The sequence below is a fragment of the Phyllostomus hastatus genome, unplaced genomic scaffold (assembly GCF_019186645.2).
Source record: "Phyllostomus hastatus isolate PE091 unplaced genomic scaffold, TTU_PhHast_1.1 phas_contig_86, whole genome shotgun sequence".
NCBI classification, from domain to species: Eukaryota; Metazoa; Chordata; class Mammalia; order Chiroptera; family Phyllostomidae; genus Phyllostomus; species Phyllostomus hastatus.
In genome coordinates, this window is record NW_025333977.1 from 41,999,242 (window position 1) to 42,143,420 (window position 144,179).

Genomic DNA, 144,179 nt, shown 5'->3' on the forward strand with positions numbered 1-144,179 from the left:
ACCTCCTGACCTGAAGGAGAGCAATTTGCATCACAAGGAGATCCTGGGTGCTGGGAACTTGCTGCAGTTTTAAGTGAGGATTTTGGGTTGATTTTGGGGTTTGGGACAAGAACACTTAGATTACACAAGTCATGGTTGTATTATATTAAGGAAAACATGTATGGAAAGGAGGGTGTGGGTTAGCCAGTCAGGTGCTGGCTAGGCTGTGGTTACTATTGTTTTGGGCTGCTGGCACTTTTCTCCTCCCTCCTTCTGTAACCAGGTGCTCCAGAGCTTGGGCGGGAACCCTACATTGTATGACATTTGGTTTAGACAAGTAGTTTCCATAGCACCCATTGGTCCAAACCTTCAGTCTCCTAGGAGTTGCGATTACGGTTGTATGCCTGTGTACCAGACAGCCAAGGGGGTGAATAATGAAGTGGACAGCTGTTGTTTTTGTCTGCTCATCCTCGCTTTCTTTGGGGAATTAACCTCTTCCCCCCTCATGGTTCTGGAAAGGGCTGCAAATTACAGGTGTTCATACCCTGACGCCTCCACAGTCTATGTGACCTGAGCTAGGCCAAGCAGAGACTCTCTCCCTGGAATCTGAAATGGGGACAGGTAGAAGAGGGCCAGAACACAGCTGTGGCTGGCTCACTCTTGCAGCAGGGCAGTGGATACTGCTCACTTGGGGCAGGAGTTCCTTCCCATCTGGGATCTCTAGCATTGCCCTGTTGCTGTCCTCCCTGAGGCGTGTGGATCAACTCTGTGCATTCTGGGAACTCCCTGGTATTCTTCCCGCAAACCTTTTTATGCTTGATTTTCTGTTGCTAATAACCAAAAAACTCTACCCGAGGCAAGAGTCAACATGATTTAAAATTTTAGCAGTCACCACAGAGTTTAAGAAGTGAAGGCAGCTCTCCCTTGCTAGGGTCATTTGGGATAGAGATACTGTGAATTCACACCCATCACCAGGTTCTGGGAATGGCTGTGTTATACAGAAGTCCATGGACCTTGTGTGCCTTTGGAAAATAGGGAGGTTTAAGGAAAATCTTTATCACCTAGACTTGTAAGTACTTCTTGGAAGATACGGTTTCAAAGTAACTCATGAATTTTCTATTTCATTTAACTAAAAAATATAAAGCAATATACTAAGGGTGTTTCTTCAGAACAAACTTAACACTCCTCCTTTCTGCCTGCTGGTTTTTATAAAAAGGATAATTTTTCTTATCATATTTATTAATGTTATACATACATACATACTATCAATTTAGGAATAATTTCTTTGCTGAAGGATATCTTCTGAACATACACAGAAGCATACAAATACAGTCCTAAACACTGTGCTTATAAATAATTTATTCTTATTTCATACATACTTATCAGCAAAAAAATGTATAGTTATACAGAATTTTATATTCAAGACCTTAGGGAATAAATGTCTCACAAAAGCAAAATCATGGAAAACTACACAACAGAAATAAGTCACAATTTTGTTCAGCTACATTCACAGAACTGACCAAAGTGATATCTATTTCTATGGATTGTTTTTTTAATTTACCAGGTAATGTGGAATTATGAATAAACAATGCTTGGCAGAATATGCTAATGATTTGAAACCACATCGTAGTCCCTGTAGGGAAGTTCACACACCCTGAGAAAACCCCTCCAGCTTGCGAAATGTCACTGACTAGAATGTATATGACGGTTGGGGTCAGAGTCACCTAAGAATTAGTTTAGCAGGCGATGGAAAAAATGATTGTTTCTTTCTTTTTCCATGTCTGCATTATCCTTTACTCTCTTCTCCCTCCATTATCACCATTACATGAACTAAAAAAAAAACGAAAACAAAAACCCGTTACCTAGGGATCTCTATGTGGTCACTGTACATCCTCTGCCTGCCTCTGAGCTGAGGGAAAAAACAAGTATGACCCTTCAACTAATGCCCTTTACTGCCAAAGGGAACCTCTGGTTGTACATTCTGGTAAATCTGAGTACAGTAATCATATTCGAATCCTTAGTTTAGAAATGGATGAACCTCATAAGGCAAAGGCTTGAGAAGGCCAAAATGGAATCTTTGTAGAAAACTTTTGTCTCCGAGGCTGAGTTTGTGGAATGTGAAGGCTTCAAGGGTGGTGTCAGTGGTTTGAGAGAGGGCGAAGTGAAAGGCGTTCACAGCTACTGCACGCCACAGGATCTCCCCCAGCCCGACACTGAGCCTGTTCCTGCCCTGGTCTGTGTAGTGATGGCGCAGGCTTTATTCTTTCCACCCCCAACAACTAAGGAGTGGGGTGTCCAGGGCTGTGCATTTTCCTAGTTACTTTTATGTTATTCACAGCAGTTGTACCCTCATCAAAGTGATCTGTAACCTCAGCCCTTTATTGCCTTGATACTCAGCTGCTTAGAATGATTTTGCTCATAGCCTCCATAACGGAAAACCAGCCTGGTGAAAAGTAGATCTGTGCTAAGCCTTGCTGGGAGAGTGAACTTAATGAAGTTTCCAATAAGAATTTTAAAAAGACTTTTGAATTTAGCCTTGTTACACACCTGTGACATACTATAACATATCTGACGGTATTCTTCTTTTAAAAAATTGTTTTTTTAACTCATCTTTTAAACTATACATTATTTACACTTTTAAAGACCTACTAGGTCTTTATCCTTTGGGCAAGAGTTCAAGGTGATTAAACTCCCAGGACAAAGATGAGGCTTTCCAAAAGGCGCTGGTTCTCATCTATTGTGCTAAGGCCTATTTTTACAAACAAATTGCTGTTATAAACTTTTAAAATACAAAGTTAGAATATTTCTTTAAAAATTTTTCCTATTAATTTTCTTGTTTGCATCCAGCATATGAAAAACAGATTATGCTCCCTAACTAGAGATGAAACTAAAAGAAGTGAAATTAATGTGTCCCCACACTATTTTCATCTGAAAACAAGGGTTTATTTACATGGCATCTTTTTTCAATGTAGGGGTGAGCCATGAGGGGCAGGGGCATCGCTACAGCATGGATAAATAACCAGCTGGAGACCCCTTCATTCTCACTTGAGTGCTTATTGCATGTTTTAGGTGCAGCTGTAAGGCATGAGAAAGGCGGCCTGCGACTTTTACACGTTCAAGAAATTTTCCTTAAGAAATGCCACGTTTGGAATAGCTTCCAGAGATTGTTCAAAAACAAAAAAGTATTAAAGCTCATGCATTACATTTAGAAGCACAATATATTGGGGAAACATTTTCAAAAGCTCAAAAAAAGGCTGTTTTTCCATAATAAAGTCAGAATTTTGTTGTATATAGGTGTGTGTTCAGGGCTTTTAACAGGCACATCCTTCCACAATTAACAGCCAAATCAGCATTCCTGGCCCCTGACCTATAAATAAACATTCTGGTTCTGCAACTTGTTCTCACATTGAACAAGCTCTTCTAAAACAAAAAGGCCTACAAATTGGTTAAAAATCTGTAAACCAAAAATGCAATATGTTTGTCCTCTTTCAATAAGCAAAAAGTTTGTATCAGCTTTCTGGAAAGCGACTCAGAAGAACTTACACCCATTTTCACATTTAAGAAACAGTTATTCATAACATTGACAAAATAAAATCTTCAATAGGAAGGCACGTGGCCTCACAAAGGAGTAGGGTAGTTCTCAGCTTCAACCAATGAATACTTTCTTTTCAGCTTGTCTAGGTGTGTTTGCTTTTTGTCAGGCAATATATGTCAGAATATTGTCAATCTTTTGAGAAAGTGATTCAAAAGGTAATTTGCAATTGGATGGTGCTATCCCTAATGCCTTTTTGCCTTATGCCCTCATTTTATGGACACAAATTAAGGACATTAAGCCAAAGGTAAGTGCACCACTCAAAATATACCTGGGCACTAGTGCTCAGGTCAAAAGCTATAGGACGTGCCAAACACAATTCCTCACCTGACTATTTGAGCACTAACAGCAGGGGCACTCACATGCCTTTCTAAGGACCAAATGTAAAACTCAGGCGAAACTGTCCATAGTTGCATTTGCTGTTCCATTTAGGCTGATCAAATCTAATTCTTGCTTTCCCCTTCTCATGCCTTCTGCTGTCTTTTTTACATCTGGTACTTTTTCTTTATAATTTCCTCCATTTTTCTAACATACGTTTCATAGATTATAACACAAAGATCTTAAAGGAGTAAAAAGGCTAAAGAACATTAATCTTTGGAGATTTAGGCATTTAAGCTTGCATATTTTTAAACTTATGCTATGGAATTTGGACATTTAATGACATCACAATTTAGGCACTTTGTATGAACCTTACTTCATAATTATATGAACATTATAAACCTTCCAAAAGTGATTGTTATTATTGTCTTTGTCAACTAGTAGTGATGATACATCTTTCAACCTCTTCTATGTGCATATATGCCTGCTATCCCTTCACCTGAATTCACATGAAATTTTCTAGTTATTCTGAACCATAAAATTCACAAAGACCTAGGAGCAGACAGAAACAAAAAGAAAAAGAAGGAAATTGATTGTGGGTAAGTAGCATGCTAATTGAAACAAGATCGTTTGCTAATAGAAAGGGGAAAAGAACCAAACTCAGTGTCTTGGAACATTCTGCTTATGGCAAGGATCAGAGTTTGATCCCTGGCCTGAGGGCCTTTCTGGTGCTCCTACCCTTGTTCTATCCACAGACAAAGGGTAGCGGCTGTGACAATGTGATGGATCCTCTGCCAAGGTCTAACATGCAGTGGATGCTCAGTGGTCACTAAAGGGATCACATGAACCAGTGGATGAAAATCAACTCAAAGATGCTGACAGAGTGAAGTCAGCTGTGGCAGAATTCAACAGATGCACAGTCCAAGATGATAAAAATTAAGTACCTGGTAACATTTGGTGTAAGACTTTATAATCCAAATCCAAGGATAGCCATATCTTACTTCACTCTATTTTACAATTATATATATATATATATATATATATATATATATATATATACACCTTTTCTCTCTCCAATTAGTGTTTGTGCTTTGCTGGACACCATAGCCATGCAAACTAGTAAACACTCACAGTCAAGCACACAGAAATCTCCACATTCTAATGCCAGTTTGAAAACAATTCTGTTGCCTTGACCTTATGGAATAGCCTTGAAATGACCATAGCTCCTACCATAACTGTTTTCTGCTATAGCTTTGTACAGGTTAACTAAATAAAGTTATGAAGAAATTTGAAGACAAAAATCCCTGTTTTTAATTGCTATTAGCCCTCAGATTCAGCACCAAATCATAAAAAAAAATAAAAATCAGCTTCATCCCCAAATTTTGCATTCTTAGAAATCATTGCCCTGAAATAGCATAATGAATTAGGCTAAACAGTTTTTGACTGCAAGCACTTTCAGGCAGGATTTATGAATGGAGACATGTGAGCCACTCTGGCCAGCTTTGAAGCCCCATACTTTCTTCCTGGGCTATTTATAGAAAGTGGATAGCCAGTGGAAAAGAGCACATTTATTTTTACAAGCCAGTCATGACATGACCAAAGAACTCACTTCCTCTCTCTGGGAAGGTCATCTTCTTTAGCTGAGGGTGCAGCTACAAGGACGGGGAAGAAAGGGACCCCTTTAGTCAACTGACTCAGCCTGAGTCAATCCCAGAGACCAACCCCACAGGGTGACAGGCATTGCAGTCAACACTCTCATTTCCCAGGCATGACTCTAAGTCTCTAGCTCCTTGAGATGTCATCTTGATGATGACTAACAAGTAAAAATACCATGTATTACATAATATGCTCCAAAATTCTATGCTTTCAAAATAGGTTGTACAGAGATGATGAAGTGCATTCTTACTTATCATTTGTCCCACATTTCAAACAACTGAATACAATAAAGAAAAAGTGAATTTTCAAGGATGTGGCAAAATGGAGAGTGTGAAAAATATTGTTAAAGCTATTTTATTCTGATGACCATGTAACCCCTGAAATATGTAATGTGCCTGGACAGTTCCATGCAAATTTGGATACTTAGTAAATATTTCCTGATTCTAAAATATCATCATGTATCTTGACAGAATCAGATATACTTCAGCACATACATAATTTTACAAACATGCCTGGTCTGTGTAGTGTACATGGTATCTACTTGCAAACATGAAGTGAAGTGAAACCACTATTTTCAACTAGAATGCCCTTTTGCCCATGTTATGTGTGGTATATAGAAACTAAGATAGGATGGGGAAGGGAAAGTAGGGGAAGGAAAAGGCAAAAGGAAGGAAAGTGAGTCCTCATTCTCTCTGACCGGGCTCAGGCATCAGAATCATTTGAAAATGATATGGGTATAATTTTATCCTTAAGTGGCTTCTGCTTAAGGACAAAGACACAGGGCAAGAAGAGAATTCTGTTTGCAGACCAAGATCTCCAACAAAAATTTTAAGTGACAAATGCAAGGTTTATTTTTGTTCTCAAACTCATTAATCCTTTTGAGAATGTCTTTCAGAAAGTTCCTTCTGAAAGAGGGGAGGTCCCATTTTACAAGGAAGCTATGAAATACTCATCAACCTATGTCTCTAGCTTCCAAAGCAACATTCTTTGAGGCTCTAGAAGAAACAATAATGGCATGCAAATAAACTTGGAGGTGGAAATATCCCGATCTCCACAATTGCCTTTGAATGCATGTACTGAATAAGTTACAGGTGAAGCATGACATCCGTAGTAGGCACAAATTCTCAGCCTCTGTACCCTAATGGGAATCTCCTTGCATTTTGCAAAAGACATGACAGTGACACCCATCTGCAAACGTGCAAAGTATATTTACAATCCCATTAAGAGGCTTTAAATTAAATACAGACATATATAAGGTTAAGCTCTGTGTACAAATTAACACACAAGCATACTGGTTCCTCCAGGGAACTGTGTCAAGCCTCTCGGTTTATAAATATAGTAGCGATTAAAAGCACAAACAAAAACAGAAATATTTTTAGGAGCATCAACCTACCAGTACTGAGGTAAGTGTTCATATAGTTTATGTGCTTGATCTAAATTATACCATGAAGTCAAGACTTCCCATTCAATGACTTATTTGGCTCTTAACCAAAGGACTTGTCAAGAAGTATATAGGTATTTAAAATAAGCTACCTCAGTGATCTGTGTTAATCTACGGTTGCCACCTGCAGTACAGGTTAGCATTTAAAACAAATGTCTTAAATAACATTGGCCAATGTGATTGTTAAAAAAGGATCTCAGGAGCATGTTCACTCATTTCTTCATAATTTAGGATGACTGTTCATTACCACAGTCTACATGTAAATGAGAACTTCAGTGTTTAAATAGGCAAAGGTAATCTTATTGAACTTAAAAACTTCAGTTACAATTCAAGTAATATGCTCCTGACTTTCATACTGTATCTGCCTTATCTATTCCTGAGTATTGCGTTTTTAAGCGAGGATAGATGGCATCAGTCTAGAACAGTGTCCTCTCACCTTCCCTGATGGCTGCATTAGGAACCACAGTCATATTAGTGGTTCAGCTCCTTCTCCTAGTAGAGAAGCCAAATGCTCTGTGTCCTGGTAAGCTACTTCCGTGCTGCTCACAGCTTGAAACCAACACCATCTTCCTTCCCTCCTGGGTGGAATGTTAAACCCTGATTTGTAGTAAAGAAACAGTTTACTCCAACTGCACTCCCCTATATTTGAGGACCAGTCATTTGGGCATTGCTTCAAAAGGCACATTTATTCCAGTGGTAATTTAAATAAGTAGAGAAGGAAAGAATAAGATTAAAACAAAACAAAAAACAAAATAGGTTTTGTGGAATACATGAAAGTAAATGGGCATCTGGGATCTACGTGGACCACTGAGCTCCTCACCAGTAGTCTAACCAGAGTCCCTAAGGTGAAGTAATTCACATTTGTATCATGGAACACAGGCCTTCAGGAAACACTGTTTAGGAAAGTACAGTAGTTGAGAACTCTCAAGCAGCTTGCCCTGGTGTCCAGTTAAAGTGTATGCAATGCAGAAGGGCTGCAAAATTCAAAACTACAAGACAAATTAAAATTCAGTGCATATCACAGGCTTGATAAATTAAGAAAAACCATTGTATATATTACTATTTAAATAACATCTGAGAAACATTTTGAAATAATTAAACTCGTGTTCACATTCCATGCATTTTCTAGCAGGTTAAGCCCTGGGCTTATTTATGTCTTTGTGCCCGTTTCCTACAAAGATCCATTCTTTTGAGAAATCCAAGCATTCCTCAGACTGAAATGGAAGTACCCAGGGATTTGGTCTACTTACCCTCTTTAATGTGCACCTGACCTCACAGGGGCTACTTGTTATTACCGCTGGCACAGAAGATCATTGGAAAAGCAAGTTGGGGTTTTATTTGGGATTTTATTCGCTGCCTTTGAAAATTCCCTGGATGTCACAGACATCACCGGAATTTCGTCCACAGGCAAAAACCAGCGGCCCTGTCCTTCCTGCTTGACCCATTTCCCTCTTCCAAAGCCCTAAGTGCATTGAAACCCCCCTGCCATAGCGGACTTTTTTTTTCCCTGTGGCTCTGGAGCAACCTCCTTGAGCAAAGAAGGAAACAACAAAACTGGAAAACAAACCAACAATAGCAACAACAGAAAGTCCAAACAAGTGGGCAAACCAGCAGCCTCCTGCAAAGTAGAGGCTCACTTTTTACTGGAAAATTCAGCGCTGTTTAGGAACTTCTTGATGACCAGCCCCAGACAGACGACCAGCAGCAGCATGTAGCCCACAGTGCCCAAAAACGTGGGTGCAGCAGGTGGCGCCTTGAGGAACTGGCGCAGACCCTCCTCCACATAGTACACCTGGTCGTAGATGCTGAGGAAAGTGAAGATGTGAAAGAGCTGATGGCTGTGGCCAATGATGTCAAAAAGGCCAGGTTGGATGCGCTCAGGGATCTTGCTCACATTGAAGAAGGCGGCCACCACCAGCCAGAAGTAGCGGCGGTAGAAGTGCACAAAGAGCGTGGGGTTCTCGCCACGCAGGTCGAACAGCCAGCTCTCAAGCATGATGGGGCAGGCCATGCTGAGCGGCATGACGAAGACGAAGGTACGCAGCGCGAACGGGTAAGAGCACCAGTCAGTACGGCTCTTGCAGCAGGCCACGGTGCAGGCCACCGCCAGCACGAAGGCAACAGGCAGCACCAGAGCGCGATAGGCAGCGATGAGGCGTGTGCAGTCCACGTGCCAGCCCAGGCGCTGCTGCACGTAAGGGGTCATCACTCTGGCGTCCAACAAGCTCAGGCTGGGTAGCAGGTAATAGTAGTAGGCTACCGTGCTGCCGAAGCCGTAGTAGCTGATGGAGGCATAGTCCAGGTAAAAGAAGGCGGCGCGCAGGCGCAGGGACAGGCAGCTGAACACGTGCGCTGTGCAGCTCATGGCGAAGGTCAGCAGTACGCCGGAGGCATAGCACCACAGCGGCAGCAGCCACGGGTGGTGGAAGGGCACGTCACGGCCGCTCAGAAAGAAAAGGCGGCAGAACTTGCTCAGGAACAGCAGCAGAGGGATGAAGTGTGTCCAGAAGTTGAGCGTCTCGTTGGTGGGCTTCAGCACCGAGGCTAGGCACTCCTGCGCCGTGCAAGGTAGCCGCCGGTAGCCTGACAGTATGAAGCACTCCACGAAGTCGTCGGGCACCTCGTCCCAGCGCAGCAGCGGTTTGGTGGAGGCCGGAGAGTCCCCGGAAGCGGAGGGGTGGGAGCGCGAGGTGGCTGCCAAAGCCGCTGCGGTGGTGGCCTGCGGGCCCTTTGTGCCCGCGCTCCGGGGCTGCAGGCGCCGCGGCATGGTGCCTCGGGCTTGGCTAGGACACGAACAGGCGACCTCTGGCGCCCGCTCCCGCGCGCTCTGCAGCCCCCGCCGGCCGCCGTCGGAGCCTTTGTGCTCGCGCCGAGGGTGTCGTTGCAGGTTCTAGAGAAGACCTGAGCCTCTAAGCAACCGTTCCTAAAAATAAGTAAATAAAAATAATCAGTTTGTAAACAGCCAGCGACTAGCAAGAGCGCGCGGGGCTCGGCATCCCCTTAGCCAGGCTCCGTGCTATCAGCTCCTGGCCGCCTGCGCTGCGGCAGCCCCAGCGGTGGCGCGGCGGACTGCGGCGGCCGCGGCGCTGCCCCGGTGACTGGGCATCGCGCGGCGCGGGAGGCGGGGATGTGGGAGCTGAGGCGCTGGAGGGAGGGAGGGACGGGCGCACCGAGGGAGGGCGGGGGCCTCTCCGGCTAGGGTTTCTTGGCCGCCTCCGAGGATAGAGTTGTCCCCAGTCTCGAGTTCCGGACCATCCTCCCCACCCCCCTCAGGCCGCAGCAGCCAGAGCTGGCCCGTTAATGATTGATGCGGGGGCAAAGGCTGCGCCAGAGACTCAGCGGCGCGTGGCGGTCGCGAGGGCGAGGGTCGACGCCGGGGTTCGAAATCCGACAGCCACGCGTGTGTTCCTGAGGACACTAGAAAGCCACGTTCGCTAGGGGCGGGGAGCTGTGGCCGCGCGGGCGGGGGCGAGGGGGTGGGGTGGGGTGGGGGAGGAGATGGCGCCTGCGGCGCCTCGGGGACAGGCGAGGAGATGCGCTAACATTAAGTCTAGAGGTAGCGAGGGCAGAGACGCTCCGGAAATCGGGGCAGCTTTGAGACCAGGTCCGGATCAGGGTCGTCAGAAACAGGGGTCTGCCTCTCTTTCCCGTGTGTGCGCGCGCGGGAGCGCGCGCAGTTCTCGCTGTGGACACCGCATCGAGCCTTAGTTTATCTTTTCTCCTATAGCGGGCTTATTCAGGTGCGTCATTAACCCCCCTTCTCCCTCGTCCTTGTCTGGTCCAAACGAACCATCCCACAAGTGGCCTCTGGTAGTTCTCACCAACCTTCGGGGGCTCCAGCGCGGTCATCCTCGTGTTCTTGTGTCTTTAACTGGGAATCTTGTTTGGAGCCGGCAGTCTGAGAACTCGGGGCCGGACTGCTCACGACCATGCGATTCAGAGACTAACGATCTGCAGGTTTTCCTAACGAGGGCTTCGTAGCAGAGCTGTGTCTGAGTTGAGGACTTACCAGAGTGGAGGGCGTTCTGGAGAGAGGACTTCAAGGAGGGATGAATCCTAGCATGGATGGGAGACAGTTCGTAGAGACTGGGAGGCCGTGGCTTGGGAAAAGCTTATGCATAATTGACCAGCAGTACCTGGCAGGCTTGGGTGGCTGGAGGCCAGTGTGAAGGAAGACTGAAGAACTGGAAACCAGTTGTGATGCACTGCATGTGAAAATATACCCTTGAGCCTTGTAAAGGCGGGCCAAAAACCTGCCTGCTGTGAAGTGTTTACCATTTCATTTCACAGAAGTTTCTCTTAGTGATGCCCTGGGGGGTATGACTGAGTCTACCTGCAATATAGTGTCATGGCAACAGGAGATAATTCTAAGGGACCAGACACTTTTAAGTGCTTCACAATTGTTAAATCTTTTAGATATTATTATTTTCCCCATTTTTACAGATGAGATGGAGGCACCACGACCATAATACATAACATGCCCAATTGGTAGAAGGGGAGATTTGAACCTATGCAAACTGATTCTGGATCTTATGTATTCAGTACTTAAACCAGAACATCCAACAAACTGCTTTGCTCAAAGAAAATAGGACAGTTTGATTTAGGAAAAAGCTTTCATTTGATAAGCAAAAGGTGATCTTCATCACTACAGCAAATATTGTAAGTAGGTCAAAGAAGATTTACTTAGTAGTGGTTCAAGGAGGACTTAGGTTGTGGATAAAAATGACTTATAATTTAGAAATTATTTAGTATTACAAATGTCTAAAATTACTAAAAGGTAATAGAAACAGTCTCTTTAGAAGTTTCAGCCTTCTATCTGAAAAAACGTTTTCCACTAGTGACTGGCTTAGCAAACTCTTACACAATTAAGCCAAAGGTACACTCGCATCTTATGCCTTTCTGAGCTATCACAAATTCCCGATGAATGGATTTTAAATTAATGATATTTTGCTGTAGTTACTTAACTAGTATTTTGTTTTAGTATTTTCTGTTTCTCCACTTCTAGAGCTTTGTGGTTTTAAAGCCAAACCTAATTTCCTTTCACATGTGGACTGAACACCAGGCTAATTTGTAAAAAGGATTAAGAGTCAGGCATTTATTAATCAGGCCTAGGAATGATAAACCTGAACAGGGCAGACCAGAAAAAAAGTTTTCATATTCTCTTTGTTACTCCACAAATGACCTGAGCTATAATCTGTAAAAAATGTTGATTCTGCAATAATTCCCATATTTGCCAAACTCTTAGTTGCATAATCAGCTCATTTAAATAATTGGGGAAAATATAGTAGAAAGTTCACATCAAGTTAAATAATGTAATTGACTATAAATGAATGTAAAGCTCTAGTTAGAGAAAATAACTTTTATCTTTATGACTAATTGTGATAAGGCTGGCTATAATAAAATATGGTATTATTTAAAACACTCAGTGTTTTATCAAGTCAAAAAATCTGTCACAACCTTTTCACAAGTCTTTTAGGAAGTCATTGACATCTCTGCTTTTCTCCCTTTCCTCATCCATGTCCCAGCCACATGAGGCACCGAACCAGCTGATGCCATGGACTGTGTTCAGGAAAGCTTGCTCCTGGGTGCTGCCCTTACTGTACTGTGACAAATCCAAGTAAAAAGCAACTGAGGAAACAAACCTGACCTAACTTTATATTTTTTTAAAACCCAGCAATATGACTTCTTTAATTACTACCAATCTTTTCATTGGTAGTAATATTTTGTAAGTTTTTTTGAGATATAAAAATGTGTTCTCCAAAAAAAAATGTGTTCTCCAAACCGTATACAGTCTGGGTTTTGTAGTGTGTTTCATCTCCAGGAAACTAACTGCCTCTTGTCAGTGAGAACCATGCTCACGTCCCCTGGGCTTGGCTAAACAGATACAAGCAGCTGACTGGCTGCCATTCCCTGAAGGTGCACTGGGAGATAAAGCATCTCTAAGCCGGTGGCAGTGTTTAGAGGCAGAAACCAGCTAGTTTTCTCCCAATTGAAGGCTTGTTCAACTAAGACCCCAAATGCATTTTGTGTAGTTCTGTGGAGGCCCTGTGCATTCAGGAACTGAGGGGTCCTGGCTGCAAAATACAGTCATAGTCATGTATAGGAAATGGAGCAAACAGGACAAAGCATTTGCCCATATAGTTTGCTTTGGTCATGTTCTTATAGAACAACTATAGGTTTATTTGTGTTTCTCTTTATAGTAATAATAGGAAGCATATATAAAAAATTCCCCAGCAATTTGGATGTTCTCTAATAGGGACAATGTGCTATGTGTAAAACCTGCAGGAAAAAATGCTATAATATTTACAGATAATACACCAGTTTTAGGGGGAAATGAAATTTTTTCTAGTCTCATTTTTAGCCAAATACAACCAACCAACCAAGCAAAAGCCTGTGCTTTATTGCACCCAAGGCTCTGTACAAAGAGGGCTCTGTAAGGTTCAGTCTAAACAAAGTGCTTTCCTTCCCCCCGAATTGAAAACAGCCATCACCTGAATAATATTATCACTCAAACTCTTCCAGGTCAGATGTGGTTTCTACCAGACTATAGGGTCTGAGTTTCCTGATGGTGCAAAACCTCCTGGCAATGGCTTCGGGTGTAACTACGGCAGCCTTTGCGCAAAAGCGCAATCGGAAGGCCAGGTAGGGTCTAGAAGCTGGAGGTGGGAGGCTGAGTTTTTATCTGGCACTATTCCTGCCTGTTTCCTGAGTGGTGACAGGGTTCTCTTTTGTAGAATAGCTAAGGGAGACTTGATAGGATGTTTTTACCTTTTGAGGTTCTACTCAGGTAGTGACAACTCCATACTGCCCTCTCTCCCACCAGTTTACATTGGCTCACTTACATAATTGGGGAAAATATAGTAGAAAGTTCACATCAAGTTAAATAATGTAATTGACTATAAATGAATGTAAAGCTCTAGTTAGATAAAATAACTTTTATCTTTATGACTAATTGTAATAAGGCTGGCTATAATAAAATATGGTATTATTTAAAACACTCAGTGTTTTTTTTTTAAAGATTTTATTTATGTTTAGAGAGGGAAGGGAGGGAGATAGAGAGAGAGAGAAACATCAATGTGAGGTTGCTGGGGGTTATGGCCTGCAACCCAGGCATGTACCCTGGCTGGGAATCGAACCTGGAACACTTTGGTTCCCAGCCCGCGCTCAATCCACTGAGCTACACCAGCCAGGGCTAAATACTCAGTGTTTTTAAAGTCAAAAAAATCTGTCATAACCTTCTTACAAGTCTCTCAAAAGTGGGGTGCACACACAGCCTGTCTTAATAGATCTCTTTCTAAATGTCTGTACTCTGTGAAGGTGTTAAAATGGAAGGTACATTTTATATCACTTAATATGTAGTACATGGAGATAACTTATAATATGCTGGGGCATGGGGTGGGGATAAAAGGGCTGGGATCAAAACCCCACTGACTTCTGCCCCACAGCCCGCCGCTCTTGTTTGTCCAGCCTGCTTCCATCCCCTCTCTGAGATCCGGGATGGGACTTCCTTTTCCTGCCCCTCAGGGTTGTTGGCGAAGAATGTTTTGGGGTCATGACCCATCAGCCAGCAGTCCCTAAGCTCTGACCAGACCTGCCCAAGCCTTCAGCCTCTCCCACAGCTTTCCTGAGCTATCACAGCATTCTCCATTCTGGACCTATTTCTCTCAATTCTGCCCTTTCTGTTTCCTGGCCAGAGCCTGTGTTTTCTTACAACAAAGGCCTCATGTTCACATGTCATATGCATCCTAATTCAGAGAGACCCCTTGGGGAGGAGATTGTCATTGGCTGCTGCTTGCTCTTGGTAGGGAGTTTTAGGCAGTTTCCATTTACAAGTGTGTAAAGTTGATTATTGAAGTCTTGCTCCTCATTGTCTGTTGACAGTTGTGCTTGAGACACAGTGCATTGCCCTCAACACATATTTGCGATTGGGGAAAATCTTTTCAGTCTGTAAGCCTTTAAAAGCTTAGAACTTAGAGTCTTAGAGTCTTAGAATAGAGATGTCACTGACTCCCTTAAGTCATCTAGTGCAACTCTCTTCCCATTTATGATAGTCCTTTCGATTGGTTGATCATATACTGTATTCAGTTACTGGGATGGGCACTTTACATGTATTATCTCTAATTCTCAGACTGCTCTTTGCAAGGTAAATCCACTATCCCCATTTTCAGATAAGAAAACATGCTCAGCCTTGAACATCTCCATTAAAGAAAATTATTACCTCAGATGGCCTCCTCTTCATTTTTAACTTTTAAAAATTGTTGTTCAAGAACTTTGTAAATAGTGAGTACAACTGATGAGAAGAAAAAAAAACACCGCTGCATCTTGAAGCTCTGCTGTGTTACTGAATGACGTCATCGATTGGATCTGGTTAGAAAGTCCCTGGAAAGAACGATGCCAAAAAAGGCAGGTGTTCTTGCAGTATGTGACAGCTGGATATTGATTAGGCATGGCTGGAAGGTACATTTTATATAAAAAGCATTTTCCTGTAAACAAATAACATCTGTTATTACCAGGAGACTTGCCATAGCCTAGATCTCTGTGAAGAGGCAAACAACAGATTCCAAGATTTCATAGATGATTCTTGCACTTAGCATAGTATTATTGATTACTGTAATTGATTAATACAGAAAGGAAAATATGATATCATCACATATAATATCAACAGGAAAGCATCTCCATTATTGAACTCCAGCCTTCAATTAAGCTCACTTGCCATTCATCTCATTTAGGTTTTTTTCTCTTTTTAAAAAAATTAAAACATTTTTCTTGAGGTGTAATTGACACAACATTATATTAGTTTCAGGTACACAACACATTGGTTTATTTGTATGTAGTGAGAAATGATCATCACATAGATCTGGTTAATATCTGTCACCATATGTACTTTCTTTTTCTTGTTATGACAACTTTTAAGATTTACTCTCCTGGCAGCTTTTAAATATGCAATACAGTATTGTTAACTGTAGTCACCATGCTGTAATTACATTCCTAGCCTTACTTATTTTTGGAAGCCTTATACTTTTTGATCCCCTTTACCCATTTCTCCCACCCCCTACTCTCCATCTCTGGCAGCCAGCAATCCGTTCTACGTATCTATGCACTTGGTTTTGTTTTAAATTCTGCATATAAATGATATCACATAGTATACTTGTCTTTTGTTATCTGACATTTCATGTAGCATAATGGACCCTCCAGGTCCATCCATGTCATCACAAATGGCAAGATTTCATTCTTTTTTATGACTGGGTAATAGTCCATTGTGTGTGTGTGTGTGTGCGTGCGTGTGTATCTCTCCAGTCATCTATTGATAGACACTTAGGTTGTTTCCATGTCTTGGCTGTTGTAAAAAATGCTGTAGTGAGCATGGGGGTGCAAATATCTTTTTGAAATAGTGTTTTCATGATTTTTCAGATAAATACTACAAAGTGGAATTGCTGGATCATATGGTAATTATATTTTTAATTTTTTTAGAAACTCCGTCCTGTTTTCCATAGTGGCTGCACTGATTCACATTCCCACCAACAGTGCATGAGCACTTCCTTTTCTCCAGGTTCTCACCAACACTTGCTGTTTTTTGTTTCTCTGATGGTAGCCATGCTGACAGGCATGAGGTGATGTTTCACTGTGCTTTTGATTTGAATTTTGCTGATGATTAATGATGTTGAGCATCTTTTCATACACCTGCACATTTAAATTTCATAAGTGATTTTTCTTTTCTTTGAGATACACTACCTGTTTGTTGAAAATATTTATCAACATAATTATCTAGGTTCTAATTACTAAGCCAGCTGAAGGGTATTTCATATATATTGACTATTTTAGAAAAACATCTTATGACAATACTGAGGGGTAGAAATTATTTTTAAAGTAATTTTTATCTTTCAGTTATAGTTGGTGTACAATATTATATTAGTTTCAGGTGTACAACCACTGATTAGACATTTATATAACTTATGGAGTGATCACCCCCCAAAAATCTGGAACCCACCTGGCATTACCATGCATAGTTATTACAGTAGTATTGACTATATTCCCTAGGCTGTACTTTACATCCCCATGACTGTTCTGTAGCTACCAATTTGTACTTCTTAATCCCATCACGTTTTTCATCCAGTTTTCCAACCCTCTTCCTCTCTGGCAACCATCAAAATGTTCTCTGTATCTACGACTCTGTTTCTATTGTGTTCATTTATTTTGTTCTTTAGATTCTGTATATAAGTGATATCATATAGTATTTGTCTTTCTCTCTCCGATTTATTTTACTTAGCACAGTACCCTCCAGGTCCACCCATGTTGTTGCAGATGGCAAAATTTCATTCTTTTTTATGGCCGAGTAATACACTGTTTTTATGTACAAGGTCTGTCCAGAAGGTATCCAGCCATGTAATGTGAAAAATAGAGACACTTATTGAAGGAGATACAAGAAACATTGTACATAGGACAATGACACCTCAGTCCCCTTCAAAGTAGGCACCTTGGGACCTCACACAGTTCTCCCAATCGCCATCAGCTGCCCTGTTGTATTTTCTTGAATTTCATTAATTGTCTGAAATCTCCTTCTTTTCAAAGGTGATTTTAGTTTTGGGAAAAGCCAGAAGTCACAGGGTACCAAATCTGGGCTGTAGTGAGACAGTCACTTGGGTGATTTGATGTTTCTCAAAAGAACTCTGCATGAGACCTGATATGTGAGCAGGTGTGTTGTGATGAAGCTACCAATCACCACTTTCCTAGAGCTGCGGCCTTCTGAATCATCTGAATAGTTTCTGCAGAAGAATGTTCAAGCCTAACACAAAATTTGAGGCAGATTGGTTGCTCTACTTGCTCAGTCATTTTGAATGTGGCAGCCACACAGTATATATGTTGACTCAATGCTGTCTACCACCTTCACTGTCTAGTACAGTGAAGTCATCATTGTTCATGCATGTGCATTCCAGTCCAATCTCCTTGGCTGCCAAATTACATCGATGTCAAGCAAACTGTTCTTGTTATATTAACAATGGCTGGGCTTTTTCCAGACAGACCTTGCATGCACTACTTCTTTTTTATCCATTCATCTATTGATGGGCACTTAAGTTCTTCCATATCTTGGCTATTGTAATAATGCTGCAGTGAACATACGCATGCATATGTCTTTTTGGTTTAGTATTTTGGATTTCTTGGGATAAATACCCAGTAGTGGAATTGCTGTGTCTTTCTTTGTCTCTTGTTATATATCCTTTGTCTCAAAGTCTGTTTTGTCTTTATAAGTATTGCTAACTCACCTTTTTCTGTTTCCATTTTCATGAAATATCTTTTTCCATCCCTTTACTTTCAACTTTTGTGGTTTTTGCTCAGAAGTGAGTCTCCTGTAGACAGCATATATAAGGGTCTTGATTTGTTATCCATTCAGCCACCCCTATCTTTTGATTTGAGCATTTAATTCACTTGAATTTAAAGTGATTGTTGAGCTTCCCTGGGCCTCCATGTCTGGTGCTATGTCCTCTTCCAATTCAGCCACGTGGACCAGCCCTTCCTGGATCCCTCCACTGCCCACTTTCTCTTGCCTCTCTTTGGCTGCTGTGGCTGTTGCTGTTGCCACTTCTGGCACCCCTGATGCCTCTTCTGCCCCAGGATATGGGGGATCTGTCCGTGAAAGGGATTCAGAGGTTCAGGTTCCATTACCTCCCCAAGGGGCTCTTATGGTCAGCCCCACCCCTGGGGGCCATTTCCGCATTAACTACCCCCCAGCCCAAGGAAGGGTGAGGGGGAAGGGCTGTCAGTTAATATTAAGGTGGTTGTTGTTTCAAACAAAATGAAGCACAAATAAATAAAAGGGTTTATCTAAAAAAATAGATTGTTGATATATATATGTATTTATTGCCATTTTATTGCTCACATTTTTTAACCTTTTTCCCCTTTTTAAAGAAGTCCCTTTAACATTTCTTATAATACTTGTTTGGTGGTGATGAATTCCTTTAGCTTTTTCTTGTCTGGGAAGCTCTTTATCTATCATTCAATTCTAAATGATAGCTTTGCTGGGTAGACTAATCTTGGTTTTAGGTCCTTGGTTTTCATCACTTTGAATATTTTGTGTCGATTTCTGGCCTGCAAAGTTTCTGTTGAGAAATCATCTGACAATGTCTTATGGGAATTCCCTTGTAGGTAACTAAGTGCCTTTCCCTTGCTGCTTCTAAGATTCTTTCTTTGTCTTTAACCTTTGACATTTTAATTGTGATATGTCTTCATGTGGGCCTCATTGAGTTCATCCTGTTTGGGACTCTCTGTGCTTCCTAGACTTGTATGTCTATTTCCTTTGCCAAGTTAGGGGAGTTTTCTATCATTTCTACAAACAGGTTCAATTCCTTGCTCTGTCTCTTCTCCTTCTGGTACCCCTATGCTGTGAATGTTGGTGCACTTGATATTTTCCCAGAGGCTCCTTATACTATCCTCACTTTAAAAGAAAAAAAATTTACTATTGATTTTAGATAGAGAAAGGAAGGGACAGAGAGGGTGAGAGAAACATTGATTTGTTGTTCCACTTATCTATGCATTCATTGGTTGATTCTTGTATGTGCCTTGACTGGGAATTGAACCTGCAATCTTGGTGTATTGGGGTGACACTCTAATCAACTGAGCTACCTGGCCAGTGTTGGGAACCGCCCTGACTGGTATTAGAAGCTGAGACCCCCGCCTAGGCTAAAGCTAAGGGAACGCCCTTGGAACCGTGAGCCGGCAAGGAGAAAAAAAGCTTGTCTCCCTGGCAGTAATGCTGTTTCTGCTGCGGAACCCCAGAAAAGCTTGGTCGGTTAGCCAAAGACGGGTAAGATTCCCCACGGGGGAACAACCCAAGCCAGGCACGATCACTTTGGGAGGCCCCCCAAAAGAAGGACTTGGGGGGCTGCAGCAAAAGGGGGTGATGGACCCTCACTCCTCGGCTTTGACAAAGTCTGAGTTCTCAGCATCCGAAAGAAAATCTCCTTATCTCTCGGTGGCTTTAGTTCCCGTGCTCCACCTAAGCCTGAAACAATGACGGGGAAGTGCAGCTCGGTACTGGGAAGTGCGGATTTCCCGGGGTGATCAGGCCTAAGAAAGAACATGTAAATTACTGTGAAACCTTCTTTGTCCAAGAATGCTCTTAGTTGAATGAGGAGGGTCTTAGGAGGAAGCTAGTTTGTTCCTCAGCCTTACAGCTCTTTGACCCCCCAACTCAATAGACCGGCAGAGTTCTTTGTTTTATATGTTCCTTACTTCCCCTAATGAGTATTGTACGTTACCTGAGTTATTATGTAGCATGAGCCCAATAAAAGCAGGTATGGACGGTAAATCAGCGCGCTCCTCACTAGAAGGGGTGGCCATTTCGTCCCTACTTCTCCACAGAAACTAGTTTGTCTCTGTGCATGTTTTTTCTCGCGTATTGTCGAGCCATCCACAGTGTGCCGTGGTCACTGCTAGCCGGTGACCCACGCGCAACAGGCCAGGGCAATTCTCACTTTTAGGGATCCTTTTTTCATTTTTCTATTCTGAGTGTGTGTTTTCTGCTACCTTATCTTCCAAATCACTGATTTGATCCTCTGCTTCATCTAATCTACTATTGATTCCTTCTTTTGTAGCCTTCATTTCAGTCTTCATTTCTGACTCATCCTTTTTTTGTTTTCTCTCTCCATTTTTATGTTTCATATCTCTCTGTTGAAGGTCTCACTGAGTTGGTGCATTCTTCCCCTATGTTCCTTGAGCATCCTTATAACCAGTGTTTTGAACTCTACATCTGGTCAATTGCTTGTCTCCATTTTGTTTAGCTCTTTTTCTGGAGATTTCTCCCCTTCTTTCATTTGGGTCATATTCCTTTGTCTCCTCATTTTGGCAGCCTCCCTGTTTTGTTTCTATGTATTATGTACAGCTGCTACATCTCCCATCTTGGTAGAGTGACCTAATTCAGTAGGTGTCCTGTAGGGCCCAGTGGCACAGCATCACAGGGCATTCCAGGTGGACCCTCCATGTTGGCTGTGTGTACCCTCCTGTTGTTGAGCCTTCATTGTTGTTGGCATGTGAATTGGAGGGATTGATGCCAGGACAATTTGTTCCAAGGACCAACTATGACTAGAGTGAAAGAGCTTCTGTGCAGGGGCCCACACCACAGGGCAGGACTCACTTCAGGGCTCTGGTGCTTGCTGAGCCCACCTTTTGACTGTTGCTCATGGAGGTGGTTGCATGGTGCTTCATCGTGGTTAGAAATTGTCCACTGGGTGCAATGGCTCTGGGACCTCTTGAGAGATGTAGGCCAAGGTCTGCCACTGCCTGTGTCCTGCCCAGGGCCACCCGGCATGAGCTACAGAGTGATCTGCAGATGGCTGCTCCTTGTGCTTGGAGATTCTAGGAGAGGCCAAGCTGTGAATGGAATCCAGATGCCACTAATGCAGGGCTTGGGGCTGCTTAGAAAGAGTTATGTGGCATACTGAGGCCAAATGCTGCTTGTTTGGCATTTATGGATCTTTGAGAAATTTTAGGAAGATCTGCAGCATGAGCCAAGACAGATGGTTTTTATGGAAATGTCGCTGGAAGTGGCTTGGCTGTCCTGTAAATTGGATGGTGTGGGAACTCAGGGAACACTAGGGTGGGGCAAAGACTGTTAGCCTGGTTGATGGAGATTCTCATATGGCATCTGCCTGCAGTGCAGGGGGAAGGCTCAGCAAAGGAACAATGGCTTCTGCCAGCACTTCAGTCTGGAAGAAAGCAGTTTCTCCAGACCTTACCCTAAAGCCAGACAATTCAGTTTCTTCTTATAGGTGTATTCCTGGTGTCTTTCAAGCTGCTGCCTCAGCCCTTGAGCTCAGAGCAAGTTAGTCTGTCAACAAGTAAGTCCATGAGTAGGCTCTTTAAGAGGAAAGTCTGAGACTCCAAAAAACCCTTTATTTAACTTATCTATAATCCCCACTGTTTTTTTGCAGCCAGAAGTTGTGGGGACTTTCCTTCCTGGCACTGGAACCCTGGCCTGGGGGACCTGGTGTGGGGCTGGGACCCCTTACTCTTCATGGGGGATCCCCAAAGCTGAAATATGTCTCCCAGTTTTAGCTGTTACACGTGGGTGTGGGACATGCCTGTTCCACATGTCTGCCCTTCCTACCAGCCTTGGCGTGGCTTCTTCTTTATACCCTTAGCTGTAGGACTTCTGTTCAGGCAAATTTCAGGCAGTTCTCAGTGATGGTGTTTCTGTAGTTTAGTTTGTAATTTCGATGTGGTTGTGGGAGGAGGTGAGTACAGTGTTTACCCACCCTCCCTGAAGAGTAGGAAATCCTACTCTTGACTGGAACTCCTGTATTGACCTTTTAAGAATGTATTTTAGTGAACTTATGTTTATCTTTTGCCTCATTTATGTGAAAACCACAAGAATTTAGGGTTACCAATGAGTCTCCTCAGCACACAATTTATTTTTACACAATGAACAAGGAGCATTTTTTTAGGAACATCCTTATTGTCATGGTCACCCATTGGCATCTGAGCCTTGGGTTCCAAGAACTCTATGGTCCAAATGCATTAAATTTGTTTCAGTCCTGACCCTGCCCTGCTGCTCCAACCTTCCTTACTCCTCCCACCATTATCAACAGTAGAGGCCTCATCCTCATATGCACTTGATTCACTGTCTATAGGTGTTTCCTGGTAAAGGGTGGGGGGAGTCATTGAATAGCCCCAGCTATTTACTTTCTAAGCAGTAGTAAACACCATAGATATACAAAGTTGGTACTAGATCCTTGGAGCAGGAAAGAGCAGAGGAGCAAGTTGGAGCACAACAAAGAAAAGTCAGTCATCTTGTTTTCAGCTTTAGGGGAAATGGGCCTACAGTTTTTAATGTAAGCACTTTGAGATTTCTTGTTGCCAGTTTGAAAGAAGGAGCATTTCAATGCTGTTTCAAACACCATTAAGCTTTCAGTGTTTTCACTTTTAAGTAAATGCTAGACTGACACCTGCACCACATCCCTGACCCCCAGCCCAGGAGGGTCAGGGCTAGGATGAGGGTTAAGCACCATCTGGCAAGCAAACCACATAAAACTAGGCATTGCCAGTCAGCCATGCTTGTTCAACTCAATGAGAACTGTCAATCCTGGATCGTTTGTCCTTGGCTTATGTCTCACTTTGTTTGACTTCTCTTTTTTACGTAATAATGCTTATGCTCACTAACTTTTGATTAACAAATAGATTTGAATGCTGGAGAATGGAACTTCACTTTGTGTTTCACTTTAAATTGTGTGAATGGCCAGTCCAGTAGCTTGGAGGCTTCCTGATTATATTCACCTGATTTGATTGGGTTTATGTTGGGAGGGGAGAGAGGTGGGAATGGAACAGCTCTTTGGGCTACAGTTCTGTCCTCAAATCCCATTTCTAACAGGTTTTTCAGCAGTTTACATACCCTCAGTCTACTATTATCAGCTCTTTTATAATAACCTTGCAGGGGAGGCAGGCTCACCCAATTATGTTAACACATTACAGCACGACAACTTTGTTTTTTTTCAAGTTACTTTTAAAATTAAAACAATATCGAGTAATTGGATGTGGGCTTGTCAAAGCAGTAGATTTATAAAACATTTTAAACAATTCAGAAATAAAGCAGAAAATAAAAGCCTCTCATAAAGAAAGGGATTAGATATGGAAAAAGAGGTGAGGAACATCTGTTTTACTTGGGGTATATTTTGTAATTTAAAAAATATTAGTGATTTAACACTTGGGCCAAGATTCTTTTGACTTTGCTGCACAGACCGTCTTACCTTGGGAGAGATAAGCGTGGTAAAAATATTATTTAAAAAGGAATAAACCAGGGGAGGAAGGAGAGAATTTCTTTTTTTGTGAGATTGACATGGAAGTAGCCAGGCTTAAGTTTCCAAATTAAAGTGGTGTTGCCATTTGGGCTGATGTGCTTAAACTTCACTTCAGCCTCGTGGCTGATGGCAGAAAATCATTGCCCCAGTGGGGAATGGAGGGGAGCCCCCTTGGAGGGTCGGCTCCAAAATCCTGTCCCATGTGGTTGGTGGTTAGGTCACATAATGAAAGGATTCTTATTCTAAGTCACTCATCTTCAAGACTAAGTTGGCCAGGTACCAGTCACTCTCCCTCATTTCTAACCTCTCTCTTCCCCACTTGTTCCAGCCTTCCTGCTATTCTTCTGAGTCCCAAGCATGTGCCTCTAGGAGAGGCATCGTGCGGCTGTGCACAGGTTGTTCCCTGTACAGCGGTCTGGCTGAGTGGGCGGGGAGGTCTCCTTAGCAGCTCAAAACCAGCCCAGGCATGGGCTGCTTTTTCCTGATGCACTGGCGGGGTGACAGCTGCCCATGGGTCCTTGCACTTGCTGTTTCTCTCTGCCTTCCCTCTGCCTCCAATGCCCTCTGCCCTGACATTCTCCCTTCATTTAGTTCTCTGCTCAGCAGCACCACCTCTCAGAATAATAGCCCCCATCACTCTCTGCCTCCTCACCCTGCTTTATTTTCTTCATAGTTCACTAACTGACATTATATAATATATGGTATAAAATATATTTATACATTCTTTTCCCCTACTGAAATATAAGCTCTGTGAGGCCTTTGCTGGCTGCTCTATTCAAAGCACCCTTCAGAGTGCCCGGCATGTAGTGGGCACTTGATAAGCAGTTGTGGGATGTTTAAGAACACCCACCCCGAAGGCTTTCTAAGCCCAGAGTTAGGCTTAACTCGGTATTTGTTTTGTTCATGCTCAGGCAGAAGCTTCTCTAATTAACTGACCTCCACGACCCAGAAAAGCTAAACCAAAAATAGAAAACACAAAAGCTGTTGGCTGTGAACCTCAGTGACGGGGGAAGTGGTGTCTGCACTTCAAAATCAATCACCTGGGGAGCCTAACAACAAAACAAAGTCCCCAAATGATGCGTGCAACAGCGCCCCACGCCCTCTCTGAGGAGCCTCTGACAAGGGGTATGTTCACTGGTGAATTAGCAATTTATCTGGAAACATGTAATGTGGGATAGGAAAGACATACAATGCTTTGATTTGAATTTTAAAGGTCAATTCTAACAACGTGGTTTGTTGTTAGAAGTCCTCAAATATCTTCTATTAATAGCACCATGTAGCACCCCCGCAGCTCAGTAGAGAGGGTTGAGATTCTGTCTCCCCACAGTTTCACCTTAGCAGAGATCCTAAAAAGCATTAAGTCAGTACTGAGATGGTGACTTGGAAGTAGGAAAAACTTATGCAACCTCTTTGCCTACCGTCTGAGTTTTTAGAATTTACCAGATCTTCCTCCTGACAGTCTGGTTTAAAAATGCATGGAGTCTGGCAAGTGTCCCCAGATCGCTCAGAGCGCTGCTCACTACTGCTCACTAATCGTTGACCCCGGTGAGAGCACTGTTGGCGGGCGGGCTGGTGGACGGGTGGGCGGCTGCTCCCGCCCCACGCAGCACAGAGGCTTGGTGTCCCGCCCCTGCACGGAGCACCAAGGACAGCCTTTTGGGAAGAACAGAGGGAGCAGACCAGCCCCCACTGCTTGCTGTCAGCCTTTTGACACGTGCCCTCTCTTGGACGTGGCAGCTTCTGCAGATAGCCAGCGACCTGACCTCCCTCAGAGAGCCAGGCTAAAGGTCCCTGCCGGCCCAGTGCTTGCTGCAGGGGGAAAACTGCTCCTGGAAACCGGAACTCAGGAGAGGTGGGGGAAGATTTGCGCTCAGCGCCAGTAACTGGTGGGTTGAAGCTGAATTTTAAATGCTTTCCAGCTTGTTCTAGTGGATTTCGTGTTATTGTGCTTGATAAAGCTTAGGAAAGTGTAATCTTGTGCATTTAAGAGGGGTGATTATAGGTCTGTGTCTGATGGCACAGGAAGGTTGCCCACGTGGTACGTCCTGGGAAAAGAACAATCCGTGCCTTACTGCCCGAGCTGTTCAGGGGGTTTTGTTCCAACTGCAGTGCTTCCTGTTGCTTGCATTCTGCATGTTGTCTTTGATGACAGAGCTGATCGTGACATTACTTAGTCCTGGGTGTAAAAACTACAACCTGATGTATTTCCTCCTTCCAGTCCTTCCTGCAAGTTCTGAGTCTGTCCTGAGAGGACCTCCTCACTGCTAATCCTGCTCCCACAGTGGTGGCCAGTGACATTTCCACCAGGGCTTTCCCCACGTCATATGGGGAGGTATTTATATTTCAGAGCTTATAACTGCCAGCGCAGAGCTTTCTATCAGAAAGGATTCTCTTTCCAAAAGTATAAGGCATCCTGTGCTTACTTCTTCATTTGACAATTGGGGAAAATTTGTGATCAGCCTGGCCCTTTCTCCTTTTCTGTGAATGGATAAGATGCCACATGGGCACCTGTCATGGCTGGTCAGCGGTCCCTAGGTTAAATGGGAAAGGAGGGCCTTTGGGGACTCTTCTGGCCTTTCCCTAGCCCTTTCTATTTCTTCCTAGTGTGCAGCTTCTTAAGTTCAGTTCCCTCGATGTACAGATATGAAGACCAGAGCCCAGGGAAGAAAGACTGTGTGTGCAAGACCACACAGCTGGGTTTCTGACTCCCAGCCCTGTGATTTCTCTGAAACTACTTTGGGTACAGCGTGGGGTGGTTGAAAGAGCCCCGACTTTCCAGTCAGATAGGTCCTGGGCTTAAAGTTTGACTTTGTCACATACCGGCTATTTGATCATGGGCAAGTTGTTTAACCTCTCTGATCTGCCAAGGGAAGCCATAGTTGTGAATATTGTTGTATAAAAAGTGCTAGACACAGACTAGGTATTAATAACAGGTAGCTGCCTCCTCCCCTTTCCCTGCTTACTCAAGGAAGGACAAACACCTCTACAACATTGCAAAATACTGGCTTAAGATGGTACAGTTTTTAAGGATGTTTATCTTTTAGTAGAGATCCTGAAAAGTGAAAAAGCCATTGAGCTATGAAGGTATGAACTTTGGGAAGGTGAGGACATCTAGGCATAAAAGCAGGTAAATGCAGTGGAATGGGTGTTAGGGGAGCAGCTCCACTTGAAGGTGATGGGAGGAAGCCCATATCAGAACATGAAAGGCATGAAGACAGACATGGTCGAGTTCCAGGCAAACAGCCCCAGGGAAGGTTGCCATAGTCAGGTAATTAGCATTACTAGTTAGACTGAAAAGGGATAGAGCTCAGAACCAGAATCCCAGAGAAGGTGAGACACATGCTTATAGATGTGATTGGCTAACATTGGGGGTGATCAATTTGGAGGTGGTAGGGCCTCAGAACCTGGTCTCTGTGTTCAGGACCTAGAGAGGCTGGAGGTGGGGCCGACGAAAAGATCCCAGCATGCCAGCAACTGCTTCTGCTCTTTCCTTTCAAGCCTGGCCTGAAGAGGTTTTGTGTCATGTCAGTTGTCATTGGTTCTTTTTTTTTTTAAATTTATTTGCCTGTTTTCCAGGCCATTGAAACAGAACATATGCATTTTTTAAAGATTTTATTTATTTTTAGAGAGGGAAGGGAGGGAGAAAGAGAGAGAGAGAGAAACATCAATGTGCAGTTGCTGGGGGGCCATGGTCTGCAACCCAGGCATGTGCCCTGACTGGGAACCGAACCTGCGACGCTTTGGTTCGCAGCCTGCGCTCAATCCACTGAGCTACGCCAGCCAGGGCTAGTTGTCATTAGTTCTTATTTGCATACTGAGTGGTTTTCTTTAAACAAACAAAAAAACCCCCAGAATTCTAGGGAAAAAACCCTAAACTCTAAACCATTAGCAATTCTCTCCTAATCTTTCTTGATATCCTACTGATATTTCCTGTAATTATAATCCACGTGTGAATTCCATCTTATGTTCTGTTCTAAATGTAGTTCTTTCTGTGAATTAACATAGTACACATCCTTTCCATTTTTAATGCCTCCGAAATGTTTCATCCAGGTTACAGCACAGTTCTCCACTGGAAGTATGTGGGATGCTATGAATATCATGATTACCTACTGCACCATCATAAGAAGATCTTTGGACACTTTTTCTTTTGGGTTGTTTCCACAGCATAAATTCCCCAAAATGGAATTATGAGATCAAATATATGACCAGTTTGGTCTCTACTGTTTATGATTAACAAATTTCTTCAGGGAAATGAAAAAATGAGATATTTCTCCTTATTACCCTGTCGACCCAGAGCCCACCCGGGACCCATGCCCCATATTCCACAGGGACATAACCACACTTTGTCCTGGACCCTGGGTTCCCACACTGTATGTGTGCAGCAAGGTTTTAGCAAGGCTAGCCTCCAGGCTGAGGCCAGAGTCCCTGCTGGGGAAGCTGACTCATGCTGGCCTCCGCTCAAGGCTGACCTCAGCCCCAGAGAGAAGCCGGAGAGGAAATGCTGCTTCTCTTTCTATTTAGAAAGCACGTGCCTCGTGCAGCAGAGGGGAGGAGGACACAACTGAACTGGAAAAGGACTTGACTGTATGGATTATCACAGTTTACTGGAGTGTACTATTGCCAGGTCTTTCCATAATGAAGACCCTATTTGTTCAGTTAGAAGTGGAGATAACTAATTTTTATTTACTGTTGCTCTGCATTTTGTTGTTCCAAAGGAAAGTGGTAAGTCTGTCTCACTTTCTGCTGAGCACTAGCCTCAGACCACTAGTCTGTGAGCTCTCGGAAGGCAGGGCCCTGACCTGCTGTGCTGCCCACCGCCCTGTCCTGCACATGGTGCAGCACGGTGCACAATGAATATTTGTTACATCCCTGAATGAATGGATGTGGGAGACTTCTAAAAAATGAGACAACCCAGTTCTTTTTTTCCCAGGGAACTTTCTATCCAAGCTTCATGTGGAGGGTTTTTTGTTTTTTAAATAGGTAAGGGTGACAACACAGAGTTCAGCAGACTTAAAGTGCATACCAGCTATGTCCTTCATGTAAAGACCAGCCCAAACAAAAGGAAATTAATTTCAGAAATTCTCCTGTGAAACGCAGTTTCATCAGTAATTTTCAGGGAAACTTGATGATTGTTTTGAATTCGGCCGGTGGTGGAGGGAATGCAGATGTGATGAGTCAGCACCAAGGCCCCATCTCTAAATAGTCTGGCGCGAATTAATCATTAGACAGCACTCAGGGCCTCACCCATGTTCACTTTCACTTTTCAAGATTATGTTTCACAAATCCACCAGTGACACTGAAAACAGTTTTTCTCTCAAAAATTTGGTTTAAAAACATTTATGGGATGAATAGGATACTGTTTTTTCCATTTCCATGCAAATTGGTTGTTGTTAGTGTAGAAAGCCATTGTTTTTTGATATTATTGAAGTTTCATATCTAGCCACTTTTTGAAATACTTTTACTGTAGCTTTTTTTATTGTTGTTGAATGTCTTAAGTCTTTTAATTATACCCTCATATCATTTGCTATCATTCTTTTAACCCACTGCTTGACATAATTTACTAATATTTTATTTAGAATTGTTTATATTTTCATAAGTAAAATTGTTTTGTAATTGTTGTGTTACATATTTTGTAGCAGGTTTTGGTATTACGGAGATACATGTACAGTGAACTAGTGGGCTTTCTATCTTTTTTTGTGATCTGGAATGGTTGGAAAAGCACAGCAATAATCATGTAGTGCTTATTCCAGAGCTGTAATGTTTTAGAACATTAGGAAAACATATCAACCTAGAAAGTCATCAAATTAAAGGTAAAAATTATGTTATTGTAGCAATAAGTGAAAATCTGATAAAGTTAAGTAGGTTTTCTAATACAAATTCCAAGTATTACAGGAACAGAAGGAAACTACCTAAACCTGCCAAAGACTGAGAATTACAGTCAGCGAAATCATCTGGTTGAGAGAAACATTACAGCAACTGCTGTTAGAATTAGTGACAAAGCTGGAAAGTTTTAACTAATGTGATAAAACTCCCCCATAAAGCTTAAAGATAAGCTTTTTGCAGTGGTGTGACCATATGCCTACAAAATGCAAACAATTCCAATTAAGAAACAATTAGAACAATTAGAAATTTTAGCTCATTTGATAAATACCAGATGTATATACCCAAATCATTAGCTTTCTTTTGTAACAGGGTGCAGCCAAGAGGGGGGCCCCAAATAGGGATTTGGAATGGGGTCCAGGACTCAAGGTGTCCAGGAAATATTAGGATGTCCTCACCCCTTCCCCCACAGTTGTGAGTTGGGGGAAGGGACACATGGAGCAGGGTCATTGAGAGCTCTTTTGTATAACAACAGCTTTGCAGCTAACCTCTGGCATGGCCATTTAACGTATCTATCTATAACCTTTAACTGGTTTCATAGATAGGTTAAATAGCTGTGACCATGCTTTGAGCCAGGGGGAAGGAAATGACTTCCACCCAAGAGTAACTGGGAGGCAACTCCCCCTGGTTACAGCTCCCCCTGGTTATAGCACGCGTGTGAGACTGGCTCCATATAATGGGGCTACACCTGCCCAGACTCACTATGGCAGCCCAGTAAAGCTGGAAGGATATGAGAGTGCTGGCAAGTGTGGCCGATTGTGGGAGGAGTTGGAAATGGGGCTGCAGAGGAAGATTGGCGTGAGGATTTAAACCGAGAGGCAGCAGCCATTGGGGGGAGAACCACTCAGCTTTAGCCAGAGTGCAGACCCCCTCGCAGCTTTGCCAAGGAGAACCACATGTCTTTGGAAGAGTAGAGACCCCCTCGCAGCTTTGCCGGGGAGACCCATGCGGCTGTGGCAATAGAAAGGAGAGCCACACAGCTTGATCCTGGCCCTCAACACAGCTGATGGTGCCGGGAGCCTGAATCTACTTCTTTTCCTGAGATACAGTACCCCAGTTTAAGGCAGAGGGAGAAGGAAGCACTGTGTGTGTGTGTCTATGGGTATCCTAAAAGACTTTGATATTTTGATGAAGACATTAGGTCACTACTTTAAGTCTGTGTAGCTTTAAATAAACATTTCCTTTCCTTTTCACAAATCTCTGGCATTGAGAGATGTCTTTCCTCTGGTGGCAGACAATGCGAACCTAGTGGGGGGTCCTTTTGGTAATAGTATATCATACCCCCCCCTTGGCCCTGGTGTGTTCTGTAACACTTCTATATTAACAATTATCTGTTAGATATGGAAAAAATACCATTCATAATAGTGACAAAAATTAGAAAATAACAGAACAAAATCAAGGATAAAGGTACAAAAATTATGTTTTTTTAAACTAACATTTTATTAAAGTACTGAAACAAGTAGAGCATTATACCATATATATGGGTAGAAGGATTAAATGTCAATTCTTAACAAACTAAGAGGTACATTTAATGTAATAGAAATGAAGACATGAAGATACATTTTGTTAGAAATTAGATAATGATTTAAACATTTGTATGGAATAAAAATATTTAAGAGTTTATTGGATAAATTTGGAAGAGTAGTAAGGAAGCACTTTCCTTAGCAGAGAGAACAAAACTTAACTATAAAACTCCTAAAATCAAAATAATATAGTTGCAACACAAGACAATTACAACAGAATTCAGAGATATACCGACTATATATGAGGACTTGTATCATGAATTTGTATTTTAACTATGTGGGAAAGGATGTGTATTAAATGGGGTTGGCATAATTAACTGTTCATCTGGATATCTGGAAGGGTAAGTTCCTAAGTGAGTTTGTTTGGGTTCAGATCCTAGTTATATGCCCTAGTGGTGTAAACTTGGTGGTTCCTTAAATTCTCTAATTCTTAATTGTCTTATCTTTAATCTGAAGTCTATAAAGTACTTCGAATTAGAAGTACGAATCCACATAGAATTGCTTGGTAAATGCTTGTTCTTATTGTTACTCTTATTATTATTATTTCTTCATATTATATAAAACAAATCCCAGATGGATTAAAGAGCTAAACTTAAAGCATAAAACAATAAAAATAACAAGGAAATATAAGAGAGTATTTGTATAGTCTCAGTTTGGGGGAGATTTAACCTATAGCAAGATGGAAAACCCAGCAGCAATAAAAGAAAAATCTGATGAATTCAACAACATAAAAATTAGAAACTTCTGCCTAGAAAACAGTGGTCTTGAAGTCAATATAGGACGGACAAGAAAATATCTTTAAAATACAAAGAACTCCTACAATCTGATAAAAGAATAAAAAAAGAAAATGGGTTCAGGATATGAAAAATTAGTTCACAAAATGAATTTCATTTAGCTGATAAATGTATAAAAAGATGCTCAACTATACTAGACCAGGAAAACACAGATTGCAGTAGTGAGCTATTTTTTTAATCCATCAGACTGACATCAATTTGTAAGTTTATCAATTTATGAGACTGGTAACATCCAGCTCTGGCTGGAGAACAGGCATCATCAGCATTGTTGACCAAAGTGTGTCTGCTACAGTTCTTGAAAAGTTAAATCTTGGAAAGTTGGCAAATCAGTTAAAATAAAACTTGCACATATTTTGACCCAGCAATCCCACTTTTAAAAATCTAGCCTGTAGAAATACAAGTGCCAATAATTAAAAGATAGGCGTATAAGGGAATTTGTTGCATCATTTTTTTGTAGGCCACACCCTCAAAAACAAAACAAAACAAAAAACGAAACCTGAAAATAATCTGAAGATTTCTTAAACAAGGTAATGGGTGACCAAGTAATGGAATAGAGTGCATTTCTACAAAGGAATAAATGACACATGCCTGTACTGACCTGGAGTAACAAAAGCAAGTTCCTGAGCCATGACGTAATAGCCAACATTTATTGAACACTCCAATGTGTTTTCTTCCTGGGCAGTGATCTCCTGTGACCCAGATGGCCCTCTGAGGGAAACCAGGATCCCTTCAATGATTTCAAAACAAAATCACCTCTACCACCATAGGAGGGGAACTTGTTACGTTCTATGGCTTGGCTACATAAGAGCAGGAACATCAGTATAGGCCGGGCCTCACATGGAAAGTCTGCTACAATAAGCCTTGACATAATGAGGATCAAACCTTAACATGGTACCAGATACAGAACTTTTTCATCAGAATCCCGTCTTGCTAAAGAGTGATTTAGTGAAAGATGTGACTAGATCTGTGGAGGAAGCTCAGCTAGCCCAAGAAGTCAAAGTAAATACCCTTCAGGAAGATTATCAAAACTATTGCCCAATCAAGGGAAGAAGCCTGCACATACTTCTAGAGGAAAGACGGGACCTCACTGTTTTGGATGTTTCAAATAGTCACGAAGTATGACATGTTCTTCTCATTTCATTAAAAGAGATTTGTCTTATGTGAATGATGTTTACCTTCTGTTTAGCATTAATGTTAATCTAATTTTCTGTGTCAACCAATTGTTCTAAAGTTGATTGGAACTGGATAGATACTCCAAAAAAAGTAGTCCCCCTGTTCTTTGGTTCTGCTTTCCATGGTTCCAGTTACCCACAGTCCAAAAACATTAAATGAAAAATTCCAGAAATAAAGAATTCGTAAATTTTAAAATACAAACACACATATACATACATACATGCATGCATGCATACATAAATATAGGTGATATTTTCATTAAATGTCCATACCAGGTTTCTTGCTCATCATGTCTGTATCTTTGTCTCTGGCATATTCTGGGTTTTGGCTTTCTCTTATGTTTTTGTATTTGCCAGAAATGTGTGTTCCATTGTTGACTTCCTATTATCCACCCCCTCCTCTTAAAAAAATGTCTATATAATAATGGGGTGGCCATTGTGTATGTTTGGTTCAGCCTCTTAAACCAGAAGCCTTTAATTTCATGTTATTAAACCAGAGATAGGGAAAAAACTGTCCTGCATATGCATGCATTTATATATAGATATAAATTCATATAAGGGCAGAGGAAGATATGGAAGGATACACATGAGAGTTAACATTTGATTTGACACCTTGGCAATCTGTTGTCCTTGAGAGGAAAGCTCTGTTGATTTTGTAAATAATATTATTTTACTTTCCAATTGGGGCTATGACCTGAACCAACAAGCTACTATATCTATTATCATCATACTACTTTTTCAGTTTTGAATTAATTACTCACAAAGAATGCAAAATCCCACAACTGCCAAAACAAATCATCTTACTTAAGGCCTCTACGCCAAAGAAAGTTTTTTAAAATAACAAAAGCTAGGGATAACTCATATTGTTTCAGAATTTAAGAGCACTAGTCTTCAGATTTCCATTTTAAATTTAAAAAATCTATAGAGAGAACTTACTGGAAAAAGAAATCACATTTAAGAACACCTTTGTGATATGTGCTGAGAGCACGGGAGATTTTAAAACTACCTTAGTCTTCTCAACACACGTACTTTGTAAAATTATGTCCTTTGATTTTTCTGCTAGTCAGTGGAACAGCATGTCCCATTCTCAGTGTGCTAAACCACAGGATTAACTAATATGCAAGCAAAAGCAATCACATTTATTAAAGTTCCCATGAAGCTGTGGTCTAAAACAATAAACCATAATAATTTGGTATCCATTAATCAAGTAAATTTACTGTTTCTAGTATATTTTAAATTCCCTATGATTAAAAGGGTGAGAAAGGGGAAAATATTTATTTTTATAAAGGATAATGTTGGGAAAAGAATAAACCCAAGGGAGCGTAAGCAATTAATTTGCATTACTTGGCAACTGATGGTTCTGGCAAAACCCATATGCAAAGGGTTAGTGGGCTGGGTTGAATCAACGGTAATCAACCACATTCTGTCATTGAAGTAGGTGGCAGGAATTTAGAACCAAAACGATTGCCTGGAAAGCCTGGCAGAGGCGCAAGAAGACAGATGGCAAAGAAAGGGAAAATTTTCCCCCATTCATTCACCAAATATAATTCAGTATCTCCTTTTTACCAGTGTTAAGAGCTTTTCAAAATTGATCTCATTTAATCTTCTCATGAACACTTACAGAGAGAGAGAGAGAGAGAGAGAGAGAGAGAGAGAGAGAGAGGGACAGAGACAGACAGAGAGAGATAGGACCAATGTAACCCAGCTACTAAGTAGAAGAGCAGAGTTTTGAATGTAAACGGGCTGATGTCAAGGTCTGTGCTCTGTTCTCTTTTTTTAGGACTGTTGCCTACACCAGTAGAAATTATTTGCTGAATCTCTTTATTCCTTGCTAGAGTGTAAACTCCTTCACAGCAGAGGCTGTGTCCGCCTTGTGCATCCATGTGTCCCTCATTGTGCTCCACAGCTTCCTCTGCTAGGAGCAGGGCACTTCCTGTTCCATTTACACTCCATTTGGTGCAGCCTGCTGAGGATTTTTCCTTTCCTTTCCTTTCAGCCAGGCTTCGGGTGCCCCTTTCTGACAGTTTCCTGCTCCCACTTTTTCCTTCAAAGCCATTTCCCATGCAGCAGACAGTGATCTTTTAAAATGCAGATCAGATAACCTTCATCTTAGAATCAAATCCAAGTCCTTACCAATGACCATGGCCCTGTTAGGGAGCTGCCCACGGGTGTCCTGTGGTCTCTAGCCTCTCCGTGTTCCAGACACACCAGCTCTCTCCCCATTCCTCATTATTCTGAGCTCTGTTTCACCTTGGAGCCTCTGGGTTACAGCTGCTTCCTTTCCTCTCTTGGTTTTCTTTGATTATCCTAGAGAAATATATGCATAAGGGAGCACATACAAGGATGTTTATTGCAGCAATGTTTGCAATACAACTGAAAACAGCCTAATATCTTGTGTCAGAAGGGGCCTATGCACTACGGTGTATATCCTTTGTACTTCAGATTATGTAGCCGTTAAAAACACAGACATATGCACAGATGGGAGTATGAATTGGCATAGCACCTGAAGAAGAAAATTTGACAATATCTATCAAAATTAGCAATGTAAATATTGTTTCACTGTGCAGTTTCCCTTTTGGAAATTCATCCTACAGACAGACTTCCACACAAAGAAGTTTTGGTACACAGAAAAATCAAGTGGCCTCTACTAGAAATGCCCGCAGGTGGTGCAGTGACCTTGGGAGTGGGCCTAGACTTCCTCTTCCTGGTGGAAGAGGGAAAAAGTGCTCCAGGGAAAGACTGAACGTATAGGAGGGCAGAGGGTATATACGGGAACACAGATCTAACATTACAGAAAGTTCTACTGGGCAAGACAGGTCTAGCCTACACCACCATTAGGCCATTGAAATGCAGCTTGAGATGTGCTAAGAGTATAAATACACACTGGATTATAAAGGCTCAGTCCAAAAAGAATGAAAAATATTTTAATTTTATATGGATTACATGTTGAGATGATATTTTGGATATATTATATATTAAAATATGATTAAAATTGATTCTACTTTTCAAATGTAGGTCTTAGACAATTTTAAATTACATATGTAGCTTATATTATATTTCCGTTGGACAGAGTTGATCTAAAAAGCACAGGGGAAAAAGTCGACAGGGGATCCAGTTGGAGCAGGGCTGAGGATTAAGGAGGCATTTTGAAAATGACAGCCTCACCTTGTTCCGTTTTGGTCCCAGGTGATGTGTGGTGGTTTTCAGTTTGACCTGTGGAGGGTATGGGGCTCGACACAGAAAGCAGTGGCGTGGGTTGATGCAGATGGACATTGTTTGTGGAGACAGTTCAGGACTTTCCCAGGTTCTCCTCTCCCCATGACAATGGACTCCCCTCTGGTCTTGTCTTGGCTGGTAATACCTCAGCATTCTGCCCCCTTTTACACTGGAGTGCACCCTGAGTAAGACCAGCCCTTCTCTTAAAAATGTAAAAAATGCTCACCTCGCTTATAATAAGAGAAACACAAAACAAAGTACAAGGAGATACCATTTTTCACCTAGCTGACTGGCCAAGATAAAACAAGATAAAAAACCTGGGTGGGCAAGTTTTGGGAAAAGGGGGTAGTGTAATTTAGTTAGTACAACCTTTATGGAAGACAAACTGATAGTGTCTAGCAGAACATTCATTGTGTATATTCTTTGACTTAATCCTGGTATTTTGCCTACAGTTATACATTGTATAAAATGACATATGTAAAAGGTATTCATCACAATAATGTTCATAAAAGATGAAGACTGAAAATAACTTAAATGTCCATTAGTAGTAATGAAATAAATGATGTGTATAATTTCAATAGAATTATAAAATAATCACATAACTTCACAGCAGGCAGCCACTAAAATAAGGCAGATCTAGATGTACAGAGAAGGGTCTCCAAGATATATCATTAAGTTGTTTAAAAAAGAAACCAAGTGAGACAGTGTATGTAGCACACTGCCATTTCTGTGGGAGGAAAACTCAATGTATTTACTCACTTACATAGTTATACAAGTATAGGTTTTTTGAAGGGTATATAAGAAATTAGTAACAGTGGTAGCCTCCAAAGAAGAAGTGTGTATTGTAGGAGAAAGGAGACTTTACCTTTCACTGTATACTATTTTCTACCTTTAACAACTTATAAATTATATACATTGTTAATCCAATAAAACTAAATAAAGCATATAATGACTTTTATATAGGGCATTTCTTCTTATCACAATTCTATAGAGCTTCTTTTGCCAACACTTCACAGTATATGTCTTTCATGGTTCTGCAACTCTCTTTTTGCTTCCTGGAGTTGAGAGTTACAGTATTTCCACTCAGTTACTAAGGAGAAATATTTTTGTATTTATTTATTTGATTGTCAAGTACAGTATCTGGATTTACTAATTTTGGGGGCTTTTTTAAAAATCCTCATTCAAGGACTTTTTTTTTCATTGCTTTTTAGAGAGAGAGGAAGGGAGAGAGAGAAGCATCAATGTGAGAGAGAAGCACTTACTGTTTCGTTGCCTCTCATATCACATGCACCTGGCCTGGGGATAGAACCCAAGAGCTAGGTATGTGCCTTGACCAGGAATTGAACTCACAAACTTTCGCTTACAGGAGAATGCTTCAACCAACTGAACTATACTGGCCAGGGCTAATTTTTAGGTTTTAAGGATTTTGATTTTTCCCTCTATTTTGTCCTTTTTATCATACTTAAACCATTTATCAAGTTAATGAAAGTTTAAAAAAACACATTGAGAAGTCAAAGTTCTCCTATTCTTTGACATTTTTCTTGAAATATACATTTAAATGATACAGAACTGGAAAAAAAAAAAAAACCCAGACACCCAATGCAATGTACCTTCTATCTGTTAAAGAAAACTAAAAAATCAGGCACTTCTGTGTTTTTAAAATCTGAGTGAAAACTCTGCAATAAACATAGTAGACACTTTAATCCATTAGAGCTGTTATAACAAAAACACCATGGACTGGGTGGCTTAAACAACAAATGTGTATTTCTCACAGTTCTGGAGGTTGGAAGTCCAAGATCAAGTCTAAAGGATTTGGTGTCTGATTCGCAGATGGCTGCCTTTGTGCGGTCCTTGCAGGCAGGCAGGAAGGGGGGAGAGAGTTTTCTGGGTGTTGTTTGTAGAGGCACTAACCACATTCAGGAGGGCTTGGCCCTCACGACCTATCTACCTCCCAAAGGCCCCACCTCCTAATTCTAGGCATTGAAGGTTAGGATTTTAAAGTAGGAATTTTGGGGGGAAACAAACATTCAGCCCATAAGAATGGGTACATTTATTAAATCAGAAACAATACCTAAGGAAGAAAATGATAAAAAAATGTATTTAATTTGCTTTACTACCCACTTTTCTGAAGCCAAATACAAAGATCAAATGTGAGTCTCCAAAGTCTGGACTGAGTTTTGTGGGTAACTTAATTGAATTGGAAGTATAAAACAAAACTCTGATTTTATTATAATTTGCCCATGGAAGAAAAAAGGATGCATCAAAATGATACATCAAAGGATGCATGCGTTTAGTAAATGATCTGAATTCACAGAAAATTTTCAAAAACTGTTTCAAGGTATGATGGTGAAGGCCCTTCGTTTGTAAGGTGTCCTTGGGCCTGGTCATAGTAAACCAGGGGCTCTTGCATGAGGTCTGGGAGCCTCTGCAGAGTGGGTAGGTTATCCCCTGAGGGCACTTTTTTCCAACAGGACTCGAATTTTGGCTCAGAGTGGGTTGAGTCGGGAGATCAGAAGACTGGGCTACCTGGCATATTTCAAAAACACAAATTGTGAGCTAAATGATTGTTGTATTGAGCTACTAAGTTTTGGGGTTTGTTATACAGCAGTAGGTGTGGTGACTCCCCATCAGCCATTGGCAGGGAGTGATGTATCTCACATTCCCACCAGCAGTTGGCATTATTGAGCTTTCTAAATTTTACTCATCTTATAGGTGGGTATATAGGCATAAATAGTATTGTTTAAATTGGATTTCTTTAGGATTATAAATGAGATTGAGTATCTCTCCATATGCTTGGTGGACTTTGGGCTTTCTCTTCTTCAAGTTGCTATCTTTTTCTTGATGATTTTTAATCCTTGCATATTCTAGATATTAATACCTTTCCATTTTTAGATACTACAAATATCTTCTACTATTCTGTAATCTGATTTTTATCCATGATGACCTTGTTGAATAAAACTCAATTTGTTTTTATGTAATCAAATGCATCAACATTTTGCCTCACGGTTTGTGTTTGGGAAGTTTTAAGAAATGCTTCCCAACTCCGAGGGTCATGGAGACACCTTACTACAATGTCTTTTGTCTTGTTTAGAGTTCTTAGAAAATTACATTTTTCATTCCTCTTTCATTCATTCTGCTAGTTGGAAAAGTGCATTCTCAAAAGGGCCTTTTCAACCATGACATCCTGGTCTCATGACCCTGCTTTGGTGCGTGGTGTGGGATAGGGTCTGGGTGTTCTTTTCCTTCAGAGTGAGTCAGTGTCCCTAGCACCGTCTGTTGCACAGTTCATCCTTTCCCCCATTGGTTGTGGGGACACCTTTGTTGTATATTAAGTTCTCGTGTGCAAATGGCACGTTAGAAATCTTCTATTCCATTGGCTAATTTGTCAGTTCATGTGCTATTACAACACTGTTTTTTGTTTGTTTTTACTATAACATGAGGTTTGATATTTTCTTGATTCTAGGCATTTCACCATATGCTTTTATTCTATATTCTCACATAATCTGCTCAGAAACCTGAAAGTTCAGAATTATTATCTTTATTTTACACATAAGGAAACAGGCCTAGAAAATTTCATTTCATTGCCTGAGGTTCGTGTGCTGTTGTACATACAGTACAGCTGGGGTTTGAGTAAGTCCGCCTGGCCAGAGAGCCCTGTTTTCTTTCTAACACGCCTAGTTCGTCAGCTCCTGGTCTGGTCCTATAAGCTCACTGAAGAGTCCTGACCAATTGGGAAAGGAGAAAAAATTCATCATCTGTGTCTCTTAGCAAACACTGGCGTGGTTCTAGGTGTAACTGCCCTATTTTCTCACTCAGACCCTTCATATCTTTCTCAAGTAACAAGACTAGTGCTACCAATGTGCAAAGTTTTAAAAATCCATGTTCTGAGTTAGATTTAGGTCACATATGTGATAATTAAAAAAAACATAAATTTCCAGATGCTGGGAGTGATGTAGTGTTTTCTAATTAATATTCAATTTAGCTCAATGGTTAAAAAAAAAAAGCCAGTAAGCCTAGGTCCTCACAATGTAGATGACTGTTATTACCCACCCTCTTTCTTTTTAGGAGAACCCTGACTTTGCAGGGTTACTATGTAGGTAACAACCCCCTAGTCAACCAGGTCCTCCATATAAGCCAATCACTGTCATCTTCCTCTCCTACCATCAGTTGGTTTACACCTGGGCAGGAACCCATTGCTGGCCAATGAGACTGAAGGGAAACCTACCAGGGTGGCTTCTAGGAAGTTTTTTTCTTCCTCAGTCTTAAACAAAAAAGATATACAAGCTTTCAAGAAGAAAGGGACACCTCTTCCTCTTGTGTGATGTTGGGAGCTACGGCAGCCATTGGGTGACTGACAAGTGGGCTGACCTACCAAAGATGGCAGAGCAGAGAGGGAAAGAACCAGGTCCTGGTGAGACTGAACTGGTAAAGTGACAAATCCTGAAACAGTCTCACCTCTGAACTTTTAAAAATATATATTTTATTGAATATGCTATTAGTCATCCTAATTTTTCCCCCTTTACCCCTCCTACCCAGTACTCCCATTCCCTCCAGCAATCCCCCACCCCCTTAGTTCATGTCCATGGGTCATGCATATATGTTCTTTGGGTACTCCACCGACTATACTGTTCTTAACATCCCCTATGTTGTACCTACCAAATTGTACTTCTTAATCCCTGCACATTTCCCCCCATTTTCTCTCTTCCCCCTCCCAATTGATAACCCTCCAAATGATCTCTGTATCTATGATTCTGTTCCTGTTCTGCTTATTTGCTTAGTTTGGTTTTTGGATTCATTTATTGATAGTTGTGAATTTATTGCCATTTTAATGTTCATCATTTTGATCTTCTTTTTCTTATATAATTCCCTTTAACATTTCATATAATAATGGCTTGGTGATGAACTCCTTTGGTGATATTAAAAATGTCATTTGTTGAATAAACATTATATTCAAACAGACCAAAGGTTTATAGTAAAAAGTAAGTTCCCTCCCACATCTGATTCCCAGCATTTTAAGTTTCCTTCCCTAGTGGCAAGCATGGTGGCTAGTTCTTAAAGACATACAGGGTCTAGCACAAATAATTTCCCTTCTTTTTATTACAAAATCATAAGCATGTAATTCTGTAATGTAACAATATCACACTCAAGCATACCATATGACATTTTAGGTGAAATGTTCCAATTGCTGTCCATCTTGTGCGAGACATTCATGTACCCTACCAACCACACTCAAGCAGGCCTTACTTCTGCCGAACTCTGTATATTGCATAAACAAACATACATCTTGTATTAGTTATCTACTGCTGTGTAACAAATTGCCCCAAACTTAGTGGCTTGAAATAACAAACATTTATTATCTCACTCTTTCTGTGGAGAGCAGTCTGGTGGCTTACCTGAGCCCTGTGGCTCAGGGTCTTTCAAAGGCTGCTGTCAGCTGTCGCTGGAGCTGTGGTCACCTCACAACTCCACTTAGGAGGATCTGCTTTCAAGTTCACTGAAGGGGTGTTGGTAGGATTTAGTTTCTCACAGGCTGTTGGGCTAATGGCCTCATTTCTTTAACTGGCTTTTGGCCTGAGGCCTCCTTCAGTTTCTTGACACAGGGGCCTGTCCACTGGGCCCTGCAGAGCATGGCGACCAACTTAATTAGAACGAACAGGTGAGGATAGCTAGAAAAGTCAAGGAAGACAAGATGGCAAGGTTTTTTAATAACCAAATCTCAGACCGGACATTTTACTGTTGCTGCATTCTTTTCATTAGAAGCATGTCAGTAGATTGGACCCACACTCAAGGCCAGGGGGATTACATATAGGGCATGGTTACCAGGGCTGAGAGATCACCGGAGGTCATCTGGGAAGCTGCCTAACACATGTCTGTGATGTATTTCTATCTATAGGTACCTTTGTTGGGGACGCACAAAGGTTCCTACCTTGCTTTTGTCATGCAGCCGTGTACCTTGGAGCCATTCCTAAGTAAGTCAAGATCTCTCAGTCTCCCAGCACTGGCCAAGCACTGCAGCCCCACTCATACGCTGAGCATTCTTTGGATGTGCCATATACATTATTAAATAGTCCCTTGTCGATGGATGGATGGATGGTTAGGGCATTTTTAATCTTTTGCTGCAGTGACTTGCCGTATATATCCATCACTGGTGCGAGAAGGACATCTGGAAGGTGAACCTACAAGCAGAACCTCTGAGTCAAAGGGCAGGTGCACTTGACATTTTGATAACTGGCTGAGTTGCCATCCTGGGGAGGTTGTACCAGTTTATTTTCCAACTCCAAAGTATAAGATTTGTCTACTTCACCACAGCTTCTTGAGGTATTTCCCCCCACAAGTTTTAATGAAAAGGGAAAGGAGAAACTGGACAAAAACTAAAAACCAAAGTCTAATAAATGGCATAAATTAAGTCATTAATTTTTAGCAACTAAAAATGGAACAATTTTCTGTTTGCACAATGGAACTTTTCTGTTTGCTAACTTGATTTGGATTAACCAGGGTATTTTGCTAGCATCATATACAATTGAGGGACTTCTGTGTTTAGGCCCCATGGGGTATGCTGGTGACCTGCTCTGGCTCCAGTCACTATGATCTCAGAGAGTATCCGCCCCACGGAAGCTTGTGCAGCTCTCGAACAGCACACAACTTACAGGATTGCATCTGGAGGATGTGACACCAACAAATAGCAAACTAAGTTTACCCTGAGTAGTTATTTACTGTATAAACTACGGCTTGGGTCATTTTTGTCATTTCTGCCCATACATAAAGAATGGGACAGAGACAGTCTTTGCTGAGAGTCGCTCGGTTCCCTGCTTTGCAGGGCTTGCACGGAACCGGTGTTCAACCCAGCCCGCACCGCACCCCGGTGCTGCCCTCTGCGCCCTCTTCACAGTGCCCAGGGGCCCCAAGGCCCCACCACCGCTCCAGTCCCTCACAAGTGTGCCAGAACTGCCACCAGGACTCAGAGGGCACCATCAGCCGCCAGATCAACCGGGGCTCACACTGCCTGTGTCTACCTGTCCAGTCATACTACTTTGTGATGACATGGCTTTGAAGAACTTGGTCAAATACTTTCCTCACCAATCTAAGGAAAGGGGGAACACGCTGAGAAACTGAAGAAGCTGCAGAACCAATGAGGTAGCAGGGTCTTCGTTCAGGATATCAAGAAACCAGATGGTGATGACCAGGAGCATGGGCTGAATGCAATGAAGCATGTGTTACACTTGGGAAAAAGTGTGAATCAGTCACTACTGGACTTGTACAAAGTGGCCACTGACAAAAATGACCCCCATTTGTGTGACCTCACTAGGACTCACTACCTGAATGAGCAGGTGAAAGGCATCAGAGGACTGGCTTTGACTGCGTAGCCAGCGTGTGCAGGAAACTGGCATGGCAGGGCATCTCTGTGACAACCATGCCCTGGGACACGGTGAGGAGAGCTCAGCCTCGGGTTGGCTTCCCTGTAACCATGGGGGCGACTTCCCTGGTCACCAAAGCAGTACATGCTTTTCGGAATTACTTGTATGTACCTTTTCTGTAACTTGTACCAAGTCATCCACTTATGTCTTTCATTTATATCATTTCTTCAAACAAAGTAATTTGGTACCCCGCCTAAATAAAATATAACAAAATATAATAAAACATAACCTAAACTCAACTAAAATAAAAAGTGAGGTAAAAGAAGTCTTAGAGTCCAAGTATAGCTCTCCTTCAACTCCCCTCCAAACTCTGGGATCCTTTCTACAATCAGTCAGCTTCTGCGTATTTTCACAGAGAAATACTGATTTCTTTAAGATAGACTGAAGGTAGCAGGGAGGGAAGGAGGCATAAACGGCTTCCACTGTTGCCCTCAAGTCTGCTCTTCTCTAGGCTGCTGACTTAATTTTGCAGCATTCCTTCTTCCCAGGACTTGATTTCCAGATGCACCACCACACTGATTTCTCTCCCTCGAACATAACTCCTATTTGAAGATTTAAAGATGACAAACATGAAGACATCGCAGTGCCAGTTTTTCTGCTGATCCCCACAGGAGACAGGAGGTGCACTTTCAGGATCACTGGGTGAGAGTTTGCACAATGACAAAAAGCTGCTGTGAATTAGGAAGTGCTTTGATAATATTCATAGCAGCACAATTCACAATATCCAAGAACTGGACGCAACCCAACTGTTCCTTGCATGAGTGGATAAACAAACTGTGGCACAGACGTACAACGGAATATCATTTAACCTTAAAAAGAAAGGAAATCCTCACACGTCTGTCACGGATGAACGTTGAGGACATTATGCTAAGTGAAATACGCCAGTCATAAAAGGACCAACACTGTATGATTGCACTTATGTGAGATACATAGAGTAGCCATATTTATAGAGACAGAAAGTTAGAATCGTGGTTTCCTGGGACTGTGGCAAGGAAGGGGGCACAATGGCAAGTGAGTGTTTAATAGGTACAGAGTTTAGTTTGGGAAGGTGAAAAAGTTTTGGAGATGGATGGTGGTGATAGTTTGCCCAACAATGTGAATATTCTTAATGTCACTAAACTGTACACTTACAAATGGTTAAAGCGGCAAATTTTGTATTATCTGTATTTCATCATAATAAAACAAATTATATTGTCATAGCAGTAACCTTAAACATTTGAAAAATAAGTGTATATGTGGCCAAGACTCATTACTCATACACTATATAGTTAGTTTGGGCTCACACCTCCCCCTCCCCAAAGTCTTCCTTCATTCATGGTAACAACCTTCTGGAGCCATTTCCCTGGGCAGAGTTGATTAGACTGGGCATAGACAGCTAACCTGAGCTGGACTATTCAGAAATTCACAGCTGTGATTGTGGAATTCAGTTTCAGGAACTTTTTGTTAGTTTCTGTGTCCAGTGAAACAGAAAGTATTTCATATAGGTGGGAGCTAGCTACAAGGTTGCCACCTCCATGTTTGCTTATTGTTTATTTCACAAATGTTTATTGGTGCATGCTATGTGCCAGACACGCTAGTGTGTGCTGGGATTCAGCCCTGCCCCTGCCCTTCTGGAGAGGCAGAGCAAGCCTGAGTGCAGAAGTATTATCTTGAATATTTTGTGGACTGTTCTCTCCTATGAACAACACAGTATACTGCATTTTTTCACATTTGATTTCCCCTTCTAAATTATTTTTAGTACATTTTCCAGTACCAGCACTAGCACAATTGCTGAATGAAAGCTTGAGCAACAATGACAGGATATTAGATTTTTAATTGTAACAATAAATGTCACAAGAGCGCCAAGATCATTCACAGAAGTTGCATGTGTGTTCACTGGCCACCAGTAAAGGATGGGGGGTGTGTTTTGTTTACCAGTGGCAGCAGCACCGCCATGTGGCAAAATAATAAATGACCTTTGCAGTCCCTTGAGCCTGCCTACATAGAAATTACACAATTCTTTTTTTTTTAATTTGAAGATCTAATTGGCTTTATAAATGATTCATGAATTGGGCTGTATCTCATCTAGCAACTAGAAGAACACTCCCAAAATTACACAATTCTTGAAAAGAATTTTTAATTGGGGTTGAGAGATTCATATTATTTCAAAATTTGTACAGAAGGGATTTTCAAATCTGTTTAAAGTGAGCAGGATTTGCATTTTCTCAAAATGAGACAACACTGTCCTGAGGTTTCCATCCTGCTCTCTGAGCAGCTTCTAGTGACTCCTGGGGGGAGCCCCAGCAGCAAACTCTTGCGACCAGAACACACCTCCAGGAGGTCCTCCCGGACTCCTCCTATGCTGTACCAATCTTTTGTGCTCCCCTAAACATACCTCGGATGTAGAATTTATTCATGTACACATATATGAGGACCTGCATGGTGCTCACTCTGTTCTAGGGACTGCAGACACAGCGGTAAACAAATTGGACTAAAATTTGTCCTCACTCTGATACTCTGATTGTGACACATCTGTCTCCTTTACACCCTGTAAGTCACCTGACAACAGAGACCCATTTCATCCCGCCCTCACTGGAACCACATCATCTACCCACTGGACTCCCCAGGAACAATATCAGAACTCAGTTGATTTGAGATGACTGTATTTATTAGGACCATTCCCATGTAAGTTTTCTGGTGGGATCAAAGCTGTGCCTGTCAGCCAGGGAAAAAAACACAGAAGTAGAAAGTTCATTTTAGATCCTGTGGTCTGCAAATAATAGCCCTCCAAAGATGTCCACAGAACCTTTTGAATATGTTAATTTACATGGCAAAGAAACTTTGTGGATGTGACCAAGTTAGGGCTCTTGCCATGGGACGAGTATCCCGGATTGCCATGGTGAGCCCAAAGTAATCAAAGGGTCCTTTTGCAGAGGGAGGCAGTAGAGTTAGAGAGTGGACACAAGATTGGAAGCAGAGGTCAGACAGGAGAAAATTCTATGTTGCTGGCTCTGAAGATGAAGGAGGGGACCACCAGCCAGAGAACTCTGGAAGCTGGAAAAGGCAAGAAAATGGATTCTTCTCTAGAACCTCCAAAATGAACAGGCCTGCAGGCACATCTGGACTTCTGACCTCCAGAACTAAGATCATCAATTTGTAATGTAATATACATACATTACAGATGATATACATGTTATATATATATGATATATTATAAGTCACTAACTTGGTGGTGATTTGTCGTGGTAGCCTACAGGACACTAATATAGATTTCTACCTTTCCTCCCCCAAATCAGCCCTCCTCTCTGTCCATTCTCCCCAGTGCACAGAGCAGGACATTTCTAATTTGTTCCTTCTTCTCCCAAGTCATGGAGTTGTCCTGGTTTTTCTTAACACAAGCCTATAAATGTGTTTCTCAAACAGGGCTGTCTAACCTTCGGCATTCTTTGGTATATCTTGGATTCTTTGAGTTTTCTATGAGAACTTAAAATTCTATATATTCAGTTCCAAAGTAGGTAAAAAATTAATATATAATTCAACCTAAAGCCTAAAGGTCAGCCTCAACCTCATGAGAACACTAAAAGCATTCTCATTAAAGTCACGAACAAGACAAGGATAGCATCTGCACACCCTTGCTGCTGTGCTGGAGGTACTGGCTAATGTCATCGCACAAGGAAAAAAAGAACCAAAAGATAGAAAAAAATGGGACAAGAGGAAGTACACTTACTTGTAGTTATGTGCAAATGATATGACCTGAAAGCCCAAGAGAAAAAACTAAAAAACTACAAGTAACAAAAGAATTCAGCAAAACGGCTGTGTACAACACTGATGTAGAGAAATCAATGTATAAACAATTACTTAGGACATGTAAGTAATAGAAAAACTTATTCTAACAACAGAAATGATAAAAGGTAATAAGAAATATGCAAAATCAAAGTGAAGGAAATAAAATCTGCAAAAGAAGAAAAGTATGCCATATTGTTTGATAAAAAGATCTAGCGTGATAGGAATGTGAAAATCGAGCCTTACTGTTTTAAGACCACTACATTTGGGCTTCTGTTATTGGCAACCAAATAAAATTGATAAGCGAAATTGTCTTGTTCATTTTCTCTTCATAAGTTCATTCTCCACCCTGCCTTTTAATTACCTGGTCTTGCCTCAACAGTTTCAGTCTTCACAGGGACATTTAGGCTCTTAGTTGGTAGACAGCAGGGCACTGGCCAAGTGAGGTCTGATCTGTGGGTGGTCCGAGCCCATCCCACCTTGCGTCTGCCAGGCCACAGTAAGTAAGAACTCCCTAGTTGTTGCCTTCTGATAGTTGTCCCGACTTGGCATACTTGAGTCCTCCTTTGGTCTTTGTCACTCACACACATACTACATACTCACTTAGGAACACCCATTTCCACAGTGCTCCATCTGGACCATCCTTGGTTTCATTATCTTTCCCTCATCTCATCTATTGATTTTTTTTTTTTAAGAGACAGGAAGGAGGGACACGCGCACGCACACATACGCACACAAAACACTGATGTGAGAAACAGATCAGTTGCCTCCTGTAGGCGCGTGGACTGGGGATCAAACCCTCAACCTAGGCAAGTCCCTGTCCAGGAATGGAACCTGCCACTGTTTCGTGCACGAGGCAATACTCTAACCAAATAAAACACATGCCAGGGCTCATGATCTTATTTTTACAATTGCTGCATAGTAAGGGTAATCTTCCCACCAGAATCATAGCTAAAAGAGCAATTTTTATTACCTTCAACCTGTCCCTAGCCCATCCATGGACTGTGTGATTGGGAAAATGTAATATGAACTGCAGTAAATTGTATGATTTCCTTACTATTGATGTGTAGTCCCTTGGCAACAGTAATTGTGAGTCTAATTAAAATTTCTGATTCTGTAAAATTCCATGTGTACATTCATGCTCCTTCATCCTCCTTAGTTTGTAGTTTGAGTAATAAGGCCAAGATTTCATGACTTATATGTATTCAGGAAAACTCTGCTCATTGCTGTGACTGTGAGTTTTTAAAAGTACATTTAATTAGGCCTTAATAAAGGCCTGTCGATTACCTCTTGTCAGGTAACATTAGTCTGATTTCCTTTGGGGCTTTATTGTATAAAAAAGAGAGGGAAGAAGTCTGCATGGACTTTATTTTTAACTTTCAGGGTAAATATTCAGTAAAAATTATTTGTATGGGAAGTAGGACTTTAGGGAGTTGAATAAAAAGTGTGCATATATTCACTTTGTAAGAGACAAAATCAGCCTGCAGCATTGCCAGAACATGAATGGGCACAGCCAATCCCAACTCTCCCTTCCTCCCAGCTGATGATTTCACTTTCTAATCCTAGACCGTAAACAGATAATTAAGATCTGGTGTGATGAGCATCTTGCGTGAGAAGTATAGAGTCCTATGGATCAGAAGCAGCCTCTAACTGAGGCTTGATGGCAGAGGGAGGTCTACAAGGTCCTGGAGGAAGTACCATCTTTAGTAAGAGCAAAAAAAATGATTAGCTTTCAATTAGAGGCCAGGAGGAGGGTGGAGGAAGCAGCACAGAATAGAAAAAGTGTAATAACATCTGAGATTGAAAATAAATTCAGGCTCTGGCCAGGTAGCTCAGGTGGTTGGAGCATCATCCCCATACACCAACATTGCAGGTTCAATGCCTGTCAGGGCACATATAAGTATCAACCAATGAATGCCTAAATAAGTGAAATAACAAAAATTGATGTCTTTCCCTCTTCCTCTCTTCCAAAATAGATAAATAATTTAAAAAAGGACAATATTCTCAATTGGATTAGAGGTTGCAAAACATTGTTCCATTTTAATTTCAATGTGACAAGTGACAGCACTTGTCACTTTTTAATTATTTCTTGCTTAGAAATAATTTTTTTTGCTATTTGTTCATTGTCTGTTGTTCTACCCCCATCCCCTCACACAGGAACCTTAGCCTGCTGATTCCTTAGTGCTTGGTACATATGACAGTTAACATTTCTTGAGGGTCTGCCTCTCTTCCTCCACCCCCCTGGCCCCAACACCATCCAAAAAGACAAAATTCTATTTCTTCAGAGTTAGTTCAAATGCTGTCTTCTCTGTGAAATCTCCCCCGTCTCTTTACCCCATCCCTACTCTCAGAATTATTTACTTCATTCAGAGATCCCATAGCTAATTATCCTCACTTGCAGCATCAGTTTAATTCTGCAGAGTTAGTTTGCTGTTCCTTTCTTTTGCCCAATCCTCACTAAGTTTTAATCATAGAAAGACAACGTATTTTTACTTGTCTCTGTAAATTCAACACTTTGGCCAGGCTTTTATACACAAAAAGTTCTCAAAAATGTTTTGCATAAATTAGGGAGAGAAGGTCGTGAACTTGTCTTCTTCCTCCCTTACCTCAGTGTTCAGTGCCACTTTTTAAACCTTAAAATCTAACCAAGTAACAGTCCTACTGAAAACCCTGTTGCAGGCCTCTCTATATCCTCAGAATTCTAACTACTAAGCACACTGATTGCCTCAAGGCCCTCTGTGAACTTGCTCCCCATCTATCTCTCCAGGCACATCCCTCTCTACACCTGGGCTAACAAAACCGTGACCACACAGAGGCCTACCGATTAATGCCACCAGGCTTTTATTTCAATTACTCTCTCTGTATGGTGTTCCCTTCCACTTCTGTGATTAAACATGAAAACACTCAATAGAAAAAGCGTAATTCTTAAATAATTTCCATGTATGCTGGATTTAGAATAGTGTTTTTGATTTATGATTTCCTCTCATTCATTCTCTCTCTGCAGGTACCCACTCATCCTATAGACGCCCTAAACGGAGTCTATCGGATACCTTCATTGCCCGAGTCTCAGGTTGGGTCAGATGCTCCTCTCTCTCCGCTTTCTGGGCACAATTCTATATTCAAGTACCTTGAGCAGACTGCAAGTTTCCCACAAGGGTGTGAACTCCCGAGGTGATGCGAACAAGGTCTTTATCCACGGAACGCTGAGTAGGTACCCCGAGTTCGCTCCACACTTATTTTCTCAGTTGAGGTAAGATCCTGCCCAGGTGATCAGTGCATTTCTTCTTCAAGTAGACGTTCCCCCCTCGCTAGGAAGCAGAGCTGGCTCGCACCTACCGGGAGTTGGAGCTTGCAAAAGAGTTAAGTATCAGCTGGCCCAGAAAGCCAAAGCAAGCAGATGCTCTAAATTTCCGGGTCCAATAAACAGCCCTGCAACCGAGACCAACCAGATAAACCAGTGTAGTGGGCGGGGCCGGGGAAAATCGCGACACCGGAAGTAACGTGTGCTCGAGCTTGCTTTCCCTATCTCGGCAGTTGACTATTCAGCCTTGCAGGCGCTCTGGCGGGCTCCGCTGTGATCCACTCTCTCGGTTCTCGACTCGCTCGAGCTGCTGCTGCCGCCACCGCCGAAGGAGGGGCAAAGCTCAAGATGGCGGACAAAACGCCAGGCGGGTCTCAGAAGGCCAGTTCAAAGGTAATTTCTTGGAGGGCTTCGTAAGTCAGTGACTCTCTCACTGTCGTCTGGGGCGTGCAGACGCTTCTGGCCAGCTGGAATAGGCTGGGTGGGGGTTCGCGTTCTGGTCGCGATGGTAGGCCGGGGTGCGGACGCACGGTTTTGCGCAGATTGAGAGGCCTGGTATCTCGCCTTAGTCCCAGCCCGGATTTGGCTCGAGACTCGCGGCTCCTGGGGTGGGCTGGCTTCCCTGTGTATTTCTGCTGGTGCTTGACATTGGAGTGAAATCAAGGACTGAGGTCTGAAACGGTGAAAACGCGCTGCTGTGTCTCACCTTGTTGCGCGGAGGCCACGGGTCAGCTCCTGGGATAGGCGGGAATCGCTTACCCGCGATAAAGTCTCTGCTCCCCTTTTCTCGGTTCTTAGGTTTTGGATCTCACGCTTCTGGCCTCCCTCAATTTCCTCCGTGCCCTCCTGGGAATAAATAACCCGTAGGGCCTCCAGTTGTGAGGGGAGGACCAATAGTGGAGGGACGCGGGGAGGGAAGTGCAGAGGCGGCGCAGGTCTCCTTTGCAGTGCTTCACCACCTCGGTTAATTCTCTGCGCTTCACACGTGGTCTTCTCTCATTCCAGAGGAAGTACAAAATGAGCACTTCATTCCTGGGCGCATATTCGAGGACTTGGGGTCTTCTGCGTTCCTGTGTGATTCACTTAAAGGGGAGCTTCTGTGTACTTGGAAGCCACCTTAGCTTATTAGTACATTGCTGTTGACTTTACAGGGAACTGTGTGCGCCTGTTTGTGAAACCATTGAGCTGTGGAAGTAGTTTAGTATTAGTTGTGTTTAGTAGCATCAAGCCTTAGTTGCCATCGTGGGCGGTTCGATTAATCATTTTTTCTTTGAGTTCCTCCTCTCGAACAGATATAAAAAGTAATAGGTACTGCCGGAGTAGTTGTTAAGCTTTTTGATGGTGATGTAAGAAGTTGTGTAACACTTAAAGGTTCTGGGGACTGTTACATCTAGAGTGAGTGTGATTATATGTCGGGCATTAGGAAGTTAGGGCAAGCTTTGCGATTACAAATTGTCGTGACAAACATAATAAGCCGTTTTGTACTTGCTGTCCCAGTTTCTAATAAACCATATTTTATGCCATTTGGTGAATGATGTTCATAATTAGTTCGTAATTAGTAATGGTTTTACCAGACATGACTATAGCTATAGAAGCTATGGTAGAGGGCCAGTTTTGCGTTTACTTTGTTATTTTCTTCCTTCCCGGGTACATTTCCCCCTAGTGAGTAGGGGAATAGTTGGGTACCTTACTGAACCCACTTCCTCTCAACGGACTCATGATAAAGCTAGTTAAATCCTTAATTATTCACACTTTAGCGTCACAATTTTTGTTTTTTCGGAAAGTAATATTTTAAATATATCCTATTTCGAGGTCTTGGATACATTGAAAACATCTTAATGTCCGTGTTCAATCTTATATAATAGTACTTCTCACGGCTGTTTGTGGCTTTAACCTATAATTAAATTGTTGGGTCTTCCAGTAATCTTTTTAAGTATATTGCTTTAGATTAATCATCAGTTGATGCCATTAAGAGATTTTCTACTGATGTTTGTAAAAGAGATCAGAATATCTCAGTATTCAAAGGATATTGATATGACTATTAATGTGGAGGCTGCACAATGTGGAAAGATCTTGGATTTTGATAACAAACTAGATTTGGATTCAGTTTCTGCCTTGGTACTTAGTTATTATTTGCAGTTTTAAGGCAGATTGTGTAAACTATTGAGTCTCAATGTCTTTTTGTGATAGGGATATAATCCTTTTTTACAGGGTTGAGAAGTAAGGATTAAATGAGTTAATGTTGATAAAGTACATAATACTGGTTCTTTTCCCTTTTTATTCTTAGGAAATTAAAAGTACTTTTCAAAATGTCAGGATAAAGTCTAATCCTGAGATAAGTCATTAATTATCATAATGACTTCCCAGATTGTTGCTTTTTATTTTTAACACAAGTCCAGAAATTACTGGAGAGAATGTCAGGTCATTTTGGCTAATACCACAGAGTTTGGAATTTCTAGCTTTTGATCTCTGGGTTGATTTCCCTTCCCTTGGTTACAGCAGATGAGTGACAACATACAATACAGATGGAGTGAAAAGATTCTTCTGTTTCATGCTTATTCTTTTTTGGTACTTAAATTCCCACTAATATGGGGAGGGATGTTTTTATATCATATTTCTAGACATTGAGGACAGTTTTAATTTAAAAAGGTACAACATACAAGGTTTTTGCCATTGATAATGGCAAAATAATTTGACATGTCTTATTATAAAATAAAGAGATGAAGTTAGGTAATCTCTACAGTTTCTTCTAGCTTTAAAAATTACATTTTGTGTATGCCATAGGCTTACCTTTATGTGTAGTTGTTCCTCGTGAAGACATCCCATGCCGTTTTATTTTTTGTGTGATTTTGCTGTGCTTTTCCTTTTAAAGCCTGGCAAATATAAAGATTCAGTAAATGTTTTAGGAATGGGCTAAAATTTTCCTGTGCATTATTCCTGTTTCTCACCAGACTAAAACACTACTTTGGGGGAGAGGGCATTGATGCCATGTTGTAGCTCTGATTTTTGAGAAGAGAGACAAAGAAGGAGCCTATAATTATTCGTTTATAAACTTGTTAAACATGTTTCCTTAGAATTTTATCAAATTATTATTTTGACTTGAAGAGATTTTTTTTGTTTGCCTGCTCAGCAAAAATGAGGATATGAAGAAGAACGTGATATTTACTTTCCTCCGCATGTCGTGTGCTGGTAATAGTACTAATACCGAGTTGTGTGCCTATTATTGCATTCTTATAATTTTTGCCATATTGTCAAAAGTTGGGAAAAAAAGTTGGATGAGATAGGTAAATAAAGAAAATACTGCTGGCTTTCTGGACATTCAGTGCTAAGTTGGTTTGGGAAAAATTTTGATTGACAGTTTTCTTACATGTATTTTACTTGTAAGAAATAAGTACAATGAGGATCCATTCAAGACTGGTGATCTTTAGGTATTTATTACTGTCTATGCACATGTTCTTTTGTGGTGCCTAAAGATGTGTAAACCTGTGAAAGATACCTATTTGCCTTACTGCATCCAATTTGGAGTGCAAGTTGAAGACTCCTGATTTTGTCTTTTTATAAAGAACTTCAATTTTGAAATAAAAACTTGTTACAGGATAGTAAACTCATTGACGTTAGAAATAATTTGCCTCTTATGCTTGTATTAAGTAGCTTTAACATTTTATTACACACCAGATATGTGCTAGATATTTTGCTGAAATAACTTTTTTGAAAGCAAGATACATTTGCCTGTACACTTGAGACTATTTTGTACTGTTAGAAGTTTTCTTTGAGGAGTTCAATATTTTTCACTAGACCCATCCTCAGTTTAGATAAACTGCAGGACATACAAAATGTAGTTACAGCTTCTCATGTGTTGGTAGTGTTTTGGATATAATTTTAAAAATAATTTCAGGTTTGTTTTTTAACTCTATTATACATGGTATATGTCTCAGTGATCTTACAGATTTTTTTTTTTTTTTTTTTTGAGAGATGGACCTTAGTTTGGCTTGGAGAGTGGTATTAAGCCAGGAAGCTTCTCCATGTTAGCAGGGGGACAGTATAGTAGTTGACAGTGTGTGGTACAATTTTGTTGTGCAGGTACTTGTTGCAACAGGTTATATCAACAAGTATGTTAAGGATCTATCAACTGCCCATCTGGTGCTTGATTTTGAGAAAAAGAAAAAAAAAACATTAAATAAGACCCTACTCCCTTTTGGGCAGTATGCAGTCTAGTGGAAGGAGAGAATCAACATTATAGTACAAGACAGAACTCTCAGGTACCTAAAAGTTTAGGGAAAGAAATGAGAGCTGGTTGAATTCCAGCGCAGGAGAATCTTCAAGAGCATAGGGGAATTTGAGTGATTGAGTCCTTTTGAACAATAAGAGCTTTGAAGGATACAGAGAGGGGGTGGAAAAAAGAGATGGGGGAGGGGGGGGACTCTGGTGGGAAATGGATTGGTAAGTGGTCTGGTTTAGTAGGGTGCTCGCATATGACGCAAGGAGCTGAGATGGAAAGGTAAGTTTTAGCTAAATTGTGGAGGGCTTTGAATGCTACGGGATAAAATTAGAGAGCCATGGAAAATTTGAGACAGGAAAGTCCTTTATGAAAGCAATTCTGGGGGTATAGTTTAGGGAGGATTTGGAAGTGAGGAGGACCAGTTTGAAGATCATTGCAGTGCTGATGATTGTGGATTGCTTCAAAAATCTCACTTCACATCCTTTCTGGGAAGCTTTTCCTAACATCTTCCATTAAGATTTGCCAGTGCTCTTGTGGCATAGCCACATTTTTAATTGTCTCTTTTGTTAGCTGCTAATGACAGGAGCTATGTCTTACTTTACTTTTTATGTAATGCAGGGCACAGTACCAGTGAATGGTTGCCCAGTAAATGGGTGAATAAAGGGAAGATCTGAACCACATGGTGTCTTTAGAAAGGAAAAGGGCCCTTTTAAAAGAGCTAGGATGAACAGAATTTGACTCAGTTGATCACAGGGGATAAGGAAGGAGTCCAGGATGACCCTGTTATAATGCTGCTGCCTAACACATATTGATTAGGTAATTATTATGTACCAAACCCTGTTCTAAGTGCTTCACCTGTATTTATCCTTCACAACATTCCTGAGGCAGGTGCTGTTCAGCTTTACATATGAAGGAACTATGCCCAAGATTACAAATTCTGACTCTAGGTTTGTGCTTTTAACATTTGGTTACTTTCAGACCACCCACTGTCAGAGGTAAGGTCAAGAGGACAAGATGGTTTTCGAGGAATTTTAGACATACTGGATCTGAGTAGCTTGCAGACATGAGTTGAAAATGTGTAGGAATGAATGGTTGAGAGCAGACTGGGACCTATGAGAGGGATCAAGGTGGAAGATGAAGAATGGGGTCTTCTCAGTACAAAGAGGTATTGATTTGCTTCCTGTGGGAGAGATTGTTACACTTGTGCGGATGCAAGTGGATGCTTTAGAAGATGAGAGGAGAAAGACATTTGGGAGACAGAAATGGGAATGGAGAGTTGACTACACAAGAGTGGCAGTGTTGCAGGAATGTTATTGTGGATAGTTGCTAATTTGAAAACTTGGGTTGTGGAAGCCTTTCACTTGAACTAATATAGGAGCAGCCACCAGGAAGAAAAGAGTAGTTTTTATTCTCAGCCACCAAGATACAGGGTCATATGGCATACTTGTAATTGGCTTTACCTTTTTCTCCTCAGCAGCCATCAGAATGATTCTTTTCGTTTTGGATTTTCTGGCTGTCCTTCCCCACACCTGTACTGTCTGCTTTCCTTACCCTGAGATAAATTTCTGTTATGTTTGCTTTTTTATTTCCTCAAACCTTCCCTATTCTGCCCTTTCATTTCTTGCTTTGGGTCTTTCCATTTTGATGAAGAATTGTGCTACAGACTTCCAAAGAACTTTAGGCATTACTTTGTTTGTAAAAGAAGACAAAATCCTAAGTCCAAGGCAAATGATATAGTTCAGTTCCAGGTTAAGAAGGAGAGGCTCAGCTTCTGAGATAGCATTACATTTACTGTTTATCTGGACCATTACCTTTAGAAGTTGGCTGTTCTTTTAAAATCTTATTAATTACTGTTGGAATTTAACTTTCATATCAATGGCAAATGTCTGGTATGCAGTAAATATGACCAGTGCCATCTTAGGTTAATTGAAATGAGCTGATGCAGCTCCTAACCCATGCTGTTATTTTTAAGTCCTGGAAATGATTTGGATGTGGTGGCATAGAACATAATAGGAAGGAAAATACATTCTTCAGTTTTCTTGTATGCCTATTCTTCTGTTTGAACTTGAGAATTATTTTTGGCAATCCATTTGCCCTCTGGCAAAGATTTCCCTTTGGGATTTAGAGCTGTCAAATGAAATCATATTAGGTATGTAAATAAATTTGGGTATTAATGTACATTTTCTTAATAATGAGTTTTCCTATGCAGGAATATGATGTCTTTTCAAAAGCTGACTTGAGTAATTGAGTCTTTATGTATAGTTTGTGTTTTCTTCACACAGGTTGTGTATATTTTCTCTAGTTCGTTTCTAGGTGTTTTATATTTTTTTGTTACTGTATGGTTAGAATATTATTTTTGCTACCTAGCAGGTTAATACTCCTACATTGGAAGGCAGTTGATTTTTTCCCCAGACCATTCTGTCTTTTGATGAACATTTTTTCTTTTCTAAGAGAAATTATTTATACTCTTTAATTTTGTAATTTCTAAGTGTCTGCAAATAAGCATATTTCAAGTTGTTTTTCAAGTGTTTCACAGAGTTAATTTAAATATCAAATTCTTCTTTCATACCATCTCCTCTGTTAAGAAAGGTTAGCTGGGGGAAGAAAGTGAATGAGGATGATTATAGTAAAAGCTGGAGACAGAAAAATGATGGATAGAGAGAATGGAGGTGGAAGGTATCTTGGTGCTTGGTTATTTCAGGCTGATTTTTGACTAGGACTCAGTAAAGTGGAGTTCAGAGAAAAAAAACTGATTCAGTAAGAAAATCCGATGAAGTAATACTGTGTGTATCCATATGAATCTTATTTAAATGGCCTTGCAGCTTGGCTTCTTTGTCCTTAGATGAATATTGAAAAACAAATAAAATGTCTTAGGCTGTGTGTAATCTGAACTATAGATCAATTAAGAAAAAAATAAGATGGGATTTTGAAAGTTGATACTGTTGGAAACTGCCGTGACTTGTGCAGCAGCCACTGTGGCATGCCCAAGTGGAAGCAGCCCCCTTAAAACAAGCTGCAAATGGATGCCTGTGAGGCATTTGATGATAGGATCTTGTTTTCCTTGAAGTATTTCTGCAGTTGAATTTGTACCTTTTGCTAGATATCAAGGGTTTATCTGTGAATTTTCTTGCTGTTAGAATATCCTTACACAAGTTTGGGTGATTGAAGAAAGGAGGGGAGGTTTGTTTGTTATGTAGTAAGTTGCTGCTAAGTCAGTGTTGTAGCAGTGGACAGTGTGTCTTATGACCGTCATTTGCATCATGTTTTGGAAAATAACCATTCTGAATTTTAAAGAATGGACTTGGGCATTTATTATGGATCACAATCTTATTGTAAGTTAGAGATTGCCCGTTTAGTTTTATTAGCGGTGAAGAAATTGCTGCAAGTTTGGAAAAATTAAGTCTGAGAAAAATTGAGTATGAGAAATAGTTGTTAGCATAGTAAGACATTTTTCTGATCAATTAATACTGACTTCTGTTTTTCATACTTGCAGACCAGAACATCAGATGTTCATTCATCTGGATCTTCAGATGCACATGTGAGTATAAGAGACAGTCTTTGTGTTTTTCTTTAAATTTCATTTTTAAAATTTTTTTTTAATTCATTTTTTTATATCTCTACCCTTATTTTACTTAATAAATGTATGAGCCTATTTTCTTTCCCCATTTTTGTTTGCTGCTCTTCTTTTTTTGTTCTGTTCCCGTAAGTTGACCCTTCAAACCATGTTAGAAACCTAGTATGTTTATTTCCTTTCTTGTCATGCTTATAAAATTCTGTACATACGTAAATGTGTGTACTTGTACATTGACTGTGGCATTGCATTATGCACAGTGTTGTTTTCTCATTGCACAATATACCTGTTAGACATCCCTGTATATGAGCAGGCTTAGCTCTTATCTAGTCTTCCTAACAGCATCATCATATTCCACAGGGGGAGGTCCAGTTATTTATTAAGGTATTTCTCTGTTGGTGGGCATATACTTTTTGTTTAAAGGGTTTTGATATTTTGAATATCATTCAAAATAAACATTCTTTATATATGTTATTACAGCAGCACTCCAAGAATGGTTTTTCAAACCCTTGAGAGTCACTGAGAATCTTCCAGGGAATCTGTGAATTCAAAATTATTTTGCAGTAACACAAAGACATTTGTCTTTTTCCCTGTGGTGACTTTTGCACTTACGGTGAAAAAGCAATTGATGGGTAAAATGTCAGCACCTGAGCAGGAACCAAGACAGTGTTATCAAAATGTATTAGTAGTCATTGTATTCTTTCCCATAGTCATAGTAAAAATATGCTAGTTTCTCTTAAGGATGTTCTTGGTGCAGCAGTAAAATTACTAATATTAGTTCTTGTGCTTTTGTGTGATTCTTTTAATGTTGTATGCGATGAAATGGCAAGTACTTATAAGGCAGCTCAGTTTACCAAAGTGTGATGTTTGTCTTGAGGAAAAGTGCTTGTGGGATTGTTTAAATTGTGAAATGAAACTGGGTTCTTTTTCCCTGGATGCCATTTTTATTCCAAGGAGCAACTGACAAAGTATGGTAATCAGACTTGGGTGTTTGCCGGGTATTTTTCTGAAAATGAAGAAAATGAACCTGTTATTTCAAAGTAAATAACTCTTTGTCACTGATATAAAATTTGAGCATTCAAGTGCAAGGTATAGAATTATTGGAAACTTTCCCTGTATGTGAAGACTTTTCTGATGAAATTGGTGGTGGTATTAAGAGATGAGAGTTTTGACAGTGCATAATTCAATTTGTCAGTATTTGAACATTTGAGTTATTTCTAGTTTTCAATACTACATTTGTGATTTTTAAAAACTTGCTTTCCTTTTGCTGAAGATGGATGCATCTGGACCCTCAGATAGTGATATGCCAAGTCGGACACGACCGAAGAGCCCAAGAAAACATAATTATAGGAATGAAAGTGCCCGTGAAAGCCTTTGTGATTCTCCTCACCAGAATGTCTCAAGAGTAAGTGTTGATAAAGAGAGGAAAGTATAGTTAATGGTTTTGATCTGTACTTCAGTTGGGTGGTTGGATAGTTGGTTTGTACTTGTTACATTTTGTGCTATTTAAAAATAGCATTCTTTGTTGTATTTGGTTTAATGATAAACTTAAGTTCACCCAAGGAAATGTTTTTTTAGCTCATAAATGAAGTAGGTTTTATTGAAAATTTTATTTAAAAAACGAGGGAGTGTTTCGAATGTAAAATGGTTAATAGTCAGATTTATTGTTCCTTCCTTCTACCAAACATATACTGAACCAAGTGCCAAATGCCAGTCACTAGAAATACACAGATGTTTGGAACACATCTCTTGTTCTCAGAGAGCTTATAGTCTTGCTCTGGGAAGCAAACACAACAGGTGCTATATACTCTGGTTGGTGCATTGTCCAGGGCTATACTACAACCCAGAAAAGGAGCTTCTTTACTGCATGTGTCTAAAAGGTGTTCTTGTTTTATTTTAAATATTTTCTTGTGATTAAATTTGGAAAATAAAGAAGATAATCAGCACCAGTCAGTATTAATATTGACAGCACTTCATTTTTCTTAAGTATTTCTCAGCACAAAAATATTTTTACTTTGTGAGATCCATTTTACATGAACAACTTATAAGTATTCTGTTCTTAGTTCTGATTTTTAAAATTTTCACAAATGTTTTGTAAATAAACTTTTTAATGGATGGTTGTAATTCTTTGTGAAAACATTTTTAAATTTTTTAACCATTTCCCTATTGGACTAAGCTCTTAGGATATAAATAAAATGTGGCCCAAACATTTTGTTTTATAAAATTATGTCTTTCATTGAATTTATGTGTAATTTTATAATTTGTTTAAACTTTTGACGTCGAAACCAAAGATGCTGACTGAATGATGGCAAAACAGTTTTTTTTTCTATCTAGGAGAGAAAATTATTTTGAATCTGTTCCTGAGACCCAGTATTGACTTTTGGGTTACAAAGCACTCTATGTTTTCAAAGGGATTTTAATGTAACTTTAAAATAGTTTTCTACAATATTATTCTTTCATTCTGCATATTTAAAGTCTAATTTTGGCAATTGGTTAACTTCTCATTTTAGTAGGTGCTAGAGAAACCTTCAAATTTTAATTGCAGATCAATATTTTAGGTTGTATTTAATTAATACTTTTTTTAAGTTATGAATCAAAATCTAACATTCAAATGACTAACTGAACTAAAGGCTTGCAGTTTATTCAAGCCATATTTCAGAAGGAAATTTCTTCTAAGTTACATAAATGAAGATTTCATTAAAGTACTGTTTTCTTAGAAAAGAAAATGGAATTATTACATTCATAAATATCAGTGTTATTAATGAAGAACAAGTGGATAAAAAATTTTGGTACATATATGCAATGGAATATTACTTGACCATAAAAAAGAATGAAATCTTATTTGTGACAGCACGGATAAACCTACTAGAGGGAATTACTATGCTCAGTAAAGTAAGTCAGAGAAAGACAAATACCACATGATTTCACTTACATGTGGAATCTAAATAACAAAATAAATGAATAAGCAAAACTGAAATAGACTCATAGGTACAGAGAACAGACTGATGGGGACTGGGTGAAAAAGCTGAAGGGATTAAGAAGTACAATTGATAGTTACAAAATAATAATGAGGATACAGTGTACAGCATGGAGAATATTGTCAATAGTATTGTAAAATCTGTGGTGCCAGGTGGATACTGAAAATAGCAGGGGAAACAAAATGGGAAAGCATTGAAAGCAAAAAGAAAAAAAAATGATCTACTGATCTACTGAATTGTACAAGGAAGTGATGTGATTTGTAGTACCTGAACTGGCAGTTATAGATGGTATTTTGATTTCTGCTACTGAACCATGGGAATTTATCCCTCCTTCTCCCTATTGGAAATACCTTTTTTCTGTTCCACCTCTATTGCTCAGAAACATCTGTGTTTTCCCTCAAGTGCTTTTATTCTTGCTGCCAACAAGCAGGTTGAATGAGTTTGAAGCCTTTTTACCTTTTTTTTTTTTAAAAAAATGGCTTTTGTATGTTACTGAACTTGGGCAAGTAAATGAAGGTATTCTTTAATGAATGCTTCAGGATTAAGCTCAAGTAGGGAGGCACCTAATGCTTAGAGTGCCCTCAGCTTTTCTTCTTTACAATGATTTTTTTTCTTAAGTCATCTATTCTGAAGATCTGGTTTATTAATTGAGGTGTATCAGTTAAGTTATACTCCTTAGTTGAGTTCTTAATGAAGTAGTATTAAGAATGTATGTAAAGGTACGATTTTTATTTCTTTTCATAGCCTCTTCTAGAAAACAAACTTAAAGCATTCAGTATTGGAAAAATGAGTACAGCTAAGCGAACTTTAAGTAAGAAGGAGCAAGAAGAATTGAAGAAAAAGGTAATATTTAAAATGTATTTTGAGTTATCTTTGGAAATAAATTTATCTAAAGGGGGAAGTAAGAGTATGGGCAGTTGAGAGCTGTTTTTCAGACTTTTGACTTCCAGGATATTTTCAGCTACCACCTCCAAGTCAAATCTATAATGTAAGATGTAATCAGAGGAGTCTAGCTTCTATATCCCTGTGTCCTCCACCATTTTCTCTCTGCTATGTAGCAATTTTGATTATTTTCTGGTCGTTTCTTTTCTTTTCTTTTTTTTTAAAGATTTTATTTATTTTTTAGAGAGGGAAGGGAGGGAGAAAGAGAGAGAAACATCAATGTGTGGTTGCTGGGGGTCATGGCCTGCAACCCAGGCATGTACCCTGACTGGGAACCGAACCTGCGACACTTTGGTTCGCAGCCTGCGCTCAATCCACTGAGCTATGCCAACCAGGGCGATTGTTTCTTTTTTATAAGCAAGCGTGTACATGTAGATTGTACACACTCCTTTCTTAGATGCACGGTAGCATGCTATATACAGTATGCTTTTTTCTCCCTCTTGCTTTTTTCACTTAATATTATGTCTCAGAGATTACTGCAAGTATATTGAAATACTTATTTTTTTTTATATAGCTGTGTAGATAATGCAGCAGTTCATTCAACTAAAATTCTATTCAGGGCATTTGTGTTTTGGTCTTTTGACATGTCAAATAGTGCTGCTATGGGTAATATTAATCAGATATATAGTAAGTAATCACTGTAAGTGAGATTACTGGGTTGATGGTAAATAACATAAATGTAGCTCTGCTAGATATTGTCAAATTGCTCCCTATAAGGGCAGGGCTATTTTGCATTCCTGTCAGCAATTTTTGAGAGGTGGTTTCCCCATAGCCTGTCAACAGAGAATGTCATCAAAGAAGTTTTTGCCAATCTGCCAAGTGAAAATAGTATAGTTTTAAATTTGTATTTCTCTTATAAATAAGGTAGGATAGTTTTTTTTGTGTTTGTTCTGTGAACTGTCTGCTCATAACTAATCTTTCTATCTTAGGTTATCTATATTTTTTAGGAACTCTTTGTATATTAGGTATATTAACACTTTGTGTATGATACAAGGTGCAGTGTTTTATCCCAGTTCATCGATTGTCTTTTTATTTTGCTTCTGGTGTTTTTTTCATGTAGAAAATATTTATTATGTGATCAGATTTATCAGTCCTTCCATAAGGTTTCTGATTTTTCAGTCAAGTTTTCCCCACTCCCAGCTTACAAAGGAATTTCCTCATTTTTTCTAATACTTATATGGTTTTATTTATTTATATTATTATTTTAATCTGCACCTCAGGATTGAACCCACAGTCTAGGCATGTGCCCTGACTGAGGATTGAACCCACAGACTTTTGGTGTACAGGATCATGCTCCAACTAACTGAACCACCCAGCCAGGGCTGGCTTTGTTTTTTAAATTAAATTTGATACATTTGCACTTCTGTTTGTGTATAATGTGAATAATTCATTCATTTTAATCTTTTTTCTATTTGTGTATAATGTGAATAATTGGTTCATTTTCATCTTTTTTCAATTAGCTATCAAGGTACCCCCCACCATCATTCATTGAAAAGTCCATCTATTCACTGATTTGAGATACCACATTTATTGAATGTAAAATTTCCACGTTATTGGATTTATTTCTGTATTTTTTATTCTGTTGCATTGGCCTTTCTAGTCATATATTTTTAGGACATTTAGCATAGTTATAATGGAAATTGTCAAGGTTCTTAGTTTTTTTTTAATGCCAACTGTCTGGAGATAAGTCTGCTTCAATTTCTAATATTTATGTCTTCAGTGGTTTGTGATGGTAATCTTTGTATTCACTGAATTAAATTATTGCGCTGTGGAAACAACGTAAACATTAATACAATAATATGTTTTTTATAGTCAGTTGTCATTAACCATTGAATTGTCTTTAAATAAAATAAATTAATGGGTCCTTTCCTGGTCCCACTAATTGCCAGTTAGAAGAGCAAAGCCTCTGTTAGTTTCAATGTTAATTAATATTAATATCTGTTGAGGATTAGCTATTGCCCATTAGGACTTCTTAATCTGCTTTCCCCAGTGTGGGGAGAGGTTTCATTGACATTCCTTGAGGAGTTTAACCCTATGAACAGTAATAATTTTTACATTGTGATATTAATATATTCATGTAAATTTAGGAAGATGAAAAGGCTGCTGCTGAGATTTATGAGGAATTTCTTGCTGCTTTTGAAGGAAGTGATGGTAATAAAGTGAAGACATTTGTGCGTGGAGGTGTTGTTAATGCAGCTAAAGGTAAGTGTGAACATTATAGCCCTTGAGTAAACCCAAAAGCCTTGGATAAATGACTGCAGATAATTATGAAATAAGTTTGATGGCTTTTGAATTTAATGTTTCCTGTCTATCGGCACCCTCTAGTGGTGATATTAATTAGCAAACTTAAGTGGCTAAATACAGATTAATGAGAAATTGGAGCCAGATAAGTTTTAAAACTATTTATTACCTTCCAAGTCTTTATTTTTCTAAAAGATTTTTTTTATTTTTAGAGAAAGGGGAAGGGAAGGAGAGAAACATCATTCGGTTGCCTCTGGCTCTCCCCCAACCAGGGACCTTGCCCACAACCCAGGCATGTGCCCCTACCAGAAATGAACTGGTGACCTTTCAGTATGCTGGACAATGCCAAACCACTGAGCCATACCAGTCAGGGCTGCCTTCCAAGTTTTAAGACAGTAGAATACTCTCTAAAAATTTTAATATATGTCAGTTTTTCTATAAAGTGATAACAAATTAGTATTTTTGAGTGTAGGGTATTAATTGAATTTAACTTAATATTTGGTCAATAATGATTATCTTAGTACTAAAGGCATTTTATTAATTTTTATTTTTAAATAAAAATAACAAAATCCAAATGTAAAATTAATACTGAAACTTAGTATTTTAAATTTCAGAAGAACATGAAACAGATGAAAAAAGAGGCAAAATCTATAAGCCATCTTCAAGATTTGCAGATCAAAAAAACCCTCCAAGTCAGTCATCCAATGAAAGACCACCATCTCTTCTTGTGATAGAAACCAAAAAACCTGTAAGTCATACTTAAATAAGTGACCACAAATGTTGAGATGATGCCACCAATGATACTTTCAGTACTTCCACTGTAAGCAGGACTTTGGTTTCTTTTAAATTATTTTGCGAGTAGATGTTGAGTTTTGATGCTTAATCTTCCTAGATGGGAGAGAATAAATTAGAGTAGGACATGTGGATAGATAACAGTTTGTGCTCTTGGAGCAGTGGGCATTTGCTATTGCTATACTTATATTGCTATGACTGTAGTTTACTCATAGCATATAGCATATGACAGTTTTTAGGTGTAAATGTAAAATGGTAAGATTGTATTTTAAACAATTCTGAATTGAGGTATTTAAATTATATCAGTATGTGTAGTGTTAGTTACTTTGGAAGCTAAATGTACTCCAACAGTGTATTGTATCTAGAACAGTTTTGAAATTTATTTGGAATTGCTATCAGACACTTTTCTTTTAAGTATTCTCAGTGTTAGTGGTTTTTATTTTTTGAGGGTGAGGTTTTTATGAGGGAAGGTAGATGTCATTTAGAATCAGGTTTGGTGAAGAAATACTATTACATTGAATAATGAGACTGATTATTCTTATATGACTTAAAATAGCTCTGAAAGCAGTTTTTAAAAAAGAATGCTTTATTGATATGTAATTTGTATACCATAAAAATTCATCCTTATGAAGTACACAATTAAGTGATTTTTTTTTAGTATCTTTACTGTTGTGCAGCAACCACTGATCTCTAATTTCAGAACATTTTTATTATTTCAGAAAGCAACCTAATACCTATTTTTAGTTATCGCCAATCTCTGGCAAACACTAATCTACTTTCTTTCTCTTTGGGTTTGTCAGTTCTGAACATTTTATGCAAATGGAGTCATACAGCATGTGGCTCTTTGTGTCTGGTTTCTTTGCATAATGTTTCAGGGTTCATCTGTGTTGCATATATCAGCACTTCATTCCTTTTTGTATTTGGATGATATTTCATATTATGGATATACCACATTGTTTATCTATTTGTCACTGGATGGACATTTGAGTTGTTTCCACATTTTGGCTATTGTAGAATAATGCTGCTATAAATATTTGCATATAGACTTTTGTGTGGACATACATTTTTAATTCTTTTATATATACCTAGGAGTGGTGTTGCTGAGTCATGTGGTAACTATTTAACTTGTTTAGAAACTGCCAAACTATTTTCCAAAGTAGCCGTACCGTGATGTAGTCCTATTAGCAATGTATAAGGTTCCAGTTTTTCCATAATTCATCAATACTTGTTAAAGTTGTTCGTTTTAAAAATTTATTATCATCATCTTAGTGGGTGTGAAGTTGTACCTATTTGTCGTTTTGATTTACACTTCCCTAATGTTGTTGAACATTTCTGATGTATGTATCATCCATTCGTAGTCTTCTGTGGAAGTAAATGTCTTTTCAGATTCTTGGTGCATTTTTTAATTTGCTTATTTATTTTTTGTTGGGTTGTAAGAATATTTTACACCTTCCGGAGTCAAGTTTCTTAACAGCTCTCTGATTTGCAGATGTTTTCTCCCATTCTGTGGGTTATCCTTTGCACTTCTTTATAGTGTCCTTTGAGCCACTAAAGGTTAACTTTGATGTTCAGTTTATCAGTATTTTTTTCTTGTCACTTATGCTTTTGATATCATGTCTAAGAGATTGTTGCCTAATTTAAGGTCATGAAGGTTAACTTATGTGCTTTTCTCTTAAGATTTTATTGGTTTTAGCTTCTACATTTAACTCTGAACCATTTGAGTGAATTTTTTTTTATACAGGGGTGGGCAAAAGTAGGTGTACGGTTGTGAGTATGTGAAACACTTTTTATTATTATTTATTAGTTATTGTATGATTTATTTGTATTACAACTGTAAATCTACTTTAGTCCACTGCATATGGTGTGAAGTAAAGTTCCAACTTCATTCTTTTTTGCATGTGGGTATTCAGTTGTCCTAGTACTATTTGTTAAAAAGACTTTTCTGCTCTTTTGAGTTACTTTGGCACTTTTAAGAAGTTATTCCAAAAGCAGTTTTCAAAGTAATTTTGTAAAAGAAATTCCAAAGATGTTATTGATTGCTTCAGTAATCCTTCCAAGGATATTGTTTTGAGCGGTGCTCTTTTTTGGTAGTTCATGACAGTTACTTTACATGGCAATTCAGTCACTTTGTAAGTTCATTAATTTTGCCCCCTGTTTCCTCCAACAGTAATATTCAGGCCTAGGTATCGCAGGCTTTGGGGGGCGGAGGGGCGTGATGTTAGGCTCCTTTTAAAACTGCTGGTTATTATTTTGTTTGTTTTTAAAATTGTTAAAATCTTAGTTTGAGAGAACAGGAAGGGAAACTGATAACAGAAGCATTCATTCTTTCTAATTTACATAATTAGAACATAATTGGCACTAAAATAAAAATTATTTAAAATGATTATTGAACCATTAGTTTTGTTTACCCTTCCTTTGTTTGAAGTATAACTTGTCATATCCTTCATAGCCACTGAAGAAAGGGGAGAAAGAAAAGAAAAAAAGCAATTTGGAACTCTTCAAAGAAGAATTGAAACAGTAAGTTTTCTAGTGCTGAGAATCAGAGGTAAACTGGGCTGATATTTACAGATGGCAGGTATGAAGAATGGACCATCCCAGTTAGTTACTACTAACTGGCTTACCATTTAGTGTTTTTTTAGATACTATAGGGGTATTTTGTGGGGTATGTTTGAAAATATGTTAGCATTTCATCCAGCATCTAGTTTGCTTGTGTTATGTGGATGCAATTGAATTGATTAACAGCCGGAGTCCTGTTTGCAGTGGAAACAATATAGTTACTGAAGTGTAGGGGTGAGGAATGGTCGAACTTAGCCAAGAAAAACCGATTCTTGGTGTCAGCGTTGAATTTCTTCCTCACTTTAAAAGTGGGCTTTGTATTTCATTGATTGTATGATATATTAGAAATTTTCTCTTAATTCTGTTATAGCTGAGGGTCTCTAATCTTTAATATGAAGATGATACCTGGATAGATTCTATTTTTATTAAATGTGAACAAATAAATTTTGGCTCATTATTAGTGATTGTAAATATTTTCAACAGAATTCAAGAAGAGCGCGATGAGAGACATAAAACAAAAGGCAGGTTAAGTCGATTTGAGCCGCCTCAGTCAGATTCTGATGGTCAGCGGCGTTCCAGTAAGTGACATTTGTTTTAGTGTTTACATTTGTGATTAGCTATTCTGAAAACTAAGAATTGTTTTCTTTCTTTTAAAGTGGATGCGCCTTCAAGAAGAAATAGATCATCTGGTGGTAATACAGTTTTTTGCTTTTTTAATTAATAGAAATTATCTAGACATTGTATTTTTCAGGTTATAATTTTTTTTCCTCTTTGCTTTAGTTCTTGATGACTATGCGCCTGGGTCACATGATGTGGGAGATCCAAGCACTACTAATTTATACCTTGGAAACATTAATCCACAGGTAATAATAGAAAACTGAGATGAATGTTGACTTACATGCTTTTATACTTTTTGAAGAACATTGTTTTGTCAATAAAATCAATAAAGTTAAGAATCTGAAGTGAGCAAGTTTCATGGAACTAGAGTCTCAAGTTTTTTGCTGGTATGGACTGAATTGTCTTGTAACACTTCTTAAAGGTTTGTCTCCTCTTTCTGTAACTGCACTATACTTTGAATTAGAACAGTTTTACTAGGTGCTGCTTTTATTATCTGTCACATGAGGCTATGGTCAATGGTGGACGGTATCTTTTGAGACTACCTCCTGCTGATGCATAGCTTGCTTCCTTATGGGTTTCCTTCACCTTCCCCCTCCTCCCACCCCATAATAGCAAACTAATATTTGTACTTTCTGACTTTCATATTCTTAAAATTCTGTTCCCCATGTCAGTGTTAATTGTGTTACAGGGAATGTAGTGGTGGTTATATGTAGAGTACTCTTTTAAATATTTTTTTAATTTTTAAAAAATTTTTATTATTGATTTTAGAGGGGGGAAGGGAAAGAGAAACATTGATTTGTTCTTCCACTTGTTTATGTATTCACTGGTTGCTTTTTGTATGTGCCATGACCAGAGATCAGACCTGCAACCTTGGCGTATCGGGAGGATGTGCTAACCAGCTGAGCTACTCGGCCAAGGCTCATAATGTACTCTTTTTAAAAAGTGTGTGTATTTTTGGCCTTATTGTATATTTAGTGTTTTCTCTTTTCTTGATTACATTGGTAGCTGAGTGCTGGAAAAAGAAAAGGTGATTAGATCCTGTTTTTTCTTTTAACTTCCAACAAACACTTCCTTCTTAACTTAAATGTGGTCATTACTGCTGCCTGAAAAAACATTGCTAAATGCCTAAACAGACTTATTTGAGATGCAGGGTCTCCAAAGGGGGATGAGGGGAAGTAAAGGTGTGCTTTTGATTTTTCTAGCCACCCAGCCCCATCACCCTGTTTACTAGTTTATATAAACTAGTGTTTCTTGTATGAAAAGATTTGTGAATGCCCCATTGGGGCAGGATTTGATTTATGCAGAGGGCCTAGTACTTGAATGGGGAAATGTGGCATTAATATGTCTCTTCATTTTGCAGAAACTACTTTGCTTTTTGTTGCATCGAATTCTTTTCTCTCTTTTTTTTTTACATACACAAACTTACGACTTTTAATAGATGAATGAAGAAATGCTGTGCCAAGAATTTGGGAGATTTGGACCATTAGCCAGTGTGAAAATTATGTGGCCTCGGACTGATGAAGAAAGAGCGAGAGAGAGAAATTGTGGTTTTGTGGCCTTTATGAATAGAAGAGATGCTGAAAGAGCTTTAAAAAACTTAAATGGTAAGAAAGTTATTTGTTTATAGAATTCAGACACTTTTTTTGTGTGTTCTGGAAAGTATTTATAAAATCAGAGGAAAAAAAGTACCAGAAATGGAAAGGTTAAAAATTAATTAAACTGCAGAAATCTTGTATTTTCTTTAGTGAGTTACTACCAAGGTAACCATTCTTTTCTTTCTTGCAGGAAAGATGATTATGTCTTTTGAAATGAAGTTAGGTTGGGGTAAAGCTGTGCCTATTCCTCCACACCCAATATACATTCCGCCTTCTATGATGGAACATACGCTTCCCCCACCTCCATCAGGACTGCCTTTTAATGCGCAGCCTAGAGAGCGGTTAAAAAATCCCAATGCTCCCATGTTACCGCCACCTAAAAACAAGGAGGATTTTGAGAAGGTAATTTTAAAAATGTACATAGGGCCGCATATATTTGTAAATACTAAATCTGTGGTAGTGTTTCTTTTCAACAATTTTATAGAAAATGTGTAATTCTGTTTGGCAACTCTTATAAGTAGATGTGTTCCCTGCCTTAGCCCATGGATACCCTGTTTGAAATACTAGGTCTTATTATTGTGGCTGCCATTCCTTTTTGACCACTTATTAAGTTCTCCTCCCTTCCCCATTTATCCACTGTTGTATCCTGGTTTGCTTAAGTATAGTTATCTAAATTTACTTTGTTCTGAGAAAGTGATGATTTTGTACTTAGTTAAGTGACTTTTCAGTTAGAAAGACCTCCTAAATAGTTAAACTGTTTGGATGACAGCTAGCTAACTTAGTTCTCAAGATCTGAGGTATTAGAATATTTGAGAGCAAATGTGGTTTTTAAAAAACATTAACTCTAGAAAAAGCAAAGGGTGAGTATTTTCTTTTTATTAAACATAAAACCAACTTAATTTCAAGTTATAAAGAATTTGTTGGTTGCATTATGAATTAATTAATTACACAAAATGTCAGGGCTGGTTTTAAAGGCTTGGGAACAAAGTAGCAAACTGTATTATGGTCAGAAGCAAACAGTTAATTATTTCACAAATTAAAATCTTTATCTGATAATTCTCAGTGTAGTACCTATTGCAGTGCATTGATGTGCATTCTGGCAGGAATGTTCTGATTCTTTGCATTTGGTGAACATTTATTGTTCACTGGACACATACATTTTGCTTTTATGTAATTGCTTAGTGTATAATTACTTCAAAAGCAGTGATTGCCTGCAAAACTTGTGATTAGATGTGTAGTATTTTCAATGCATATGTATATTTTTGCTTGTTACTTGTTAACAATACTCACATATTCTATGTTTATTATCTGATGTGACTTCATATACAGACTCTGTCGCAAGCCATAGTCAAAGTGGTTATCCCAACAGAAAGGTACATGTTTTTCTTTATTATTACTGATCTAAATATAGACAATATCCCCTTCTGAATTAAAAAAAAAAAATGGTGTTGAGGAAAAGGTGATATCTTGACTGAGCAATGGTTTCTTCCCAGTACTTTTTTGGGGGATATTTGAAATTTAACTAACTTTAGTATACTGTGCAATTTTATGTCATTATCTGTTTTGTTTTTATTGTCACCGTTGTAGGGAACTTTATAGCTTTAGTAGTTAGAATGTGTTTAATAGATTTAATCTGGTGGTGTTAGTCTTAATCATATTAGATTATTGTGATGGCGAAATAGGGGTTTTAAATGTATCTTAAATTTTAGATAATGTTATAGTTTGACCCAATCAGTTATTTTTTTCTTTGTTTCTGAATTGTCTGTGTGTAATATGCAATCTTAGTCTAGTTTCCTTATGGAAGGCATAGCTTTACTTTTTTCTGATTGATTAAGGAATTCCTGTTTTCATGAACACTGAACATACTAGAAACTTTTAAAAATGATAACAAAGGTGTTTGGAAATCTTTTATTTTCCTTTTTTTCCCAACATGATGTTGAAGCAGAAGAATTCATGCTGTAGGTATGCTCTTGCTCAGTCAAGCTAAGCCTTTTCCCAAACACAGGAACACAACACTGGTTGAATAATAAATGAACACAAAAGAATACCAAATTCTCTTTGACATTGGCCTTGGTGAGCAACACCAGCTGAACTGTCTGCGGCAGCGGGGGACCAGGAAAACATCATGGGATGGATTGGGAAAGTATACAGTTTTTGACCAGACATTGGTACGATCAACTCCAATAAATGTGGTTTTATTATAACTGAGAAACAATTTTTTTGTTGTTGTTGCCCAGAATAAGATAATTACCATTTTAAAATAAAATAGAGCACTTAAAATGTCACCTTTTTGTACTACACTGTTTCATCCTGGTAGAAAAGTCACCCTTTTTAAAATGAGAAACACACAATCCTTAAGGAAAAAGAGTGTGATAACATTTATTTAATAATGTTGAGTTCAAGTTAGGAACAACTAATTGTCAGATTCTGATTTTAAATAATTGTATGCAACATTTTAAAACTTCTTTTAAACTCTAAATTTTCTAAAAATAGATTTTATAGTTACAAGCCTGTTTAAAACTCTAGTGGGTTTTTTTCTTCTACTGATAAATCATTCACAGGAAAATATTTTGTAGCATTCAGAAAGCATATATCAAGTAGTACCTTTACATGTGGCTCAGCTTCTTTCTGAACTAAATGTTGAGTACATTTTGCTAAAAAGTCTTGATTCACCATTAGAATGATTTCTTTAAAACTTGCTAAACCATTTTTTGTCTATCTTTAATACCTAAATCAAATTGCTTTTGACTTAATTCATACAAGTTTCTGAATGTATAGCAGTTATCCACCTAGAAATTGATTTTTATATATTATGATACATACAATTTCCTTCACTTTAATTTGACACATACCAGTGGGAGTTTTGCAACTGAATCATAACTTCACACTATGTCCCTTCCTTCAAAATTACATCATTAACTACGGATCTGAGAATACGTTCATTCTCATTTGGATAATTCATTCTCATTTGGATATCAAGAACTACAGATCTGCAGAGCAATTAATTCTGTAAAAGAAAAATAGTTGTTAGATTTAAAATTAATGTTTTTTAGCTTTCTGTTTTAACAATTTGAAGTTGAATCAGTAGTTTTTAAATGTGTAGTTTCCCCTTTGTAAAGATTTAAACCTTCATAGAATTTTTTTGACCTCTTTAGGACCCTTTAGGTAGTCAAAAATTCATTTTTTTCACTATGTAGAGATTTTAGTGTCCACTTAAGTAGGTTTGTTTGAAAACTGTGAGAAAATAATTATAATCACCATGAGATAAACTATTTTACTGTTCATGTACTCTGAAGCAGGCATTCTAGAGCCAAAAAAACTGTCTTATTCTATAATTATATATTTATTTATATTCTAGCAGTTACATAAACTTAATTTCTTGATTTGAGCTGAGAATGCCAAAGGTGTAATTTAGTGTGTGCCTTGTATAAGAGCCAATATCCTTTTGCTTTTCCCAATTATTATTTGCCAGCTCTATGCTGGGGAATTGGTGAAATGAAAAATTAATAACAGCTTACAATAAGTTGAGTCATTTTGCCTAACATAATCCATGACTAAAATTCTATTTGGAGTCTAATAAGGTATAATGTGGTTTTAGGACTCAGCTTCAGATTTTAAAAATAAAGACTTTCTATGAGCCTAACCCATAAAATACATGTATTAAAAAGTTACTTGTTTATTTTTGGCTTAAATACTGAAAAGTAATTGTTATGAAAAATGTGAAGGGCATCCCCCCCATGGCCCTTATTTTGGAATATTTTAGAAAGAGGACTCCATTTAAGGCTGTGGCAGTATAATTACTTCATTGATTCATAATAGACAGGCAAAATTATACATGTCATGAATTGTGTGAACTAGTTGGAAGTGTGGTCCAAAGGGATGTTGCCTCATTAAAGGTCAGATTTAATGAAAACTCCATCTGCTATATGTGTACCAGAAAAATCACAGGAGTTAGATGGATTTTTTATTAGGTCAGGCCTTGTATTTGTTAAATGGCTTTATATTTTTATAAATGATAGTGATGTGCATAAAATTTGAATACCACCACAAAGGTGCTTGGTTTAGTAATATTTTCTTTTAAAACTGAGCTAGTGTATAAGATTTTAGATGGCTATGATAACACGTAAGCTCTAAGTTACTGATACTGCGAATTTGCAGCTTTCTAATTAGTTGGGATTCATAATTTAATGTTTTGCATTTGGAAATTGAAATTAAGTGGCATTTAGAAAATTAAATCTTAATTACTATGAAGCTGTGTTGTGGTTTCCTACCCTCCCTTTACCTTTCCTTCCCCTCCCACTCCCTGTCCCCACTGTCCCACTCCCTCTTTAATGCACAAGTCTCCAGGGTACTTTTTGGTATAAAATTCTCTATTAGTCAGCAGAATAATTTTTTTCTGCACAATATAGTAACTTAGTCAAGTGTAGTTTTATATAGTGGTAGGTCTGAATCCATTTTCTTTAACTTTGTTGTTGTTGTAGGAATTTGCTCGCCCTGATACATCGAATGATAGAGTTTGTTGTACGTGAAGGGCCAATGTTCGAAGCTATGATTATGAACAGAGAAATCAACAATCCCATGTTCAGGTGTGCATTTTCTTTTTAATGTGATAAAATACCCATATAAAATTTACCATTTTTATCTGTCCAGTTCAGTGGCGTTATGTATTTCACGTTGTTGTGTAACCATCACCACTGTCTATCTCCAGAACTTTTCTCATCTTCCACAACTGACACCTTGTGCCGCTTAACCAACAGCTCCCCATTCTCTTGGTCCCCGGGTCCTGTCAGTCACCATTCTGCCATGTGTCTTTGAATTTGGTCACTCTGGATACCTCATCTAAGTGGGATTATATAGTATTTGTGCTTTTGTGACTGATTTATTTCACTTAGCGTAATGTCTTTAAGGGTCATCCATGTTGTAGCATTTGTCAAATTTCATTACTTTTAAGTTTGAAATATATTCCATAGCATGTATGGGCCATGTTTCATTTATCATCAGGCATTTTAAAAATACTTTTTGCTTCATTTTGGAATTACAAATATTTCCAAGAGTAAAGTTCTGAAACTTTCAGGTTATTTTGCAATGGAGTGAGAAGGCAGTTTTAATTAATTGGACTAGAATGATCTTCGATTGAGTTAATTAAATAGCATTGTTTTAAGCATTCTGTAGGAGGAAAAAACATTTTATTCTTCCTTTTCAATGAAAGAATCTCTTAAGTGAGATACAGTAGAAGAAGAAAGATTTATAGGAAATTGCTTATCTTCTGAATAGAAATGCTACCTAAGACATTCAGTTAACACTTTCTTAAGTAGTTTAAAAGCCTCTCTTTGAAATTATATCTTGGGAAAGTATCTTCATTGTCAGACACAGTATCTGACACATGACTGTTCAATAAAATTGTGAGACTTGGCAAGATACATGCATGCCTATCTTAGTCATGAAGGCAGTCAGTCTGAGGCTGGGGTGAGGAAGGGCACAGATGGCACATGGCATAAGTAAGAATTTCTCTTCAGCAGTCTTTGCTTTGGTTTTATTTATTTGGTTTTGTCTCAATAGGCAAATAATGTTTCTCATCTGTTTATATTTACTTGAATACAGTTCTTTGTTAAAGAATATGATGTTTAATTTGTTTTATTTTAGATTCTTGTTTGAAAACCAGACACCAGCCCATGTTTACTATAGGTGGAAGCTTTACTCTATTCTGCAGGCAAGTAGAATCAATTACTTTGTTAATTTTGTTTGACTGAGATACTGGAGCTTTCTGATAACATTCTGGGTATTTGTTAGGGAGATTCTCCAACTAAGTGGCGGACGGAAGACTTTCGTATGTTCAAAAATGGATCTTTTTGGAGGCCACCACCATTAAATCCATACCTGCATGGGATGTCAGAAGAGCAAGAAACAGAAGCTTTTGTAGAGGAGCCTAGTAAAAAGGGAGCACTTAAGGAAGAGTAAGATTGTTTTTCTTTCTGTTACATATTCGGAATAGTTGCTTTAATGGTTGCTTTAATTAATGGTCTTACTAAGATGTTAACCTTAATTAAACTTTTTTAACATGTGTTTAAAATGGTAGCATCTCATCATATATTTCATAATTTTAAACCTCTTAGCAAGTATAAATGTGTGCTCTATGGACCTTGACCTCTTCCTACTGACAAAATTAGTGATGATCTTTTTAAGCAGTGATTCTCTGGCAATGGAATACTTCAGATTCTTACAGAAATTATCTCGAGAGTCTTAGAGTTTTTGCCTCTGAATGCAACCTAAAGAGGAAAATTTACTCTATGACCTAGTGTGGTCAGATGGTTGACTGTTTAAAGCCTTTTTACAGAGTTTGCAGGGTGGGGGCTACCCTGGATGCATAAGTTATTATTAGTGCTCAGTCAGTTCTGGGCCAGTGCAGTTACCCTTGCTCAATAGGCAGAAACATCTTTTTCCAAATGGTTGCTGAAGATGGCAGAGAGGCAGGTCTTGGCGTTTGATGGCCAAGGCCACCTCCTGTGTGTCTAGTTGCCATTGTGGCCAGGCAGGTACTACTGGGCAAGATGTTGGTGGTTGTGTGTTGTGAGGGCGTCAGCATTTCTGGCAGTTCGTGTAGAAACAAGTGTAAGTACTTGGCCATTCTTTGCAAATGGATGAACATCAACCCACCCCGAAATGCTACCACTTCCCAGCCGCTAGTAGCATGTTTTCACAGATTGTAAGGCACGCCAAGTGAGGCCAGGCTACTCTGGCCTCCTCAAGGCGTTTGATAGGATCCCTCCACCCTGTGACATGAAAAGTGAATGGTGGTTCCTGCGGCCCTCAAGGTTGGGCATCTGAAGCATACATGGAAGTTTGCCTACCTAGGACCCTGGCTCATGAGCTTGGCTGAAAGTACCAGGTAGTCACAGCCATTCTGGAGGAGAAAGAGGAAGGAGAAGGCCCAGGTCCAGGAAAATTATTCTTCCTCATATAAGTTCTTCAAAAAATGAAACATATTTGGGGGACTTATTACAAATCAGATTTAATGCAATTTAATCATCAGAATTGTTTCACTGTTTGGTTTTTATTTTTTATTTTTTTAAAGATTTTATTTATTTTTAGAGAGAGGAGAAGGAAGGGAGAAAGAGAGGAGGGAAACGATGTGTGGTTGCCTCTCACGTCCCCCCTATCTGGGACCCAGCCCGTAACCCAGGCATGTTCCCTGACTGGGAATCGAACCTGCAGCCCTTTGGTTCACAGGCAGGGACTCAGTTCACTGAACCAGACCAGCTGGGTACTGTTTGGGTTATAAAGAAAGTTAGTTTATGAGTAGAAACTATACTGATATTTGAAATTTATATTTAAAAATGTTTATAATTTTACAAAATTTGTATTTAGACAGAGGGACAAATTAGAAGAAATCCTGCGGGGGTTAACTCCAAGAAAGAATGATATTGGAGATGCGATGGTTTTTTGTCTAAATAATGCTGAAGCTGCTGAAGAAATAGTGGATTGTATTACTGAGTCATTGTCTATCTTAAAGACACCCCTTCCCAAAAAGGTATGGGAATGATTTTTCTTTATGGGACATTTAATTAAGTAAAAGGGAGATAATAGTTGACTTTTTGAATTGAGATTGGTTTCCTTTTTACATGAAGAACTTGACTGAAGAGATCTTTCCTATGCAGTCTTGTTAATTGACACACAAGTTATCAACAGGTTGAAATGTAAATTATTTACAAATTTTATCCCTGCAAAATCATGATTGTGGTGATGTTGAATTTCTTAACTATTCTAATTAGTCTTGATTACTAAATTATAAATAATCATTAGCCATATGACACTGATTCCAAAAAATTCAGTATGAAAACTTTTTTCTAGATAAATTGTTTGCTCATGGATTTCATTTTTAATAAGTTTTATGTTATCTTTTGGTGTTCTAGATTGCTAGATTATATTTGGTTTCTGATGTTTTGTACAACTCTTCAGCAAAAGTTGCCAATGCTTCATATTATAGAAAATTGTAAGTATAATATTATAAAGTGATATTCCTGAAATTATTTAAGGGTAAGGAGTTCAGAAGAGAGGATTGTTTTGTTGACACTCCAACAATAAGAAATAATTTAAATTTCTTTGCAGGCATAGGACTTCTAAAAAAATTGGATTGCATTCATTGAGTAAAACCAATTTAAAATAGTAGTAACTCTGTTTTTATTGAATATCTAGAAACTCGTATAATAAATAAGCTGAAACAATATAAATAATAGCAAACAAAGGAAGAGACAAAAGACAAAGCATTAACTATAGAATATGTGTTCTCTTCTGTTTTGTTGAAGTTCATTGCTAATGATTCCCTAGAAGACAATCAGAAATTATGTTGCTCTACTGTAATTAACATATAACTCTTACGTAGTTTCCCAGAGTTCCTTTTTGGTGTTTAATTTATGAATTAAGGGCATTTTTCTCTAGCAGTTGACTAGAAAAAGAAATTTGGAGGTGTGAATTCTAATCTTAGCTCTGCTATTAGTTTTTTTGCCTTGAAAAAGTCACTTAACTTTTTTGTTTCCTTTATAAAACAAAAAGAGATCAGATTAAATGGCTAAAAGTGTTCTAGATGTAAAATTTTTTCCTAATCCAGGGAACTGCTACTTAAGACTCTTGGGGATTTCATAGGAGAAAAATTCAGAATTATAGGAGTTAAAGCAGTTCAAATACAGTTTTAGAATTGTTTATTTCTTGATTTTTTAAAAAAAGATTACTTAATTTACTTGTAAGTTTGTGTTTTTTTTTGTTTTGTTTTTTTTTTTTTTGTTAAGTGCAGGAGGGGTTTGACTAGCATGCCAAAGTAGATCGAGATTTTTGAACAAATTCTATTGTAAAGAATATATTATTTCAATTTCAGTTTTGAAACAAAGTTATGTCAGATATTTTCAGACCTCAATGCTACCTATCGTACAATTCAAGGCCATTTACAGTCTGAAAATTTTAAGGTATGTTTACTGTTTTCATTATTTTGCCTTAGTGTTGTATATAGGGGTGAGGACTGGGAAGCACCTTGGAGGGCTAGGAAAGTACATACGACAAGTACAAAATACAACTTACATGTTCCAGAAATTATTTTAAAATTTACTGCAGTGTTACTTTCATTACCAAAAAATATCTGAAATTTTAAAATATATGATCTAGTGTTATTTTGCTGAGTGTTTGTTTTAGTTTTAAGTATTTTATTTAAATAGAATATTAGTCTTCTCTTTTCTCAAAACACATTCAGAAGATCACTTGTTTCATAATGGCGTACAATAATGAACCACGTAATGGTGCCGGTAGTTCTATAAGATTATAATGGAGCTGGAAAACTCGTAGCCTAGTGACATTGTAGCCATCATAATGTCGTAGCGCAGTGCATTTTCACATGTTTATAATGATGCTGGTGTAAACCAACCTACTTTGCTGTCAGTCATATAAAAATACAGTCCATACATACAATTATGTATAATCCATGGTACTTGATAATAAGAAACAACTGTGTTACTGGTGTATGTATTTACTGTACTTTTACTATTATTTTAAAGTATACTCTTTATTTAAAAATATTTGCTGTAAAATAGTATGTTGTATTATCTGGCAGCAGCCTCATAATGAATGTCATTTTCTCTTGTGCTTGATTTAATCTCATGTTTTGTGCAGTATCATGCTACATAGGCTTGTAGCCCAGGAGCAGTAGGCTGTACCATAGAGCCGAGGTGTGTAGTAGCTGTACCATCTAGGCGTGTGTGTACACTGTATGATGTTTGCATGGTGATGGAATGGCCAAACGATGTGTTCCTCAGGGTGTATCCCTGTTGTTAGGCAGTCCATGACTTGTATAATTTGGATTAGGAACGAACATTTCAGTTATTCATGTTTACAAAGTATATGCATAATTGTTTTTTATAACCTTAAGCTGCAAACCAATGTTAAGAAAATCCAAACAGAAAACCTTATAATTGAGTAAATAGATATACTTTCATAGTAAGAAGATTTTTATAAGGAAATTGTTTAGCTTGTGAAGATGCCCAATGATCCCATCATTTAGGGGATTCAAACAAACAACTCCACTTAAAAATGTGTTGACTTTAAATGTTGACCATAAGTAGAGTTTATATAAAGAGGCTTAGGGATGGGACAGAAAAAAAGTCTTAGAATTAGGAAGTCCTTCATTGGATCATAAAGAAATTTGGGTCAAAACTTGCCTGCTTTGCTATCCAGCTTTTACAAGTTTCTAAGATAGGGTGTCCGAGAACGTGGCCTTATGCGTACCACTAGTATATATGAGACATTGGTCTTAGGTGATCAAGGGCAAATAGAACTGCTTCTTTTTCATTATATTTATTTTGAGTTTTTTAAATTAAAATGTGGCATTGATTTGTTAAAAACATGGCGATGATAGTTTTTTCTTTAAATTTTAAAAATGTTGGTTTAAAGAAAAATTTAGCAAAGTGTGATGTTAATTTTCATGTGATAAAATTTGAGATATATTGTCCTAAATAATAATTCATTGTCTTTTTCCTATTTATATAGCAACGGGTAATGACATGCTTTAGAGCATGGGAAGACTGGGCAATTTATCCAGAACCATTTTTGATCAAACTACAAAATATTTTCTTAGGACTTGTAAATATTATTGAAGAAAAGGAAACAGAGGTAGGCACTCAGTGTATTTGTCTGATTATTTTTATTTATTGATTTGAGAGAGAGGAGAGGAAGGGGGTTAGAGAGAAAAAGATAGATTTGTTGTTCCACTTTTCTGTATTCATTGGTTGATTCTTTTATATGCTCTGACCGGGGATCGAACCTTCAACCTTGGCATTACCAGGACAGTGTTCTAACCAGCCTGGTTAGTGTCTTGTCTGACTATTTAAAAACTTATTTCCGGGGATGTTGTGGAGGTGTGATATGTTAGAAATGTAGCATTTCTTTGTGAAAATATTTACTCTTCACCACTAAATAGTGGATTTTGTTAATGGAATTCTAAGAACCCAGGAGTTGAGATTACGTGTAACAGGAATTCTCTGTTTTGTGTCCTTATGTGAAAATTGGTGACTGGTTTTTATTTGATGACATGAAAAGACTTATAATATTTTAGTAGAAAAAAGTAATAGAGCAATATATATAGCATGATTTCACTTTGTTAGACTAAAGATAGCTATATAATAAATATGTACATGAAAAGATGTACCACAATGATAGTGGATTCTATTCATCACTATTCTGTGCTTTTTACCTCCTCAGTAGTTCTTGAATCCTTCATCTTTATTTCTATAATTCTAATCCAGCCATCATATTTCCCCTTTCATACTTACAAGATCTTCCTAATTGGCCTCCCTGCTGCTCCAACCACATGGTCCTTGTTTCAGTTTCTTAAATGTACAGGTGTCCTCCTACCATAGACCTTTGTACATGTTTCCCCCTCTTTTAGAACATCTTTTCTGTACCTGAGATCTTCAGACCTGAATTTAAGCATAACTTCATAGATTCTTTTCTAACCTCTGTAGGTGAAACCTACTTCTTGTATATGCCTATTTACTACTCTTAATACTCCTAATAGTATGATATCCTGTGATATCAGTAGTATCCTCTTTGTTATAGCAGTCAAGCTAGTTGCAGTCATATGTGAACTGTTGTGATTATCTGTTTGCTTGGTTCCCCTCTCCTCCCAAATTCTAAGGTCTATGACAGAAGGGACCAAGGGACCAAGTGTGTTTTTTACTCATTGTTGTATCCGCAGAGCCTCACATGGTGTGTGGCATCAGTAAGCCCTTGGTAAATATTTGATAAATAATGCACAAATGACTGCTGCTTCTTTGTCAGACTGGATGATAAAATATGTTATGTCCTCATTGGACCTGGGCATGTGGGTATCCAGTTGGTTGGTTTGTACTGGATTGCACATTAATCTTCAGCAATATGACTTCAGCAAGTTAAAGAAAATGTTACAATACTATAGTATGCGTGTTTCCACAGGATGTGCCAGATGACCTTGATGGTGCCCCTATAGAGGAAGAGCTTGATGGTGCACCTTTAGAAGATGTAGATGGAATTCCTATTGATGCTGCTCCCATTGATGATCTTGATGGAGTCCCTATAAAGAATTTTGATGATGATCTTGATGGAGTACCTTGTAAGTTCAGATTTCAGACTGATTAAATCTAGCTAATAAGTTTGATTCCAGAACTTTGATTTCTAACAAGATGATATGGAAAAAGGTTATAATTTCTGTTTAAGGTGTCAGACATTAACTTTTTTCTGTTTTTTATTTCTGCCTTTTCAGAATTCATATAGCCAGTAATACAGTGAACTGTATAAGAAAGAAAAAGGTTTCCTTGTCACATTTCTTTGGACAGTTAGCCTTTTATACGAACAAATTTTTCCTTTTGTCAGGAAACTATAAGTAGAATTTTGTGCTCATTGTTTTTATAATCTCAGGTGCCTGGTTTGATCAGTTCTGTTTTTATTATTAGTCTTTCTAACTTAATAGGTTCAGTTTTCCTAGCTGCCTAAAATCAGTTACACATAATTGTCATTACATTTGAATTATGTTGATACTGAACAGTTTCTGAAATCCATGGTTTAAGCAGTAACTAAGTAAAGGTATTAAATATTGTTTTACTTTCTTCTCCATTTGCTTGAAATAATGATAACCTATGTGTTCTGAGTTGAGTTGATTTATATACTTTTTAAAAATTGGATTTCAGATGCAGAAAATTAGATTAGTCATAATACTTGTTTTTGGAACTCGAGGTATTGGTTCATGTGTGGCCTTATTTTACTTTTAGTATAGTGTACTTAATAGTATAGTGTGGCACTTTTCAGCCTTTTCATTTCATGGTGCACCCAAACCAATTACTAAAATTCTGGGGAACACCAAAGACAAAAAAAAATAGTATTATTTTGATTCATTCACACTGGACAGCTACTGTTCGTTGGCTGTTGTCATTTTTTTAATTTTGCAGTCTAAGGGAAACGAGGTCAGTACCCCTGACTAAATAGTCAGGTATTATTGCATGTTTTAAAAATTCTTGGGGCACACCAGTTGAAAATTGCTGTTACAGTAAATACAGACTCTTTTAAGTCATCCCCTACAAGTTAGGGTTAATGGCTTATCTTTCCTCAATAGTGGATGCGACTGAAGACTCAAAGAAGAATGAACCTATATTTAAAGTTGCCCCTTCAAAATGGGAAGCTGTAGATGAATCTGAATTGGAAGCACAGGGTGAGTAAAATCAATGCTGAGCTTTGGAAAACTCAGTACTTGGGTATGTTTGTATGTGTTTTCCTTTTGTGTTTTACAAAGTTTCAACCTTAAGACCCAGTGTTACCATATTTTATGTCTAGTGGCTAAATTTTCATTGTGGTTGTTATAATTTCCTTGGATCTTTTAGTTTTTATGCTTTGAGAGTAATTAGAGAAATCACTAAAAACCTTTCAGGTTAAGACATTTCAGTAGAAAATGTAGACAGGAGACTATTTGTAAATTTACTTAAAGGTCAGTTTCAGAGAAACTAAGCTTTGACCCTCCCATGGTGCTTATTCTAATCTGCCTTTCCTACTTGCTTGGACATGTATCCTAGTGCTCATAATCTGTAATTGTTAATATTTGTAGGTTCTAATGAAATAAATTTTAATCACTCAGCACAGAAATAAGAATAATGTTATTTGTCACTTCATGAATTTGAATAAAGTTAGTGTATGTGTGAGGAGGAAAGAAATAGATTTAGCAAAGAAATGGCCATTCAGAAAGAATAGATAAAGGTAGATAACCTCTGTAATATAAAATTTCAGTTCTAAAGCTGGGTTTCTACTATGCTTCTGCAGAAATGCTAGTTTACCTTATGGAATTACAGCTTTTTTCCCTTCTATTCAGCTGTAACAACTTCTAAATGGGAGTTATTTGACCAGCATGAAGAATCAGAAGAAGAAGAAAATCAAAAGTAAGAATCTAAGTTTTGAATATACTCAACTTCTTACTGCATATGTGTTCCCTTTTTCATTAAAAGGTACTTGAAATAATAGCAAAGAGGGAAACTTCACTGTTAAAAAAAACTTAAGAGGATCATTTTTAGTTCTCCATTGTTTTTCCAGTGAATAAAGAGCTTTAGATTTCTGGTTGTGCTACATCTGGTTACACTTTGCTTTTGAGTTGAGGTATTTACATTCTCACTTTGTAGTTGCTAAACACTCACCTGTATTTATTTTAAATCTTTGTTTTGACTTCAGAGAAAGTGATTATTAAAATGTGAATGGCAAGGTATGTTTCTTTTCTTTTGGATTGTACATTGCTGGAAAAACACATACTGCATTGTGATCATTCTTTTATTTAAATGTAAAAACCTCAAAAGAGCTAAGATTAAAAGGAAGAAATGTTTTCCTTTAATGTATTAAGAAATTATAATTTTGAATTTTGCTCTTTGGTAATCACCCAAAAATTGTTTTTTGCATTTAACACCAAATGTAATTAATAGGAATCTCTGCACCCAAATTCTCCTACAAGTTTATATTAGTAGTTCTTAGATAGTACTTGACACCTTTATAAATCATTGCAAAGGAAGTTCATATTTTTAAATAGGAAAAGAGATGGCATCAAGAGCACAAAGCAGCGGTTTCCCGTTTTTTTAAATCTTTGTCCTTTTATTGCTCTCAAATGGAAGAGTGAACAAAGGGACCTTTCTGTCCCAGCAGGATTTGGGCATAATATGGATTCAGTAGATGGGTATTAGTACCATTTAGATCAGTAAGGAAATATGATTGATCAGTATTTGTGGAAACACAGTTCGATATGATGAGGGAAAGTTAGCAGAAGTAATTTCCATAAACGTTGGTGTGATTAGAACAAATCAGCAACGGTTATGACAGAATATTTACAATGTGGTTTGCTGATGGAAATAGCTGTCTGAAGCTGTTTGTATTATAGGAATTGAGAACAGTTTAGTTTGCTGTAAAAAAAACAGTGGTTTTCTTAACCCTTTTTATATCTATAATCCCATTAATAAACATCTCACCATTGTCGAATCATTGCTTTAAGAACCAGTATGTGTACTCATAAAAAAAAGATTATTTAATTTAGGGGAAGGTAAGGGTGGAAAAGCTATTCTAGAGCTCAAATATTGTTCAATTGGTTTTGTTTCTAAAGATATTTTTCCCATAAATTTGATATTTGCGTTTATGTTTGGAATATAAATGCATTTTAGTGTTAAGAGTAGAATAATCATAGATTCATATAATCCAGCATGGATCACTAAAATATAATTTATATTTTGATTTTTCTAGGAGCTCTAAATTATAAAAGTAATTTTATGAAAGTACAAAGTGAAGAAAAAAGTTCTTCATGTACAACTTTCTGATCCTTGAAATTTTCCTGTGTCTCACTACTGCTCTCTAGTGGCTAAATCCAAAATGCCTTTTTACTAAGGAACTGCTTTTTGCACTGGTAGTTATTGTATTGTGGCAGAAATGTGATTTAAAAAATATATAGCACCACCAATGTTTTAGAGAAAAGTTCCAAACAGTAATATAGCGTAAATTATAGTGAATTTTGTATGTGTTTAGTGTCTTGAATTTCCATTTCTTTAAAGAAGAGCGAGATGAAGCTGTGATGAGATCTGAACCTAAAATTGGTACCATAAGAGCTGAACTCAAAAACAATTAGAGCACATTGCTTGGGCCTTGAAAAATTAAAATAGCAATTGTAAAATACTATATATTTAAAATTATTGAAGTGTAGTGTATCTCATTTAATGTCTTAATATGGTTAATGGTTAATGTCTGGTCATCTAGATCCTTTCTCTTATATACAAAACTATGCCCGTCTATTTTAAACATAAATTATACAATACTGCACATAATATTTCAGACTTACATTTGTCACTCTAGTGTCATGGGTATTATTTCATATCAATCTGCATATTTGTCTGCTCTGTAGTCATCTGTGTTCAGAAGCAACCATTCAGATGAGTGCACAAAAAGTTTACCAAGGAATATTTGAAGTTGCTAAAAAAAATTTTTTAAATATTTTATTTATTTTTAGAGAGAGGAGAAGGAAAGGAGAGAGAGAGAAACATCAGTGCGTGTTTGCCTTTCACATGTCCCCCTCTGGGGACCTGGCCTGCAACCCAGGCATGTGCCCTGACTGGGAATCGAACCGGTGACCGTTTGATTCATAGGCCCGAGCTCAATCCATGAGCTACACCAGCCAAGGCTTAAAAAAAAATTTTGTTTAACAAATGTAAATAACAGACTGGAATTTAAACATTTTCATTACATAGATACCACAGTTTAATTAACTGTGTCTTGTCTTTATTGATGGAACCTTCTGGAGTAATCCTTCAATAAACATCTGCATTTTGTATGTGCGTGCGAGCGCGCGCGCGCACACACACACACACACACACACACACACACACACACACACACAGAGTTTAACCTTTTAGATTGGGCGTGTTCAGGGTGTGATGGCCATAGACAATTTAACCTTTTAAAAGCATCTGAAACACTTCTAAAAATTTTATGCACCACAAAACAAGAAATTACTGTTTTAAAAGTTAACTTAAAAATGCATTTAGGAAGTTTCTGACAAATTAATTAGAAATATTGAAAGCTTTATTTCCAGAAATAATAGGTTTTTTTAATAGTTGGTTTTGACTTTTTCTCTTTACCTAAATATTGTGTTGAGTTGTATCTATATGTGATATTAATGATTTGTGGACTCTTAAGAGTATTAAATTTATAAAGCATTTTAGTTATGTTCTGGAAAAGACCTTTGGATGAGAAATTAAAAAGCTAGTCTTCTCGTAGTATCTTGTCTTTTCTGATTCTAAATTGCTAGTACTTTATTTTTATCTGCCTTGCTTAAATTTTTCTCATTCAGTGTGAAAGTCTTATTATCAGACTGTAAAATAATTAAATTTTTATTTGGAAAGAATTTGGTTATACCATTTTCACGGTATTACGGATAATTTTGTTTATGTACTAAAAAGACTCCTACTTATGGTAGAATGTATTTAGTACCCAAATACCAACATATAAGGGCTTCTCAGGCTCAGTATTACAATGTTGTTTATTAGGACCTTTGTTTATGTACATAAACATTCTGAGTTTGTTTGGACTTGGATGACTTGTTTTGCTTAGAGTTAACATATACACATGCAAAGTCCAGTCCCAGAACATACAACTCCTCCTTTTTTAAGCCCCTCATTTTTTTTTTGTGCTTAAAGAACATTTTCTAAGTCTTTTAACAGTGGTGACCAGCTTTCCACATAGTGCTTCTTGTCTATTTCAACTAGATCGCTTCTAGTTCTGGTTCTTCTTTGTATCTCTTCCCATGATAGTCACTTCATTATTTTCTTCCTATCTGGCAGAACCAGCACAACTTTCAGAATCATTAGTGTGTGGCAATATTTAAAATTTACACATTGGTTTTCTTATTCCTAAGGTTATATGCTAATCAAATAAGGCCTTTGCATGCTGCATTGTTTCATAGTAACTTTATGTTCCTCAAACTCATGTATTCTAGCTTATAGGTTCTGCTGAAGGAAGGGTGTAAACATTAAGCCAAATGAAATCACTCTGAACTGTGATTTTATTTAACTGCTGCAAGGAAAGCTTGTTGCAGAATGAAAGGCACACCTAAAATAAGCAGAATTTTTTAAAGTATGATTTATATTGAAGCCCAAGCCTTTTCTATGGAGGAAACATGAGTTTCATAAAATTGTCTCTTATTGTTTGATCAAACATTTTGTAAAAAATGTTTTGATGAAGAATTGCCTCTTCTTATGTTTTGTTAACGTTATTTAATCTCTAAGGTGGTTTAAGCCAGACTATAAAACACACTTTTTTTTTCGCTGCCTTGACATGCATTGTGTTCTGCTTACTTTCAAAGTCAAGAAGAAGAAAGTGAAGACGAAGAAGATACTCAAAGTAGCAAATCTGAAGAACATCATTTGTACTCTAATCCAATCAAAGAAGAAATGACTGAGTCCAAGTTCTCTAAGTACTCTGAAATGAGTGAGGAAAAGCGAGCTAAACTTCGTGAAATCGAGGTTAGTATTGCAATGACACTTAAACTACATTGACCTTTCTTTTTCTACTGAACTAGGCTTCCTCTTGGCATCACACCTTGGTGCATCCTATTCCCTCTCTGCCTAGAAACCATTATCACAGCTGACTTCCTTCAGGCCTCTTTGTGCAAGCATCCCTTCTCTTCTTGTATCCTTTTTCTTCTAGATTTTCTTACTTCTCCTTGTTTATCTCTGTTGTGATTTTACATGTATTATGATGTGTGTATTATGTTTCGTAGGTTTTTTTTTTAAACTGCTTATTTGTTTGCTTAATGTCTGTATTCCCCAGTAGGCTGGGATATCCATGAGGGGAAAGGACCATGTACATTTTCTGTTTATCAGTGTATCTTTAGTGCCTCGCACATAGGAGATCCTCTGAATCTATTATATCTGGCATTATGAGGTCCATTACAATTTGAGTATACCTACTATATAAGAAAAGTAAGACGTTTTCTGGCATGTTCAAGTTGTGTACATTTTATATATTATAGTAGGCTATTTTTTAAGTATGTGTACCTTTAGTGATAAGGGGAGAGTAAACATTAAGTGGGGCTTAACAATAAGGAGGAGAAAAACTTAAGGGAGAGTCCAAACTATTTCCAGCAAACTTTTCCCTCTTTCCAACCCCTCCTTTTTTAATGCCTCTATTTATTACCAAGGGTTTTCAGACATATTGGAGTGAGAAGGGTTTTATAACGGGAACTTCCTGTTCCTTGCCCCAAGGTGATAAAACAGTCCCAGCAAATGTTCGCCGTAGTGTAGCAGTCAGTTCATAATTTCAGATGTGCACATTAGTGAATTTTAATGCTCTGTCCATCCCTTTAACGGTTTTTTTTGTTTGTTTGTTTTGAATACCTAGTCTGTATCACTGTTATTCCTCTTATTCACTAATAATGTCTGTTAACACTGGTTACCTTATTTCCACTTCTCTATCTACTCACCCTTGGGCTCTTACAAGTTCTTGTCCACTTCTTTCTCAGATATTACCAAGCAAAAAGTTAACAGAAGGCATTTTGTTTTAACCTTACACAGATCATATGATGTCAGTTATGAGTTTATAGGATGGATTTCAAAGTTAGGTTGATTCATTTTTCCTGGGATGTATTCAGTTACACGCTTCATGAAATTTGTAACTCATAACTCCTTCCAGCCTTACTGAACTCTGACCTATTGACCTGATGGAATTATTGGAGTAAAAACAAAGACTGAGTTCACTAAAGATGTATTTTCTTGATAATTGAAGTGACATTTTGATAATTAAAAATGTCAAAACAAACATTGTTCTCAAATGTTTTCTTTATTGGCATGAAGAGAAGGAAACTGTAATTTAGCTTTTTTGTTTATTTGGATAGTTTTTATGAATGTTATTTTCACACTGTATTTGTATTTTTGTGATTTGTGTGTGCACACGCCCCTTAGTATACACATTTTCATACTTTGTGCTCTTTGACCATCTAGCCTCTCCTTTCTTTGCTAGACACACGACGATTGTTTCCTTTTCTCTTGTAGTACATACCTCTCACAACTTAACTCTTTTGGGATTTGCATGGTGAACCAAATTGTAATTTTAGAATACAGATCTTTGGAGAATCAAATGCCAAGTTCGTTATCATTGTGTTTAGATAATAAGTTCTTAAGGGCGTGAACCACAGTCACGGCTTTTGAGCCATCTCACACGGTTGTGCAGAGAGCGTGTGGGTCTGCACCTGATCGCTTGAACACTGCAGAGTTGGGCTTGTCTGACAAGTGGCTTTCACATAAGGGAGTTTTATGTCGATGTTATATTCGGACCACGTATTTATCAGTAGCTACCTTGGTAAGCTGTATTTATGTTTTTTCTTTTTACACACTTTTTCAAATAAAAGACATTTTTTAAATTGAATTTGTTGGAGTACAGGTTTCAAATATACAACTCAATATAACATCATCTGCACACTGTGTCATTGGCCCATTGCCCCAGGCAAAGTCTCCTTCCATCCCCATTTTCCTCCCTTTGTCCACCATCACCTTTCAGGCCATTACCACACTGTTCCCTCTGTGTTGTGTGTTGTCTGTGTCTCTGGGCTTTGTATATCTGTTGTTTTTACTTAATCCCTTCCCCTTCTTTCATCTAGTCCTTCCACCAACCCCCTCCGACAGCTGTCAGTCTGTTCCATGTATCCATGCCTGGGTTTCTGTTTTGTTTGTCAGTTTATTTTGTTCATTAGAGTCCAACATGTAAGTGGGGTCATACAGTTTTTTTTGTTTTTTTTTTTTAAAGAGCAGAACAGTACTTGAGAAACTAGAGTATTGAAAAACATTAATCTCTTACTTCACAGCTCAAAGTTATGAAGTTTCAGGATGAATTGGAATCTGGAAAAAGACCCAAGAAGCCAGGCCAGAGCTTTCAGGAGCAAGTAGAACACTACAGAGATAAACTACTTCAACGAGTAAGGACTAAATATCAAAACCATGTGTTTTCCAAAGTTAGCTTGTTTGACTACCTAGAGTATTGGTATATTGGTGTATTAAGGAAAATATATTTCAAATTACATCCTTGGATGTGTAAATAGATAGATACTGGTAGATAATTAAGAACATGTGAAATTTGATGTATTACAGTTATTTCAACTTGGAAAAGTGTTAGGGCCATAGCATAGTGTTTTATTGTAGATACTACCTGGAAACAAGAAAATTCTGCTAAGAGTATGCTTTGAAATTGGAAGACCCTGTAGGAAGAGTATTTGTGACAGTGAGACACCAGCAACCATGAGAAGTAGCATAGAGACAAAAAGGTGGAAGTTGGGGTTAAGAAAGTTCACTTAGGACTCCTTTCTGTTGTTTTCAAGGAGGGATAGTGAGTGGCAGCCTACTTCATCAGTGAACTCTAAACTTTTGAGGGACCTGATATTCTTGTACATTAAAAAGTATGTAGGGGTACATAGAGTTTCAGAACAACCCATGTAATAATTATTGGGAGAACCCAGGAATTTCATTGTGGCAGCTATATCTTGACTGTCATAAAAAAGATGATAGAAAAAGAGAAGTGGGAAAAAGCTAGAAGGGAGCTTGTCACTACAGAGCTGTTAACGGTGTGGGGCTGGTGTTGGGAGCAGCAGCATGGTGACGCACCTGTGGCGCTGTGGTGGCCCGTGGGCTCCTCGGACCACTCTGCTGTGCACTCGTGCAGCCTGCTTTTTCTCTGTGCAACTGGGTTGAGAGTCCCAATTTTTCAGGATTGTGAGTTAGATAATAGCTACTATTACATTTTACTATTGAATAAAATGCTTATAATATTTTAAGTATTTTAACTATAGTTTGATTTCTATAAATTTTCAACGAGGAAATACATCCACGTATCACCAGAGGAAATTAGTCCCCTCAGCATCAGTTTAAATTTGTACTCTGTATGATGTATTTTGAATAAAGATAAATGAGATTTGTATAAAGATGCTATGTATCTGTGCCACATGAATCCCTTTGGAAAGGGTGGTACATGTTGATCTTTATGGGAGACTGTACTTCAGGATGCTCACTGACCCTGATGGCAGTGCTGCACAGATTACCATTTTAGTCCTGCTGCATTCTGGACTGCAGTTGGAAAGGAGGCTGTGTTTCTTGAAGGTGTCTGTGAGGAATCATCAGACTGTAGCCATAACCTAATTTTTGTAAATAAACTTACGGATCACAGCTATTCCCCAGTGGGAGAGATGAGTACTTTTGATAGTGACTGTATGGCCCACAAAGCAGAAAATATTGACCATCTGGCTCTTAACAGGAAACACTTGCCAATATCTGATAGAGGTTTCTTATCAACTATCAGATGCTTTCTTGGTGCATACAAATCAGAGAAATTCCTTTTACTGAAGATCTGAGTTGACTCTGTGGGAACATTGTCTGTAGCCACTCCTTTAATTGTATAATCAACAGAAATTATAATTTCAAGTGAGAAGTGGCAATTGTAGCATCTGAGGATAAGGAAATAAGTTTTTTTCTGTTAATATAGTTGTATGGTCATGTAGTCGGTTTTTACTTTCATAAAGTAGGATTTAAAATTTCCAATACAGTTGTGACTTGTCTCTCACTAATAAGATTTTCTGATGGATGATTATTGTAATTAGCTGTTTCTCCTTTTCAGTCTATTGCTTTGGTAATAGCTGTCTTGATTAAATCAGTTTGCTGTACAATTAGCAGTGCTGCTGTTTTATTGGAGTCTAAGATGGCAAGATCAATGTATTGTTAGTTTTTTTCCCATTTCTTTGTAGGAGGGACAGCACTGTACAGGTAGAAGTTATGAGCCTTAGCTCTAGAGTTTGAACTCTAATCCAATTTCATTCTGTGTGACCATGGGCATGGTACTTAACCTTTCTGAGTCTCAATTTTCATCTCTAGAACTAGCATGAAAGTACTGTTCCTATGGGTGTTTTGAAAGGAATACATGAAATGGTACATGGAAAGTTGTTTAGTAATTGCCTGGCCTATGGTAAGCACTTGGTAAATATTTAGCAGCTGTCTCTGGTATCACTGTTAATATGCAGGGTAAGTAGAAGAGATGACTATTTCTGAAAGAGTAGGAAATATTTTTAAAAATGGTATTGTACATTCAGTAGTAATTTAAAATTAGTTAAGTATAATAGAAGATAAAATATTATGTAAATGAGATAAACCAGATTGGTATTTTTTAATGACTAAGTATTCTTTAAAAAAAAAAAAAACAGGAGAAAGAGAAGGAATTAGAAAGAGAACGAGAAAGAGATAAGAAGGATAAAGAAAAATTGGAATCTCGCTCCAAAGACAAGAAGGAAAAAGATGAATGTACTCCAACAAGGAAAGAAAGGTATGACATTTCTCATTTAGTACCTATACTGGTTTTAGGATTTAGAATGATGTTCCATTTTGTAATATTTTCATCACCAATTCTAGCAAAGTAGGAAAGTATTTTTTCACGATCAACGTGTTTGCCTCCTACTTACAGGAGGCAGAATAGCTGAGAAATGGGACAGTTAGTTGGCACTTGGCTTAGTTAACTGGAACATCATCCTTTTATCCCCTTACATGGTTTATAGTGTACCTTAACTAAGAGTTCAGTTACCATATTAGGTATCAAACATAAGGCTTAAATTACTAAACAGCTTGCTGCATCTTTCTTGTGCTTCCAATGTGAGCATTCCTTCTGTGCTGAGTTTGCTACCTGTAAATTTGAGTCTCCTAGTCCTAACCTGAAAGGAGATTGTGTGCATAGACTCTGAGGACTTGCCCCTCACTTTGTCTTCATTCTAATAAAAATTACTTCTCTTTTAGTTTTTATTTTGACTTTTATAGTCCCTAAATGTCTGCTTTATTAGTGAAAATTGCGTCAGTTAACAGTTAACTTTTTTGCTAAGAAAAACCAAATGAATGCAAATAAAATTCTGGCTTAGTCACTCTACACATAGTTACGGATAGCATAGTTATTGATTAAATAGTAAATCTATTACTTTTTTGTCATTACTTTGATATAATTTCAGATTTACAGAACAGTTGCATGAATAGTATAAATAATTTCCAGATATCCTTCATCCATGTTCCCCAAATGTTAAATATTTCTACTTTTGCCCAATTTTCTTTTTTCCTTCCTCCTTTCCCAAACCATTTAAGAGTAACCTGCCAACATCATGCCCCATTTTTTTTACATAATTCACAGTAAAAGTTTAGCATTGAAAAACTTAACTGATTAGAGACCTTAATGAAATTTTGTCCAGTGTCTCCGTAATCTTTCTCATAGCAAAAGAAAATCCAATTTAGTTGAATTCAGTGTTTTGTCTTGATCAGTCTGTCTTTAAGACTTAATTTGGTTCTTGGTATAAAAGGGCTTAGAATGCTGTTGGAAGATAGCATCACTAAGGTTAGTGAAATGAAACTAGTGTAAACTAGTAGGAGTTAATAGCTAATCTACTAGAAAGAAATTGACTATCTGATCCTTTGCTCACTATGGACTGTTCTGGGGGCTTTGTTCCATAGGAAAAGGCGACACAGTACGTCCCCTAGCCCATCCCGCAGTAGCAGTGGTAGACGAGTGAAGTCCCCGTCACCAAAGTCGGAGCGGTCCGAGCGTTCAGAAAGATCTCATAAGGAGAGCTCACGGTCCAGGTCATCTCACAAAGACTCTCCTAGAGATGTTAGCAAAAAGGCCAAAAGGTAAATGCAAGTCATTTTTTGCAGTATTTCAAACACCAATTTCCTTGTCACTCCACCAGCTTTTGAAAATAATTTGGTTGGTAGCCATTTTTTTAAAGGATTTCAGAAAACCAGAGAGAGATACTTTCATTTTAGAGTACGCCTTCCCACCTCCCCATACACATCTCGTGACTAAAGCACAAGAAGGCTTCCAACAAGTAAAGACCAGGAAGAGTTTCCAGTGTTTCCTTTGAAATAGGGATAGCTACTTCACTTTTCATTGTGTTCTTCTTTAGTTTCTAGAGAATATTCTTTGATTTTTGTCAAGGCTGAAAGAAAAATGCATCTCCTATTCCTCCTGCAATCTTAATAGCATGTTCTTGGGTAGACACTTATGAAAATAAATACCATTTCAGTGTATAAGTTAGTGTATGTTTTGTCTTTGAGTTCCAGAAAAGTGGTTCAGAAATGTTTTATTTATCCGCTGTTATTTTCTTGAGAGCTAAAACTTCATTATTGTAAGCATTTTACTAAAATCTTTATAAAAAAGATAAGTACATGTCTATATGTATACATATAAATGCATTTATTTATTTGTTTTGGCTATCTTCATGAACAGTGCTCACAAAATCATGCTCTCTCAGTGGTTTCCTTGAGTGATACTGTAATAGTTGGAGCCTTTTCCCTCAAAAAGATAGGCTACAAAGCTATCTTGTGTTTAAAATTTTGTGAATGGTATTAGATGCCAGTTTGAACTTTTATCTTGTGGATTTAGAGGTTCAAGCTTGGGGTGTATCAGTAACTTGGGGAAATTGTTAAAACTGCAAGTCCCCAATCCCCCACCTTGAGATTTTGATTCAGTAGAGCAGTATGGTAAGGCTCAGCAGTCTGTACAAAATATGTGTGAGAGAGAGTGTGTGTGCACTGAATGGGCAAAATATAAATCTGGGAGGTTGACAGCCTTTTGTATGTCACTGACGTTTGTCATTAAAGCTCATTGTAGAGAACTTAACAAGTCCATTTGAATCACAGGAGTACTGTGATAAATTGTTTTTGTTTGTTTCCTCAGATCACCATCTGGTTCAAGGACACCTAAAAGGTCTAGGCGATCACGGTCTAGATCCCCTAAAAAATCAGGGAAGAAATCCAGATCCCAGTCCCGATCTCCACACAGGTCTCATAAAAAGTCAAAGAAAAACAAACACTGACATAAAACTTTAAGATGCTGTCACTTATTGGAAATGCGATTTTGTTTTGTGCCTGAACGGTCTGGGTTTTTTTTTTTGTTGTTGGTTTTTTTTTGTTTTTTGTTTTTTTTTTTTTTTTAATGAAAGAGCATTCCTGGGGTTTTTGTTCATTTGTCTGTGAACGCATGTGTACACTCATGAGTAACTGCATCTGTAGACCTGTCATTGTTTTATATTGTGTAAATTACTTTCGTTGTGGCTGTTTTCAAGATGAAATTTTTATTGTGATGAATTTCATCAGAAATGTGTACAATGGATCTGCTGGCAGTAGTAGTATTTTGTTTTAGGATGCTGTGACTTAGCAAAACTAATACAGATGTCTTCCCCCATTTTGTAGCTTTGACAATTTGGATTAGATTTCAAATAAAATCTGAAGAGAAAACCATAATGTTGTTTTTTTGCCCTGTTGGTGACATCAAGTCCCTTAAAGTCTTACTGAGTTTAGCACTTGTGTTGTGTTTCTATACCTAATGCACTTTACAAGCTCCATTGTTCAAGAAGCTCAAGTTTTATTTTTACTAAAATGACTGTAAAAATTAGGGAACCTGAGACTTTTATTTGTTAGGTTCTCCAACCAGTTTCTTCGCTAAGGTTCTCTTGAGTCATACTATAGTACCCAGAGATCAAAAGATGAGGTGAATGTGGCATGGCCTTTTGTTAATGGAATGGCTACCTAAAATATTTTTTCTTTTTTCAAAGAAGCAGTATAATTTCAGTACACTCAACCTGTGTCCTGAGCAAGTACTTATTATTCAGGGAAGATTAAATCTCCATCTTTTGATTTTTCATTGATCATGAAAGAAGTTTATTTATAAGAGAAGTTTTCTAACAAGGCTTAGCTACAGAAGTCGTTTGATAGTTGTCCCCAGTAGCCCTCTGTAGGCTGTCTTCAAACCCTGCTGCTTGTGTATGCTACAAGGTTCTGTTTAAAGAACCTTTGGGGGGTTTTTGTTTAGTTTGTTTTTCTTTTTAGATTTAATTTTAGCTTTAATTACAATTTAAAAATGAAACAGTTAAGGAAACTTAATATCCAGTGGTTTGTAAATTCAAGGTGCAGAAGCTGATTTAAACATTTGCAGAGTTAAAATCTGTTACTCAATTGGAAAAAATGGTTGCAGTCTGTGGAAGAAATAAGAATCATTGTATGATGTCAGTCACAATATTGCTATAAATGTAATGGATTAAGGGGCTGTGTGGACTTGAACTGATGCTGCTCTTTTTGAATCTGCTCTTGTTTCTCTTTTAGGTACTTCGTACTATGGTTTGGTGGTGTTTTATTCCCCTTGAAAGAAAGAGTAGAAAACTATTCCATTAGTAGGTAGTTTTGTGTTAGCTTGCTTTTTAAAAACATCTTTTCAAGTTGTTTGCCTAGTCACAAAATAAAATAAGCTGAACACATTTGGGGGGAGTTAGGTGTATTAGCTCAGCAGTGAGGCCTGCCATTTCCAAACTGGGCAAACCTACAATAGCTTTAGAAATGAGCCGATCAGATTATTTTACTTAGTGGTTACGAACATGCAGTGTTGTTTGGAGATTATTCTGTTATTATTCACTCTCTTTGTCCATATTGTTAGGAAATGTTAATTTCTAAATGTTGGTCAGAATAAACGTAAACATTTGGTGCTAGTTTTTAAAATCTACAAATACAGCCATTTTTAAAGTTACTTGGTTTTATTCTCAGTTTATTGCCTGGAACGATGGAGTTCTATATAATTACCTTTCTTTGCAAAAATAATAATGTTTGAGTTGCTGCTGATTTGGGCATTCCATAATTCTGGTATCTAGTATAGCCTTTGAAATTAGGTAAAGATTTTGCCAGTCAAGTTGCAAGTAATGCTTGCTTCCTTCTCTCTTAAAAAAATACCACAGAGAAGTAGGAGTGAGTAGAAATTATTAGGTCAATTTCGGGTGCTTATTTGTAGCATTTTTTTCTACTGCGATGGGATTTAGCAGTTCTTTTGATGTGGATCCAGAGACAGTGAGCATTGTTTACTCACAGTGGGTAACACCAGCTTCCTTTTGGGTGGGTGGTGGGAATTGCTTAGGGTGATAGAATATGTATCCTCTGAAGTTTGTTACTGTGTGTATTAGGTTGCATTGTTTTTTTTTTTTTTTCTGGAATTGCAAGTAATATTGTTAGATAGGTTATTTTCAATTTTACTTAATGAGAAAATGTCTAAAGTAAGTCTGTTTAATTCTCCATGGATTCTATGACATTTTCATGGGAAATATTATACCATATTTTTATAATAGCATATTATTTATGTTTCCTATCTAAAAAACTCTTAACTGGTTGGCAGAATTTCTACAGGTTGACTAATCTGTTCATAGGCAGGGCCTTCTATTTGCAGGAAATGCCTTGTTCTGGCTCAGTGGTGGACGGTCACTGTCTTCTGCCATAGCTACATGTGAGGAAATCCTCTGTTGTCTAGTGCTCTTATAAAAAGCGTGGTGTGAACCTTTTACCCTCTAACCTAACATTTACAAACAGGGATTCCTTATCAAGTTAATTACTATTTAATCTCCCTCTCTTCTACAGGCGAGAGAAAATGTAAGTTAAATGGTGGTCTGTTTCTTGCCAAAGACTGACCTATGATTGAAAGAATCATGTTTGGGAATTTTCTTTTTTTGACATATTTACTTATTACTGTTAGTAAGTGTATGAACATTTTGGAACTCGAACGTGTTGAGAACTTAGAGATTAAAGAATGGAACAAAGATCTCTGGCCTTGGAGAAGGCTTTTATTTGGCTCAGAATGTTTTTGGCTTTTAAGCTAAAGTTTGCAGAAGTTATTATACACTGACCTAATTTTTCTTTATTGCAGACCATTCCTGTGGGCTTACCCTGAGTCTTTTATCCTAATTAAAGAATCTCAGAAGGAGGAAATTCTTGTATTTTCCCCCCCAAACTTGAATATTCTTGAGCACTTGAAAATATATTTTAAGGTATTTCAGTTGTGATCTGATTTAGGTTTATTGAAAATATTCTATACACATTTGCCTCCATGGTGGTATCAGTTCTGAAAAATTATATGACCGTGGTAATATAGTTGATCATTTTGATTATTAAAAATGAGAGCAAATTAATCTATTTGCCAAAACGACTTAACCTATTCTCAGATGACCACAACAGTATGATTTTTTTTTAGCAGAGAAAATTGTTTTTAAAAAGAAATAGTACCTCTTTTCTAAGACTGTATATTTAAGAAATAAGAAGTTTTTTCCTTTGTTTTCCTCTTCTATTTTAATGGGGAAGCTAATTACAGGAAATTCACTGTAGGTACTAATGAAAGCACTAGTATAAGTTTAAAGGACATGTAACTAAAAAACGCAGAGCTTGGTTTACTCGTATTTCATATGCGTGTTTTACAATAGGGTTTAGGGAGTGTTTAATTCATCATCCTTTTGGCTTTTCCTTATTTTTGTTATCAATGTCCCAGGACTTAGATAATATACAAATGCAGACCTCAGTGGAAGTGCAGCTGCTCGGAGTTAGCCCTGCCCACCGGTGAGCCAGCCCCTGGTCACAGGGTGCTGCCTCAGGGAGCTTTGTGTCCTGGATTCTGTGTATAATTGGTTATTTATTTAGTGTTGTAGATCTGTAGATAAAATGTCCTCATTCATTTTCACATGTAAATTATGTTTGCAGTACCTGTGATTTCTCTTTTTACTTCAACAAGCTGTTGTACATTTTATCTTTGGTGATTTTAAATATTAGGAAAGACAGTTTTTTGGAAATGAAAATAATATTGTTGAAATTGGCTCAGCTGAAATATTCTATAGGAAGACAATTTTGGGGGTGAGCTGACCTCATAATGTAGTTACTCTTGGTGTGAGGACCCAGCTGACTGTGGGCCTGCTTTTCAGAGTGTCGTCACTTCATAGTTTTTCTGCACGGAGACCATGCAGTTACAGGTGAAGTTTGTAGAACTTGCCTTTTGTTGTTTTTGTTTTGACTTTTAGTTACTTGAATAAAAATACTCTGTTTTTGTAGCAAACTTTAGACTCTTACATAATTTTCTACATATAGTTTTGTAATGAAAGCCCAGTAAACCGGGTCCCGTGTTCGGCGGTAGCTTTCTTCCAAGTGATAGGTGGTGTGTTACCTTTATCAGTTGTCGCTAAAATGCTATTACATTTTACATGCTCAAACTAGAATAAAATATTTTTATGATAGCTTATTTTCTTGACTGGGAAATTTTGTTTCCTTATTGGTTCTCCCTTTTTTAAAAAGTTACTTTGTTATATTTTATTTCATTGAGGAAAATTTCAAATATATACAATAGCAGAATTAATGACCATCAACCTGCAAATGTCAAGGTATTAGTATGTATTTAAATGTTTTGTTTTTAAAGCATAATGACAGCATCATTATGTTAAAAATAATTCATTTTTCCTTTAAATTGTTTTTATTTTTAATTGTGGTAAAATACTCGTAACCACATTTGCCATCATAACCACTTTTAGGTGTGCAGTTAGCAGTGCCGAGTGCATTCCCGTTGTGCAACCAGTCCCCGTAGTGTTTCAGCTCGCAAAATGGGGTCTTCGCCTATTAAATTTCCCTTTTCTCTCTTCCTCCCACCCCCGGCTGGCAACCTCCATCTTGCTTTCTGTGCGTTTGGCTGTCCCAGATACCTCGCGTAAGTGGAATTACATGGTGTCTTTTGTGACTGGTGCAGTTTACTTAGCGTGATGTCCTCGAGGCTCCTCTGCGTGGTGGCATGCGCACTGGTTCTTTCTTAAAGCCTACTTTTCAAAAAACAATTTTTTTTATTTTAATCTTCGTTCAAGTACAGTTTTCTCCCTTTTACTCCCATTCCAGCCCACCCACCCAACCCTCCCCACTTCCCTCCCATTACCACCCTCCCCCTAGTTTTTGTCCATGTGTCCTTTAAATTTGTTCCTGTAAACCCTTCCCATTCTCCCCTGAAATTCCCTCTTCTCTCCCCTCTGGTCACTGTCAGTCTGTCCTCTATTTCAGTGAGTTTCTGTAAGTCCTTACAGGACTCGAGAAGGGTTTGTCCCAAATGGCACATAGGTGTTTTCTGTTCTGAGTAAAATCTTCAAAAGAAGACAAAGTGTATATGCCATTTACTCTACAGCACTTTTTCTTTACCATTTTTATCACTTTTTATGCTGTGTTCTCTTGAATGGTTATGTATGATGTAATTTAATTTTTAACACTTCATAGCATGGAGTTCAAAATATATTTTCAAAGCAAACTATGATTTTGAAATTGTACTATATTACTGTTAATGACCATACACAAATGCTTTGTTAGTTTTATTTATTGCCTGATGAAAAGGGAACTAATGTTTTGGCATTTGGTAAACTCAGTGTTTGGATTAGATAGATACTCATTTTGCTATGGAGTCATATTTGGACTTGAATACCAGCTCATCTTCCTCACTGTGTGATCTTTTGGAATCTTATTTTCTCACATATAAAATGGGGTGATAACCTTGTGTGTTTATTGTAGGGACAAAATCACTTAGAAATCACTGGCACGCGGCTGTCAAGCAGTAGAAGTTAAAGTTCATAAGCATTCAGTATTTCTGAAAACTAATGATGGGAACATCTTCTAAAATAGAGTAACACTACAATTCCACAGCATTGGTACCTTTAAAGATACTTTCTTGTACTCAGTTTGTAGTTAACAGATTTTGGAAACTTACATTTGGGAATATTCCAGTTTATTGCACACTGAAGAACATTTTATAATCTGCTGGCCTACTCTTGTAGACATTTAACTCTTTGAGAAAAACATTTTTATCAAGTGAATATTTAAAGATATGTTCTATTGTCATTTATTATTGTAGAACTGCATAAACCAAAGTCCCTAAAAGGGGGCCCATAAAAGAAAATCTTCATGTAAACAGTTTAAATAGGATATATGTGGAAAGAGCCTGGAGAATAGTATGAAATACACTGCATGGGATTTTTTTGTCCAAGTCCAAAGTCAAAAAAGAAAAGTCTATACCAATTATCAGAGCTGAGTAGCAATGTACAGTTTTCACAAAATGAATGGACAGAATAGTATCCTGAGAGGAGACTAAAAAGAAGGTTTATAATGTGTAATTGAACTTACAGTGTAGGTATTTTGCAAGTTAAAATTTTTATTTTCAGATGACACAGAAATAAGAACCGTACCATAAAAGAGAAAGCTAAAACTATAGAATTTGAAAAGGAAATGACACTTTAAATTCTCAGAAATAATAGCTTTGCAGTAATGTCCTCAGGACATTTGTGAAGCTCTGGAAACTGCACAAACATGAATTTGGAAGAACAAAAGTTTGATTAAAAACATTACTTGGTCTTCCATCTAGCTGAAACACTGAAATGGAAAAGCAGCAGCACTCTGTACCCCGGCACTGTCTGAGCAGCTAAACAGTTCTATTATGTGAAGTGCATTCGATGAGTTTTCTTCAGCATATTTTGTTTTATTGCAGTTCAGTTGCTACTGGGGTGAGCAGTTTATTAAAAGCATTTAGGAAAGTGCTTTTCAGATGGTTTTTGGCCGTGCTAACATTTTAATAAAGGATTTGTCAAATTCTTCATTTACTTCTGGGAAATTAAACTATCTGGGCCTAATGTAAGCCTCTGTCATGGAATATAGTAAGCTATCAAAACTAAAAGGTGTTGTAAGTCGACTTTTTATATTCTCCAATCACAACATTTAGCTAATGTGAATTTTAACTCTTAAGTTTCAAGAGCACCTATGTGTGTACCCTGCGTGTTTCATAGGACGCTTATCCTTGACTTCTGATATGTTCTGTGTTAAGAATGTTTTCTCCCCAGAACAATCTGCAACGTGTCCAGCTCTGTACCAAGCACTGTACATATGGGAGAATGACAAGCAGAAATCTCACTCAAGTACTTCTCAAGATACCAGTTTAATTCTGAACTGATTGCCTTAAAAGCATGATTAATTTTACTTAAATGGCAGGCATATGTTAGAGAAAATCTTGAAGCAGGAAATGATGGTTTTACTTGTTCTCAGTGACACAAACTTGTCAAAATCTCTGATGATTTTTTATTTGCATGTATTTTGTACTGAAACAGTGTGGTCTTCATTTTGTTTATTATGTAATAAAACCCATCTGACAATGTATGAAGAATGAGAGGGGTTTGGTGCTCAGATAAAGAATCACTCTGCCTACTGTGTGTTTCAGTTTATAATGTGATAAGTTGGAGACTTCAACTACTTAGATCTGCTCAGCATATTTCTAGAACAGCTTATGTTAATCATTCACAATTGCGACTGGTCCCACCCTCCTAGTAGAGTCGTGATTCTCTTCAAGTGCCATAGCCTGTCGCAGTGGGATTCAGACCACGTAGCTACGCAGATCACCACCTCATAGCTTTCCTTGTACCTCATATGTCCTTGTATCCCTTGAATGATGGCGGGGTGGGGTGGGGGAGCCTTCAAGTACTTGAGTATGCTAATTCCTGTCCCTCTTTATTCTAAACTTTGGCCTCTGTCATTTTACCTTGATGTGTGCTTACATGCACTCATTGGGGATCCTGGAGGACCTTGCAGAGCACCTTAATGTCTCTGTGGAAGGTGGTTCTTCTGGTGCAGCAGACCCTTTTGATGCAAATGGAGGAGATAACATACTTCAGAGAAAAAGGAGGACTTGCCTTGCCCTCCTTACCGCTTTAGGTTTCATCCTGCTTTTTTCTTTCCCCATTTTCTCTGAAGCTTTTAGTTCTTTCCTTGCAGACTATGTTGCAGACAAGGTAAATATGATAAATAAACTGTTTAATCTTGGCTAAAATGATGTTTCTCTTTGATTAATTTGTGCTGATTACTTTGGCCAAAACATTGCCCAGTGCATGAAGAAAAGAGACTAGGGCAAGCAGGCTGAGAAATATTAGCTGTTATCACTTCCATAATCTCATGTATGAATGGGTAGTTGTCAGACCTCAGGGATATTTTGGGTGAAATGTGATTTTTAAAGACAAATTTCTGACCATGATCCTATTTAATAAATCTGGATTAGCTCCCACAAGGCTTGAAAGGGAGAAAGTTCATGGAAGCTGAGTGCCTCCTTGAAATCCTAGCCCTTGGTATTTTGTGGCCCAACATGATTTGGCCAGCCGATCAAAATGATACCTGGACTCCAAAGATCCAGGGACTCCCTTCAGCTTTCCAAGCACAGGTTCCAGTCACTTCCCAGCTGTGTGGCCTCGGTCAAGTTGCTTAACCAGAGGCACTCTGAGTCCATTTCGTCATCTGCAGCAGGAGTGTGCCATCCCACTTTCCAGGGTTCATCAAGCTGAGTGTCTGCTATGCACCAGACTGTTCTGGGTGCTGGGAATGTGTGATGATGAACTGGACAGTCTGGTTAGACCTTGGTCATGGAGTGTGCATGCTAAAGGGAGGAGCCAGACAAAATCAAGTGAGATTATTTCAGATGGTAAAATGCAGTGGGGAAAAAATGACGAAGTGGGCGAGGATTACCTTTTTAGATAGGGTGGTCAGACGGCCTCCTGGAGGTGAACTGAGACCTGGGTAGTGGGTGGTGCTGGCTACAGGGCACTGGGTGCTGCAGGCTGAGGGAACCCCAGCGATGGACATTTTAGGGGAAACAGTGGAATGGAAAATGGTCATTGTAGCTATAGTCCAGTGAGGAGAGGAAAGGTTGGCATGAGAGGCTAGCAGGACTTAAAGGTTTTAAGCAAGAAGTGGGTTACTTGCAGATCTCTCTGGCCCCTGTGGCAGCATGGGGGAGCGGGTTGGAGGAGCAGCAGGGAGCCGGTTGGGAAGGTGTTGGCTGTGAAGACTACACAGGATCATGTGAGCGAGTGGCACTGACCTGGGTGCACAGCAGCTTCCTGATAAATACTGGGGTTGGCCAAGAAGTCCATGTAGTTTTTTTTTGTAAAATAACATGTTTTTCAGTTCTATCAATAACTTGACTGATTTGGAGATTTTGAGTATGTTGGTTATCTCCTGCTGTTGGCTTCCAGTGGGTAGAGGCCAGGGGTGCTCCTAAACATCTTCCGATGCATAAGACAGCCCCATAGCAAAGAATTATTTGGCCAAAATGTTAATAGTACAAGAAATCTCTAAACCACTTTTGACACATTCAATCAGTCACAGCACCTTCTCCATACACCGGACAAATATTTTTTTTCAGTTGCATTTTTACCTTTCTTGAAATAATACAGCATAATGTGGCAAAAATGTTGCATATCTTCTGTCTTTAATATTAAAATGGCTGCACAAAAGTTCACTAATTTTGCTGTTTTTCTTTTAAGTGTGCCCTGAATAGGACAACTGTCACAATACAATTTAACAGAATTGTTTCGAATGAAGTTAAAAGACAACTAAGCACTACTGGAGCCGCCATACAGAAAAAACTAAGTGAACTTTTTGGGGAACTCAATAATTCAACCTTGCATCTTTTTAGCTAATGGTACCCCCACCCAACACCCAGTTTCTGCCGTGGCTAAATTTAGTTCATCCTAAAATTAATTTTACTCTGATAATCTAAACAGTAGGACATAGCACCTTTGTTGCTCTTAGACTAGTATGTGAAGGAATTAGAAACTGTAGACCAGCGGTCCCCAACCTTTTCAGCACCAGGGATAAGTTTTGTGGAAGACAATTTCTCCAGGGTCTGGGGTTGAGGGGTGGGTGGTTTTGGGATGATTAAAGCACATTGCATTTATTGTGTACTTTATTATTACTTTGTAACATATAATGAAATAGTTACACAACTCACCACATTTTAGGGTTAGCATGTGAACTTAACCAAAACTGACAGACAAGTGCAGTCTGGCATGGACAGAAGTGGTAAGTAAAATAATGAGTGGGCCACATGTGGACTCAAGTGTCAGATTCAGACTTAAAGCCTGCCACCAGTTGCAGCTTGTCACTTGTCACTGATAGAGTTTCGATATGAGTCTGAGCAATTGACTTACTATGGTCTCTGCAGTCACACCTCTCTGCCAACGATGGTCTGTATGTGCCGCCGCTCCCCAGCACCAGCATCACCGCCTCGGCTCCACCTCCGATCACCAGACATTAGATTCTGACAAGAAGCACGCAACCCAGATCCCTCACATGCGTAGTTCACAGTAGGGTTCACTCTCCTGTAAGAATCTAATGCAACCCTGATCTGATGGGGCAGAGCTCAGGTGGCAGTGGGAGCGATGGGGAGCAGCTGTAAACACAGATGAAACTTCCCTGGCTGGGCAGCAGCTCACCTCCTGCTGTGTGGCCAGGTTCCTGAGGGGTCAGGGACCTGGCAGGGGGTTAGGGATCTCTGGTGTAGACAACAAAGCATCCTTTCCTACCTTTAGTACCACCCACTGCTCAACTACCTACTGCACTGTAGGTGCTGGAAAAAGATGTGGTCAAGAAATGGGGGAAACGAGGCTACAAAGTCTTCACAGCAGTCTTCTCAGAACCGCAAATAAATGTACTATGTATCCCTGTGTAGGAGACATTATGTCACATTTTCCAAATGTAGCTGATCTCTGAAGGCTAGGGTTCCACTGAACATACTCTGGAAACCTCATCCATATTGTGATTGGGCAACTCTATCTTGCAGTCCGGTGATCTGGTGAGTGGGTGAGTTAGGTGTGCCAGGGTCCTTTGGCACAACAACAGAGACCATCTCGAGCTAGGTTAAGTAAAAAGGGATTCAGTGGAAGCCTGTGGAGACTCAGAGAATGACAGGACAGCTGGAAAGCCAGATGTGGGAATGAGCAGGAGATGAGAGCTTTGGGCAGAGGGAGCCCGAGTCCAGGAGTGGGCAGTCTGACCAGGTCCCCACCAGGGAGGGTCACAGCTTCAGCTGTCTTCAGCCTTTGTCATCTTGCTGGAGGTTTGGATTCCAGGCAGGGGGCACCTATGGACCTAGCTTTCCAGGTCACAAACTTTCAGAAAATACAACTTTATTGGCAACAAACTATCATTTACTATACTTTGCCAAGACCCTCTTAGAAACTTGCATTTTTTTTTACTTTTTTCTGTTCTAAATTATACTTTGATGAGCATCATTATGTATGGCATTTTTGTTTTCATTCTTTTAAAAAATTTTTGGATTATTCCCAGAGATGGAATTCTTGCGTCAAAGAATATAAACATTTAAAAATTCTTGTGATACATGTTGCCAACTTTCCAAAAATGTACTATTTTAGACTTTGTTTAATGTCGGGGAGTGAGGGTTTCACTGTATCTTTGCCAGCGTTGGGAATTCCGGTTTCCATCTGCATAGAGGTACTGGGAACATGCAGAGACGAGGCTGAGGCTGTGGGGGATTTTGTTGGGTGGTAAATATTGGGGGCAGTTGGGGAAGGTTTGTGATCTCCGCGTATGATCTAGTTTGGAAATAACATTGGAGGTCTTAAGCTTGAGTGTGCAAGTGTGACTCAGAAGTCCCCCTCCTTTGCCATAAGACACAATGAGGTCCTCACGGATCAGGCAACCCCATGGGACTGATTTCATAGAGAGGTCCCAGACCCCCAGGGCACCTTCTGGAAGAATGCATCTCAACTGAGTCAAAGCACCATGTTGCCCAATAAGGGAATCCATTCAGGAGCTAGGGCATCTGCCTGCTATTTTGAAGAGGACCCTATACCAGAGTCAGGCAACTTGGGTTCTTCCATAAATTAGTGTGTGTGCTTGAGCAAGAAGTGTTCTGTCTTTGAGCCTCGGTTTCCTCGTGTGTCCAGTCAAACCACTGTTTCCCAGACACCGGTCCACAGACCAGCGACATCAGATTCATGTGAGAACTGTCAGAACTCAGATTCCAAGTCCCCACCTTTGAGGTCCTGGTTTAGCAGGTCTGGGGTGGAGCCTTGGGCCTGAAATGCGTGAAATTCCTTTTAATTATGGAAAATTCAAACATTACACAAGAGTGTAATGAACCCCCTTGAATACATCACCCAGCTTCAAAGAAACACCACGGCCACTTGAATCTGTATAAATGCAACATTTTATTTTTTATTGTACATATCTCAGTAGGTTTCTCTACAAGATACAGACTTTAAAAAATCCACAATACCATTGCACACCAGAAATAATTGTGATCCCTTAATATAAAAAATCTAGTCATTGTTTACAAATTTACAATTGCCGTATAAAAATGATTTTTTAAAAGTTTAAATTGAAATCTATATAAAGATCCTGCATTATGATTGGTGTCCCTCAATTTATTTTTATTTTATTTTTTAAAAGATTTTATTTATTTTTAGAGAAAGGTGAAGGGAAGGAGAACAAGAGGGAAACATGAATGTGTGGTTGCCTCTTGCACACCCCCTACTGGGGACCTGGCCTGCAACCCAGGCATGTGCCCTGATTGAGAATCAAACCCAGGACACTTTGCTTCACAGGCCTGCGCTCAATCCACTGAGCTATACCACCCAGGGCTAGTGTCCCTCAATTTAATTTTTCCCCATTAAATCTTTATGTTGAAGAAACTGTTTTTTTGTCCTGAAGACTTTCCCATAGTCTGGATTTTGTTGAGTGCCTCCCAGCCCCCAAAATGTTTATTTTCTATAAGGCAGTAATTTGATCTAGAAGTTTGATCTGATTTAGGTTCAAAAACTTTGGCAAGAGCACTTCATAAGAGGTGGTGTGCCCTTCCATTAGGGGCACATAATGTCTGGTTGTGTTTCTTTTTGTGACCTTGGCAACCATGGATGACCATTGCCTGTGTCCCTCAGTTCATTATGGTCAATGGTGGTGACACCCTCCATTCTTCATTCCCTTTGCAAGTATCAGTGGAGGTAACACAGAGAAACTTCCCTTCGCTGCCATCTGCTTGTCCATGGTGTGGCTCAGACAGGAAAGGTAGGGCAGCCTAAGCGCTGCCTTTAGTCTTCAGGAGCATTTTGATGCTGGGACATCACTAGCATCCTCCCAAGTGACCAGTGAGGTTTTATTATTTTTAGTATCATTTTAACCACATGGATTTTAGCGTTTTTGATGTGTTTTGATCCATTGCAATTGTTATTCTTAGGATTCCTCTCTTGGGCCAGTGGGAGCTTCTTCAACTTGGTCCTGAGTCCTTTTGACACGACAGTGGTCTTTCATAGCGTTCCTTGTTTTCCGAAATGACAAAACGTCCACTGCCCAGGTGCATTGTACAGTTTTCACTACAGGCCTAACACAACCACTTCTCTTAGGGGAACTCGTGTTTTTAAGACTCCTTGGGTAATTCTGGTGTGCAGCTAATTTTGGGGAGCATTGGGTTAGATTTGAGGTTCCTTTGAACTCCAAGATGCTGTTTTTTTTTCTTGCCAATTAAAGTGACAAAATATATTGGAAACGAGTGTGTTAATCTTTACCTGAGGATACTGTTTTTACTCTTGATTTTAGAGAGAGGAAGGGAGGGAGAGAGGGCAGGAGAGAGAGTTAGAAAAACATCGGTTGTAGGCACCTTGACCAGGGACTGAACCCGCAACTGTTTGGCATGTGAGACAACACTCCAACCAGCTGAGCCACACCAGCCGAGACAGGAAATGATTTTTAAATACTTATAGGAAATGAATCTATTTCAATCACTGATATTCTTTTCCTCTGTTTGCTGCGCTTGAAATTGGTACAACTTTTTAAAATTCAGTTTGACCAAATGTGTCATTCCCTACATATATTCATATACTTTGACCCAGAAATCCCTCGTTCAGAAATCTGGTCTAAGGAAATGATTTTTGAAAATGAAAAAAGATATGGGCATTAAAACTTTATTTGGAAACTGGAGAAAATGAAGCATAGCTCAAACACCCAAAACTAGGGAGGAGTTTGGTGGATAGCAGAGAGTTTCCTGGAGGGACTGTTACGGGGCCGTTACATGGTGTCTGGGAGGAATGCAGCCAGATGTCAAATTGTAGTATGACATCATGTTAAAATATGCAGGCTAAAATGGTTTCAAGGAAATATATCAAAATGATAGCAGTAGGTTGGTAGACTTATGTGTGATTTTTCCTCTACCTTTCCTCTTTTTTAATTTTTTCCAAAATTATTTAGATACATATTTTAAATTCCACACATCTATGATCTTACATATTAAACTGACTTGAGGATCTTGTCATGTAGAAACAACAGGGGTTAGGGCAGGGGTGTCAAACTCATTTTCTCCGGGGGCCCCATCAGCCTCGTGGTGGCCTTCAAAGGCCGGATGTAATTTTAGGACTGTATAAGTGTAACTGCTCCTTAACAGCTAAGTGAGAGTTCAGTGCTGCTGCTGGGTAAAAACAAGGTGGAGGGCCGGATTCGGCCCGTGGGCCTTGCGTTTGCCACCTGTGGGTCAGGGGAAAGGGACACAGAGTGTAAGGCACGGCCCAGAGTTCAGGGTGTCCTAGGGAGTGATGGGGGAGAATGCATGGGCATCGGGTTGTCACAGCGGACATGACTGTCTTTCAGTCTCACCTGAGTTTGTCTTCACTGTGCTCAGAAGCAGTCCAGCTCCAAGCTGGAGTCCTCAAAGGCCCTGTGTCTGCCTGCTGGACACTCAGGCATCTCATTGCCAGGGTGCCATGGGTCAGCTTTCACACAGGGAGTTCAGTGCAGTGGCCTGATGGCAGGGGTGACGGTCCAGGCTGGCATGCTGAGCAAGCTGGCTTACATTCAGGTAACCAAGGGAGTTGATGAGCATTACTTTGCAGCCTGCCCTTTTCATTATTTAGACTCAGAACAAATCCCTTTGGTGTATACTTACTGGTAGGGGAGGCATCTTTTCTCAGACACTCTCCTCACATCTGGAAGGCCCTTCCCTGGCTTTTTCCCCCTGTACAGGAGGTGGTGCCTGAGGGGAAACAGGGTGAGGAAGGGGGAAAGCTCCAGGCCAACAGCCGGCCCCTAAGCAAGCCTCTTTCTCCCCATCTCCTGCCTCTGCTCCCGGGCACTGGTGCCCTGGACCCCGGGGAGGGTAAGGATGGAAAGGCAGGCGGGAGCCACTTCAGAGGGCTTGGAATGCCAAGCTAAGAATTTTCGACTTTCTTCTGGGGAACTGCAGGAGCCATTGAGCAGGGATTGACAGAATCTGAGCCATAACTGAGGGAAACCACTCTGGCGTCTGAGTAGAGCAGACATTGGCATGAGTTAAAAATCAGCGGGAGGGCAGCCAGGCGGTGGGCCAGAGGAGGCCATGTGAGCTTGAGCAGAGATGGCGGCAGCAGAAAGGGTGCAGTGGGTGGGTCCACTGAGGGAAAGGGGACTGTTATTTGCCAGATTCTGCTGCATTTTGCTCTTGGCACATACCTAGACCCCTAGTATTATTAGGCCTGTGGCTGCCGTAATAAATGGCCACAAACTCAGTGGATTAAAACAGCACAGGCTTGTTCTCTCGAAGTTCTGGAGGTCAGAAGTCAGAAACCCAGCTGTCAGCAGGGCTTCCGTCCTTCTCGGGGCTTCTGAGGAGAGTCCATCCCTTTGCCTCTTTCAGCTTCCAGGGGCCACCGTGCCCTTCAGTGGGGGCTCCATCTTCTCACTCTGACACTGGCTCCGTTGCCACATCTCCTTTGTCTGATGTGGGCAGGAACTCTGGTGTCACTGGGACTACCCACAGAACCCAGGACAATCACCAAATCTTCTTCACCTAATCACACCTGCCAAGTCCTTTCTGGCATCTACCATAGAATGAGGGTTCTGGGATCAGGATGTGACATCTTTGGGGGCCCTTATTCTGGCTGCCACACCACTTACCCCAGTCCCCCACACAGTGAGGTGGGGTTAGGAGGCCAAATTCTGTGGCCAAAGGACTGAGATGTTCACTCTCTCCTTCAGGCCCGACCTATAAAACCACTTGTGGAGCCTCCATGCTTCCCTTCTCCCAGCCAGTGCCACAGGCACAATGGAGGCCAAAGACAGAAGGTGGGGACCCTGGGGCCCTGGGTGACAAGCACAAAGCTGTCTGCACTGAGGAACATGCACACTGGACCTGGTTGAATAAAAAATAAATCTCTGCACTAAGCCACTGAAAGGTGGGAGTTTGTTGTTAGCTTGCATTACTTACCCTGGTATCTCACCTAGCTGACGACCACTCTGAATGAGAGTGAGGAAGAGGAGTGAACAGTTTAGCCCCTCAGGAGGTGGGAGGGCTGGAGGCCTTGAGTCACCATAAATAATATTCAACTTGGGGTACAGCTGACACTTCTGACTTTGAGGGTCAGGTGGGTATCCTGTTCCAAAAAATCCAAAATGTGAAAATAAGAATGCATCCATTGCCTCAGTGCGAAACCCAAATTAGCCAATAGATTTACAAGGCATTTCATAAATACTTCTCCTTTCAATATATTTTTAAAAGATTTTATTTATTTTTAGAGAGAGGGGAAGGGACAAGAAAGATAGGGAGAGAAACATCAATGCATGGTTTCCTCTCCTGTGGCCCCCCACTGGGGACCTGGCTTGCAATGCAGGCATGTGCCCTGGCTGGGGATTGAACTAGTGACCCCTTGGTTCACAGCCCATGCTCAATCCACTGAGCTACACCAGCCAGGGCTCCTTTCAATATTTTTATTAGGCTTTCACGGGAGCTCACTTCTGAGTAGAACTGAACAGAGTCAGAGGCAGCAGACTGAGCGGTCTTCTCACTTCGATCAGGGGCCTAGAGGCTTTGTGGCTCCAGGTGGGGAGTTCCAGGAGGGGCACAGGACATGGTGGAGGGGATGGGGCTGGGAGGCAGAGGGGCTGGACAAAGTCTGGCCGGAGGTCAAGGTTTCTGGGTGAAAACTGTTTTGGTGGGGGTCTTAAGTTTTTTTAGTTCTTTGTATATTCAGAAATAATGTCATAAAAAATTTTAATTTAGAGTATATACATTATAAAGTCAAAATTCCTGGTGTTGATGGCTAACAGTTTGTTGTGTAGATTTTCTGACTTTTTTTCTGTTCATGTACTACTAACACATATGCAATTTTAACTTCTTTTTATATGTGCTATATCTTGGATATACTTCCTTGTCATTATCTATAAATCTGCCTTATTCTTTCACTGCTATTGACAGACAAATTTAAGTTGTATGCATTGTTTTGAATACCTTTTGAGTGTTGTGTGAGTACTTTCAGAAATCTATCCACTGAAGGACAAGCAAGTCCCTTGGAGTGCAATGGCTGCATCAAAAAATTTGTAATAAAAAATATTGCACTTTATAATTTTGATGGGTTTTTAAATTTTCCTTAAAAATATGCCAATCCTGTGTTTTTGAGGAGCAGAATTAGTGGAGTCGAGGAGGTGGGCCTGGCATGGAGGAAGGGCAGGTTCTTGCATGAAGGCAGCAGGAAGAACCAGAACTCACCAGTTGGGATCGTGGGGGCTGAGGACCAAGCTCTGGGAAGAAAGGCGTGTGTCTGGTTTCATGCTCTGTTGTCACTGTACTGAAATTCTTAATAGTGTTCTAACGAGGGGCCCAGAAGTTATATTACTGGTCCCGGCAGCAGGGACCACAGGCCCAGAGCCACGGCCTCATGGCGTGTGGGTTGCTGCATGGACAGCACTTGGCCCTGAGGTCAAAGGGAATGGGCCTAGGGCCCATCTGGGGAACACTGGACTGGAGCATGGGGGCTCACATGAGGGCCAGGAGCCCGAGGAGCAGCGGGACTGAGGCCCATCGGCGCCTGTGTTTACTGGCTCTCAGAGTGTCTAAAACAGCGACCCGTCCTGGCACTCTGGTGGCTTTGGAGTGTGGTCGCAAGACTGGCAACAGCAGCAGCATCACCCCTGGGAACTGGATTGAAATGCAGATTCTCGGCCTTGACCCAGATCAATGGAACCAGAAATTCGGTGGAGCCCAGGAACGTATGTTTCAACCAGCCAGCCCTCCGGCTGATTCTGACAGGTGCTCAAGGATGAGAGCCACCGTGCAAACCAACTCTGAGTCCACAGGCGACCTGTTGGGGTTGGCTTCTCAAACATCATAAACCTTCTGGGCTCTCAAGGGTGGAAGTGAGCACCGTGGGAGGAGACCCAGGAGCCTGGCATGTTTCTTGCCCAGGCTGGGGCGTTCCCTGCTGCTTTAGCCTGAAGGAAAAGCTTTGGACTTTATGAGTCTCCTGTAATTAACTTGTTTTTTCTCCTTTCCCATGACGAACATAATCTGTTGGGCTGATAAAATGCCAGGTAGACCTCATTTCTGTGGCCCTGGTAGGTTCAAGATACAAGCTATAATAAGTCCTCCTCACATAGTGGGTAAAGGAAAGCTACACAAAGATGAATATCCTAAAAGACTTACTAATCATGTGAGTTCTGCTCTGGAGAAGCTAAATGGCCCCATGTTAGCTAATAGCTTTAAGATCACATTTTAGACTCTTAGAAGTTATGTTTAAGGTAAACATCTTCATCAGGAAAGAGGCCTCTTGGGATACAGAGTGTGAGAACATTAAAATTGGAAAGGGCAGCTGGAGATGGTAATAAAGTTGTGTCTCATCGAGGGATGGTATCAAAAACAGCTGATGGAAGTTGTGTACACTCTCTGGAGAGCCTGTCTCTGTGCTGTGCCCTGCAGAGTGGGTGCAGGCACACTATGTAGAATGGACGTTACAGGCATGTGGTGGGCAATGCAGTCAAGGCCAAGGCAGCAGGGCCCCATGCCTCTTCCCTCCTGGCTAGGGACAGGGAAGCCATTTAAAGGTGCAGTGGCTGAAGCTCAGGGGTGGCACACATTTTGAAACCCTGCAGAGAAAGCGCCGATCTCTGACAGAATGGAGGTCTTTTACTGTGCCTGGGGTGAGGGGTGTGCCAGTCTGAGGGCAAGCACGGAGTGTTCAACATCCCTCACCCTGGAGCCGGGGCACCCCCGTCCCTCTGCAGCAACCTGCAGCTAACCTGGGGGAACTGTGTCCAACTGGTCACTTTTGTGCTGCAGGGAGAAGCTGGGGCTGGACCTTCCTCTCTGCCTGTCCTTCTCCTCTTAATTCCACACATGCTCAGTGAGTTTGACTGTATGCTGGGCCCTCCCTCCAGGAGTGAGGAAGGGTGACCAGGCTTCAGAGCTGGAGAAGAGTCATCCTCCCGCTGCCTGTAAGAGGTGTCTGGTTCTACGGGGACAGCAGAAAGTCTGCAGTCTCTCTTACAAGTGCCCAGACACGGACACTGTTTTGGGAGCACCATCCCCTAAAAGGAATCTCCATGTTTGCTTTACATCTCCTCTGTGCCCGCTGGAGACATGTCAAGGGCAGACCAGTGACAAGTGGTTCATGGAATGTTCTCTACACTGCAGGTGTGAAAGAAGATGGGCTCAGGGTATCATAACCGATGAAAAAGACTAAGCAGAATAGAATTGACTTTCCACATCATTGACACTGGCAGGAAAATGTTAAGTTGGTCTGAGCAGCTGGCTCTGGCCCAATGCCCTGGAGCACGGGGAGGCTCCGTTCTTCCCTGGTGTTGGCCCAGGGAGCTCTCTGCTCATCTTCTCCAGCACGTTTGCAGTGAGGGACCACGAGGCTGTCAGGTGCCTTTGCAAATGAAGGCATGTGATGCTGTCTGTAATGTTCTCAACCTGACAGGATTAAAAAGAAAGTCTTCACGAAGAGATACTCTCCAGAGGCCTGAATCTGATTTCCTTTGAGATTTCTCCCCTGTGAGTGACCTTTTCTTCTACGCATGGGCCTCTGACATTCAGAGTTTCCTTGAATTTGCTGCTTTTGCTCCTGGGCTCAGCCTTTGTGATATAATGCCTGCATCCCTGGCCTGCACCTCGGATGCTGGGATTGGGGCTGCAGCCGGTGAGAAGAAAACGCTTGAACAGATAAATTCTTAAGAGATCAAGGTTTGCAGTTATCTCAGTATCTTCAAAAAAGACACAGGGCAGGGAGCTGAAGCAGACAGGTGGAATGAGGACCAAGTGGAATGCTTCTCAGAGCTCTGGGTGGCATCGGTGGGTCTGTGGAAATAACTTGTCTTCCAGGAGGCTCCACAGATGCTGAGATGCTGGCAGCTGCTGTGCGGCTGGATGTCCAATCCCTGCCTCAAAGAACTGGAACCGCATTTCTGCACCCAGTCGTTTCTCTGGCTTTTAAATCTGCATTTCTTTCAAGTAAATGCCTGACTCAAAGGCATGTCACACATACTTGTTTTGTCCACATCACTTAGTTCTGAAGAACTTTTGCATTTTTACAAGTTATTCTTTTTGAGAATTCAGTGAAACAGAGGCGGGTGTCTGCAGCTCCTGGTGTTAGGTGGGACACTGAGGCCCATCTGAGGTCCAGCATCTTGTCTGAGTGGTGTCTCCACATTCCACACTCCATGCTGAACAAGGCAGGGTGCTTAGCTGAGTGTAAAAGAAACCAACTCCAGCTGAATGAGGACAAAAGGAGGGACTGGGCGGCTCCTGGAATGGCCAGCAAGGCAGGTGAGCCCGACGCAGAGCGAGGGCGGGAACAGAGGCAGGGACCCCGGAGGCAGCCGCCTCTGTCCAAACTCCAAATGGATGCTCATCTGCTCTGCCTGGACGAGGCTGGCCATGTGAGCCGAGGTCACCAGCCTGAGCGTTAGTTAGCTCCTTCTGGCTCCTCTGGTGGGATGGACTCACGCTGGGGAAGTTTTCAAACATTTGGTTGCTGGTGAAGTGTGTTCATATCTTTGCCCTTTCTTTATTGAGTTGATAACTCACTCAGTTCTTTCTGAAAAGTCCCTCTTCAACATCTTTGTTTGGGAAGTTTCTGGAAAAAACAGCGAAAAGTATAAGAAGCTGAGAGCCAGCTTATCCTCAGACCATAAATTTAAAATGAAATATATTTACTTCTCAGACTAAAACATTCATTGTCAGCAGTGTATTATATAGGGTTATTTAGAAATCTGTGGTGTGTAGAATTACTAAGGAACCCTGAGAGGCCCTGATCTCTCATTTTACTAGCTATCAGGCACAATCCCAGCAGTGAATGAAAAATAAACAATTGAAGAGAAAAAGAATCTCATTGCCTGTGTCTTAGATTTTCAGAAATGATAATATTCGAAAGCCATAACCTCGGAAAACTAAAGAACAGCTTATTTTGAACCCATTGCTTGAATCTGTTTTTCTCTAATTGTGATAAAAAGTTCAACCCTGAGTACATTGATCTGCTAGAATTTCATGCCACTTGCTTTAAACTGCAAAACCCATTTTCCTGCCACCTCTATGAACATGTATTGAGCATTCAGTAAATCTGCCATGAAGGACACACAGAAAGACCCAATCATGAAGCATTTACCAGTCTGGCGAAGTGGGCTGTTTCCCTGGGAGAACACCATTTCATGAAGGAGCAGGGCGGCTTAACCTCCCAGCCTGTGGAGAGGGCAGACAAGGACCTCATCGCTTGATTTCTGGTTTGATGATCCGGTGAAGACATTTTACTGACCTACACCTAGGGTTTTTGTCTGCTGTCGGTGGCCGGCACTGCTCTGGGGCTGCATTACCCACTCCCTTCCAAGACTGCACAGCTCTGAGAGCTGCAGAGTTGCCAGCAGTTTTCTGTAGAAGGGAAAGGAGCTGTCCAGTCCTGAGTCCAGAACTAGTGCTGGCCAAATGCGCAAAACAAGGGAAACCTTGGAAATCTCCCAGATCAAGAAAACAAAATCCACAGATCCCTTAGGGGAGTGCGGGCATCTGCATAAAGTGACATTTTACTAGATTTAGACTAACTCTGTATTCTGATCTCAAGGAAGAACTTTTCATTTAGTTCAGTCAGTGATGGACTTTCTCATGGAAACCATGTAGACTTGCATCCAGAAACCCTGGGCCCAATGCTGTGTGAAGAATTGATTCCTACATTCTCAATTCTTTGTGTTAAGACTGTAAGTTTGTGGAACTGATGTGCTGAAAGAGTAGGACCCCTGAGAACCCACAGGAAACCACTTATTCTCCCCTCTTGTCCTCAACCCCCTTCAGGTACCCTCTCCTCCCACTTCTCCCCATAGGAGGAAGAGCAGGGAAATTTTCTCATTTCACTCATAGTTGTCTCTGTAACTTCTCACCTCAATTCCCAAGGTGGTATCAGGTTAAGGACTGAAATTGAACAAATTTTAAATTTCAGTTTATATTCAATATAGTTTTGTATTAGTTTCAGGTGTACAACATAGTGGTTAGACATACACTTCATAAAGTGTTCCCCAATATTTCCATAACCCGCCTGGCTCCGTGCACAGTTATTATAATATTATTGACTATGTTCCCCATGTTGTGATCCCCATGAGTATTCTGTAACTACAAGAGATTGTAGTTATTCCTCATTTTTTTTTTTTTGATTTCTTGTTTCTTCATTCTGTTCTGGTTGGATATTTATTTCTTTGTTTTCTTCCAAATTGTTGATTTGAGTCTGGCTTCCTTCCCTTCACTGTTGCTTCCTTTATTTTGTGTATTTTCCTTTATTTCAATTTGTATAGCCTTCACTTCTTCCTTTATTTTGTGTCTGTACTCAATCATTTCTATGAGCAGTCTGATTACTGGTGTTTTGAACTCCGCATCTGATAGGCTGACTATCTCTTTGTCACTTAGTTCTTCTTCTGGAGTTTTGATCTGTTCTTTCATTTGGGCCATACTTTTTTGTCTTGGTGCACCTCTAGGTTGTAAGGAGCAGAGCCTTAGGTATTCGCCAGGACAGGGCAATCCACTTCACTGCATTGTGGTACTGTATGTGGGGCAATGGTCAGAGAGGGAAGAATGCTGCTTGTTAGCTTGCTTGGGTCTCGGCCTACTTTCCATCACTTCCCTTTTTCCCCACAAGTGGATTGTGCCCTTGGGTGGGTGGTCTTGTGTACATTCTAGGATCCTGTGGGCCTCTCCAACAGACTTTCTTGTGGGACTGGGAGTTTCTCTCACCTCCGCAACTTCCACAGATTTTTACAGCCAGAGTTTTGAGGCTTTATTTCCCTGTGCTGGAACCTTGGGTTGTGCAGTTTGTCTTGCTCCCCAGTTGTTCCTCCCAGCTTGTCTGCATGCAAATGTCAGACTGCTCAGTCTGCTAGCTGCACCTTGTCATGCATCCTCTCTGCCCTGGCTTCCTGTCTCCACCCCTCCGACCAGTCTGGATAAATGTTTCTTTTTTAACTCCTTGGTTGTTGGATTTCCATACGGTTTGATTTTCTGGCAGTTCTGGTTGATTTTTGTTTTTAAATTGGTTGTTATCCTTCTTTTGGTTGTGCGAAGAAGTAAATCATATCTACCTACACCTTCGTCTTGGCTGGACCTCTCTCTTCTCTTTCTGATACCCCTGTGATGCTGATATTTTTGTGTTCCATATTGTCCCAGAGGCCTCTTAAACTACCCTCATTTTTGGGGATTCTTTTTCTATTTGCTGTTTTAATTGGGTGTTTTCTGCTACCTTATCTTCTAAATTGCTAATTTGAGCCTCTGCTTCATCTAATCTGCTGTTGATCCATTCTAGTATATTATTCATTTCAGATATTGTATTCTTTATTTCTGACTGGTTTCTTTAAAACAGTTTTTATGTCCTCTTTGATGCTTGCTATCTCTTGAAGTTCTCACTAAGTTTCTTGAGCATCCTTATAACTACTGTTTTGAACTCTGCATCTGATAGATTGCTTGCCTCCATTTCATTTAGTTCTTTTTCTGGAGATTTTTCCTATTTTTTGGGGGGGGCATGTTTCTTTGTCATCCCATTTTGGCTGCCTCTCTGTATTTGTTTTTGTATATTAGGTAGAGCTGTATGTCTCCCAGTGTTGGTGTGGTGGCCTTATGTAATAGGTGGGTTGTGGGTCTCAGTTGTGCATTCTCCCTGATCCCCTGAGCTAGGTGCTCCAGGAATGTCACTTGTGTGGGTTATGTCAGCCCTTCTGATGTAGTTGAGCCTTGACTGCTCATGGCCCACCCATGGATTGGGTTAACCCTCAGGCTGACTGACTATGAGGGTTACTATCTTATTCTCCTCAAGTTCTACTCTTGTTACAGTTGAGACCACTGCTCCATACTCCTCTCCAGGGTCCATCAAGACCAACGTTGCACGGTAAGTAGCTGAGTCAGAACTCAGGCCCCAGGTGGCTGGCTTCAGAGTCACATTCCCAACTGCTGTGTTACAATTACAAGACCATGTCTCCCCTGATACTGGAAATAGATGATAAAAAAGGAGACATGCTGCTCAAGATCAACTCAAGGAGAATTTGTCCAGGATTGCAATTTTTGAGCCCCTCTTTTGCAAGTCTTGCATGAGTCATCTATTACTAACCTGTGAAACATGGACGTACTTGACACCTATTGATTTATTCTTGACCATGTGAACTTTGGCTGAAACTGAGACTGAAAGAAGCCTATTTTAGTATCCTGTTGTGTGTGCACGTATGTGAATCTTCAGTGTCACTGTCATCACTATCATCATCTGCATCTCCCAAGTAGTTATGCATCATATTTAAAGTACCTTTCAAGGATACAAAAAACAAACAACATCACCTAAAAGAAAGTAGGTAGAGTTTAGGAAGGAGAGGTGGGGAAACAAAAAGCAAGTATGGATATAGAAAAATGGAATAAGGCTAAAAACCACAGTTACTGTCAATGGGGCAAAATTGGGCTTTGAACTTCCTAGTTGAACTAGGAGGAGCCCAGCTGGTCTTAGAATGTGAACCAGAAGGAATTTCTTCTGGGCCCAGGTAATCAGTAGATAATGATAATTACAGTACTTTTCATCTATTGAAACAGGATTTATTTTTAACAACTAGATAATTATAGTGCTATTAATGCCCTCAGTTGCCCACTCTTCCTCCTAGAAAGCTTCAACATAAACAAATCAAGAACATAAAAATTCCCAAAAGAACTAAATCTTCCCAAAACACACAAAATTATTTCTCTCTTCAGTGTGAAGTTGGTAAAACACTCTACAGTGAATATTGTGCTAGAGGCAATTTTCCATTAAGAAGGAAACAAAAGTGGAGAGTAGTTTTGTGATGGTGCAGCATTGCTCCTCTTAGAGGTGGGCAGGGACCCAAGCAGGCCAATGGGAATTCCTTACCTGCAATTTGAATCACAGAGTAACTTAGAGAGAGGGAATGCTTAGCAGTCATTCACTCCAATGGCTGTGCCTGGATGGGGCTGGAGTCCAGTCACTTGGGCACCCCCACACGCCTGGCCAGACCTACTGGCCCCGTCCTTTGTGAGCCAGGCAATATTACCTCCCTCTCTGTCTGTGAGACTGATGTTCTCACCCCCACACTCCCAATTTTCTGATGAAAATCTGTTTTGCTTTATGATCAGACTCAGTTCCTGTTTCTTGCAACCCAAGTATTCTAACACACTCTCAATATGGCTTCAGAGTGAAATATAGTCAGTGGGATGTCTTGAAGTGGTACATAAGAAACCTTTAACATTTTCAGTTATGTAATTATTTTAATGCATATTGGGAAAAACTATAAATAGCACACCAAGCCCACAATATAATGGGTATCATTGCTTAGAATGGGAATACATTTATTTGAGTCAGAAAGTGAGTCATTAAAAAAGAGCACCAAGTGATAATAGTACAGATATCTGTGACTATGGGGAAAAAATCTCAAAGCTGGTGTGTGAATAGCTAATGAGGACCATGGGAGCCTGTCACGTTTTGTAGGAAAAGGGGACACCAGATTTGAGTTTGGGAGAGTTCCCTCTATGCCACTGTGGGGGCAGGTTGAAGTGAGGAGAGGCTGGAGGTGGCTGGAACTGGGAGAAGGCACCTGTCATGGCCCCAGAGATGGCCGCAGGGGCAGCAGCATGCTGGGCCAGGCTGGGAGAGGAGGACTGCACCCCTCTAAGACTGACAGATGATCCTTTGTCTTCTCCCCTCTTGGCCTGCAGGTGCAGAGACCACCTGAGGCAGGATGGGAGCAAAGGTGCTTTCAGGAGCTCTTTTTGGGCTTCTCATCTTTCTCTCCTTTTCCCTCATCCTCCCCTGCCTCTTTCCTCCCCTTTTCAGCTAGTGTGCCTGGACTACCCCACCCAGCTCAGGCCTGCCTGCTTTGTAACTGAGCCCAGGGTAGCAATTGTGGTGAATGTGGGGCTTCCTGGGCACCTTGCCTCCACAAAAGAGGAATGTGCAATGTAACCCAATTCTGCAGTCACTCAGCTGGAGCTCAAGTGCCTTTGATGATTTCTGATGCTTTCCCACTTGTCCTTCTTTAAGCTCACATTCCTTAGACAAGGAAGGGGAACCCGCCAGCATGCAAAGGCAGGCCCCAGGCCCTTCCATCCCTCACTGCTCACCCAACACACTAATCTTGAGATTTTTATGGTGCTTTGCTAAGTTAGGGAAGGGGACAGTCTAACCACTGCAGTCTGCAGCTGGAACTCTGGGCTCCCAGCTGGCTGCTCACCCTCCCAGGGCCTGGTGGATGCCAACCCCATGGCACCCAGTGGCTTCCTAAGCACAGGCATTTGTTCCGTCTATAACAAGACCCTGGGTCAGCCAGCTAGTCGTTACTCAACTCTGCCATCAAGGACCTGGTAAGTCACTTACATCTCGTTCCTTAGCTGTAACATTAGTGGGCTGTGCCCTCTGGATGCTGTGTCAGTTACTTATGGCTACTAACAAAGCACTGCACACCTTAGTGACCTGCAGTGACAATTTCTCAGTGCTGCAGTTTGACTGGGCTGTTGTTCGCTGGTCTCACTCATGTGCACTCACGAGTAGCACTCAGCTGATGTGTCAGCCAGGGGTTGGGTTCAGTTGGGACTTCTTCCTTCTTCCGTGTGACCTTTCACCCTGGGCTGCTCCTTGCTGTGCTAATCACAGGCGCTTTGGAGATGAATGCTGAAGCTGCACGACCCCTTAAAGCCTAGGCTCTGAAGTCAGACAACTTTACTTTCACTGCTCTCTCTTGTTTAAAGCCATGAATCAGGTCAGCCCAGATACAAACAGTGTGGGGACGAACTACTTCTCTAGAGGGAGACACCTGACATTGTAGAGAAATGGGGACCAAGGGGTTTGAATCACGGGGAGGAGGGTAGCATCGTTGTAACAATCTGCCTGATCTCTAAAACCCCTTCTGGTGCAAACTATGATTCTCAAAAGCAATTGCACTTAAAACTATTAGAAGAATGAATGCATTGCTCCTAGACAAAGCATAGCTTAAGGGGGAAGGCCATTTGCATGGTTCAAACCTCAGTTCCATTTATTTCCAGCTGTATAACCTCAAGTAAGTATTCTCCCTCTCTGTTTCCCAGGATCTCATCTAAAAGATAGGGGCACTAATAATGACATCTGTTTCATAGGGGCATGTGAATACTGAGTAATGTCTGTTCCTGGAGAACATATGGGTCAGTTGCAGAGTAAGTGTGCTGTAAATGGGAGGTGTTCCCATGACCATTTTTAGTGTCTGCGTGGGTTTTAGACAATAGAAGCTGGCGTCCTGGAACCACCATTGAGACTAGACTTGTCTTGCAATACTGCAGAGGACAGGCACCCAGATGTTTTCCTTCACTCCCAACCTCAAGACAAAACCATATTTTTCTAACCATAATTCAAACATTGGGTGGGTTTTCTGTCCATGTGCACGTATACCATCAAGGGACTTATCAAGATTTAAAAAAATTCTCAGGCAGATGATCTAAACTGCACAGCTTTGTCCCCAGCTGGGGTTCTAGCTGCCCTCTGCTGCCCTCCATCTGTGGGGACCAGTGGATGCCTTCGGCTTTGGTGCCACAGGAGTGGTCCAGAGCTCATATTTTTAAAGGCCTTGAAACTGCCTGACACGAGGGAGACAAAGAGCCCACTTGAACTAGAAAATCACCCATTTTCATTGCTGCTCTTTCCAGATGCCAGGGTGACAGAAGAGACACTAAGGGAGAAATAGTTTCCAATGATGCCATCCAACGAAAGTGGAAAAGGGGCTTCCAGTATTGTTTGCTAGGATCTCAGAAACCACACGGGCTTCAGATTTCCTTAGGGTTTCTCCTTGTTCTCCAGCTCTCTCTCTCTCGCTACACACACACACACACACACACACACACACACACACACACACACTCCTGTGTGTATATATGTATGTCACAGATTATATATAGCTATATCATCACCATCAACGAGCTCCTGAGGAGCTTACCATTCATAAGGAAAGAGAATAAAACATTGCACATTTTCTCTTAGTGTCAGAATGACGTATTTCAGGGCAATAGCAAGTTTTGGAGTCACATGCTTATAACTTAGTCTAAAAGTATATATTGTGTGTGTTTTCAAAGTTCTCTAAGGCAGCTAGTCATTTGTTACTCTTAAGATGAAAAAGAAAACTTCTAAGATTTTGGTTTGATCTTTAACATCCAGCTAAATAAAGTTCTTCAAAGATAAGTGGATTTTGAATCTGCTGAAGGCCATGAAGCTACTCAAGTTAGTATGTTCCTACTAACTGCATTTCACAACATTGGTGAAGATGACAATATCATTAATGTGAGAATTCATCTTTTATTTCAAAGATTCCATAAACATATATGCCTAGTGATGAATTTCAGACCCACAGAAAAGTGGAAAGTGAAATTTAAACCCTTCTTCAACTCTCAGAACCTATCTCCAGAGACAACTACTGTCAAGAGTTTCTGTCTTAGAATCTTCTGGTACTTACCATCATAACTTTATGTAACAGGCTTGTACCTCTGTTTCTTGATTTACATGTTTGAATGGTATCTTTTAACTTCCCTCCATCAAGAAAGAAGATTGTGGTTCCCTCATATGACTGCCCCCTTCCCACTCTTCACATTGGCTGCCTACTGACTGTAATTTTGCCTAGTTCTTCAAATGGTTGTTTCCACTGGTGGAGAGAATCCCTTAATTATCACTCCTCCTTCTAGCTCTTCTATCTTTTCTTGGATCTCCTTATCTACTTCCCACTTTATGGTTGTTATAATTACAATGTCATGCTTTACCAAAACTACATTCTGTTCATGTAACTATAACTAAGTCTTCCATCCTGTTCATTCTAAAAACAGCATTTACAATGATGTTGTTAGGTAAGTGTTGGTCATTGTAGGGCCAGCTATGATTGGAGCCAGGTACCATAGTAGAAAATGTAATCTTTTTTTTTTAAATCCTCACCAAGGATATATTTATTGATTTTTTTTTTTTTTTTGAGAGAGAGAGAGAACACTGATGTCATGATGCGTGGGTCACCGGCCAGCAGTGATCACAGAATGCTGCGGATGGCTCGTCAAAAACACATGAGAAAAACACACACAGAGACAACCAGGTCCTGTGGGGAAATAGGAACAGCAGGGCCACTCCTCACGTGGGGAGCGCCTTGGCCACCCTCTCTCCTGGAGGGCGCCGCTTGGCCACCCTCCCTGGTGGGGAGAGCGCACCGTTCTCCCTCCGGAGAGGCTTTTTATTGGTTTTGTTTGCATAAGAATTCAGGTAAAAGCTCATTGCTCATTGCTAGGAGGTAAGGATCAAAAAATAGATTACAAGGAAGTCTGAGGGTTTATTTTGAGTCAGGGTCAAAGAGCTATAAGACTTTGAGGGACAAACTAACTTCCTCCTTGGACCCTTCTCATTCAACTGAGAGCATTCTAAACAAAGAAGGTTTCACAGGAATTTATATATTCTTTCTTAGGCCTGATCACCCGGGGAACCCACCCTTTTCAGCACAGAGCTGCACCACCCTGTCATTGTTTCAGGCTTAGGTGGAGCAAGGGAACTAAGGCAACCAAGAGATAAGGAGATTTTCTCCCAGATGATGAGGACTCAGGCTATGTCAAAGCCAAGGAATGAGGGTCTATCACCCCCTTTTGCTGTAGCCCCCAAAGTCCTTCTTTTGGGGGTCTCCCACGTGATCGTGCCTGTCTGAGGTCGTTCCCTCCTTGGGAATCTTACTTGTCTTTGGCTAACCGACCAAGCTTTGGGGTTCAGTTATGAATGAAGCAGCAGAAGCAGCGTTCCTGCCAGGGAGATAAGCTTTTGTCTCCTTGCTGGCTTATGGATCCAAGGGCATTCCCTTAGCCTTAGCCTAGGCGGGGGTTACAGCTTCTGATACCAGGCAGGGTGGTTCCCAACATCGTTGGAGAGAAACACTGATCACAACCTAGGTATGTTCCCTGACCAGGGATCAAACCTGCAGACTTTTGGCAAGTGGGACAAAGTTTTAACCAATTGGGCCACCCAGCCAGGGAGAAAACATAATCCTTAAAAAAAAAAACAAAAAAACTTTGCTCACCAAAGAATTTTTCAAGCATCTTGTTGGAATGGACTTTCCCTTAAATTCTCCCAGTGTCCTTCACTTCTATGAAATCATAATTTATACCATTCTTCTGACATAATGTACATTTATTTATTTTTCATGTACTTTTGTTTGTTTAGTTCTCTAATGTAGGGTATATGAGTGATAAACCTTCTAGTATTTGTTAGACTGGAAGTGTTATTTTACTCTAATATTGACACTTTTGCCAGGGCATAAAATTCTTGGTAGAAAACAATTTTGTATTAGACTATTAATTATATTGCATGACTGTCTAGAATCCAGTGTTGCTTAAGGAAAGCTCAATTTTTGTTCCTTTTTGGTAATATGAGTCCATCTTCTTGGAAGTTTTTAGGACTTTCTTTTTACCTTTGGAGTCAGGAAATGATAGCAGAATATATCTAGATGTGGCCATTCTCTTTAACCCTGTTTGGAACTCGGTGACCCCTTTCCGTCTGAAAAGTCCCATCTTTCAGTTCAGGGGCATCTTGTTTCACTGCCGTTTTGGTTATTTCTCCTCTTCAGGTATGACTGTGCATTCCTACTGGAATTACTGTGAGATATATATCAAACTACTGGAAGATTTTTCTCTACTTTTCTGTCATATTTTCTATTTCTTTACTGTTTTACTCTGTATATTATGGAAGATTTTGATACTGCCTTTAAAATCAACAACTTGTTCTTCAATCTCTTCCACTATTCCTTCTATTCTTTTATATCAATCATATTTTTAATTGACCTCTCTTCTTTTTTCCTGACTGTTTTCCACAGCACCCAGTAGCTCACATGAGTTTCCTTTGCAGAAGAGTTTCCCCGAAGCAGGAGCCCAGTATTTTCCTGTAGGAGGGTGGGCCATGTGGAAAGGCTACCCTTACAGGTGCATGGACAGGTAAAGCCAGGCAGGTGGCTCGGGAGACCACATGGCCAGCAGTGTGGCAAGCTCGTCACGGCTCTGATTGCACCGGCATTGCCGAGAGCCCAGACTGACCTCAGGTTCTTCTTTGCAATCTGCTGATTTGCCACAGGACATACCTTTGTATGTAGCAGAAGTTGCAGCTTCTCCAGGGACCTGCACCCTGCACTAAGGTATAGTATCTGGCCCTGCCTCTCTCTCCACTCTTGTTCCCTCAGAGTCCTCAAAATTGCTGTCTCTGACGCTGCCTTTCCTGGTGGCTGGGCAAAGAGATGAGATAGATGGGCGTCCTTGGTCCACCATCAGAAGCCAGGGGCCAGAAAGTTTTGGTCTTGTGTTGTTCAGAATTCTGCTGAAAAAAATCCTCTTGCATGAAACACTTTCCCACAAAGAATGTATGAAGTTTACCTTAGGCTAAATTTCTAAGGTAGCTAATATGCCTTGATCTTAGATGCCTAGTTACAGGAAGAAGATGCACTCCTGAACAGTCCTTGTTTAAATGACCTACTATGAAATCATTCATCTGATAAGCACTCCAATGAAGCTAATATTGCCTCTTCCGAGGCACTCTATTCTTCCCACCTTAAATACTGTACCTCCCTTGACCAGGCTGGCAGGAGAGTTAACAGACTCATTATCTTCCAAATGCTGGTATCTATTTTCACGATCTGTTGATTTCATTAAATACAAATAACATCACCACGTATTAAAATTGCATTAAAGTACTAAGTTAAACTGACAAAAGCTGAGAAACTTAGAGCCTGCACTGTTTTTGGCCTCCTGTACATGGAAATTTCTGTGTTTTGTAGACTGAGTGCATTGGGCCTGGCCTGCACTTGTGGTCCAAATGCTCTGCATCTCCCCGGGCTGGGTGGCAGCCAGCAGTGCAAGCTGCCAGGGAAATTTCTTGGTTTCTCATCAGTCAGTGATTGAAGAGACTTTTAATGGTTCAGCAGTTATTTTCTGATTCCTGGAATCAAATGAGGCCAGTGTGAGGGCTGGAAGAGAGAAGGTTTTTCACAACAACAGCAGGGCCTTCAGAGGAGCTTGGGCTGGGGATCCTCCCCACGTGGCTGTTGGGGATTACTGGCCAAGAAGAGGCCAGTGGAATGGTTATACTTGTACCATCATATAACCGTTGTTACGTTCCCCAGAGATTTAAAAACAAAAATTAACCCAAAACAACCTTGGTTCTCATAAAAAATAGGAACAGAAAGTTACATGTCTACGGCTTCCCAAAAACTAGCGTGTAACTGGCCTGTGTCTGTGGGAGTGAGGCTGACGGCGTCTGAGGGCGTTTGGATGTGCAAAGCTGGACGCTGCACGCGGCTGAAGTGTTGGCTGATGAGAGAAGTACGCACCTGGCCCAGGTTGGAGTTCACTTGTGACCTTCAGCCCTGGGACTCTGTGGACTTGACCTTCCTCATCTGTACAACAAGGCTGTCACAGATAATGTTGTTTTGAAGATTTCAGTCTGACTGCTAGTGCATATGTACACAAATTCTCTAGCAAATATTATATACATCCTATGGGTAGAAACATTTTCAAGTTTACTAGATAATGCCAAAACCTTTTTTCCAATGTAGCAATGTAGTTTTATGATTCCCACCATTAGTCAACGAGAGAGTTCCCATCCTCACCAACAGTTGGCACTGCTAGATTATGTAAATTTTGAGCAATTCAGTGGTAAATAGCAATATTTCATTGTGGTTTTTAATCTCCATCTCCCTGATTATTAATGAGATTGAGCACCTTTTCATGTATATTGGCAATTTCAACTTATTTCTCTGTGAAGAGCCTATTCAAATTGTTTGCAGTTGTTTCTATTAGGTTCCCTGCCTTTTTCTTACTAACCTGTGGGAGTTCTTTGTGTAATGTGCATAGAAGTCCCTTGTCACTAACATGCAGTACCTTCTCCCATTCCATGATCTAGCTTTCCTTTTTCCTTTGTGTCATTTCTGATGAACAGAAGCTCTTATTTTTAATGTAGTTAAGTACATATACTTTTCCTCTGTGGTTAGTGCTTTTGCACAATGTTTAAATTTTTGTTTTCCTATTGAGATCATTATGCCATTTTTCTTTATTATCTTCTAAAAACACTAGTGTTTTACCTTTCATATTTAGGCTTGCAATGTAGTGGGAATTTATAGTATGAGGTTGATTTCCAATGACACTTTTTCCATATGGACATCCTATTGTCCAAGCATCATTCATCGAAAGGTTGTCTCTGTCCTATCCTTTTGCAGGGATAGAGTTACCCAGCCTATTCCAGTCCACGGCCCATTTTTCTGTTGGTACACCAATATCACACTGTCTTAAGAATGAGAATTTTCTAACAAGTTTTAATATCTGTAAGGAGCAGGTCTTTGTTCTTGTTGTCCTTTGAGGTTCTCTTGGCCATTTACCTTATGCATCCACCAACTTTTATAGTTAACAGGTATGTTGATCCAAATAACCAAGTTTGCCATGAGTGAAGCAGTACCTTCTGAGCAAAGCATTTGGAAGGGTTTGGATATGTCGCAGGGTGGGCACTCTGGAGCCAGTGACACCAGTGTGCGCTCCCACACACAGGTGACGACAGAATTTGTAATAGAAGAGGACTACATTGCATATATTTTATAATTTTAATTTGGGTGATGATGCCTCTATTAGCTGCTTAAAAGGTATGAGTTAAATATATTAATCTTTGGATGAGTAAGAACGTCAAGTGCAATGTCAAACAGAATGTATTTTCTCTTGTCATTGTAACTGGGTGTGTGGTACCCATGTTTTCTGAAGTTTGAAAATAATTATCTACTATTCTAATAAGAAGGCCAGTACCTTTGACAGAAAAATGAGTGTTTTTAAAAATTCTTTTAAAACTGTAAACTTTAACAGCAAAAGTGACTATACGTGTGTGTGTGTGTGTGTGTGGATGTATAGTTTACAGGAACACTTCAAAGGAATTATTAGATTTTGGGTGCACGGAGTTTGCTAATATCTTTTGCAATGCTCACGATGCAGGAATAGAAATATTTACCTTTGAGTTAATAAGAAAATAGCATGAAGAAAGTGTTCAGTGAGCTGGAGCTGGAGCTTCAGGTTGAGAGAAGCTGCTTTAGGTCATGCAGGCGCACACACAAACCTCAGCAGAGAAGCTGGGGCCTGGAGGATTAATTAATACTAGACATACAACCCTAAACCCAACCGGAATGCAAAAACCAACCAGTGGCCCCAATGAGCTGTGTGGTTCTCGACCAAACGTAAATGAAAGGGGTGATTTGGCACGCAAGATGGAAAGTGTGATAAACAAACAAGCAAACAAACAAACAAACTCCACTTCAGCCTCTGTTAATGAGGGTCCTGACCCCAATCAAATCATAGGCAAATCAAGTGCTGCCTCCCACACGGGGAAGGAATTCATGGGGTGGAATCTGTACTGTACTGGGCAGGTACTGAACTGAACCACTGAAGGTTAATGAAGCAGTTAAGCTGAGGAACATTGCAAAATCAATTTTACATCTGGGACATTTGTATATTCCTTCATTCAGTCAACAGGTATTTGTTCAGTGCCACCGTACTCAAATCACTTGTGCTAAGCTCTAAAGCAGTTGTAAAGATGTATGTGATGGTATTATAAAATATTTAGATTGACTTCTTAAGTGGCAACATGTCTGCTTTTGAATTGTTACATTTCTCATTAAATACTGTCCTTGTCTTTGAGAAACTTAATTTTTGGGGCAGTGTTTCTTAAAGACCAGGGCCTTTCCACTCACACTGTGTCAGATGGTTTTCATGAGAATGGGGAATGACTTTCAATTTCAGTCTGGGGCTGGTCGGCCTTTAACATTTTAAAATTCTTGCTAATCTTCCTCTCCTTTTCTTCTTTTTTTAAAAAATTTTATTTTAATTGTATAGTTTTCTGTCTTTCACTCCCATCTCAGCCCACCCACCCAGCCCTCCCCACTCCCTCCCTTTTCCACGCCCCCTAGTTTTTGTCCGTGTGTCCTCTAAATTTGTTCCTGTAAACTCTTCCCCTTTTTCCCTGAAATTCCCTCCCCTCTCCCCTCTGGTCACTGTCAGCCTGTTCTCTATTTCAGTGTCTTTGGTTATATTTTGTTTGTTTGTTTTGTTGTTTATGTTCGTGTTAAAGGTGAGATAACATGGTATTTGTCTTTTACTGCCTGGCTTAATTCACTTAGCATAATACTATCCAGTTGCATCCATGCTGTCGCAAAGGGTAGGAGCTCCTTCTTTCTTTCTGCTGCATAGAATCCCATCATGTAAATGTACCACAGTTTTTTGATCCATTCATTTACTGATGGGCACCTAGGTTGCTTCCAGCACTTGGCTATTGTAAATTGTGCTGCTATGAACATTGGGGTGCATAGGTTCTTTTGGACTGATATTTCAGGGTTCTTAGGATATAAACATAGCAGTGGAATTCCCAGGTCAAAAGGCAGATTCATTTTCAGTTTTCTGAGAAAATTCCATACTGTTCTCCTTTTCTTTATATAAGATTTTTTTAATCCTCACCTGAGGACATGTTTTCATTGCTTTTCGAGAGAGAAGGCAGAGGGAGGGAGGGTGGGGGTGGAGAGAGACAGAGAGAGAGATGTAACAGAAACATCAACTGGTTGACTCTTACAGGCTCCCCAACCTGGAACCAAACCCACAACCCAGGCCTGAAGCCACACCCCAGACATGTGCCCTGACAGAGAATGAAACCCTCAGTCTTTTGGTGTAGGGGACAATGTTCCCATCAGCTGAGCCATACTGGCCAGGGCTCTTTTTTATGCAAAGAGAGAGCATGTCTAACTAAACCTTGTATAGGCTACAATCTAGCTAGACTTTAATAATTTTGTTTTGTTACATCTATATTTGGTTACTTTTCATTCCTGGAACATGGTAATGGTTTTCCATTTGTGGTGGTGATGTACAATTTCTATATGAAATAAAGACGTTAAGTCTTGAACAGTGCACCAGGTGAAAGAACATGTCAAATAAACAATAGAGCAAGTAGAAATGGCACAGGACATGAAGGTGATGGAGGAATGAGTGAGGTTTGGAAAACTCACAGGGAGACACGCACACACTTCTTTGCTCAGTTAAGTTAGTGGTTTGAGCTTGAGCTGCCTCTTCTTCCTGTGGTATTTCTGGAAAGCTCCCTGGAGGAAGCTTTCCAGCCTATCTTCCTATGGATGGAGACTGGCACTGGAGAAACGGGCTTTGCAAATGGGGGATATTTCCCATTTGTGAAAGCATAAGTGTCAAGGTGTGTGCTGCAGTTGACAGTGGTTCCCCACATAAGTGAGCATTAGGATCAATGGGACGGCTTTCCCAGGACCTGCCCTTGGAGATAATAATTCAGTGGGTAGGGGGAGGGGAGTGTTTAAGCCTCATCTCAAGGGGGTTCTCAGACCACAGTTTGAGAAGGCTTGTGAATCTAGACAATAAGCACAGAGCTTGGGGTCAGACCCCCTGAGCTTTTTTTTTTTCCTTTAAATCAGGGATTTGCAATACAACTGGGCTGCTTCCACTTTCTTCAGCTCCTTTCTGAAGTCCACGGCTAAGCTCAATTTCAGCACATTTCTTTATTTCCCACATTGCCCATAGGTCTTAAGAGCATATTTGCTACCAGTTAGGTGGCAGTCTTATGGGAGAGACTGGGAAGAGAATGCTTGGATATGGAAGGATGGAGAAAGGAGACCTTCTTTTCCGCATCCTCAGCTTATGTTTTCTACATAAGCCTAGTACAGGGTTAGGCTTTCAGTGGTCCTTGGGGAACACTGTGAAATAAGTTTGCTAAAATGCTACTAAACCTAGCTAATCATGGGCAAAATTTTCAGTGCCTCATTTCCAGTTTTCCTGAAATTTCTATCTTTCTCTGGTGGGAAAGTATAAGCATAAGCATCTATAAATTGTTCTGAAAGTGAACCGTGATTGTGAAAGCAGATGACATTATTTACTTTCTACTGACAGCAAGAATCAGCAATGTGGGGAGGCTTGTAGGTAAATAAAGACTTTGAATCAGGAGAGACCGTGGGATTAGACTAAATGTGAGTCCCAAATGCACACAGTGCATCTCTAGCCCTTTGCCTTGAACTAGCAGATGGATAAAAATCTGTTAGGGGATATTTTCTGTGTGGGTTATTTAAAAGGATATGAAAGATTTCTGAACCAGACTTGGACTGTGGGCAAGCTGTGGGCATATCTGCAGTTATTGAACACATATTTCTAAGGGTTTCCAGCAGAACCTAAGTAAGCAGTTGCCTGCTTCTGTGATAGGGAAGTTTCATAAGGGCCATAAACATCCAAGCTGATGGCCAACATGGTTGGACAGATCCAGCTGTTTACAGAAACAATGCTGCTCTGCTAAGGCGCACCAAATGGCACTGTCTCTCCTGGGTTCTTCTCCAATACGGTGTGACAAGCAGAAGAGCAAAATTTGAGAGATGAACACCCAAGGTCTCTGATCTGGTGACACCAGTAAAAATGCTACAAATACACAAAGATGTTGTAGCCCCTACACATCATGGACAGAATTAAATGGGTCACAGATACAAAAGCTTCCAGAGCAGTGCCATGCATATGAATTATGGATGAACAGGGGCCATATAATAACCCTGACAAACTCAGAGATCTAAAGTAACCACAGAGGATGGTCTGAAATGAAAACTTCCTAACTAAAAACAAGGTATGGTGGGTAGACATGCCCTCCACCTGTATCTTCCTCAACAAAGGTCCATCCTTAACTAAGCCTTCTATTATTATTATTATTATTATTATTATTATTATGCATTTACGATAACACACCTTTGGAATGCCCCCTTTTTCCAGACCCCTCAGGGAACAATCTCCCAGCTGATCACAAGACCAAGGAACCCCTCATTGTTATCTTGCCGCCCACATACTATCTCTACGTGCTGTAGACATTCATTGTTAACTACTCTGTAACCACCCATGTAAAATAAGAGTGTGTCTCTTCATTTTACTTTTTATCCAGTCTCAGAGATTTTCCTGCTTTGCTTTCTCCCACCTCCTTTAATCTACCAACAATGTATTTTATGTAACCCTTCTTGTATCTCCTTTGATTTTAGTGTATAAAATAAACTGTAAAACTGCCATTCTCTTAATCCATTGAGATTTCTGCTTCCTGGCAATAGTCAGTTTTCCTCAAATAAACTCTAATAAGACTTTCCTTAGGCTGGATATTTTTTTTATAGACATTTCCTTGATATAGTACTACAGAATTCCAATGAAGCTCACCTAGGACCACCCTGTGGACCTGGACCTGATGCTAGGTACCAGCAGGAGCCCACTGAGCCCCACTGGCTCCCTACTTCCCATTGGGTGAACTTAGATGAGTTATCTCTTGGAATCCAGGACCTTCCCTTTGATTGTGGTAGAGGGTCTGACTTTTTGTGAGCTGTTCTTAGAAAATCCTCGAGGTGGTACTAAAAGATAGGAGTTAAAGTGAATGGCTGGCTTTAATTTCTTCTTTTCAATTGGAACTACTTACTGTGAGTCTAAACAAAACCTTTTGCTGGATAAATGAGAGTCTGAATTTGTTCACCTCCGAAGCTAAGGGACATTTACTCCTGCTACCTCAAATTCCGGGTATTCTTAGGTGACTAGGAATCTATGTGGAGGTGTTTGAGGGTACTCCTCAAAATGAGCAGGGCCCCATAAGAAATTCCAACTTGACTGTAATGAAATAATTGATTTGTCTGGGGATATGCACATAAAGCCTTGTTGCCTAGCACTCTGCATCCGCACAGTGGTAGTAGACCGCTGGGGAGAGAAACTGAGGCATATAAGAGAGTTAAATAAACTTTGGAGGTGACGGTCCTTTGGAGTTCCACTTATAAGCAGCATACTTCAAGCCACAACACAATACCCCTAGAAATTTGTTGAAACTTTGCAGCTAACAAAACAAAACAAAAACGTAAGAAAAAAACAGACAAAAAATCCTAAAATTAACATAGGAGATTGTTCCTCTAATGTGGATAGAACCCCAGTCCCCTATTGATACTCTCAGAGGCTACATTGTATAATTTGTATGAAAATTCAACTTGCAAATACCTAAAGAAATGGGAAAATTTAATTGAAAACAATATTAGCTTGAAATGGCCAACATGGGCAACTCCTGATACCTCCAAATTGTTTTTTTCTGTGTCCTCGATTAGAAACAGCTCTAAAATTAAACTAAATAAATGGAAAGCTTATCTTGATTGGAAATTAGAAGCTTCTAGGAGGGGCATGTGGAAATCATTTTCTCTATAGGAAGTTAGTATGAAAATTTGAAAGACTGTCTCTGAACTAAAGATGCCTTCTGAAACTGATAAATGCCAACGCCCTTTTCTCCCTGCCATTTGGCTGTTCCACTATATTTTTTTGCTTTCTGAGCTTCCTTGTCTGGACTTGCCCTCCCTCCCATTCTTCCTCCCCCTTCTATCTCCTTTATGTCTCCTCCATCACTACTCCCTACTGACCTAGGGGAAACTGAGAGTAGAAATCTGGACAAAGATAGACCAGAAGTTCTGGCAGTTTCAACTAGAACACAATTAAGAAAGCTAGGTAAAGATTTCCCCGATTTTCTCTAAGACTTTAATGGGTTCCCAAAGGAATTTCATTGAACTATTATGACATATGATCCTGGCTGTTCTAACATATTCCAGTTAAGACACCAACTGGTTTCTAAGAGCAAGGCAACAGAATGGCTGAATAATAAGGTTTGCTGACAAACTCCTGTAGAGGATGTTTAGAAACAGACAGAGACAGACTGGGAAAAATGCAAGAAACTAGCCCACTGGCTTTAACACGCCATACCTGAGATTTTTCCCTGGAAAATGGGGTGGAGCAAGATCCAGCTATACAAAAGAAAGCCTGATGAAATCAGTACTTGATTTCTTTAAATGTTTTTGATAAAATGTTCAAACAACACTCAGGTCTGTTTCCAGATAATTTTAAGGATCATCAAAACAATCTCTTACTAAACTCAGCATCTATGGAAGTTTAAGGTGAAGAGCTTGTAACTATGATTGAACAACATAAATTAAACTGGCAAACCACACATACTGATGAAATGGTAACTCTGGCTGATCAACTATATAAATCTATTCAAAAGAGAGAAAAAGATAAACCTGCCAAAATTATGAACTTACAGGTACAACAAGTAAGCAATCAGGCAAGACCCTAAAGGTCTCTTAGACAAGGCAAGAGAGGTCTCTTTTTACTATTGAAAACTAAGTTATCTTAAGAAAGATTGTAGAAAACTAAAATGGGATTTAGAAAAGAAAAGAAACAGAAGCCAGCATAGGGCTGCCCTGAGGACTATGAGAGGGTATTTCCCTTCTCTTTACCAATACTTTAGGAGAAATTAAAGTTACCATGAAAGAGGCAATTACTAAGGCCTTTGTAGATACTGGGGCTACTTTACCTGTTCTTAATCCTAACCAAGTAAATTGCCATCTCCCTCAGAGTAAAGCTTCTGTACAAATGGTAGGAATATCTAATCAACCAGTGTCTGTTTTTATTTTTTATTCTTTTTATGTTTTATAGTTGTTGCAATTATTTCTTCCTTTGTCCCCCTTCGCCCAGCCCTCCCACAGCTTCCATCATCAATCCTCACCACACTGTCCATATCCACGGGTCATTCATATATGGTCTTTGACTGATCCCTTCACCTTCTCACAAATATTCCCCCCACTCCCCTCCCACCTTACCACTGTTAGTCTGCTCTGTGATTTTATGCCTCTGGTTCTATTTTGCTCATTAGTTTATTTTGTTAATTAGACTCCTCTTATAAGTGAGATCATATGGTATTTGTCTTTCACTGACTGGCTTATTTCACTTAGCATGATAATCTCCAGTTCCAGCCATGCTTTCACAAAAGGTAGGAATTATTCTTTCTTTATGCTGTGTAGTATATTCCATTGTGTAAATGTACCATAGTTTTTAATCCACTCATGTACTGATGGGCACTTAGGTTGTTTCCAACTCTTGGCTGTTGTAAATGGTACTTCTATGAACATAGGGGTGTCCAAGTTTTTTTTGAATTGGTATTTAGTGATTCTTAAGATATGTTCCCAGCAATGGAACTGCTGGGTCAAAAGGTAGTTCCATTTTTAATTTTCTGAGGAAATTCCATATTGTTTTCCACAGCGGCTCCACCAATCTGCATTCCTACCAATAGTACACTATGATTCCCTTTTCTCCACATTCTTGCTGGCACTTGTTATTTGCTGATTTATTGATGATAGCCATTCTGCCAGGTGTGAGTGAAATAATCTCATTGTGATTTTAATTTGCATCCTTCTGATGGCTTTTTCTCATATGCCTATGGGCCATCTGTATATCCTCCTTGGAGAAGTGTCTATTCAGGTCCTTTACCCATTTTTTAAATTGCATTGTTTGTCTTCCTGATGTTGAGTTATATGAGTTCTTTACATATTGGAGATTAAACCCTTGTCTGATGTATCATTGGCAAACATGTTCTCCCATATGAGAGAGAGGTCAGTCTCCTTTTCATTTTGATAATGGTTTTTTTAGCCATGCAGAAGCTGTTTAATTTGATGTAGTCCCATTTGTTTATTTTTTCGTTTATTTCCCTTGCCCTAGGAGATATATTGGCAAAAATATTGCTATGTGAGATACTTGAAATTTTACTGCCTGTGTTTTCTGCTAGGACTTTTATGGTATCACGACTTATATTTATATAAGTCTTTTATCCATTCTGAGTTTATTCTGGTGTATGGTGTAAGTTGGTGGTCTAGTTTCATTTTTTTTTGCATAAACCATTCCAGCTCTCCCAACACCATTTATGGAAGAGACGGTTTTTACTCCATTGTATGCTTGTGCCCCCTTTGTCAAATATTAATTGACCATAGAGGCATAGGTTTATGGGTTATTTTATTCCATTATTCTATGTGTCTATTTTTATGCCAGCACCAGACTGTTTTGATTATAGTGGCCATATAGTATGGTTTGATATCAGGTATTGTGATCCCACCAACTTTGTTCTTCTTTCTCAAGATTTCTGAAACTATTTGGGGTCTTTTATGGTTCCATATAGATTTTTGAAATATTTGTTTCAGATCTGTGAAGTATGCCATTGATATTTTAATAGGGATTGCATTGAATCTATTGCTTTGTGTAGTATGCATATTTTAATGATGTTAATCCTTCCAATCCATGAGCAGGGTATATGGTTCCATTTATTTGATAAAAGGAGAAAGATTTATATGATGTGAAGAGAAACCAGCGTGCTTTCATTTATTTGTATCTTCTTCAACTTCTTTCTTCAGTGATCTATAGTTTTCCAAGTTCAGGTCTTTTATCTCCTTGGTTAAATTTATTTCTAAGTACTTTATTTTTTTGTTGTTGCTATGACAAATGGGATTTTTTTTCTTAGTTTCTGTTTCTGATAGACTGTTGTTGGTATACAAAAAATGCCATCAATTCTGAATATTGTCTTTGTATCCTGCTCCTTTGCTGAATTTGCTTTCTAGGTTGAGTAGTTTTTGGTGGAGCCTATAAGGTTTTCTATGTACGTTATCATGTCACCTGCAAATAATGACAGTTTTACTTCCTCTTTTCCAATTTGGATGCCTTTTATTTCTTCTTTTTGTCTGATTGCTGTGGCTAGGACTTCCAGTAATATGTTGAATAAGAGTGATGAAAGCAGACACCCTTGTCTTGTTTCTGATCCTAAAGGAAACACTTTTAGCTTTTGCCCATTGAGTATGTTGGCAGTAGGTTTTTCGTATGTGTCTTTTATTATGTTGAGGTATGCTCCCTCTATTCCCACTCTACTGAGTGTTTTTTTTTATCATAAATGGGTGCTGGGTTTTATTAAATGCTTTTTCAGCATCTATTAACATGATTGTGTGATTTTTATCCTTCACTTTGTTTATGTGATGCATTATGTTTATTGATTTCCAAATATTGTACCATCCTTACATCCCTGGAATAAGCCCCACTTGATCATGGTGTATGATTTTTTTAATGTATTGCTGGATGTGATTTGCTAATATTTTGTTGAGGATTTTAGCATCTATGTTCATCAGAGATATGATTTCAATTTTCTTAAATTTGTTAAGGCTTCATTTGTGTCCTACCATGTAGTCTATCTTTTAAAATGATCCATGTGCATTTGAAAAGAATGTATATTTTGCTTCTCTGTAGTGAAATACAGTGGTACCTTGGTGCTCATTGTTAATTTGTTCTGGAACTTGTGACAAGTGTCAAAACCAATGAGTACCAAATGCAATGAGTGATATAGCATTTTCTGTTGGTGGGGGGGGCGGGCATTGTCATGACTCATACAAATTCTAGGAAGTGTGATGAGTCCCAAGCAAGCACTAAATGCTGAAACATTTTTATCTCATCTAAATGAGATGAATATAGGGTTTGGTGAGTTCTGAAGCTGAAGAGTATGGAGGTATGACTATATTCTGTAAATATCAATTAGGTCCATTTGATCTAGAGTGTCATTTAATGTTGCAATATCCTTGTTGATTTTTTTGTTTGGTATCCATTATTGACAGTATGGTGTTAAAATTCTCGGCAATAACTGTATTGCAGTCACTCTCTTTCTTAAAGTCTGCCTGGATTTTCTTTATATATTTAGGTGCTCCTAAATTGGGTGCATGTGTGTTTACAAGGGTTATATCCTCTTGTTGGACAACTCCCTTAAATATTATGTAGTGAACTTCTTTGTCTGTTGTTATGTTCTTTGTTTTGAAGTCTATTTTGCCTGATACAAGAATTGCTACCCCCATGTTGTTTTATGTCCATTTGCATGGAATATTTTTTTCCACCGCTTCACTTTTAGCCTGTGAATCTTTTGTTCTGAGGTGGGTCTCTTGTAGGCAGCATATATGTGGATCCCTTTTTTTTTTTAATCCCTTCAGGCACCCTACATTTTGATTGGGGGCATTTAATCTGTTTACATTTAAGGTTATTATTGATAGGTATTTGTTCATTGTCATTTTTCCCATTTGTACCTGTGTTCCCCCTTTCTTCTCTTCCTCCTCCTCTTTCCTCCCCTCCTCCTCCTCCTCCTTCTTCTTCTTCTTCCTCTTCTTCTACTTCTTCCTCTTCTTCTTCTTCTTCTTCTCCTCCTCCTCCTCCTCCTCCTCCTTCTCTTGTCCTTCTTCTCCTCCTTCTCCTCCTTCTTCAAGCAGTCTCTTTACAATCTCTTGTAATGCTGGCTTGGTGGAGCTATATTCTTTTAGCCTTTTTTTTTCTACATCTGAATAGCTCTTTATTTCTCCTTCCATTTTGAATGAGAGCCTTGCTGGATAGGGTAGTCTTGGTTGCAGGTCTTTGTTTCTCATTACGTGTAATATTTCATGCCAGTGCTTTCTAGCTTGTAGTGTTTTTGTTGAGAAATCAGCTGATAGTCTTATCAGAGCTCCTTTGTATGTTACTATCTGTTTCTCCCTTGTTGCCTTTAAGATTTTTCTTTGTCTTTAAATTTTGCCATTTTAATTGTGATATGTTTTGGAGTGGGCCTTTTTGGGTTCATCTTGATTGCAAACTTCTGTGCTTCCTGAACTTGCATAATGTTTTTCCTCACCAAGTCAGGGAAATTTTCTGTCACTGTTTTTTCAAACAGGATTTCCATCACTTGCTCATTTTCTTCTCCTTCTGGTATCTCTATAATATTAATATTGTTATGTTTCATGTTGTCCCAAAGATTCCTTAAACTATCTTTGTTCTTTTTGAGTTTTTTATTTCATGTTTTGCTCTTTCTGTGTGTGTTTTTATTACCTTTTCTTCCAACTTGCTGAGTTGATCCTCTGCTTCATCTAGCCTGATTTTAATTCCTTCAAGTGTATTCTTCATTTCAGATATTGTATTCTTTATTTCCACATGGTTCTAATTCATAGTTTCTATGTCCTTTTTCATGGTGATGTAGTTCCCTCTAAGTTCCTTATAGTTTTCACTAAGTTTCATGAGCACCCTTTAACCATTACTTTGAACTCTATGTTTGATCAATTGCTTGCCTCAATTTCATTTAGCTCTTTTTCTGGGGATTTCCCTTTTCCCTTTTGATTGGAGATTGTTTCTTTGTTTTCCCATTTAAGGTGACTCTTTTTGTTTGTTTCTACATGTTACATGATTTGCTTTGATTCCCTATCTCTGTGGGATGGCCTTCTGTGGTAGAAGTCCTGTGGGACTCAGTGGTGCAGTTTCCTTGATGTCCTATGCTGTTGTACAGTTGCTGACAGAACAAAACAAAATAACGCACAAAAATACCCCCACACCAGCAAAATTACTCCTCCCCACAAAAAACAGCAATATCAACAACAAATGAGCAGAGATTAATAAAGGTAGAAAGTAAATAAGAATATTATAAGGATGATAAAAAGAATATGAGATGAGTAAAGAAAAGAAAAATGACTTTGAGTGGATAGAGGGAGGAGAAATAATAAGAATATAGAATAGAAACAAGGCAAAGAAAGGGAAAAAATAAAATCAGATGATACAAAGCTACTTCTGTACTCCTTCACTTCAAAACTTCATATTAGCTAAGATTCTGTTGATTGTTTGGGTTAATTGTTAGAAAATCAGCTGAAAATACAAATTGGGGGCAAGAGCAAGTGGACTCAACTTCTACCTACTCAGCTGTCATCTCAGAGTCCCCCAACATCTATTTTAAATCACAACTTGTTCCCTTCTAACTAGGGAATGTTATGGGACAACAAAGTACCTCAATTCACTGGAAAGGGAGAGATTTCCTTGAGAACACCCACATCTCCATTTTCCAGGAGGGTGAAATGTATTTAGAACCAAATAAAGTAAATACTGAACCAACTGAGAAAATAATGATTTTAAAGGCACCTCCACAAGAGGAAACTAATTTTGAGACTGAATGTTTGTTGCAGGACATTCCAATGCAATTTTGGGCCCTTTCCAGTACAGATATTGGTAAGATTAAACCAGCCACTCATTAAAATAACTGCTGACAATCCTTTGCCCTTACCTAATATTTGCCAATATGTTTTAACACCTGATGTACTTAGTTGAAATTAAGTTCATTATACAAGATTACTAAATAGAGCCTTATAATTCCATGTATAAGCCCATGTAATTCTCCTATCCTACCAGTAAAAACACAAAATGGAAAGAATAGAGATTTTCACAGGATCTCAGAGCTATAAATAAGATAGTTACTCCCAGACGTGCTGTGGTTCCAAATCCACATACCCTATTATTAGCCATTCCTGTGGACTGCCAATATTTTTCAGTGATAAATTTATGTAGCGCCTTTTCAGCATTCCAGTAGAAAAAGATAGTCAATATCTCTTTGCCTTGACCTGGGAAGATTGCTAATTTACTTGGACTGTAATGTCCCAGAGATATACAGAATCCTACCTATTTCGCTCAGATACTAAAAGCTGATGTAAGTGATGTTGATTTGCCCAGAGATTCCATTCTAATCCAATATGTGGATGATTTACCTTTATGCTCTAGGACATATTAGATTCCCAGGAGGACACAATTTACCTATTATAACAGCTATCCATAAAGGGACATAAGGCCTCAAAGGAAAGCTTTATTTATGTTTGCCCCCAGTAAAATACTTTGGTTATCTAACATCTAAAGATGGGCTAATAATTAACCCTGAGAGACTCAGAGGAATACTATTGTTTCCTCTTCTAAACCCAAGAAAACAGCTTAGAAGATTCCTGGGTCTGACTGAATACTGTGGCAGTTGGGTTCCAAATTTTTCATTAATGGCCCAGGCTCTTATGTTTTATTAAAATCAGATCAACCTGATCAAATCCAATAGAATCCCAAAGGTGTTGGGAACCTTCCTGCCTGGTTTCAGAAACTATAACCCCTCGTGGCTAAGGCTGAGTAAAAAGACCTTGGGACCATAAGCCACTTAGGAGACAAAGCTTATCTCCCTTGTAGGGGCACTGCCTCTGCTCCCTTTCACCTCACCCTGCTTGGCCCCAGGCAGATGACTGGTTAGCCAATGACAGGTAAGATTCCTCAAAGGAGGGATGACCTAAGACAAGCATGGTTGCAAAGGGACCCTCAGGGAAGTACTTGGGGGGGCTATAGAAAAAGGGGGTGATGGACCCTCGCCCCTTGGCTTTGACAAAGCCTGAGTCCTCATTCTGTCTGCAAGAAGTCTCCTAATCTCTTGGCTGCCTTACTTTCCCTGACTGACTTAAGCCTGAAACAATGCCAGAGGTGGGTGTGGCCCTGTGCTAGAAAGGGTGGGTTCCCTGGGGTGTTCAGGCCTAAGAAAGACTGCATAAATGCTGTGAAACCTGCTTTGCTAACCCTCAATTTAAATGATAAGGATCCAAGCATGAAATGAGTTTGTTCCCCAAAGTTTTATGGCCCTTTAGCTATCTGACCCTGACTCAGAATAAGCCCCCATAGTTCTTTGAATGTTATGTATTATTTGATTATTACTGCCTGACAATGATTGATGAGCTTTACGTATACACCCTGCATTCCTATGCAAAGTAAACCCAATAAAAGCCCATTGAAGAACAAGTTCCTGGTCCTTCTCCTTTGAGAGATTGGCCACCTTTCCTCCCCAAGCAGATCCTTCTTGGTAGACTTATTCTCATCCATGGTGGCTGGGGGGGCGGCGCCCTGTGGGCAGAGTCCCCCCCCAGCCAAAGGGAAACAAGCTGTGGAAGCTCTAAAGGAAGTATTAGGGTGTCCTGCTTTGGGACACACTAATTATAACTTCCTTTTTTCCTTTTCATGCATGAGGTAAAGGAGATACTTTAAAATTTCTGACTCAGAGACATGATGATCATCCTAGATGTATAGCATATCATAGTCAGCAACTAGACTCAGTTGCCAAAGGGCTCCCTCCCTGCCTGAGAGCCTTCTTGCTACAGCCATCTTGTGCAAACCAAAGAAATAGTTATGGGCTCTCCTTTAACCATTTATGTTCCTCATTCTTTTGAATCTCCTCCACTGAACTCTCATCACACTCAGCATTTCTCTGTCAGTTCACTGGCTTCTTAAGAAGTACTCCTGCTTTCAATGCCTAATATTAATTTAACTTGATGTAACAGTCTTTTGTATTGAATTTATTGAGGTAGCATTGGTTAATAAAATTACATAGGTTTCAAGTGTACAATTCTATAATACATCATTTGTATATTGTATTGTGTGTTCACCACCACAAGTCCATGTAACAGTCTTCACCCGGCAACTTTATGCCCTCTGTGCAGGATGAAGACACCCATGATCATGCCTTGCTTACTGATTACCTTCTTGTTCTTTGGGATGATTTACAGAAAACTTGTATTGACAATGCTGACTTAATTTAGTTTACAGATGGATCTTACCTGAAAGATGACCAAGGATATTATCAAGCTGGTACACAAGACTTCCATGGTGGACATAACTGAAAGCGCTTACCTACCTAAAAGATGAG

At 39.6% G+C, this 144,179-nt stretch overlaps 2 protein-coding genes across 8 annotated transcripts; one reads left to right on the forward strand and one right to left on the reverse strand.

Moving 5' to 3' along the window:
• Nucleotides 1–6,371: 6,371 nt before the first annotated feature.
• Nucleotides 6,372–50,778, reverse strand: PAQR9 (progestin and adipoQ receptor family member 9). 4 transcript variants are annotated; one of them, XM_045851118.1, is made up of 2 exons: nt 50,663–50,739; nt 6,372–9,909 (listed from the first exon to the last, which is right to left on the reverse strand). In XM_045851118.1, the coding sequence occupies exon 2, from the start codon at nt 9,751–9,753 to the stop codon at nt 8,620–8,622; it is 1,134 nt and encodes a 377-aa protein (XP_045707074.1). In that variant the 5' UTR covers nt 9,754–9,909; nt 50,663–50,739; the 3' UTR covers nt 6,372–8,619. The 4 variants fall into 4 exon arrangements, 3 of the variants coding, with proteins under 3 accessions (XP_045707074.1, XP_045707072.1, XP_045707073.1); XM_045851116.1 differs by lacking the exon at nt 50,663–50,739 and adding an exon at nt 10,812–10,990; XM_045851117.1 differs by lacking the exon at nt 50,663–50,739 and adding an exon at nt 10,157–10,282.
• Nucleotides 50,779–51,038: 260 nt separating this feature from the next.
• Nucleotides 51,039–96,177, forward strand: LOC123826870 (U2 snRNP associated SURP domain containing). 4 transcript variants are annotated; one of them, XM_045851112.1, is made up of 28 exons: nt 51,039–51,229; nt 58,549–58,593; nt 59,900–60,031; nt 62,349–62,447; nt 64,634–64,748; nt 65,402–65,535; nt 68,029–68,096; nt 68,619–68,713; nt 68,792–68,827; nt 68,916–68,998; nt 70,192–70,357; nt 70,539–70,750; nt 71,678–71,721; nt 74,830–74,934; nt 75,992–76,058; nt 76,139–76,302; nt 77,714–77,876; nt 78,259–78,338; nt 79,218–79,305; nt 80,876–80,998; nt 82,319–82,475; nt 83,472–83,567; nt 84,219–84,285; nt 88,230–88,389; nt 90,726–90,836; nt 93,105–93,223; nt 94,387–94,563; nt 95,612–96,177. In XM_045851112.1, exons 1-28 carry the CDS (start codon nt 51,185–51,187, stop codon nt 95,748–95,750), a joined length of 3,090 nt encoding a protein of 1,029 aa, XP_045707068.1. In that variant the 5' UTR covers nt 51,039–51,184; the 3' UTR covers nt 95,751–96,177. The 4 variants fall into 4 exon arrangements, with proteins under 4 accessions (XP_045707068.1, XP_045707069.1, XP_045707070.1 ...); XM_045851113.1 differs by having other exon boundaries at nt 68,792–68,824; XM_045851114.1 differs by lacking the exon at nt 94,387–94,563.
• Nucleotides 96,178–144,179: the final 48,002 nt, after the last annotated feature.

Bases quoted from the DNA above. Each gene is read 5' to 3' on its own strand.
- PAQR9 (XM_045851118.1), bottom strand. From the start codon at position 9,753: ATGCCGCGGCGCCTGCAGCCCCGGAGCGCGGGCACAAAGGGCCCGCAG.
- LOC123826870 (XM_045851112.1), top strand. From the start codon at position 51,185: ATGGCGGACAAAACGCCAGGCGGGTCTCAGAAGGCCAGTTCAAAG. The intron at 88,390-90,725 runs GTTAGTATTGCA...CTTACTTCACAG, and splicing joins CTAAACTTCGTGAAATCGAG to CTCAAAGTTATGAAGTTTCA. The intron at 90,837-93,104 runs GTAAGGACTAAA...AAAAAAAAACAG, and splicing joins GAGATAAACTACTTCAACGA to GAGAAAGAGAAGGAATTAGA.